General features: G+C 43.1%; 3 protein-coding genes and 1 long non-coding RNA gene across 5 annotated transcripts; 3 read left to right on the forward strand and 1 right to left on the reverse strand.

Moving 5' to 3' along the window:
* The first annotated feature begins 40,598 nt into the window (after nt 1-40,598).
* Nucleotides 40,599-76,367, forward strand: LOC115175426 (endoplasmic reticulum membrane sensor NFE2L1). Its single transcript, XM_029734656.1, has 5 exons — nt 40,599-41,567; nt 57,361-57,459; nt 57,695-57,808; nt 70,931-71,411; nt 73,657-76,367. The coding sequence occupies exons 1-5, from the start codon at nt 41,004-41,006 to the stop codon at nt 74,436-74,438; spliced, it is 2,040 nt and encodes a 679-aa protein (XP_029590516.1). The 5' UTR covers nt 40,599-41,003; the 3' UTR covers nt 74,439-76,367.
* A 2,866-nt stretch (nt 76,368-79,233) lies between these two features.
* LOC115175427 (chromobox protein homolog 3) lies at nt 79,234-86,018 on the forward strand. Of its 2 annotated transcripts, none has more exons than XM_029734658.1 (5): nt 79,234-79,386; nt 84,178-84,326; nt 84,600-84,768; nt 84,895-84,989; nt 85,280-86,018. In XM_029734658.1, the coding sequence occupies exons 2-5, from the start codon at nt 84,184-84,186 to the stop codon at nt 85,404-85,406; spliced, it is 534 nt and encodes a 177-aa protein (XP_029590518.1). In that variant the 5' UTR covers nt 79,234-79,386; nt 84,178-84,183; the 3' UTR covers nt 85,407-86,018. The 2 variants fall into 2 exon arrangements, with proteins under 2 accessions (XP_029590518.1, XP_029590517.1); XM_029734657.1 differs by having other exon boundaries at nt 79,274-79,386; nt 84,148-84,326.
* Nucleotides 86,019-102,804: 16,786 nt separating this feature from the next.
* Nucleotides 102,805-106,264, reverse strand: LOC115175433 (uncharacterized). Its single transcript, XR_003872035.1, has 2 exons — nt 106,135-106,264; nt 102,805-103,691 (listed from the first exon to the last, which is right to left on the reverse strand). It is a non-coding gene; the product is annotated as an uncharacterized LOC115175433 (long non-coding RNA).
* A 169-nt stretch (nt 106,265-106,433) lies between these two features.
* On the forward strand, nt 106,434-119,952 carry LOC115175432 (sorting nexin-10A). Its single transcript, XM_029734664.1, has 7 exons — nt 106,434-106,544; nt 114,433-114,481; nt 114,871-114,957; nt 115,099-115,199; nt 115,512-115,610; nt 118,709-118,915; nt 119,141-119,952. Exons 2-7 carry the CDS (start codon nt 114,452-114,454, stop codon nt 119,310-119,312), a joined length of 696 nt encoding a protein of 231 aa, XP_029590524.1. The 5' UTR covers nt 106,434-106,544; nt 114,433-114,451; the 3' UTR covers nt 119,313-119,952.
* Nucleotides 119,953-144,179: the final 24,227 nt, after the last annotated feature.

Below are 144,179 nucleotides of genomic sequence, written 5' to 3' on the forward strand. Positions count from 1 at the left end.
TGAAGTTTCTTTTTCTGCGGAGTTTAGTTCCAACAGTGCAGTAATATCTAACAAGTAATCTAACAATTCCTCAACAACTACCTAATACACACAAATCTAAAGGGGTGAATGAGAACATGTACATGTGAGTATATGGATGAGCGATGGCCGAGCGGCATAGGCAAGGCGCAATAGATGGTATAAAATACAGTATATACATGTGGTATGAGTACTATAAGATATGTTAACATTATTAAAGTGGCATTATTTAGAGTGCATTGTTTAAAGTCACTAATGATCCATTTATTAAAGTGACCAGTGATTGGGTCTCAATGTAGGCAGCAGCCTCTCTGAGTTAGTGTTTGCTGTTTAGCAGTCTGATGGCCTTAAGATTGAAAAACAGCTTCTGTCTCTTTGTCTCTTTGTCCCAGCTTTGATGCACCTGTACTGACCTCGCCTTCTGGATGGTAGTGGTGTGAACCTTCAGTGGCTCGGCTGGTTGATGTCCTTAATGATCTTTTTGGCATTCCTGTGACATCAGGTGCTGTAGGTGTCATGGAGGGCAGGTAGTTTGCCCCCAGTGATGCGTTGTACAGACCGCACCACCCTCTGGAGAGCCTTGCGGTTAAGGGCGGTGCAGTTGCCGTACCAGCCGCGAGCTGACCAGTGATGTGAGCCTACCAGACGAGCTAAATGCCTTCTATGCTCTCTTCGAGGCAAGCAACACTGAACCATAGATAAGAACACCAGGTGTTCCGGACTACTGTGTGATCACGCTCTCCGTAGCCAATGTGATTACGACCTTTGAAAAGGTTTAACATTCACAAGGCCGCAGGGCCGGACGAATTACCAGGATGGGTACTCAGAGCGTGCGCTGACCAGCTAGCAAGTGTTTTCACTGACATTTTCAACCTCTTCCTTACCCAGTCTGTAATACCCACATGTTTCAAGCAGACCACCATAGGGTTAGCCTGTCTAAATGATTACCACACCATAGCACTCACATCTGTAGCCTTGAAATGCTTTGAATGGTCATGGCTCACATTAACACCATCATCCCAGACACTCTGGACCCACTCCAATTCGCATACCACCCCAACAGATCCACAGATGACGCAATCTTCATTGCACTAAACACTGCCCTTTCCCACCTGGACAAAAGGAACACCTATGTTAGAATGATGTCCATTGACTACAACTCAGCATTCAACATAGTGCCCTCAAAGCTCATCCCTAAACTAAGGACCTTGGGATTAAATACCTACCTCTGCAATTGGATACTGGACTTTCTGACAGGCTGCCCCCAGTTGGTGAGGATAGGCAACCACACATTGCCATGCTGACCCCCACATGGGGGCCCCTCAAGGGTGAGTAGTTAGCCCACTCCTGTACTCCCTGTTCACCCACGACTGAGTGGCCAAACACAACTCCAACACCATCATTAAGTTTGCTGACAACACGACGGTGGTAGGCCTGATCACCGACGTTGATAAGACAGCCTACAGGGAGGAGGTCAGAAACCTGGCAGTGTGGTGCCAGGACAACAGCCTCTCCCTCAATGTCAGAAAGACAAAGGAGCTGATTGTGAACAAAAGGAAACGAAGGGCCAAGATAAAATAACAAACGTCAAAATTCGAAGTTGTGCCAAACGTCACATTTTAAAATGGTTATGGTTAAGTTTAGGTATCAACTCTGAATTATTAAGATTAGGCATTAACTCCGAATGGTTAATGTAAAGGTTAAGGTTTGAGATAGGCTTAAAAAAGATATTTTAAAAAAAATTCTATAACTGGATTTGAACATGCAATGTTTGGAACCAGAGGCAGATACTTTAAACTGTTCACCATCCATGTCCACAACAACCTGGCAAAATGGAAACCTACTTGAAGGTAACAGCGCTCACTGTTGCCCCTAGTAGCGAGTTTCCACGTCATCTCCCGATGTCTTCAGACATGGATGGATGATGAATACTGACCTGTATCACGGGTGACCTGCCTGGCTATGAATTGAAGTTATGTTGAGAATTTATTTGTGCACATAAGCGTTACATTAGTATCTAGGGCACACTTTAACTGTTGAAAACATAATTGGACCAGTATTAGAGTACCCCCAAGAGTCAGTGTTTATTTTTGGCCCTGTATGTGTGTTTGTGTTCATCAGAGTATTTCCTTGCCTCTGTCTGTGTGCCTCTTGTGTGCTGTGTTGAAACTATATTATGGTGATTGAGTGAAACAGCGTGAGTTGAGTTAAGTGTGTTATTTCGGCCTTCGGGGGTTGTCTTTGAGTGGACCACTGTTCTATATCTTTACTGCCCAGACACACACACACACACACACACACACACACACACACACACACACACACACACACACACACACACACACACACACACACACACACACACACACACACACACACACACACACACACACACACACCCCTATGTCCCCCACCTGGGTTTAACTGTCAGACAGAGTGGACGTCTAGGTACCCCAGCACTAAAAGTCTCTGACCCACCCCAAACCCTTAGACACTCTCCCTCTCTCTTTCTCTCTCTCTTTCTCTCTCTCTTTCTCTCTCTCTTTCTCTCTCTCACTCTCTCTCACGCACACTCACACACAAATCCTTCTACCCCCCACCCCGCGGCCAAAAGCCCCGCAGCTTAAGAGACCAGGTCTCCGCAATTAGGACATTCTGCAGCTATGAAATCATTGTGAAAATGAGTTCGAGGAAGAGAAGGAGAAAAAAAGAGAGGAAGAAAAAGGACGTGGATCTCATCATCAGTCTGACTCTCTGGGCACCGTCCTGGAAAGACCAGAACTGAGGACAATTTACAATCATTCCAGATAATGATGGTTGTTAAGATTAACAATTAATCCTCCTGGTTCACGACACGTTAGATTTGGATCCGAGGAAAACACTCGAAGTGTGTGTGTGTGTGTGTGTGTGTGTGTGTGTGTGTGTGTGTGTGTGTGTGTGTGTGTGTGTGTGTGTGTGTGTGTGTCGGTGTCAATGTGCATGTGTGTGTATGTGTGTGTTTTCATGTGTGCCTGCGTTTGTGTGTGTGTGTGTGTGTGGGTGTGCTACACTGAAACTTTCCAGGTCTTGGGTTCTGACAGTGAAAGGAACCGGAATTCGGACCTCGGAACCAGAAAGGTCTGCTCTGTGTTCCGTAGCTCTGGAACCCTACTGTCGTCCTGGGTTACCCCTGTCTGACCCACTGTGATTACACATCAGCATCTGCCACCAATCAGCATCTGCCACAGATCAAGCCCCCTGATAACCTCTATACTAACGCTCTGACAACACTGCCATTCTACCACTACAGCCCTCTGGCAGTATTACTTAAACATTACACAGTGCTGCAATGTTAGAGTGGAGGTGTCAGAGCTGTCATGTTAGAGTGGAGGTCTCAGAGCTGCCATGTTAGAGTGGAGGTAGCAGAGCTGTCATGTTAGAATGGAGGTCTCAGAGCTGTCATGTTAGAGTGAAGGTCTCAGAGCTGGTCATGTTAGAGTGGAGGTCTCAGAGCTGCCTTGTTAGAGTGGAGGTAGCAGAGCTGTCATGTTAGAATGGAGGTCTCAGAGCTGTCATGTTAGAGTGGAGGTCTCAGAGCTGCCATGTTAGAGTGGAGGTAGCAGAGCTGTCATGTTAGAGTGGAGGTCTCAGAGCTGTCATGTTAGAATGGAGAACTCTGAGCTGTCATGTTAGAGTGGAGGTAGCAGAGCTGTCATGTTAGAGTGGAGGTGTCAGAGCTGGTCATGTTGGAGTGGAGGTCTCAGAGCTGTCATGTTAGAATGGAGGTAGCAGAGCTGGTCATGTTAGAGTGGAGGTAGCAGAGCTGTCATGTTAGAATGGAGGTCTCAGAGCTGTCATGTTAGAGTGGAGGTAGCAGAGCTGTCATGTTAGAGTGGAGGTCTCAGAGCTGCCTTGTTAGATTGGAGGTAGCAGAGCTGTCATGTTAGAGTGGAGGTAGCAGAGCTGTCATGTTAGAATGGAGATCTCAGAGTTGTCATGTTAGAATGGAGGTCTCAGAGCTGTCACGTTAGAGTGGAGGTAGCAGAGCTGTCATGTTAGAGTGGAGGTAGCAGAGCTGTCATGTTAGAATGGAGATCTCAGAGTTGTCATGTTAGAATGGAGGTCTCAGAGCTGTCACGTTAGAGTGGACGTAGCAGAGCTGTCATGTTAGAATGGAGTTAGCAGAGCTGTCATGTTAGAGTGGAGGTAGTAGAGCTGTCATGTTAGAGTGGAGGTAGCAGAGCTGTCATGTTAGAGTGGAGGTAGCAGAGCTGTCATGTTAGAGTGGAGGTAGCAGAGCTGTCATGTTAGACTGGAGGTAGCAGAGCTGTCATGTTAGAATGGAGGTCTCAGAGCTGTCATGTTAGAGTGGAGGTCTCAGAGCTGTCATGTTAGAGTGGAGGTAGCAGAGCTGTCATGTTGGAGTGGAGGTAGCAGAGCTGTCATGTTAGAGTGGAGGTAGCAGAGCTGTCATGTTAGAGTGGAGGTAGCAGAGCTGTCATGTTAGAGTGGAGGTAGCAGAGCTGTCATGTTAGAGTGGAGGTAGCAGAGCTGTCATGTTAGAATGGAGGTCTCAGAGCTGTCATGTTAGAGTGGAGGTAGCAGAGCTGTCATGTTAGAGTGGAGGTAGCAGAGCTGTCATGTTAGAGTGGAGGTAGCAGAGCTGTCATGTTAGAGTGGAGGTGTCAGAGCTGGTCATGTTAGAATGGAGGTCTTAGAGCTGTCATGTTAGAATGGAGGCCTCAGAGCTGGTCATGTTAGAGTGGAGGTAGCAGAGCTGTCATGTTAGAGTGGAGGTAACAGAGCTGTCATGTTAGAGTGGAGGTCTCAGAGCTGTCATGTTAGAGTGGAGGTAGCAGAGCTGTCATGTTAGAGTGGAGGTAGCAGAGCTGTCATGTTAGAGTGGAGGTAGCAGAGCTGTCATGTTAGAGTGGAGGTAGCAGAGCTGTCATGTTAGAGTGGAGGTAGCAGAGCTGTCATGTTAGAATGGAGGTAGCAGAGCTGTCATGTTAGAGTGGAGGTCTCAGAGCTGCCTTGTTAGAGTGGAGGTAGCAGAGCTGTCATGTTAGAGTGGAGGTAGCAGAGCTGTCATGTTAGAATGGAGGTCTCAGAGCTGTCATGTTAGAATGGAGAACTCTGAGCTGTCATGTTAGAGTGGAGGTAGCAGAGCTGTCATGTTAGAGTGGAGGTCTCAGAGCTGCCTTGTTAGAGTGGAGGTAGCAGATCTGTCATGTTAGAGTGGAGGTAGCAGAGCTGTCATGTTAGAATGGAGGTCTCAGAGCTGTCATGTTAGAGTGGAGGTAGCAGAGCTGTCATGTTAGAGTAGAGGTCTCAGAGCTGCCTTGTTAGAGTGGAGGTCTCAGAGCTGTCATGTTAGAGTGGAGGTGTCAGAGCTGCCTTGTTAGAGTGGAGGTCTCAGAGCTGTCATGTTAGAATGGAGGTAGCAGAGCTGTCATGTTAGAGTGGAGGTCTCAGAGCTGGTCATGTTAGAGTAGAGGTCTCAGAGCTGTCATGTTAGAATGGAGGTCTCAGAGCTGCCTTGTTAGAGTGGAGGTCTCAGAGCTGTCATGTTAGAGTGGAGGTGTCAGAGCTGCCTTGTTAGAGTGGAGGTCTCAGAGCTGCCTTGTTAGAGTGGAGGTAGCAGAGCTGTCATGTTAGAATGGAGGTCTCAGAGCTGTCATGTTAGAGTGGAGGTGTCAGAGCTGTCATGTTAGAATGGAGGTCTCAGAGCTGTCATGTTAGAGTGGAGGTCTCAGAGCTGTCATGTTAGAGTGGAGGTAGCAGAGCTGTCATGTTAGAGTGGAGGTGTCAGAGCTGGTCATGTTAGAATGGAGGTCTTAGAGCTGTCATGTTAGAGTGGAGGTAGCAGAGCTGTCATGTTAGAGTGGAGGTAGCAGAGCTGTCATGTTAGAGTGGAGGTAGCAGAGGGTACTTATTATATGAGAGCGTCAGGGGGTTATGCTCACTATCAGTCCCCTTATCCACTGTACATCCATGTACTGTGTGTGCATCTGTTTGCGCGCATGCATGTTCGTGTGTGTGTGTCTGTGTGTGTCTGCGTGTTTTAAACCCAGCTGTGGGTTGTTAGAGGTGAACTCAGCTCAGTGGGGTAGGGGCACCAGATGGTTGGCGAATAAAAGTATAGAGGGATGGAAGGATGGAGGGATGGAAGAAAGAAGGGAAGAAGGGAAGAGCTGTAAAGAGCAGCAGAACAGGGGAAAGAGTGAAAGCTCAGTGGAGGGCTCTGGCACCAAAACTCCTTATGCTGTCAGAAAATAGATGGAAAATGAAAGAAGCTGGTTACAGTAATAGAGAGACGAGGAGATACAAAAGGAGGTCAGGAAAGAGAGACAACAAGTGAGTAAGATACAGAGAGAGGGAGAAAAAGAGAGAGGGAGAAACAGAGAGAGGGAGAAACAGAGAGAGGGGGAAAGAGAGAGAGGGAGAAAGAGAGAGAGGGAGAAACAGAGAGATGGGGAAAGAGAGAGAGGGAGAAAGAGAGAGAGGGAGAAACAGAGAGAGGGAGAAACAGAGAGAGGGAGAAACAGAGAGAGGGGGGAAACAGAGAGAGGGAGAAAGAGAGAGAGGGAGAAACAGAGAGAGGGAGAAACGGAGAGAGGGAGAAACAGAGAGAGGGAGAAACAGAGAGAGGGAGAAAGAGAGAGAGGGAGAAACAGAGAGGGGGAGAAAGAGAGAGAGGGAGAAACAGAGAGAGGGAGAAACAGAGAGAGGGGGTAAGAGAGAGGGAGAAAACAGAGAGAGGGAGAAATGGAGAGGGGGAGAAACGGAGAGAGGGAGAAAGAGAGAGGGAGAAACAGAGAGATGGGAAAGAGAGAGAGGGAGAAACAGAGAGGGGGAGAAACAGAGAGAGGGAGAAACAGAGAGAGGGAGAAACAGAGAGAGGGAGAAACAGAGAGAGAGAGAGAGGGAGAAAAAGAGAGAGGGAGAAACAGAGAGAGGGAGAAAGAGAGAGGGAGAAACAGAGAGAGGGAGAAACAGAGAGAGGGAGAAACAGAGAGGGGGAGAAAGAGAGAGAGGGAGAAACAGAGAGAGGGAGAAACAGAGAGAGGGAGAAACAGAGAGGGGGAGAAACAGAGAGAGGGAGAAAGAGAGAGAGGGAGAAAGAGAGAGAGGGAGAAAAGAGAGAGGGAGAAAAAGAGAGGGGGAGAAACAGAGAGAGGGGGTAAGAGAGAGGGAGAAACAGAGAGGGAGAAAAAGTAAACATGTAAAGACGCTTTGTCTTTACATGTTATGTAAATGTGAATTTCCGTCCATCCGCGGGAATGGGGAAACCGCCATTCCTATTCCGAGGCTTCCCCTATTCAGTTCGTATTCAGCATTGTTACATGCTTTTCAGACCAGTTCCTTTCTGTTTGGTTTTCCTCTCAGAATTATCTCCAACTTGAACAACCAACTTCAACCCCTCAATGGATATCGAATAAGACACTTTCATTCCCAGGTTACAATAGAGCAGATCTTCTAACGGTCATGGCGTCATGGCAACAGATTCACTCAGACGCTGACTTAGGATGTCACCCTCTGAGTAAACCACCGCCGACACAGAGGGAGAGAAAAAGCAAAGGGGGAAATATGAAAAGAGAGAGAAATATATTGAATGCGACTGGCCTGACTTGGGAAAGTGTTTTAGGGCACCGGTTGGTGAGCGTGGTTAGTTTGGTTTCTAGTAGGCTGGAGTAGTTTAATAAAAGGCCTGTTGAAACATGACAGAAATATTAGCTGAAATCATGCTAGTTTTACTGTGATGACTTGTGGTGGCTTTAAATGACTGGTTAAAGAGAACAGATGAAGAGAAAATAATATAGAATCAAAATAATATAAACATCACATTTTATAGTTATTATTGGGACAAAACTGGACCCTGTTCAGGATAGATTTACACACTGGAGAGCACAGTCGCACACAGCCTCACATACATGAGCACAGGCACAGGCACACACATGCACATGAACGCACGCACACACGCATGAACGCACGCATGCAAACACACACACTCACACGCAGACTTTGATATGGGATCCAGCTGAGTATTTCTGACTCCAATTCAGTGATTATAGAATGAGCAGAATGGCCAGTGTCTCATGCACTATTCTAGAGCTGATTCCAGATCAGATAATGTTTTCTCCATGTGATTCTGGAGCATGAACATTATAGAGACCGATGGAGACGGAGCTGATTCCAGATCAGATAATCCTACTGTATAGAGACACCGATGGAGACGGAGCACAACACTACTGATCAAGACAATTTAGTGTTCAGTGTTTTTCAAAGGAAATGAAAATGACAGCAGAAAACCCTTGTCCCCCCTCATCCCCCATCCCTCTTCTCCTGCTGGGCGGAGGGGTCAGAGACAGGGTGGTGGGGGGTGGAGGAATCTCATCTCTGATGACAGCCCAGTCCTTCTTCTACAAAACAGCTGCCCCCTACATCTTGTCCCCCACCCCTCCTTCTTTATCCAACTACCATACTACGCCATTCAAATCAGAAAAAATCAAGGCGGTTTGCAGTTTTTGTTCCGGCCCAGCACTACCAGACCTGATTCAGCTAATCAAGGTCTTGGCGATTAGTTGATTAGTCCCTTCCCCTGTTGCAACTCTCACTTCCCCTTTAATTCTCCCTCCAGGTGCCACATGTTTCTCTCAGTGTTGTGTCGTGGTCATGGTTTAACTGTAACTCTGTCTACTGCCCTGTCTCCGTAATGGCTGAGCAGTTGCAGGGGGTGAGTGGTTGGAGGAGTGCTTTCTGTGTGACTGTGTAGTAGTATTGAGCCGTAATGACTGATAGACTGCAATGGGTGCTGAAAGGTGCTGAGAGGTGCAGGTCCACGGGGCAGATGTTAAACACACTGTGTGAGTGAGAGGAGAGAAAGCAAGAGACAGTGCTACTGCGAAACCATAACCACAAGACAACACTGACAGACACACAGCACCTGGCTGAAAGGGGGAGAGAGTAGAGGAAGGAGAGACAGATATATATCTTACACTAACTAGAACTTGAATTGAATTGAATTGAATCAGGCCTCACTTGAATATGACATGATTCTGTGTCGAAAATCAAGAGGGATAAATGAGGGGGAAAGGAGAAGGGGAAAATGTTGTCACTTTGTTACACAGCACCTACAAAACTGCAAACTTCAAATCTAATTGCAAATCGAAATCGATAAAAGTGTGATCAAACAGAACCAATAGAATTTTATATCCTGGGAAAGGACTCTGCGCCCCACACAGCGTTCCACACAGCGTTCCACACAGCGTTCCACACAGCGTTCCACACAGCGTTCCCGGCGTTCCGATGGAGGTCCGAGACATCAGGATAATGGGAATGAACATTGGCGCTGATCCATGCCGGGCTGGAGTGACATGTGTGCTGGCCCGTGAGCTTCTCCGAGGAAACCCTCTCTGTTTCTTCCTCTCCTATTCCTCTGGCTCCTCCCAGGGCTTATTATTACCAGATCATCACTCCCATCACGTCCAGCCAACGACAGACCGAGAAAAAGGGGCAACGAACGAAAGGGGGGGAGAAGGAGAAAGAGCGAGAGAGAGAGACATGTGTGCCATGAGTGGTTTTCATCGCCAATACAAACATGTCGGCCCCCTCTCTCCCTCATTACCCCTCCTCATCCCTCACCCCCCCTTTCGTCAGATCAAGTTACAGGTCTCTATCAGGGATGTTATAATTCAGCATGACTTCTGGACAGTTTACATGCGAATAGGAATTCAGCGTCGATGGGCAAGGAAATCTGATTCAAATGAGGGCTTTATTACATTACTGTTTACTTCAAATCTCTCCTGCCTTCTCTAACCCTCCCCAGTTTCTGTGTGTGTGTGTGTGTGTGTGTGTGTGTGTGTGTGTGTGTGTGTGTGTGTGTGTGTGTGTGTGTGTGTGTGTGTGTGTGTGTGTGTGTGTGTGTGTGTGTGTGTGTACCGGCACCTGAAATGTTATACTGCTTGAGCTCCTGTGCCTCATAAAATATTAGCTCAGTATTGTGAAGCTCCTGCACCTAAATATCAACAGTACCAGCACCAAAAACAAGTACCGGAATCTATTTCAATCTAAGTCAAGCACTGAGCATAAAAACTAAACTTTTATACTCTCACGCTTTCAGACGTTGTTATGAACGTCAAGAGATTTCTTTCTCTCGGAGGACCTGAGCCCTAGGACCATGCCTCGGGACTACCTGGCATGATGACTCCTTGCTGTCCCCAGTCCACCTGGCCATGCTGCTGCTCCAGTTTCAACTGTTCTGCCTGCGGCTACGGAACCCTGACCTGTTCACCGGACGTGCTTGTTGCACCCTCGACAACTACAATGATTATTATTATTTGACCATGCTGGTCATTTATGAACATTTTAACATCTTGACCATGTTCTGTTATAATATCCACCCGGCACAGCCAGAAGAGGACTGGCCACCCCTCATAGCCTGGTTCCTCTCTAGGTTTCTTCCTAGGTTTTTGGCCTTTCTAGGGAGTTTTTCCTAGGGAGTTTTTCCTAGCCACCGTGCCTCTTTCACATGCATTGCTTGCTGTTTGGGGTTTTAGGCTGGGTTTCTGTACAGCACTTTGAGATTTCAGCTGATATACGAAGGGCTATATAAATAAATTTGATTTGATTTGATTTGAAGATGAAGACAAGAGTATGCGAGAAAACACATTACTACACAGACACACACAAACCAACAAACGCAACAACCATAGCAATCAACCATGAATCAAAAGTGTGTTTGATCCTTCTGTCATGGGCCAGTGACAGGGAAAGGAAATACTCACAACACACACAAGACCGCGGGGCTCTGGGATCAGATTAAAGTAAATGATAACATTGGGGTAATTGAGAGCTCAGAGGGATACCAGCGTAGGCCCTCACACTCCAGAAACACTAGCACTCCTCTTTTTTTCATTCACTCATTCCCTCTCTCTGATTGGCTGTGAGTTGTTAAGCGGTAGATAAATATGGTTAATGACTTAACGTCGGATAAAGATTTCTGTTAAATGCAAACCTCCTTGGATAGCTAACAATAACAACACATACTACACAATACTATATATACAATACTATACAATACTATATGATACAATACAATACAATAGTTTACAACACCATACCTTGTTATACATACTATACAATACTATACAATACTATATGATACTATACAATACAGATATGATATGTATTGCGATTCTCACAATTTTATTGAGATTTGATATTCCAAACATATTGCTCACTATATGTATTCCATATTGCTCACTATATGTATTCCATATTGCTCACTATATGTATTCCATATTGCTCACTATATGTATTCCATATTGCTCACTATATGTATTCCATATTGCTCACTATATGTATTCCATGTTGCTCACTATATGTATTCCATATTGCTCACTATATGTATTCCATATTGCTCACTATATGTATTCCATATTGCTCACTATATGTATTCCATATTGCTCACTATATGTATTCCATATTGCTCACTATATGTATTCCATATTGCGCACTATATGTATTCCATATTGCTCACTATATGTATTCCATATTGCTCACTATATTATTCCATATTGCTCACTATATGTATTCCATATTGCTCACTATATTATTCCATATTGCTCCTATATAGTATTCCATATTGCTCACTATATTATTCCATATTGCTCACTATATGTATTCCATATTGCTCACTATATGTATTCCATATTGCTCACTATATGTATTCCATATTGCTCACTATATGTATTCCATATTGCTCACTATATGTATTCCATATTGCTCACTAGATATTCCTTGCCACTATTATTCCATATTGCTCACTATATGTATTCCATATTGCTCACTATATGTATTCCATATTGCTCACTATATGTATTCCATATTGCTCACTATATGTATTCCATATTGCTCACTATATGTATTCCATATTGCTCACTATATGTATTCCATATTGCTCACTATATGTATTCCATATTGCTCACTATATGTATTCCATATTGCTCACTATATATATTTCATATTGCTCACTATATGTATTCCATATTGCTCACTATATGTATTCCATAATATATATTCCATATTGCTCACTATATGTATTCCATATTGCTCACTATATATATTCCATATTGCTCACTATATGTATTCCATATTTCTCACTATATGTATTCCATATTGCTCACTATATGTATTCCATATTGCTCACTATATGTATTCCATATTGCTCACTATATGTATTCCATATTGCTCACTATATGTATCCATATTGCTCACTATATGTATTCCATATTGCTCACTATATGTATTCCATATTGCTCACTATATGTATTCCATATTGCTCACTATATGTATTCCATATTGCTCACTATATGTATTCCATATTGCTCACTATATGTATTCCATATTGCTCACTACATGTATTCCATATTGCTCACTACATGTATTCCATATTGCTCACTATATATATTCCATATTGCTCACTACATGTATTCCATATTGCTCACTATATGTATTCCATATTGCTCACTATATGTATTCCATATTGCTCACTATATATATTCCATATTGCTCACTATATATATTCCATATTGCTCACTATATGTATTCCATATTGCTCACTATATGTATTCCATATTGCTCACTATATGTATTCCATATTGCTCACTATATGTATTCCATATTGCTCACTATATATATTCCATATTGCTCACTATATGTATTCCATATTGCTCACTACATGTATTCCATATTGCTCACTATATATATTCCATATTGCTCACTATATGTATTCCATATTGCTCACTACATGTATTCCATATTGCTCACTATATGTATTCCATATTGCTCACTATATGTATTCCATATTGCTCACTATATGTATTCCATATTGCTCACTATATATATTCCATATTGCTCACTATATGTATTCCATATTGCTCACTATATGTATTCCATATTGCTCACTATATATATTCCATATTGCTCACTATATGTATTCCATATTGCTCACTATATGTATTCCATATTGCTCACTATATGTATTCCATATTGCTCACTATATGTATTCCATATTGCTCACTACATGTATTCCATATTGCTCACTATATATATTCCATATTGCTCACTATATGTATTCCATATTGCTCACTACATGTATTCCATATTGCTCACTATATGTATTCCATATTGCTCACTATATGTATTCCATATTGCTCACTATATGTATTCCATATTGCTCACTATATATATTCCATATTGCTCACTATATGTATTCCATATTGCTCACTATATGTATTCCATATTGCTCACTATATATATTCCATATTGCTCACTATATGTATTCCATATTGCTCACTATATGTATTCCATATTGCTCACTATATGTATTCCATATTGCTCACTATATGTATTCCATATTGCTCACTACATGTATTCCATATTGCTCACTATATATATTCCATATTGCTCACTATATGTATTCCATATTGCTCACTACATGTATTCCATATTGCTCACTATATGTATTCCATATTGCTCACTATATGTATTCCATATTGCTCACTATATGTATTCCATATTGCTCACTATATATATTCCATATGGCTCACTATATGTATTCCATATTGCTCACTATATGTCTGCTACAGAGAGATGAAAGAGCATAAGAAAAATAGTTTTCATCAGTCATGGAAGTAAAAGTGATTAAAATATGTTGGCTCACTATTTAAAAAGAAGATGGAGAACAAGCTACAGAATGAAAAATACGGGAGTTTTAACACAGGTACAGCTGACTATCGCTAACAAACGCTACCTAGCAAAAAATATGATTATTTTACAAAATCGATACTAGGAGTCAAAGTATTGATATAATATCTTCCAACATAATATTGTGATATGTAAATGTATTGATTTCTCCCCCTCACGAAAATACATGTCTGTCTGTCTGTCTGTCTGTCTGTCTGTCTGTCTGTCTGTCTGTCTGTCTGTCTGTCTGTCTGTCTGTCTGTCTGTCTGTCTGTCTGTCTGTCTGTCTGGCTGGCTGGCTGGCTGGCTGGCTGGCTGGCTGGCTGGCTGGCTGGCTGGCTGGCTGTCTGGCTGTCTGGGATAGAGGGATAGAGGGATGGAGGGATAGAGGGATAGAGGTATAGAGGGATGAAGGGCAAGAAGGAATGAAGGGATAGAGGGATAGAGGTATAGAGGGATGAAGGGATGAAGGGCAAGAGGGAATGAAGGGATAGAGGGATGAAGGGATGGCGGTATAGAGGGATGGAGGGATGGAGGTAAAGAGGGATGGAGGGATGGAGGTAAAGAGGGATGGAGGTATTTGCCCTCACTCTCCCAGAATTCAGCTGGACTAAAGGTCAAGGGTCACTATTCTGAGACATCTCTCTCTTTGGGAGATTCTCAATTGGGAAAAAAGAGTCCTCTCCTCGACTCCTCTCTCCTGCGTGACCAGGAAACCGATAAGTGGTCTAGTGCACGAGGGAGTGACAATTCGTTAGTAGGTGAACAAAGGAGTGTCCTCCTATCCTCCATTACCTACTTTGACAGAGGATGCACAAGAGTGTCCTCCCACCAGCTAGCGTGGAAGTGTTTTAACACCTATACCACACCCCCTTTGAATCAGCTTTTGTTTTCTAGAAGGAGAAAAGCTGCACACATTTACTAGCTACATTTGTTTTATCACTTTGTACATGTATTTCTGAATTCCACCCCCTGTAAACCTAGTTTGCCTGATGACGTGCGAGTTGAAAAGCTGAGTCTCTTCATATCAGCGCACTTGTTTCCACGTTCCCTCTCCTCGCCACCTCTCCTCAATTACCTTTGACCTTTTTCAAAATGAGGACAGAACAGAGGAGAGGAGGCAGGAGGCCAACAAACCAATTGAGATTCTCCCTTTCTCTTCTCCGCCTTTCTCTATTTTCTCTCTTTTCACCCCACCATTCACGTTCTCCCTCATTCACGTTCTCCCTCATTTCTCAGCCTCAGAGCAAGAACTGACCACAACAGCAGTCTGAAATATGAGGTAGACACATAACTAGCCGCAATTACTCCCTATTCAAGAGCCATTCCTGACTAAGAAATGTACTATATTAAAAACAAAAATATATACATTTTAAGTGAGAAGTAGGCATTGGTCTGAAGCCGAAAAATAAAGGAAATTCACGAGTTCCACAATGCCTACTCCACCCACGCTCTACCAAGGTTTTCCAGCACACACCTTTGGCCTACTACAGTAGCTATGTTGGTCTATTGTACTTTAAACAATGTGTAGGCAGGTTGCTTAGGATTCAAACCTTCTCAAACAGCCTAATTCAAACTCTTAGAGGAGGTGCTTCCACCATAATATTGGTTTCTTCACACATCTCACTAATCCCATTCCACTGCCATTTCAAGCTCTTTTTAATGATATAAAAGCGGGCTTTGCTTTTATACTTAAAAGACCATCATCCTTGATTTTGTTTTTTCTGTTTTGTCTCGTAGTAATGTAGTGCCTGCATGTATTTCCTTAAACCTTCATTTTAGCAAAACATGTCTTTGAGAAAACAAAAGGTCAGTAGATGCCCAACATAACAGGTGTGTTGGACACATTCCCTCATATATAGAGGTCGATAGAGCCTGTCTGCATGCCTGATTTACCTGTGTAATATTGACATAAATTGCTGTGGTGATCAATGGACAGTTCATTACCTCTGTCAAATGAATATGTAGCTCAAATGTATGTGTGTATTGGTATTTCTTTTCGCAATAAAGATGGTGAAGCTACAATAACACACATTTACAATAGGCCTATATAAAAATACATACAGCCTCATGCTAATCGTCGATGCACTTGTTGATGAAGTCAATGACTGATGTGGTATACTCTTCAACGCCATCGGATGAAACCCGGAATATATTTCAGTCTGTGCTAGCAAAACAGTCATGTAGCTTAGCATCCGCATCATCCGACCACTTCCACCACTTCCATATTGAGCGAGTCACAGGTACTTCCTGCTTGAGTTTTTGCTTGTGAGCAGGAATCATGAGGATAGAATTATGGTCAGATTTGCCAAATGGAGGTCGAGGGAGAGCTTTCTACGCGTCTCTGTGTGTGGAATAAAGGTGGTCTAGATTTGGTTTTCCTCTGGTTGCACATGTGACATGCTGGTAGAAATGAGGTCAAACGGATTTAAGTTTTCCTGCATTAAAGTCCCCAGCCACTAGGAGCGCCACCTCTGGATGGGAATTTTCTTGTTTGCTTATGGCCTTATACAGCTTTTTGAGTGCAGTCTTAGTGCTAGCATCGGTTTGGGGTGGTAAATAGACGGCTACAAACAATATTGGTAAATAGTGTGGTCTATAGTTTATCATGAGGTACTCTACCTCAGGCGAGCAAAACCTTGAGACTGCCTTAACATTAGAAATCGCGCACCAGCTAGTGTTGACAAATAGACACAGACCACCACCCCTCATTTTACCGGAGGTCACTGTTCTGCCTTGCCAATGCATGGAAAACCCATCCAACTGTATATTATCCATGTCCTAGTTCAGCCACAATTTGGTGAAACATAAGACATCTTTCAGTTTTGAATGTCCTATTGGTAAGATAGTCTCGAACGGAGCTCATCCAGTTAATTCTCCAGTGGTTGCACGTTCGCCAGTAGGACGGATGGCAAAGGCGGATTATCCACTCGCCAATGAATTCTCACCAAGCACCTGGATGTGCACCCCCTGTACTGGCGTCTCCTCTTCATGCAAATTACAGGGATTTGGGCCTCGTCCGGGAGGAGCCATAAATCTTTTGTCTCCGATTTGTTAAATAAAAATCATTGTCCAGTTCGAGGTGAGTAATCGCTGATCTGATGTCAAGAAGCCCTTTTCGGTTATAAGAAACAGTGGGAGAAACATTATGTACAAAAAAAACGTACAAACAACGCGAAAAAACATACAGAATAGCATAATTCGTTAGGAGCCCATAAAACGGCTGCCATCCCCTCCGGCACCATTATCATATATAAATTGTTTAACTATGGTGTCTCTAGCTCTATCAATCTCTGAGTAAATAGGAAAAAAATACAAGTGTTACTTTCATCCCGGTTCTCCGTTACACATTGTTTGAAGTACAATAGACCAACATAGCTACTGTAGTAGGTCAAAGCTGTGTGCTGGAAACCTTGGTAGAGTATGGGTGGAGTAGGCATTGTGGTGCTCATGTGAATTTCCTTTATTTTTTGGCTTCAGACCAAAGCCCACTTACTTAAAAATGTGTTTTTATGTTTTTAATTTCAATGGTTTTTACACCAGTATTTGGTTTTGTTTTAAAGGTGCTTTAAACAACATTTACACATGCAAAGCCTGATTTGTTTTAAAGCTACCAAAAGTCTCACATTGGCAGTACTAATGTAACCTTTAATTTGGCCTCTGCTTTAAGGTCTGGGCCTTAATGGCACCGGTGGTGTGATGGCATAACTGCAAGGGTTGCTGGTTTAAACCCTGGTCTGCTGGCTGTTGCACTCTAATAGCTAAAATCAGTTTGGAACTAAATATTAAAGTGATTGTCCTCAGTTTTACAGAAGGTGAATAGCTCAACGGATTGTGACTGTCTTACATTGTAAAATATGACTCAATTCCCAGTGAAAGCAAAGTGAAAGAAAACGGTTTTAAGTAATTGACTTTTGAATGTCGTATAACTCAGCCATAGAGATAAAACAAAGATATCCTCATGTACACGGGTGCAGCTTGTTTCTAGCCTAAAGCTTTGCAGAGTTATGCATCCTATACATTTATATAATACGGGTTTTTTGGGGGGGGGGGGCATTAGCTAAGTGGATGTTTGAGTTGGGTTGATTTGGAGTTTACAGACACATATTTTCACTGCGGAGGCACTACACAGACACTCCAAGATTGAAAAGGGGGAGGTGTTTCAGTTTAAATTCAAACTGACATTCTCAAGTTGGTTGTCTGGTTATTTGTCAAACCACATGACTCACATTAGTCAAAGGGTCAATCTCTGACTACCTGTCCCACCCCCATGTCGCCATTCAACTCTCCATGATAGGTTGTTGGCTTAAACCTCTTATTGCAGCAATTATGTTTTCCATTCCAGTGTGAGACATAACTTTGTTATCATTCCGATTGGAATCAGTGCTCAGAAAGTTAGCTCTTTCATGGCTCACAGAGAAAACATTGCTCTACGTTCAAGAAGTAAAGCCAAAATAAAGAGCAGAGTGCAGTCTTTTGGAGTTTTTCGAGATACAAGATTTCAATAATTGCAACAAAAATCTCACATAAAAGCTTCCTTCTGTTTCCCATCAAACGTTCAAATTTCAAAGAACTCAGATGCGGATTTCTCTATTTCAGGAGAGTGATGGAGCTAACCACTGCTAAAATAGCAGGAGCTTAAGCCACAACAGCTAGCCGCTAATGGTTATCCAGCTGTGCTACATTTGTCATCTAGAGTTATAATAGTAACCTTTTACTGAAGTGAGCTAAATCAGGGTCACATAGAGTGTTTCTTGGTAGTCTTAAACAAAAGTACTGACCTCACACACATGGTTATGGGTTTAAAAAAGAAGACTCCTGTACCATGTCAGATATAGAGTTGAAATGTATTCCATTTTGAGTCTGCATCCCAATATTACACTTTATATACATCACAGAAGACTGAAATATAACAAAAGCGTTTGACATAGAAATACTGTATTTCTGCAAATAAAAAATAAATCATGTTCATTAATTATTAAATTGTGAAAAATAATAACATTCCACCCATGAGGCCACTAGAGGGCGCTTTGGTCATTGGACTCCAAGAAAGGTGTCTACTAAATGCAATATTTTTCCAGTTGTTTCCACAATGTCTCTTGCCTTTTGGGGGCCTTAAGCGAGATTTGGTTGTTACACAAGCATGGACAGATTGAAAGGAAAGCCCAAAATTAAACAAACACACCAACAGGACCATAAAAGGCCGGGTACTGGTTGTCCCGTTCAGATTAGTCCTGCTTTAGTTTATTTGTCCATGTCACTGAGATAAACATCACAGTATCCCTCAAATTAATCCACTGGAGAGCACACACACATATACACACATTCCAGTAGGCTTATGCATGCATATTATGCACACACACATCCAAACAAAGGCACACATGTGGGACACACACTCACACATGCATGCAAATGCATACACTCCCTCCCTCCCTCCCTCACACACACACACACACACACACACACACACACACACACACACACACACACACACACACACACACACACACACACACACACACACACACACACACACACAGGTTCAATGACACTCTCCCATGGTCACCTCAAACCCCTGTCCCGGCCACCAGATGAAATCACGGTGCCACGTTGAAAGTCACTGAGTTCTTCAGTAAGGCTATTCTACTGCCAATGTTTAGCTATGGAGATTGCATGGCTGTGTGCTTGATTTTATACACCTGTCAGAAACGGGTGTGGCTAAAATAGACAAATTCAGCAATTTGAAGGGGTGTCCACATACTTTTGTATATACAGTGTAGTAGAGTGTCAGAGTGAGACCAAGACAGATTTAAAGAGTGATGGACAAATGAGACCTAGTCAGAGTTGGATAGACAGACAAAGATAAAGATGGAGAGAGTGAGAGAGAGAGACAGTTTGCCAGTGTAAAGGAGTGGGAGAGAGATTGACAGAGTGTAGAAAAGAGAGAGCGAGAGAGAGGACGGAGACAGGACAACCCAGAAACAGAATTGTAAATAATCCATAATATTTGAGTGTCACAGCGTCAGAAATCCTACCACTCCCATCAACCAATAAAACTCATGAATGCAACTGTTTATATCAAATAGTTTTGTGTTGTACATGTATCCCTGGTTGTCCTGAAGAGAACATGGTAAAACACCTCATTGGGAGGCTAAATATAAGGGCTGGACATGCAGGTTAATGAAAGCTGTGGGGTCCTCGGGTCTGATGAAGTTTACCAACTACTTGTCCGATTTTACCTAAAGGCATAGAAGAGGTCAAGTCAAGCTGCCTCATAGGGCTCTATGATACAGTGAGACAAAACAGGACAAAGTAGTGACAGACACACTGAATGAAAGAGAGAGAAAGATGGAGGAGGAGGAGTGAAAAAGAAAAGAGAGGCCAGAGAAGGAAATTATAGAAAGGGACAGAAATGTCCAGGAGAGAAAGAAGTGAGATATGCTTGAAAAGAGAGAGAAAGAAAAAGAAAAATATGCTTGAAAAGAGAGAGTGAAGCAGAGAGAGAGAAAGAGAGAGTTAAAGAGATTACTTTAAGGTTCAGAGAAGCTCTTTCTGGCTGCTCACTGGCTGTCACTCAGTCCCAGTCTCCGAGGGGCAGGGACGGCAGGCCCTGGCTGGTCTCATTCACCTGTCAATCAGGCTGACAGGCGAACCATAGGGCCTCATGTTGCGCTGCGGAAACTGTCTGTCAGCCGCCCGGCAGCTGTGATGACATCACCCAGTGATAGGGATTGGAACACACACATAGGGACACACACACACACACACAGGAACACACGCACACATACAAGGACACACACACAGGACCATTGAGTTTGGACCCTCATGACTCCCCTATAGATCCCGTCAACGCCTGGCCTGGTACTGCTCACACACACACAGTGGATAGCACCACATGCTCCTGCCAACCCCCTGCCTCTCCTCCCCTCTACTTTGCTCCCACTCCAAAAGCCTGTCCTTGTTACTGACAGGATAGACACACATGCACACACACACACGCGCACACACACACACACACACACCAAAAGGCCTTGTTTCTGGCAGAACAGACAGGACATGTGTGGAGCAGAGAGATTAAACTACCACACAGCAGCTGGACAATAAGAAAGCAAAAGAATGAAGTCAGCTTCATATATTGCAACACACACACAAACACCTGCATGCAAACACACACACACACAAACACCTGCATACAAACACACACACACAAACACCTGCATGCAAACACACACTAAATATACACAAACACCTGCATGCAAACACACACACACCTGCATGCAAACACACACACACACACCTGCATGCAAACACATACAGGAACACACACACATACAGTACACATACAACCTCACAACTAACTAAGGAATGAACGGAATGAGAGAAGAAGCCACACATGGCTTCCTCAACATGCTTGGCAGGGAGACAGGCTCCATCTGGTTGGAGCTAATTTAACACGCTCTGTGAAACAAATAGGAGAGAACTCTTGTTGAATAATAATGATGAAGCAAGACACTGTCAAGGGTGCGTTTCTACAGTCATCTGTTTACGTGGCTTCATTATGAATAGACATTTGAGATAAACGGAAAAGGAAAATACGTTTTTTTTTTTGTTTCCTCATCGTAAATCCGTTTTACATACTGGTTTAGACAGCTTGGTGCCACAGTGGTGTTATATGTAAATGTATTGGTTCAGTGATGTGCAAACAAGAAATGACACACACATGTACATATACACATACACAGTTGCACACACATACACACAGTCACACACACACAGTCACACACACACCAGAGCAGGGGAAATGGGAGCCGGTGATCCATATCGTTGTGACAACTGTGATGACGGATGACTGTATCATCATAGAGAGAGAGGGGGCCCCCCTCGCTTCATCCTATCACTCTTTTCCCCTCCTCCCTTCTCCCCGTTTCTCTCCTCACACCGCACCCCCATCTCTCCATATTTTCACCAGTGTTCTTGACCTGCTGCGTCAGCTAGGGTCATAAGTGGGGTTTGGAAAGGATTCAAGTAAAGAGAGTTTTGACTACACACCAACACACAAAGTCACATTTCTATGGTTACATTTAGGCATGAATTACGCATGGTTAACCTAAGGGTTAAAGTTTGGGAGAGGGTTAAAACAAAAACAACTACATGGTTAAGTTTAGGCATTCAATCCGAATGGTCAAATCAAATGATTGTATATATGAATGGACAAAGTCATCGATCACCTAACACCATTCAACGAATCATTCCTAAGTGAAGACTCAATAGCCCATTAAAGCTAAATTAAGTCGGTTAAGATGGCGTCTCATGGAGACACAACATTTGCAATTTTTGCTATTCCAGGAAGTGAAGTTGCAGACTAGCTCAGTGTTGCCCCCTTTCATTGAGTAACTCAAGTTGAAAGCCGACCGGGGTACTGCAGGCTGCCATTAGCAACTAAATCATTCTTTAAAAAGCAAATTGTGCCTAGTACTGGGATTGAACACGAGACTCTCAGAGCCGGAGCTGATGGCTTATGCCCATCCGCCAGCCCGTCCACACCGCCCTACCAATCCCCAAGCCTTCTTGATGGTAATAGCACTCACCGTTGCCCTTAGTGACCGGTTTTTAAGTCGGTCCAGGTAAGCATGCACACCATCATATGGAAGTTATAGTCACTTGGCTGGTAAACAAAGAAGGTTTGAAAACAACACACACAGTGCCTTCAAAAAGTATGCATAAGCCTTTACTTATTCCACATTTTGTTGTGTTACAGTCTGAATTTTAAGTGGATTAAATGTTCATCTACACACAATACCCCATAATGACAAAGTGAAAACACATCTTGAAATGTTTGCAAATGTATTCAAAATTAAATACAGAAATATCTAATTTACATAAGTATTCAAACCCCTGATTCAATACTTTGGAGAAGCACCTTTTGTGGCAATTACAGCTTTGACTTGTCATGGGTATGTCTGTATCAGCTTTGCACATGTGGATTTGACGATTTTCTCCCATTCTTCCTTGCAGATTTTCTCAAGCTCTGTTAAGTGAGGTGGGGAGCGGCGGTGAACAGCAATCTTCAAGTCTTTCCACAGATTTTCAATGGGATAACAAGTCTGGGCTTTGGCTGGGCCACTCAAGGACTTTCATATTCTTGTTCTGAAGCCATTCTAGCATTGCTTTGGCTGTATGCTTGGGGTCATTGTCCTGTTGGAACGTAAATCTTTGCCCCCCCCCTAGTCTAAGGTTGTTTGCACTCTGAAGCAGGTTCTCATCAAGGATTTGCCTGTATTTGGCTCCATTCATTGATTCATCTATGCTTACCAGCCTTACAGTCACTGCCACTAAAAAGCATCCCCATAGCATGATGCTGCCACAACCATTCTTCATGGTAGGGATGGTGCTAGACGGGTGATGTGCCTGGTTTTCTCCAGATACTGCATAGCACGTTGCATTCAGTCCAAAGAGTACCATTTCTGTCTAACCGGACCACAGAATCTTTTGCCTTATGGTCTCAGAGTCTTTCACACGCCTTTTAACAAACTACAGGTGCTCCTTTTTCTCAGGAGTGGCATCTGTCTGGCCACTCTCCCATAAAGCCCAGATTGGTGAAGTGCTGTAGAGACTGTTGTCCTTCTGGCAGGTTCTCCAATCTCAGCCAAGGAACTCTTTAGTTTTGTCAGTGGTCATTGGGCTCTTGGTCATCTCCCTGACCAAGGTCCTTTTTGCCCGGTTGCTCAGTTTGGTCGGAGATCTACGGGCAGTTCCTTGGACTTCATGGTATAGTTTCTGCTCTGACATGCACTGTGAACTGTGGGACCTTATATAAACAGGTGTGTTTCTTTCTAAATCATGTCCAAACATTTGAATTGGCCACAGTTGGACTCCGATCAAGTTGTAGTGATGTCTCAACGATGATGAAAGGAAGTTGGATGCACCTGAGCTCAATGTGGAGAGTCATAGAAAAGGGGTGTGAATACTTATGTCAATTAAATATTTCTGTATTTCATTTTCGTTGAATTTCCAAATATTATGGGGTAGTGTGTGTAAATGGGTGAGAAAAATGTATATTTGGTTAATTTTGAATTAAGGTTGTAACACAATAAAATGTGAAATAAGTCAAGGGGTATGAATACTTTTCTGAAGGCACTGAATCTGCAAGACATTCTGGAAGCTAGTGACCCTAAACACCAATCAAAGATCAGCAGGCAAAGGAAGTAAGAATACCCAGTACTGCATTCAGGAGCTTGATGGAAGAAGTGGAAAGTCTGTCTGTCTTTCTGGTTGTAACTGTATCTTTACATTTATATATTTTTTAACCTTTATTTAACTAGGCAAGTCAGTAAAGAACAAATTCTTATTTAAAATGACGACCTACCCCGGCCAAACCCTCCCCCTAACCCGGACAACTCTGGGCCAATTGTGTGCCGCCCGATGGGACTCCTGATCACGGCCGGTTGTGATACAGCCCGAGATCGAAACCGGGTCTGTAGTGACGCCACTAGCACTGCGATGCAGTGCCTTAGACTGCTGCGCCACTCGGGAGATTCTACAATAGCTCTCCATGTTTTTCATGCTGAGAGCTTTGCCCATTGGCGGAAAACAGCCAAGAGGACAAGGACATTCTTAGAATGCGAGACACACACATACACACACACACACAAACCATCATCATCATTGTGGAGTCTATTCAGCATCAGTCAAAGACCAATGGACCAAACCAACGGCTTCCAGGGAGAAACTGGCGATGGTACAATCCAAACTGGAGCTGGGAAGAGAAGGCCATGCTTCTTTCACTACTTGTTCTTTTCTTTTGATTCTTTACTTTCTCTCATCTGTTTTCCCTTCTCTGATCTGTCAGTTTGGATTAGGCTGCTTTTTCCAGACTATTCAACCTCCGGGCCTCTCCCTGTAGGGTGCTTCTAATCTAAGGAAAGCAGGCGGTGGGATACTTTGGTTACAATATGAATCTATATCAGCAGTGTGTGTATGAAAGAGAGAAGGAGAGTGTGCGTGCTTGTGACCATGGGAGAGTGTCATTGAACCTGTGTGTGTGTGTGTGTGTGTGTGTGTGTGTGTGTGTGTGTGTGTGTGTGTGTGTGTGTGTGTGTGTGTGTGTGTGTGTGTGTGTGTGTGTGTGTGTGTGTGTGTGTGTGTGTGTGTGTGTGTGTGTGTGTAAATGTGCCTCTCTCAGTCCTAAAAAATAAGGCATGACAAATCTTATCTACAACTTGGCACATCACTCAGCAAATCACAAACTCAACAAAAAACATCAGGGAACTAGTCGGATATATGTTTTGTATCTACTGTTTGATATAATTCAAGTGGGTGAAGAAATACAAAGTAAGAAGTTTCCATGAGTGTGTATACAACTCTCTCTAAATCACCCTGCTGCATTGTCCTGAAATGGCCCAGGGCTGAACGAACAGTGTATACCATGCCCTAAACACACACACACACTGTCTGCCACTGAGCCAACACACTAAAACATGAATGTGGCCTGGCCGTTAGCTTTTATAGCTACAACTCCAAGTCACAAGTCATTCTAATGCACCGTTTAACAACCTCCAAAATCCCAGCCTGGTCACCCGTGATACAAGTCAGTATTCAACGTCCATCCATGTCTGAGGACATCGGGAGATGAAGTGTAAACCGGCCACTAGGGGCAGCAGTGAGCGCTGCTACCTTCAGGTAGGTTGGGGTTTTTCTAGGGTATTTTAGACAGGGATGGTGGATGGGTGTAAGCATCTGCCTCTGATTCTAAAGATTGCAAGTTTGACACCAGCAATACAAAGTTGTTTTTGATATTTTAGTTTTAAGCCTATCCCAAACCTTAACCCTAACCTTAAAAATGTGGAGTTGATGCCTAAACTGAATCTTAAACACTTTGAAATGTGATGTTTGCATCAACTTCAAAATGTGACATTTGATTAAAATAGAGGAATGTCTAATTCTGATGTGAGACTGTGAGATCTGGTTGCAAATTCCCCTCTCTATCCCTCTGTGCTCTTTTCAGGAGGACTGCATCGTCATTCACAAACAAAGATGGGACATTTTATTATTATTGTGGTGTGTGTGTGTGTGTGTGTGTGTGTGTGTGTGTGTGTGTGTGTGTGTGTGTGTGTGTGTGTGTGTGTGTGTGTGTGTGTGTGTGTGTGTGTGTGTGTGTGTGTGTGTGTGTGTGTGTGTGTGTGTGCTTGTGTGAGCGAGAGAGAGAGAGCAAAAAGAGATAGATACACGATTGACCAAGGATTGGGTCAGTCTCTCTGGTGTCATGTCAGAGTGGATTAAGTCTTCATCCGCATTACAGTCCACTAGTCGTACCCCTGTGAATACAACCCCATGCACATAGGGGAGCTTTGCATTATGGATAGAATCATCCACTTCTCTGAACTGCGAATCAGCTATTTTGAATATCGGAAAAAAATATACATTCTGCCTTGTTATTTTGGGGAGAGAATGTATATTTATTTATTAACTTTTCCTGTTCGAGGTTGGTTCTTTTAAAATATTCACATAGGGAAGCTTTGCATTATGGATAGAATCATTCACTTCTCTGAACAGTGAATCAGCTATTCTTATTTGGGTCGAGCATCTACATGTTCCATGGTGTGACAGACAGAGCCTCTATGTGGTTATCAGAACCTTGTGGATTACTGTGATGTGGACAGACAAGACTGAGAGGCACTGATGATGGTCCATCACACACACACACACAACTCTCTCCAGGTACAACTCTCTAAAATAACAGCTTTGGCACAATCCACACTGGGCCAGGTTAGAATACGGAGCTCAGAGGAATCCTGGAATGCTGTCTGTGTGAAAGAGCCCAGTCAGAGTGGTGGTTCTGACCAGAGCCTGGGGGATATGAGGCCAACACAGTACCACCGGGCCCTGGGCCCCGAGCTAGCTAGACCTGGGCCCTCTGGGCAAAGTTAGACCTGGGCTAGACCGGGGCCTTCTGGACAGAGAGAGCGGGGTTGAGGAGGGCCTACGTGGCTTATCATGTAGTAACCAGAGGTTTGAACCGGTTCAGGGAATAGCTCAGAAAACTGAAAAATAACTACATTTTTCGAGGAAAAGAATCAGAACTGGGAACAAAGGTGATCTATATTGTTCTGGTACAAAACTGTTATTTTCAGAGGTTTAAAAAGGAACAGAAAGGAACAATATCAACCGTAACTTTTTGGGAGTTTGAACTTTTTTTTTGCTGGTTGGAACCGTGAAACACAACAAACAAATATATGGTTCTGTTCAGCACGAAACGATTAGAAAATCATTTTGGTTCCAACCCCTGGTAGTAGCATTACAGTATCAGATGGATATTTTGAGTATAAACGTATATTATATACAGTATAAGCATGGGTTAAACCACTTCTACTGCATGGAAAAGGCATCATTACCATATTATAACACACACTTTCAACAAGCAAAAAGGTATATGACCTTAAAAAATTATCATTCAAATAAGGGAAAAATAAATGACTATTATTATAAATGAGTGATCTAAACACATTAGTATTATGGATTTGGGTAACTTGTGTCTCTCTACCTTTCTGAGGAAACTAAAAACAGACATTGTAGGCGAAGTTACACAACATCACATTAATATTTCCGTAAATGGAGAACGCTGGTCAGGGAACCCTGACTGTGTCCCAAATGGCACCCTATTCCCTATATAGTGCACTACCTTTAACCAGGGCTGGCACCCTATTCCCTATATAGTGCACTACCTTTGAGCAGATCCCTATGGGGCCCTGGTGAAAAGTTCAGTACTATATAGGGATTAGGGTGCCATCTGGGATGCCATCCGCATTTCTAAATGAGCTTCTGTTTGTTTGTGTTTATGATTCACACAGGAGTTCAGGGATTAAAAGGTGTGTAAACTGAATCCCTTCTCGCTCCGTGGTTTGACTTCCTGTTAGTCCTGGAGGGGGGGAACAGACTCTTTCGCTCAACCCAGTCTGCGTTCTCTCAGCCAGCGTGGCAAATCAAGGGTCATCAGCATTAATATGCCTGTTTGCTAAATCCCGTTCCCCCTCGACAACACGGAAATACCCAGAAGTCTCATTGTAACATTATGATGATTTCTTAAAAGGTAACAATTTACTTGAAGGGAGTATATGTAATACATTCATAACACTTTTATGAAACCACTTATAACACCTTCATGAATGTTGCAGTATCATTTGTAACAACATTCATAACACATTTATTCAACATGCATTAGGGGTTTATGTAAAACTGCAATATTTCAATGTTATATTTGGAAATGGAGGTTATAATTCCAGTACGTCATTATGTCAATCCACTGCCTGATTTGGGTAAATAGGAAAAAGAGGCAGTGATGATTGTGAATTTCAAAAAGACTACAAAGGGAAAACATTGAGGTGAGGAGGAATGAATTCTTTTTCAGTTTGACAGATTGAAAAAAAGAAAGTTTAACACTCTATATATGTTCCCAATGTTAATGGGTAATAAAGCACCAACATTCAGGCACACGGTGCCTCTGTGCCTTTTTCGGGGTTGACAGATGGACCAACTGAGACCCATAAGCCTATTCCCATAGCATGGTTGATGTAGAGGGGAATCAGATTAGAAAGTTCTTCATTCACAAGCCAAGTATTGTAACTGTGACATAGTTTCTAAAGAATGTTGCTGTTAAAACTCTGACAACCTGGTTAAAATATATTTATTTATTCACTTTTCCTGTTCGAGGTTGGTTCTTTTAAAATATTCACATAGGGAAGCTTTGCATTATGGATAGAATCATTCACTTCTCTGAACAGTGAATCAGCTATTCTTATTTGGGTCGAGCATCTACATGTTCCATGGTATGACAGACAGAGCCTCTATGTGGTTATCAGAACCTTGTGGATTACTGTGATGTGGACAGACAAGACTGAGAGGCACTGATGATGGTCCATCACACACACACACAACTCTCTCCAGGTACAACTCTCTAAAATAACAGCTTTGGCACAATCCACACTGGGCCAGGTTAGAATACGGAGCTCAGAGGAATCCTGGAATCCTGTCTGTGTGAAAGAGCCCAGTCAGAGTGGTGGTTCTGACCAGAGCCTGGGGGATATGAGGCCCACACAGTACCACTGGGCCCTGGGCCCCGAGCTAGCTAGACCTGGGCCTTCTGAACAAAGTTGGGCCAGAGAGACTGACAGGGGAGGCTAGTGTTTGGGTGATTTGGGTGTTTGGGCTGCAGAAAAGAGGGACGTTCACAGTCTGTCCCCATGGCTGACGGGTGGGGGAAGGGGGTAATTTTGGGGGGTTATGATTACCCCTCACACCCACCCACCCACACACACACACACATCCACCCACACACAAACACACATACACAAAACATACACAAACACACACACACACACCCTATCTCACCTCTTCCCCCAATCAAAGAAGTGCCGTCAGGCCCCTGTAAACATCTGTCAGCCATTACAGACTCTCCCCGTGTCCCTCCCCCCTTTCTCGTTTTCTCTCCCCAATCCTCCTCTCTCCCTTCTCTATGACTCCAGCCCTTTGACCTCAAACAGAAAAAAATGCAACTCTGAGTTTTTGAAAGAGCTGTACTGAGTGGCTTATATGATTCTAACAAATTACTCAAGAACAATTCTAATATTCATTGATTCGCACCGAATATATATTTTATCCTGGGAGACACGTGTACTCACCGACCAGAGACTGGCCATGGAACTGGACCTTCCTTCAATTGAGCCACACACACACACACACACACACACACACACACACACACACACACACACACACACACACACACACACACACACTCACACACACACACACACACACACACACACACACACACACACACACACATATATACACACACCACTCCCATCACTGGTGTTCGTGCCCCAGCCCTCCCTTCCTCACCCATATCCCCAGCCCTCCCCTTCTCCCCCAGACCCCCAGGCCTCCCTCCATCACTCCATCAATTACCCCGTCTCTTCCATAGCCCACCCCCTCCATTCCCCGATGCCACTCCCTCTCTGACCCCAGGTCGTGAGGTCAGGAGGTCACAGGGGTCAAAGGTCATCCTCCACAGACACCCCAGGCATCCCTCAGAAGTTTCCGGCTCTTGGTCTTTGACCCTTTGGTTCCCGTAGGGTGACACCCCTTGTGTAGGGGAGATGGTGGTAACACCTTCCTACAGGTCAACAATGGAATAATACTGACTGAAGCTAGAATGCAATCGAAAGCGCCCTAGCAATGTTTACAACGTACCCTACCATCTTTACAGTGCACTGCTGTAGACCAGACATTCTCCATCTGTATCTGGAAAATCGACCCATTCTGTCTGCGCTGATATAGATTCACTGTGTAATACTGTAGCCTTGTCTTATAACTTGGCTCTGTCAATGCCAGACACATTAGTCTAGTGTGAGAGAGCAGACCTGGGGGGGGGGGCTATCTGTATTGATTAGGAAGAAGAAGGAGAGCACCCATCCCACCCGTTACCCTCATCCCTGACATAGGGTCTGTGTATCAAATGGCACCCTATTCCCTATGTACTGCACCTTTTTTGAACTGGGCCCATAGGGCTCCGGTCAAAAGTAGTACACTATATAGGGAGTAGGATGCCTTTTTGGATGCAGCCAGGGGGTAATGAGGATCACTCTCCCACTGTCCCATATCCCCTCCCCTCTTCTCTCTCTGGCTGGAAACCCTTTTAATCAGATCCCATGGGAGTACATGGATATGATAAGAGGGGCGGTGGGGTGTGGGGGGGGGGGGGGGGGCTTAGGAGGATCCATTAGTGGAACAAACACAGTAGCTAAACACATCACAGACATAGACAGTCATTCCATATAGGCACTGTTACATCAATAAACACACATTTTAAACAGACATGCATTAAGCATGTACTATTCAGGTCCTGGGGAAGAAAGGCTCCTTGTGCTTCCAGAACACTCTGAGGTGTCTGATGTTCTGTATTCTAGAACACCCTGAGGTGTCTGATGTTCTGTATTCTAGATCACTCTGAGGTGTCTGATGTTCTGTATTCTAGATCACTCTGAGGTGTTTGATGTTTTGTATTCTAGATCACTCTGAGGTGTCGGATGTTCTGTATTCTAGAACACTGAGGTGTCTGATGTTCTGTGTTCTAGATTACCCTGAGGTGTCTGATGTTCTGTGTTCTAGATTACCCTGAGGTGTCTGATGTTCTGTGTTCTAGATCACCCTGAGGTGTCTGATGTTCGGTATTCTAGAACACTGAGGTGTCTGATGTTCTGTGTTCTAAATCACTCTGAGGTGTCTGATGTTCTGTATTCTAGAAGCATATGATAGTGATACAGCTGGCATCTGCTTCACTGACCCTTCACCTAAATCTAGAGAGCACTGAAGTCAGATTACGCCTCATGAACAGTGTGTGTGTGTGTGTGTGTGTGTGTGTGTGTGTGTGTGTGTGTGTGTGTGTGTGTGTGTGTGTGTGTGTGTGTGTGTGTGTGTGTGTGTGTGTGTGTGTGTGTGTGTGTGTGTGTGTGTGTGTGTGTGTGTGTGTGTGTGTAAATATCTGTGATTTACGTATAGTACCAGTCAAAAGTTTTGGTTTTTTCTTTATTGTTACTATTTTCTACATTAATAGTGAATAATAGTGAAGACATGAAAACGATGAAATAATACACATGGAATCATGTAGTAACCAAAAAAGTGTTAAACAAATCAAAATATATTTTAGATTCTTCAAAGTATCTTTTGCCTTTGCCTTGATGACAGCTTTGCACACTCTTGGCAATCTCTCAACCAGCTTCACTTGGAATGCTTTTCCAACAGTCTTGAAGGAGTTCCCACATATGCTGAGCACTTGTTGGCTGCTTGTCCTTCACTCTGCGGTCCAACTCACCCCAAACCATCTCAACTGGGTTGAGGTTGGGTGATTGTTGAGGCCAGGTCATCTGATGCAGGACTCCATCACTCTCCTTCTTGGTCAAATAGCCCTAACACAGCCTGGAGGTGTGTTGGATCATTGTTCTGTAGAAAAACAAATGATAGTCCCACTAACTGCAAACCAGATGGGATGGTGTATTGCTACAGAATTCTGTGGTAGAAATGATGGTTAAGTGTGCTTTGAATTCCAAATAAATCACTGACAGTGTCACCAGCAAAGCACCTCCACATCATCACACCTCCATGCTTCATGGTGGGAACCACACATGCGGAGATCATCCATTCACCTACTCTGCATCTCACAAAGACACGGCATTTGGAACCCAAAATCTCAAATGTGGACTCATCAGACCAAAGGACAGATTTCCACCGGTCTAAAGTCCATTGCTCGTGTTTCTTGGACCAATCAAGTCTCTTCTTCTTATTGGTGTCCTTTAGTAGTGGTTTCTTTGCAGCAATTCGATCATGCAGGCCTGATTCCCGCAGTCTCCTCTGAACAGTTGATGTTGAGATGTGTCTGTTACTTGAACTCTGTGAAGCATTTATTTGGGCTGCAATCTGAGGTGCAGTTAACGTCCGGGTTTTGCCGATGTAGGCCATCATTGTAAATAAGAAGTTGTTCTTAAGTGACTTGCCTAGTTAAATAAAAAAAGTACTAAAACAATTCTAAGCTGGCTGAGAGAATGCCAAGAGTGTGCAAAGCTGTCATCAAGGTAAGGGTGGCTACTTTGAAAAATATATTTTGATTTATTTAACACTTTTTTGGTTACTACATGACTCCATATGTGTTACTTCATAGTTTTGATGTCTTCACTATTATTCTACAATGTAGAAAATAGTAAAAATAAAGAAAAACCCTGGAATGAGTAGGTGTGTCCAAACTTTTGACTGGTAAAGTATATAGCTGATATAATTCCGCAGCACCACAGGTCACGTCACATAGGGCTGTTTTCTTGCAGCTAGGCCATTTTCTGCTGTTTGCATAAGAGGTTTTTGTTTTCTTTTCCAGGGAGAAAACTGCCAATCTCTGTGAGCTAAGCAAGCTTTATCAAGGCAGCCATCTCACGGTCCCACATCTAATCCGCAGCTGCTGCCCAGGCTGAGAAACCTTCTGTTAACGCCTGGCCTGAGTGCTGGCCTCCACAACTTCTAGAGGCCCACAGGGGGGAGGAAGGGGGGGGGGGGAGAGAGAGAGAGAGAGGGGGGGAGGTGGGTCTTAAAGATGGATTGACCAGTTTAGCTTTTTCATTCATTGCTGTCACCTACAGGCCTATATAGGCCTTATTAATTGTGCAGTATTTCTCATTCTCTCAATTTTAACTCCATAGATACACTACAAGTACATCGATGCATAGTTTATCAGTTGAATTAATTCAAATAGTTGAATGTGGTTGGCAAAAGTGTGATCATGCTTAGTTTTTGGGACTATTATATGGGTTAGTAGCGGCCTCTTGTGGTATGATAAAGAATGCACCTGTTGGGAAAAGGGATGGGGCTCCACACAGTAGCTGCCTACTAGCATAATATCGAGTTAGATATTTGAATTCGTCAATATATAGCAAGCGTTTATCAAAAACCATGAGAGATAGGCTGATGAAAATTTCACCTCCATTTGCGTCAATGACTGCATCAAAAGTACCCTGGCATTATAGCAAAAGCACTGTATTTCTCTCCATTTTATCCCATCAAAAGAAACCAAAAACATTTTCAATCAATTTCCTAGAGACCGTGGGGAAATATTAAGTTAAAGAGGGCTGCTTCTTCCATCAACATAAAACAAAGACTAGTATTGAAAGGGGATGAAAAAAAAAAGAAAACTGCTGACCATTTACATTTTTCTTTTAATACTCATTCTGCAAAAAAGAACACCCCTTAAAAATGGACTATATCTGTCCACGGCGAGGCGCCACAGAGCTTGTCAGAAATGTGGCCTTGAAACTATGGTAATATACACTCTGTGGTTGGCTTAGTTCATCTCTGACGAAATAAATATTTGTCCAATAGAAAAACTGTATTTAAATCACAGTCATTTTATTGGATTGCGCTTGCTGTCAATCAAGCAGCAGCTGTGGTTCTTGAGGGAGAAAGACGCCAGTTGAATGTTTGAAGCGTTGGGTGACGGAGCTCTGAGCACTGCAGAGCAATGGGAGAACTTCTGTTGTATGGGATACAAATAACGTCAAGATTAGATTAGCTATGAATTTTTGTTTATTGTTCATGAACCATATTTGAAGCTGCATGCATACACTTTAATTAACATTTAATAGGCAAGGGTTGCTGCTTATTAACATTTTATATTGATCTAAACTTAGTTAATTGATTAGTTAGAAGAAAAAAAAAAATTAAGCCAAATGATGACACGAATATTTGCCACTGGTCTATTTAAACTAAAATTATCACAATAAGTAAAATCATGTCCATGAGAGAGAACTAGGCTGTAGCTTAAAATCCATTGTTTTTACATATTGGGATAAAATACAATCTGAAATAGATTTTGGAAACAGATGAAATAAATCACGATACTTATTCATATTTATTGAAATTAATGCAACCTATATGTAATTTAATACAACTATTTTAGTTTATGTTATCATAAAATCATCACATTGTCATCACAATCAGCATAGGCTACATGATTTATTTAGTATAATAGGTTACTTTATTTGGGCAACGAGCTTAAATAATCAATAGGCTATTATAAAGTGGTAAAATGTCTAAGTTTTGCTGTTTCAGTTTTTCTGTAACTTTTCTATACTTTCATAATTGTTTATAGCCTATTCATTATTTATGTTTCTCTCGCTGATATGGGTATTTGCGCATTCATTCTTCCCTCCAACTATTAGAAATGATGTATGAGCAAATCAAGACAGCCTCAATCTATTATTCCAGAATTTTACGAAAAGTGTATTTTTACAGCTCAGTGACCAACATTTGGTATAAAAACATTTGGGAAGTTCATTGAATAGCCGAAGAGAAGTGCGAAGGAGCACTGAATTCTTCCTCTCTACAATGTGTTACCCTTGATTTCCCACGATTCCTTGCGGCAATATTCAACTTCTGCGCATTCTCTCTGGTTATCATGTCACTCTTCAAGACGTCACTTGCTTGCCGACCAATCCCCTTCTCTCTACGAGCAGCTCACGCTGTGATTTAAGAGCTTTCCACAATAAATCTGTCCAGAACGTCTCAAAGTTGATTTAACTGTGTTTCACCTTGTTATGAAAATACTTGCGGATTAATCAAGCCGTGGAAACTGGCGTTAGATCAACGAGCTCGATCATTATTTATGGATATCAAAGCTAAACACCACAACTTGAGGACTTCAAACTTGATCGTGCCTTCATGCATTTTGGATTTGTTGCACCGTCGCTAACCAGTGGATTTGAAAAGCTGGCATGTTCTCTTATTGACAGCTCTTAAATGCCACCCTGCTTTGCCAAACTGTTGTAGTTGAGTTATTATACCAGGGCAACTCATTGAAGTTGTTTGAGTCTACAGAATTAGTTTTCTTCACTATCAAACTTAAAATGCTGAATGCATTCTTGTTTTATTTGTGTTGGTTATCCAGTGGCCCTGAAGTCAATTCTAACAGATTAATCAAATTAAAGTGTTAATAAAAAAGTTACAAAATTGTTTGCTTCGATTTGATTCATAGTTTTAGGACTAAAAGTAATTTAATTCCAGGTAATTCTTATAAAATAAGGTCAGTTTAGGCCTATAGTTTGCGCTGCATGCTTTATTAAAATTGTAGGCCAACATTATATTTTAATCACTTTTACACTTTGAAAATATTTTTAGTATCAGTCATGGCCTAAAAACTACAATTTTACAAACGTTTAGTCTATATTGTGTAGAAATGAATGTGTAATAATATTGCTAATAATGAATTGTACTCCACATTAATGGCAAGTTGAGTTAACGCGTTTTTTTACGCATGCATTTTTGCCTGAACATTTTTGGTATATACTTCTGCAATAAAAATAGCCCTGTGTAGTATATGCCTAGGCTACAAATACATCAGAAATAAATTGTAGACATTTTCAGGAAAGGAAATTGTAATTTTACATGCAACTAAATGTATTTACTATTGAGCAAACGAACGAAAATATGCGAATGAATGTGCTTTATGAATTCCTGGACATGATGACGCCAGCGTCGAAGTGGTTAAGTAGGTAACATAGTATTCAACAGCTGGGCGTTCCTAGTACACAGTTAAGCCAATCAGAAGGAGATGTGGGAGTGGTTTTAATAATATTCCCCCAACCCCTGGGCGAGGTCAGAACTAAATTGAACCAATGAAAAATCGAAGAAGCATACTGGGACGTGCTCTCCTGCCCTATTTGGTCATCTCTGCCTCAAATACTACCGTCATGAAAAAGGCATGCCATTTTTCTACATAACGTTAGTGATGTGAAGGAATGTATTGGAATCTTTATGATCCTATGGTTTTATGCAAGAAACATATACAGATAATTATTGACAAATTAATAATGTTAATTATATATTTATATTGACCAATTACTTGAAATGATTAGTGATTATTCTAGAGACAGAAATTAATAATTTCAGATAAATGTTGAGAAGTCTTCTACAACGTGGCTCCAAATCAATAGCCAATCAAATTTCACTATATATGATTGCAAATTGATTACGAAATGCTTGAATAATAATTTTTTACATACCCCAGAAAATAAGCAAAACGAGTTCAATCAAGTACAGTCTTAACTGAATGACAACAGAGACAGAATTGAACATGGCATTTTATTGAATAGTTTGGGGTAGGCCTCATGTCCACGATATGCTCCTCGGGGGCCAAATCAAATTGTATTTGTCATATGCTTAGTAAACAACTGGTGTAGACTAACAGTGAAATGCTTACTTATGGGCCCTTCCAAAGAGATAAATATATATATTATAGAGTAAGAAAAATCTTCCAATTTCGTTTTACAAACAATAAGTCAGGAATAAATAGAAAAATAATAACACAAGGAATAAATATACAATGAGTAACGATAAGTATTCACACCCCTTGACTTTTTCCACATTTTGTTGTGTTACAGCCTGAATTCAAAATGGAATAGCAGACATTGAATATTCCTTTGAGCATGGTGAAGTTATTAATTACACTTTGGATGGTGTATCAATACACCCAGTCATTACAAAGATACAGGTGTCTTTCCTAACTTCGTTGCTGGAGAGGAAGGAAACTGCTCAGGGATTTCACCATGAGGCCAATGGTGACTTTAAAACAGTTACAGAGTTTAATGGCCATAATAAAAATTGAGGATGGATCAACAACATTGTAGTTACTCCACAATACTAACCTAACTGACAGAATGAAAAGAAGGAAGCCTGTACAGAATAAAAAATATTCCAAAACATACATTCTGTCTGCAACAAGGCACTAAAGTAAAACTGCAAAACAATTGGTAAAGCAATTCACTTTTTGTTCTGAATACAAAGTGTTATGTTTGAGGCAAATTCAACACAACACATTGCTGAGTAGCACTCTCCATATTTAGCATAGTGGTGGCTGCATCATGTTATGGGTATGCTTGTAATCGTTAACGACTGGGGAGTTTTTCAGGATAAAAAATAAATGGAATGGAGCTAAGCACAGGCAAAATCTTAGAGGAAAACCTGGTTTAGAATGCTTTCCACCAGACAATAGTAGATGAATTCACCTTTCAGCAGGACAACAACCTAAAATACAATGCCAAATCTAAACTGGAGTTGCTTACCAAGAAGGCAGTGAATGTTCCTGAGTGGCCGAGTTACAGTTTTGACTTAAATCTATATGAAAATCTATGGCAAGATCTGAAAGTGGTTGTATAGCAATGATCCACAACCAATTTGAGAGAGTTTGAAGAATTTTGAAAAGAATAATGGGAAAATGTTGCACAATCCAGGTGTATAAAGCTCTTATAGACTTACCCAGAAAGACTCACAGCTGTAATCGTCGCCAAAGGTGCTTCTACAAAGTATTGACTGACGGGTGTGAATACTTATGTAAATTAGATATTTCTGTATTTCATTTAAAAAAATTAGGAACATTTTCTAAAAACATGTTTTCACTTATGGGGTACTGTGTGTAGATGGGTGAGAAAATAAAATATTTCATCAATTTTGAATTCACACTGTAACACAACAAATGTCAGAATAAGTCAAGGGGTATAAATACTTTCTGAAGGCACTGTACATGAGGTACCAGTACCAAGTTGATGAGCTGGGGTACAAGGTATATGAGGTAGATATGTACATATAGGTAGGGATAAAGTGACTAGGCAACCAGATAGATAATGAACAGTAACAGCAGCATATGTGATGAGTCAAAACAGATTAGCGCAAAAAGGGTCAATGCAGATATTCTGGGTAGTTATTGGTCAACTATTCAACTAACTATTTAGCAGTCTTATAGCTGTTCAGGGTCCTGTTTGGTTCCAGACTTGGTGCATCGGTACCACTTACCGTGTGGTAGCAGAGAGTGAGAACAGTCTTTGACCATTTTTAGGGCCTTCCTCTGACACCGCCTGGTATAAAGGTCCTGGATGGCAGGGAGCTCGGCTCCAGTAATGTACTGGGCCGTAAGCACTACCCTCTGTAGCGCCTTGCGGTCGGATGCGCAACAGTTGCCATACTAAGCGGTGACGCAGCCAGTCAAAATGCTCTCAATGGTGCAGCTGTAGAACTTTTGGAGGATCTGAGGGCCCATGCTGAATCTTTACAGCCTCCTGAGGGGGAAGAAGCGTCATGCCCTCTTCACGGCTTGTGTTGATGTGTGTGGACCATGATAGTTCCAGACAGATGCTGATGACAGATTGCCCTATGCTACCATATAAATAAATACCTGCTCTGCTAATGAGGTAACATTATAAAAGCTACCATATGAACACCTGCTATGCCTGTGAGACAGGAAGTGAATTACATTGTGCTTACTAGATAAATGTAAAAGTAACGAGCAATTCAAATTGAACTATCGTAAACTACATTAGCAAAGGAAAGCGTATTCTAAGGAGGACCTAACTGAAGAAGCTCATCCTAATGACTAAAGTACAGAAAAAAAATGTATGAAATGTATGTATTCACTACTGTAAGTCGCTCTGGATAAGAGCGTCTGCTAAATGACTAAAATGTAAATGTAAAGGGCGAAATAGACCGTTGGAGCAATTAGTAAACAGCTACATTTATCAATGGTACAAAATGAAATCAATGGAATCAAAAGAGGTGATAAACAGAGTAGGCCTGTAGACATACATGCTGCATTGAATGGAAAAGTGGGGTATTTTTGTGAGGAAATAATGCTGTATCATAATGTGCTGCAAATAAGCACGTTGTTCACCTGTATACCTACAGTTGGTCATGGCTGGTCCACACTGAATGTGATGGCAAACCCCCATGCAAGGTCCTTCCAATATCTGATTGCCATTGAATGTTCCATTAACCACCAGCAGGGGTGTGTAGGAGCCATATTTGACCAAAAGTAGCCTACTGCTTTTTTTTCTAAATCATTATCATGATCACCACCACCACATACCTCACACCCCACCACAGCGGATAGTTGGCTATTGTTTAATTGACAACTTATAACAAGCCTATGTCTAATCATCCAAACAACATTTTGTCCCAAGTCCTACATGGTTACAGAGTAGGTTATAGAGTAGGCTCACATTCCATGTGAAATTAGATAAAAGTGCACATTACAACTCACTGATTCATCATGATTTGAATTGTGCTCTCTGGTCCAATACTGTAGCAAAGCTTCCTTTCCTTATTGTGTTCTTTCACACCCATGAATCTAAAAGTATTTGGAGGGTGATACCTAGTGGGAGTAAGTGTTGCCTGACACTGTTCTCTCCATCTGTGGTCATGGAGGAATGGAAAGGAAGTCAGTTATGTGTTCTGTGACACAAGCATAGCCTGATAAATACTACATTAATCCCTTACAACATTCACAGAATATGGTCATCGTTTTGCTGAAGTGGCATTTGTATAACGCGCTTTGTTTCAACTATGCCTCTTGGGGGCGTAATGGTTTCCCAAAAGATCACAGAACATGCATCACCATTGGATCATCTGTTGTCAGGGTCTGGCTGGCCAAGCAAGAGAGGATGGCAGTGTTGTACTTTCAAATCAAACATTTGATAATTCTACTTAGTTAGGCCCACTAGCTCTACCTCTACTGAAAAAAGTGTCATGCACTTGTTCAACATTTTATAGAAATCTAACCATTTCTGTCTTTACATTTGTATTTTTCTAGGCATCAATATTTTTTATTGTGTGAGAGAAAATACAAATCAAATGTACCAATATATATCATTATTGAGGGTGGGAGAAGGAGATGAAGGACTGTGTTCTGTCATGGAACACAATCTCCAGACAGGCAATAGAATGGCAACAGCAGCACTCTCTCATGGAAGCCTTATGTTTCACATAGGTATGAAGAGGATTAAGGAACTATCATTCATAACTAAAGACTTTATTGAAACATGTTTGAATTAATTGCTGAGTTCCCAAGAACAACATGACCTGTTGGTACATGGTTGTGAACACTGTACTGTGCATATTGTGTAGTGTTGAAAGCAGGACAGTGGGACAAACGTCATGAAGAAAATGTCACCGGAAGTACTGTCGAGGTCCCGCCCCCGACACTAAAGGACAAAGTAACATTCCAAAATAACGGTAATGTTCTTGTGATACACATTGTAAACCGTTTCAGATATCGCAAGATTAAATAAAATTACTTTCAAGCACATTGTTAAGTATAAATGTATGTTCATAAGGCTGTGTGTCTTGTTTGGGCCAGAAATCCAACGAAGGGGGCGTTCTTTTTTATTTAACTAAGAGCGGTGGGATGCTACAATTGGCTCACTACATGACAGAATACATTTTCAGCCTGTTGCGATGAGCTATGGGCCTAGTTCGTGTAAACTATGCAAATCTTTCCCAAGACTCCTCAACGCCGCGTGTAGGGAGTGAGAGAGCCATAAAAACATTAAACCCTGGAGAGAACCGATTCGGAATATTTATTTTATATTATAATTAGATTAAAACAAGGCAGACAAATAAACAAGGGAGATTCCAGTGAATTATAGTTTCATCTATGATTAAATTGTTAATTATATGTGATCGTGGTACAGTTGTTCGTTTAAGAGCATGTTTCTGTCAGGAAGTTATCAGAAGCCGGTAGTGCAGTAGCTAGCTAACGTTTTCGCCGGGGACGGGCGGACCTCTTTGTCTGACAGGGGAAAGGAACTCGTGCTCTTTTGTTTTGCATTGTCTTTGTTTAGTGAGCTAAAGGGAACTCTGGGACCAGCGTTTCTCTTCTTCCACCAAAAAATAAAAAGATGCAAAACGTGAAGAAATACTTCACAGAGGGACTAATCCAGTTTACGATCTTACTCAGTTTGATCGGAGTTCGCGTGGATGTCGACAGCTACTGGAACGGCTACTACTCACCGTTAGAGATTAACGAGGGTCCCAGCTCAGCCTTTATCCAGACACCGTTTCACAGTTTGAGGGACAATTGGGACGGGTACAGCGTGCACCCTAAATGTCCGGAGTTGGACTATTTCTTCGCCAGCCGTCGGCTTCTGGACGAGGTGAGGGCGCTTGGGTCGCCCTCCCGGTTCCCTACGCAGTTGAGCGCGTGGCTCGTGCACCAAGTACCTGACAGATCGGAATTCGGAGAGCCACCGAACAGCACGAGTAGCAGTAATGTTAACGCGGGGCTGTCGTCAGAGAGCACCGGGGAAGAGACCAACGACTCTGACCTTCTCGCCGAGGACGAGAGCTGTTCTACCGTTAGCGCTAGGTTGAGAGGCCGGCAGGAGGAGTGCCAGACTGCCACCCAACTAAGCACCGAGCCGGGGCCTTTTCCCAGTACCGGAGCCTGCGAGATACCCAAACAGGCGAGTACTGCAGCCAGCTAGCTAACTTTCTGGTTTCAAACTTCATCTACTCTAACTAATGTGTCGCCCATGAAGTTATTGTGATGAAATGCGAACTAGGCCTTTAACTACACTAAGTGTAGCTGACAGTGGGAATATGACAAGTGTATTGTGATAGCCAGCTAAACAGCTAACGTTAGGCCAATAACGTTACCAGCTAGCTAACTTGCTGTTATGACACCAACTGAGGTTCTATGCACATGGCATGCTGAACTTTTACTTTCACTTTGAATGTTTTTTTTTTTTTAAAGCTAGATGACCTTTAGATTGGTATCTCCTGACTAAGCACAACGTAATAAATTATCGACAGAGGTCTCCTCTCCAACAGGTCGATAGCGAGCTACCAGCGCAGCCCACCAAACAATTCTGAAAGTACATGCAATTTAAGTGTTCCACCACAAACAGCCACGAACAAATTTCACAAGTACCAGACACCGCAAGCTACTATCTAATCAACATTGACATTATCACATCCCTGGTTAGCCACTATTGGCTTACATAGCCAAACCTAACACAATATCTGCCAATTCATTTCCAGCAATATTTCGTCTGTCACTCCGGTGTGTAGCCTGTTGATGTGATAATCATCTTGTGGGTTGACAGAAATACTTTCCCCAAACCCTTGTCAATTAAATGTTAACAGCAAAGTAGGCTAACCTGGCAGAAGTATATCATTTGTATATATTTGTTATTTTAAAACGTTGACATGAAATGAGCAGCAGCAGTACAGAACCATTGCTGGACTGGCACATTCATCACGTGCTAGACGCGCAATTAAAGGGCCAGGGCCCTGTTGCATAAAACAAGTTAATTTCCCCCTTATCTTTACTTAACTTTAACTTCATGACATTTTCCGGAAAAATTTGTTGAAAGACCCAAAGGTTTCAGAAAGCCTCTCAGGCATTACAGCCTGAAAGCCCACCAGGGCGGCAAATTCAAAACAACAAAATCTCATAATTCAAATTTCTCAAGCATACAACTATTTTACACCATTTTAAAGATACACTTGTCCTTAATCCAACCACATTGTCCGATTTCAAAAAGGCTTTACGGCGAAAGCATAAAGTTAGATTATGTTAGGGCAGAGCGTCAACAAGAAACCACACAGCCATTTTCCAAGCAGGAGAGGGGTCACAAAAAACAGAAATACAGCTAAAATTAAGCACTAACCTTTGACGATCTTCATCAGATGACACTCCTAGGACTCAATGTTACACAATACATGTATGTTTTGTTCGATAAAGTTCATATTTATATCCAAAAACCCCATTTTACATTGGCGTGTGATGTTCAGAAAATATTTTGCCTCCAATACTGCCGGTGAATCAGCACAACAATTTACAAAAATACTCGTCATAAACGTTGATAAAATATTAAACTGTCATTCAAAGAATTATAGATGAACATCTCTTTTATGCAACCGCTGTGACAGATTTCAAAAAAGCTTCACGGGAAAGCACACTTTGCAATAATCTGAGTATTGCGCTCAGAAAAATACATCAGGCAATACAGATACCCGCCATTTGAGTCATCTAAAATCATAAATAGCATTATAAATATTCACTTACCTTTGATCTTCATCAGAAGGCACTTCCAGGGATCCCAGGTCCACAATAAATGTTGTTTTGTTCGATAAAGTCCATAATTTGTCCAAATACCTCCTTGTTGTTTGCGCGTTCGTAGAAACATGTCAAACGTTGTATAGCATCAATCTTTATGGCCTTTTTAACATAACTTCAATAATATTCCAACCGGACGATTCCAATGTCTTGAAAATCATTATGGAACACAGCTACCTCGTCATGTGAACGCGAGCCAATGAACTCATGTCATTTTCTGAGTCACCAACTTCTCGGCCTTCTTGTTCGCTCTCTGTTCACTGCAAAAGCCTGAAACAAGGTTTTAAAGACTATTGAAATCTAGTGGAAGCCTTAGGAAGTGCAAAATGAACCCTAAGTCACTGTGTGTTAGATAGGCAATGACTTGAAAAGACTACAAGCATCGGATTTCCCACTTCCTGGTTGGATTTTTCTCAGGTTTTTGCCTGCCATATGAGTTCTGTTATACTCACAGACATCATTCAAACAGTTTTAGAAACTTCAGTGTCTTCTATCCAAATCGACTAATAATATGCAAATATTTTACTCTGGGCCCGAGTATTAGGCAATTTACTCTGGGTACGCTTTTCATCCGAAATCGAAAATACTGCCACCTATACCCTAAAAAGTTAAATACAGCAGGCCCAAGGCAAGTCTAGTTAACCTGTTGAGGACAGACGCCAACAGCCAATGGCATCGCACGGCGCGAAATACAAAACCAACTAAAATACCACAATTCAATTTTCTCAAACAATCAACTATTTTACACCATTTGAAAGAAGACTCTCGTTAATCTAACCACATTGTCCGATTTCAAAAAGGCTTTACAGCGAAATCAAAACATTAGATTATGTTAGGAGAGTACATAGACACAAATAATCACACAGCCATTTTCCAAGCAAGCATATATGTCACATAAACCCGAACCACAGCTAAATGGAGCACTAACCTTTGATCTTCATCAGATGACACTCCTAGGACATTATGTTATACAATACATGCATGTTTTGTTCAATCAAGTTCATATTTATATCAAAAAACAGCTTTTTACATTAGCATGTGATGTTCAGAACTAGCATACCCACCGAAAACTTCTGGTGAATTTAATAAATTACTCATGATAAACGTTGACAAAATACATAACAATTATTTTAAGAATTATAGATACAGAACTCCTTTATGCAATCGCTATGTCCGATTTTTAAAATAGCTTTTCGGCGAAAGCACATTTTGCAATATTCTGAGTAGATAGCTCGGCCATCACGGCTAGCTATTTTGACATCCGCCAACTTCGGGGTCACCTAAACTCAGAATTACTATTAGAAACATTGGATTACCTTTGCTGTTCTTCGTCAGAATGCACTCCCAGGACTTCTACTTCAACAACAAATGTTGTTTTGGTTCCAAATAATCCATAGTTATCTCCAAATACCTCCGTTTTGTTCGTGCGTTCAGGTCACTATCCGAAGGGTAACGCGCGAGCGCATTTCGTGACAAAAAAAATTCAAAATATTCCATTACCGTACTTAGAAGCATGTCAAACGCTGTTTAAAATCTATTTTTATGCTATTTTTCTCGTAAAATAGCGATAATATTCCAACCGGGCAACGTTGTATTCATTCAAAGAGAGAAAGAAAAACATGGCGAGTTCTCGTGACCGCGCATCTCCAGTCTCACTGTCCCCAGGCTGACCACTTACAAACTCTGCTTCTATACTTTGCCCAGAGACAGCAGACAACCCATTCCACTTTCTGGCAGCTTTAGAGAGCCAATGGAAGCCTTAGAAAGTGTCACGTTACAGCACAGATGCTGTAATGTCGATAGAGATGCAACAGATGGACAACAAATTGTCAGACAGGGCACTTCCTGTATGGAATCTTCTCAGGTTTTGGCCTGCCATATGAGTTCTGTTATACTCACAGACACCATTCAAACAGTTTTAGAAACTTTAGAGTGTTTTCTATCAAAATCTACTAATTATATGCATTTTCTAGTTTCTGGGCAGGAGTAGTAACCAGATTAAATCGGGTACGTTTTTTTATCCGGCCGTGAAAATACTGCCCCCTATCCCAAAGAAGTTAAAGACGATTTGGATGACATCAATTTACTTAGATTTTTTTTGTCTGGGAGTTTAATTTAATACTAACCTTGTTTTAGGTTTCAGTTTTTCTGTTCAGAAGATCACATACTAACACTTTCCAAAGAAGGTGCAGGGAATTCTACATTCTTACAACAATGACAGTTGGATTTAGGCTACAAAACTTTGTTTCTTATAGTTGAAGTTACACTTTCACAATTTACATGTCCAGACAGAGCTAGTCAGAAGAGGACTGGGATTAAGTTCAATTTTAGTCATCCCCTTTGCCTCTGGCATTAACGTATATGCAAACACTGTACTCTTGCAGTTTTCTCATCCACCCCTGTGGTAAAACATGACGGACCCTGTTATGTAAGTTGTGGGTTTGAATGACTTATTCTCTCCACCCATAGGGTTACACTCTTTGGGCCTTGGGTGTGTTTTTGTAGGGACAAAGGCCCACACTCACTGTGGTGAAAAACACTGCTGTGGCTTGGGAGTGTCCAATGTCAAAGACCGGGTTATCTTATCCCCACGACTTCACTTGCAGCTGTTAGATTTGTGTTGTGTAACCTAGGGCTGTGGCGGTCATGACATTTTGTCTGCTGGTTATTGTCATGCAAAAGCATGACAATAAAGCATGACAAACACCATGCTCTACCAACTGTAGCTCAGTTGGTAGAGCATGGTGTTTGCAACGCCAGGGTTGTGGGTTCGATTCCCACGGGGGGCCAGCACAGAAAAAAAAAATGTATGAAATGAAATGTATGCATTCACTACTGTAAGTCGCTCTGGATAAGAGCGTCTGCTAAATGACTAAAATGTAAAAATGAATGCCTGTCTCACGGTAATTGACCGTTAATTAACATAAGCACGTTTAGCATTTCCAGGAATCCATGCATACAAGCTACTGATGCCCGCCTTCGGAACATTTACATTTAAAAAGTATAATAAATCAATTTAATATACTGTACATCACAATAAATCCATTATTTATTTGAGTCGAGTCCTAAGAACAGAATGAGTTGGCCTGGCTATGCTCCATGCTGTAGGCTGGTTGATTTAGAAGACAAGATATGCTTAAGTCCTGTGCCATTATTTTATGATTTTATAGTATGAAGAATATAATTTAACCTCTACGGGCCACGGTGGCAGTATTGAGAATTTTGAAAAAAATACGTGCCCATTTTTAACTGCCTCCTACACCAACTCAGAAGCTAGGATATGCATATTATTAACACATTCGGATAGAAAACACTCTGAATTTTCTAAAACAGTTTGAATGGTGTCTGTAAGTATAACAAAACTCATATTGCAGGCAAAAACCTGAGAAAAATAGATTTAAAAAAATGAGAATTTTGTGGCTGTACTATTTAGTGTCATTGTTTATTAGATACCATAGTGAGAAAGGATTCAGTTCGCAACTCCTACGGATTCCACTAGATGTCAGCGATCTTTAGAAAGTTGTTTGAAGCTTCCATGATTAACAGGGAGCAAATAAGAATACATTGAAGTTGACGTCCGTGGGATGTCGTCACTTCCATTATGGCCTGCACCTGCGCAATCATGAGACACGGGACATTTTTCAAAAACGTTTTTCTAGACACAGGTGAGGTCGGGTTGAAACATTACTGATGTTTCACGTTAAAAATGGCTCTAAAGATTGATGCTAAACAACGTTTGACATGTTTGAACAAAAATAAATAGATTATTTTTGTAACTTTTTGCCGTGACTTCACACACCCCCCCCGCGCTACTTTTAAGTAGCCACCGAAGCGCTAACAACATGGAACAACTTGGAGTTCTTTGGACATCAATTATGAACTTTGTCAAAAGAAACCACATTTGTTGTGGACCTGGAATTCCTGGAACTGCCAATGGATGAAGATAATCAAAGGTAATGGATTATTGACAATAGTATTATTGATATTACATGGTTACAAGATGATGCTAAGCTAATTAGGCTAGCTTATTGTTCTTAGCACAGCACCTGGTTTATTGCAACTTGTGATTTCCCAGTAAAGTTATTTTGAAATCTGGCAAGACAGTATCATTTACGAAATGTTAAACTATAATTATTTGAATGACAATATTATAATTTACCAATGTTTTCGAATAGTAATTAAGAAAATTGTAACGTTGTTCACCGGAAGCATTTCAGAGAAGAAAAAAATCAGAATTTCACAGCTACTGTAAAATGCGGTTTTTGGATATAAATATGAACTTGATGGAACAAAAAATGCATGTATTGTATAACATAATGTCCTAGGAGTGTCATCTGATGGAGATTGTCAAAGGTTGGTGCATAATTTTAGCTGGTTTCTGCTTTTGGTGATGCCTGACCTTGAATTGAAAATGGATGTTTGTACTTTTGTGGCTATGTACTGTCCTAACATAATCTAACTTTATGCTTTTGCCGTAAAGCCTCTTTGAAAATCGGACAATGTGGTTAGATTAAGGAGATGTTTATCTTTTAAATGGTGTAAAATAGTTGATTGTTTGAGAAATTGAAATTATTAGATTTTTGATGTTTTGAATTTCCAGCCTTGCTAGCAATCCCGTCTCAGGGTTCATTGCTAACCCGTGGCCTTTAACCTTTGAATATAATTGACTAAAATAGAAAGGATATTTTTCCCTTTCCGGAGCAAGTGTGCCTAGTGAATTGGCCATGTTGAGTGTAAAAGTGATCATTTGAAACAGGTCCTATATGCTAGGTTTAGAGTTGTTTGGCAACTTTAATTGTGAATGATACAAACCTTAATGTTTTAGAAATGAAAAACGTATATGGGCTGCATGATGTGATCGTCTATGAACATTTGAACATCTTGGCCATGCTCTGTTATAATCTCCACCCGGCACAGCCAGAAGAGGACTGTCCACCCCTCATAGCCTGGTTCCTCTCTAGGTTTCTTCCTAGGTACTGGTCTTTCTAGGGAGTTTTTCCTAGCCACCGTGCTTATACACCTGCATTGCTTGCTGTTTGGGGTTTTAGGCTGGGTTTCTGTACAGCAATTTGAGATATCAGCTGATGTAAGAAGGGCTTTATAAATACATTTGATTTGACTATAGCCTATTGATTTGAAAGAGTTGCAGAAAAAGCTTGTGCACTGTTCCTTCCATTTACATTCCATTTCCATTTTAGTCATTTAGCAGACGCTCTTATCCAGAGCGACTTACAGTAGTGAATGCATACATTTCATTCATTTCATTTCATGCATTTAATTTTTTTACATTTTTTATATATATTATTTTTTGTACTGGCCCCCCGTGGGAATCGAACCCACAACCCTGGCGTTGCACACACCATGCTGGCTTTGCAAACACCATGCTCTACCAACTGAGCCACAGGGAAGACTTCCCTCAGGCTGCACAGCTGTTTTCTCATCAAGTGATCATATTTTCACACATCAGACTATTCAAAATGTAATCTTGTCTTTACTAATCTGTCAAATTTGTTTTAATTTAAATGGACCATTATCCAATGGGCAGGAATAGCGAATGGAGGCAGGTTTCCTGCCAGTCCATTTTTCAATGATGCCTGGTAGACTACTTCGTTTTTACAGCGGAGCTGTACTTAATATGAGCAGCTGAGAAATAAGCATAAGAACACTTACAGTTGAAGTCTGAAGTTTACATACACCTTAGCCAAATACATTTAAACTCAGTTTTTCACAATTCCTGGCATTTAATCTTAGTAAAAAATTTCCTATCTTAGGTCAGTTAGGATCACCACTTTATTTTAAGAATGTGAAATGTCAGAATAATAGTAGAGAGAATGATTTATTTCCGCTTTTATTTCTTTCATCACATTCCCAGTGGGTCAGAAGTTTACATACACTCAATTAGTATTTGGTAGCATTGCCTTTAAATTGTTTAACTTGGATCAAACGTTTCGGGTAGTCTTCCACAAGCTTCCCACAATAAGTTGGGTGAATTTTGGACCATTCCTCCTGACATAGCTGGAGTAACTGAGTCAGGTTTGTAGGCCTCCTTGCTCGCACACGCTTTTTCAGTTCTGCCAACACATTTTCTATAAGATTGAGGTCAGGGCTCTGTGATGGCCACTCCAATACCTTGACTTTGTTGTCCTTATGCCATTTTGCCACAACATTGGAAGTATGCTTGGGGTCATTGTCCATTTGGAAGACCCATTTGCAACCAATCTTTGACTTCCTGACTGATGTCTTGAGATGTTGCTTCAATATATCCACATCATTTTCCATCCTCATGATGCCATCTATTTTGTGAAGTGCACCAGTCCCTCCTGTAGCAAAGCACCCACACAACATGATGCTGCCACCCTCGTGCTTCACGGTTGGGATGGTGTTCTTCGGCTTGCAAGCCTCCCCCTTTTTCCTCCAAACATAGCGATGGTCATTATGGCCAAACAATTCTATTTTTGTTTCATCAGGCCAGAGGACATTTCTCCAAAAAGTACGATCTCTGTCCCCAAGTGCAGTAGCAAACCGTAGTCTGGCTTTTTTTATTGCGGTTTTGGAGCTGTGGCTTCTTCTTTGCTGGGTGGCCTTTCAGGTTATGTCGATATAGGACTCGTTTTACTGTGGATATTGATACGTTTGTACCGGTTTCCTCCAGCATCTTCACAAGGTCCTTTGCTGTTGTTCTGGGATTGATTTGGACTTTTCACACCAAAGTACGTTAATCTCTAGGACAGCCAGAACGTCTCCTTCCTGAGCGGTATGACGGCTGCCTGGTCCCATGGTGTTTATGCTTGTGTACTATTGTTTGTACAGATTAACGTGGTACCTTCAGGCATTTGGAAATTGATCCCAAGGATGAACCAGACATGTGGAGGTCTACAATTTTTTTTTTTTCCTGAGGTCTTGGCTGATTTGTTTTGATTTTCCCATGATGTCAAGCAAAGAGGCACTGAGTTTGAAGGTAGGCCTTGAAATGCATCCGCAGGTGCACCTCCAATTGACTCAAATGATGTCAATTAGCCTATCAGAAGCTTCTAAAGCCATGACATTTTCAGGAATTTTCCAAGCTGTTTAAAGGCACAGTCAACTTAGTGTATGTAAACTTCTGACCCACTGGAATTGTTATATAGTGAAATAATCTGTCTGTAAACAATTGTTTGGGAAATTATTTGTGTCATGCACAAAGTAGATGTCCTAACCCACTTGCCAAAACTATAGTTTGTTAACAAGAAATTTGTGGAGTGGTTGAAAAACTAGATTTAATGACTCCAACCTAAGTGTATGTAAACTTCCGATTTCAACTGTTGTTCACTACACGCATCAACCAGGCGATATTCTCCCCAAACTCTGTATGCCATGGGCTCTCCAACCCTTTTCCTCTGCAGCTACCCAGTGCTTAATTTGGGAAAACAAATTAAATCTGTTCGGTAACATCGATAGTAACATGTTTTCGCAACGAAACATATTTCACTAAACTGTTGACAGCCCCTCTTCATGCTGGAGAAGGGCATAAAGGAGAGGGAGGAGGAGATTCTCTGTAGCTAAAGGTAATGTGTCACCAATTAATTATGAAAATATCAAATTCCCTGTTACAAATGTACTATAATTGTAGGCTACCTGTAAGCCACCCTGCACAATCAATGGTGTTTTGATGAGATATGTTGGCACGACTGCCATATTGCATCTCCATCCCAAAGCCCTTGCTTGGAAGTGTACTCTTCCAGACTGCCAAGAGCCTTGCCTTCATCCAGGCCAAGGTGGTGAGACACGGTAGTGATGACACCATAGGCCTTGTTGATCTCTGCACCTGACAGGATGCTCTTGCCAGCATACTTGGGGTCCAACATGTACGTTGCGCCGTGTATGGGCTTCAGGCAGAAGTCTTCACGCTTTTTGATGTATTTCAGAACTGCAATTTCTTCTGCTTGGAGCAACAGTGAAGTGGGCAGGGCAGTATGGATTTCTTCACTTACATCTGCAAGCAGAGTCTGAACATCAGACAGGATGGCATTGTCTCCCTCAATCTGTGCAATGGCTACTGCTATTGGTTTCAGGCTGCTTACTACTCTCCCAAAATACATAATCTAGGAGGATCCTCTTGATGGGGCTGTCCATATTGGCCACTTCTTGGAGAGACTCTATCCCCTCCAGGAGACTGTCAAACATGATGACATCACCCCAACGGGTGTTGCTGGGCAGCTTCAATGTGGTGCTCTTATTCTTCCCACTTTGCTTGGTGAGGTAGATTGCTGCTATAATTTGATGACCCTTCACATACCTAACCATTTCCTTGACTCTCTTGTTGAGTGTATCCATTGTTTTCAGTGATATGTCCTTGAGCAGATTCAATGCATGAGCAGCACAGCCAATGGGCCTCCACTTTAGACCAAGCAGCCTTCATGTTCACAGCATTGTCTGCTACCAGTGCAAATACCTTCTGTGGTCCAAGGTCATTGACTGCCTTCAGCTCATCTGCAATGTAGAGACCGTTGTGTCTGTTGTCCCTTGTGTCTGTGCTCTGGTAGAATACTGGTTGAGGGGTGGCGATGATGTAGTTAATTGTTCCTTGCCCACGAACATTCAACCACCCATCAGAGATGATTGCAATACAGTCTGCTTCCTCTATGATTTGCTTGACCTTCACTTGAATTCTGAACTCTGCATCCAGCAAATGAGTAGATAAAGCATGTCTGGTTGGAGGGGTGTATGCTGGGCGAAGATCATTCATAAATCTCTTCCAATACACATTGCCTGTGAGCATCAGAGGTGAACCAGTTGCATACACAGCTCGAGCAAGACATTCATCAGCATTTCGCTGACTACATTCATCCATTGAGTCAAGAAAACATCCGATTCCAGGAGGACCATGGGCTGTTGCTATCGATAAGGTGCCTGGTTCATCATTTTCACCTCGAATAGAAGTAGAGGGACTTTTGTCAGAGGTTGCTTTTTGTGAGCGCTGAGGGAACTTTATGCACTTGGCCTGATGATTCTGCATCTTTGTTGCATTCTTCACATATGATTTGGCACAGTATTTGCAAATGTACACAGCTTTTCCTTCTACATTAGCTGCAGTGAAATGTCTCCACACATCACATGGTGTACGTGGCATTTTCCTGTAAAGATTAGGGGGGGAACAAGTACTGTTAAGCAGTTAGATTAAACAACTCCTTTTGTAAGATAAATGTTTTTAAATGAAACATGTATGGAAACAGGTGAATTAACACTCCTCAGTTAGCAGGCTGAAGCAAGCTAAAACTAACTAGCAGAAAATGTTAACAAATTACAAATGATTTAAACACACTTTGCTGTAGGTTACTATTTACTAGTTAACAAAAAATCCTGTATGTCATAAAATATTCACCCCAACCAGTATTGTCATCAAATCTTACCAGAAAGCATGTAGTCCTTGGCTCATACAGTGTACTAGTGTGGGCTCAATAGCATCTCATTAGTGTGCAAGATCTTGAGAATCAGCTGTACATGTGATGGAAGAATGCACTGTGCATGCAGAGGGTTGCAATTCCATTGAATTGGGGATAGTTTAACCAAAATATGCCACAGACCTAGAATTGCCTTGTATCCCACAAAAAAGGTTCACTGTTATAAGCTAACTTTTTTTGATGAATTTAAGCAAAATTTGCAAAATAACTTCCCATGGGAAATTTCACTGAAAGTTTCTGACCTTTTGCGACCCTAGTCGGGATAGAGGAGAAGATGAATGGAGCAAAGTACAGAGATCCTTGATGAAAACCTGCTCCAGAGCACTCCGGACCTCAGACTGGGGCGAAGGTTCACCTTCCAATAGGACAACGACACTAAGCACACGGCCAAGACAACGCAGGAGTGGCTTCAGGACAAGTCTCAATGTCCTTGAGTGGCCCAACCAGAGCCTGGACTTGAACCCGATCGAACATCTCTGGAGAGACCTGAAAATAGCTGTGCAGCGACACCCCAATCCAACCGGACAGAGCTTGAGAGGCTCTGCAGAGAAGAATGGGAGAAACTCCCCAAATACTGGTATGCCAAGCTTGTAGCGTCATACCCAAGAAGACTCTAGGCTGTAATCGCTGCCAAAGGTTCTTCAACAAAGTACTGAGTAAACGGTCTGAATAATTATGTAAATGTGATATTTCTATACCAGTTTTTGTTTTGTCATTATGAGTTATTGTGTGTAGAGTGAGAGGGGAAAAAACAATTTCATCCATTTTAGAATAAGGTTGTAACGTAACAAAATGTGGGAGAAGTCAAGGGGCCTGAATAGTTTCCCGAATGCATTGTCGGTAGGAGCTACCGAATTGTCATATCCAAGCGAATGTGAACAAGAGACATTGTGCAAATGAACAACATTTTGACACATGCTTGTCTGAAGGAAGAACGGCACTGGCTCTGAAGCAGAGTATGTGAGTAGAGCTGGAGCGGAGCGTGCCCAATTTGACTGGTGCGTGGAGTGAGTTTCTCAAGGGCTGGAGCTCCAGTACCGCTCACTTCACGATCTCGGGGCATGCATTATAGTCTACTTGTGTGCTGCCATAGCCACTTGATCTAGCTACTGTCATGGAGTTCCGAAAATATTTTCATAAAGAAACTGATAAAACACACGGGTGCAAAATCAAGGTGACTTATAAAGATGAGGACCAAAACCAAGAGAGGGAGTGCTGTGATGTAGTGTCCACAACTAATGAATCATTGTGGAATCTGAAAAGACACCTATCCTGAAAACATGGTGTACTTACTACATGCTAAAAGAAAGGAACGAGCTGGGTAGATAACTAAGTGCGTCTTTTGTAGCAAAGTATTTACAAACCAAAACAATCTGTTCTCTTAAATGTTTCTTTCATTTTTGTTCTATTATCTATATACAATAGGCCATCATTGATTTTTGGCCAATAGGCCTGGTATATTCCCATGTTCAAGAAGCGTTCTGTTTTGATTGGGTTATTTTTTAGGCATGTGTGTATATATAGAGATAGATAGATAGATAGATAGAGATATAGAGAGATATATATATATATATATATATATCCATCCAATTGGCTTTGACTTCTCAAAGACGGCAGAACACTTACACAATATGATGCCCCGTTACCTTATCAATTCAGTAACATACTTAGATAACTAGGAAGGTAAACTTCATTTTTCACGCAGGAAAAAAGATAATGCCAAAGAAATATCTAACCTGCATTTTGTTAACGCAGATCTAAAATACTTCTTATTGTAATTTTTGCTCTGTATTTTCTCATTGTAGCCAGCCTACTTTTCTCTGGTAAAATGCAAGCTTTAAGCAAAACCCTAGGAAATGTAGCTGGCTACATTCTTTCTATGCTAAACATTAGAAATATTATGGCCATGCATTGTTTTTACTTTGCTTTTTCATTGTAGCTCATTTACTTGTGTGGCTGCCAGCCAAATGCATTGCACATATGTTATCATCTGATGAAAATGAAGCCATTTTCTTCTGAATGTGTTGCACTAATGTATTTTCTGTTAAGGAAAACTGTAGTTGCACGTCACTGATAAAACACGACCCCTGTCAGTACACAGTACACTTGCTCCCGCTTTCTCCCATTGTGCTATTTACAAACAAACTCATGACTGGCTCAACTGTTCTGGGGAACTACTGTAAGCTTCATAATGTGACAGGTGAAATGAAGTACGCCATCTGCTTTATCTCCAAACATATTGCACAGTTGACTGCAGGCAGTAGCTACAAATAATATTTATTGAAAAACGTCAAAGAAATAGTTTAAACAGTATTGGAAAAACCATCCCTGGCTATTTCCAAATATCCCGGTATACAGTGTACCATCGAAGCCTAGCATCAACCTTGTAAATGACCGCAGTTGTCAAGACTGAGAACAGTTGTGGTTAACAGCACTCTAGTAACAGTTAGGTAGGGCCTGAGGCATTTAACTTCGCTACTGGGGTTCATTGTAGCAGAAAACGGCGCCTCCTGTTATCAGTGGCGATTTCAACATGTCAATCTTGGTGGGGCAAACAACCCATTTTCTTTTAGATGCATGCCAGCGAAGCCACTACACAACTCTAAACAATACATTAAATTAAATAGAACCGTGATAAATGGTGCCCACAAACTTTTAGTCTACACCAAGCTGTCCCGAGAGTGGAGCTTATGGCTGACTTGTTTAAATAAATGTGGTTTCTGCTGACTCCTTGTGGATTTGTGTAACTGGGTAAGAACCGCGTTCTCCTTGAATAATAATGAATGTCGACGTGAGTTTTGAACCATACACAAACAGTGTTACATTTATGTTCAGTAAATTCATGTTTGTTCTTATATAATTAACACTTAGCTTAAAGCAAGTGCAAGCAAACAAGCTGCCATGAGGTAGACCCTGACTCTGCGGTTAGCCTACCATTTTTAAGTATTTTATTAGGCCTATGTGGTCTTTAAAAGGAAGGACAATCCACTTTTATAGACAATATACAGACGCACTGACAGCATATTTCAAACAAAACAACCATCGCAATATGAACTAGAATTACATGGGTCTATTACTGAACTGTTTGTTGAACAAAAATATTTGAATGGGAAGAGATTGTCACTGGAAAACATGGTTACGTGAAGGGCATACTATAATATGTTGTTGGGTCTGTAACTTACTGACATTATATTCTAAACTCAGCAAAAAAAGAAATGTCCTCTCGCTGTCAACTGCGTTTATTTTCAGCAAACTTAACATGTAAATATTTGTATGAACATACGATTCAACAACTGAGACATAAACTGAACAAGTTCCACAGACGTGACTAACAGAAATGGAATAATGTGTCCCTGAACAAAGGGAGGGGGAGGAGGGGGGGGTCAAAATCCAAAGTAACAGTCAGTATCTGGTGTGGCCACCAGCTGCATTAAGTACTGCAGTGCATCTCCTCATGGACTGCACCAGATTTGTCAGTTTTTGCTGTGAGATGTTACCCCACTCTTCCACCAAGGCACCTGCAAGTTTCCGGACATTTCTGGGGGGGATGGCCCTAGCCCTCACCCTCCGATCCAACAGGTCCCAGACGTGCTCAATGGGATGGAGATCTGGGCTCTTTGCTGGCCATGGCAGAACACTGACATTCCTGTCTTGCAGGAAATCACGCACAGAACGAGCAGTATGGCTGGTGGCATTGTCATGCTGGAGGGTCATGTCAGGATGAGCCTACAGGAAGGGTTCCACATGAGGGAGGAGGATGTCTTCCCTGTAACGCACAGCGTTGAGATTGCATGCAATGACAATGAGCTCAGTCCGATGATGCACGCCGCCCCAGACCATGACGGACCCTCCACTTCAATTGATCCCGCTCCAAAGAACAGGCCTCAGTGTAACGCTCATTCCTTTGACCATAAACGCAAATCCGACCATCACCTCTGAGACAAAACCACGACTCGTCAGTGAAGAGCACTTTTTGCCAGTCCTGGCTGGTCCAGTGACGGAGGGTTTGTGCCCCTAGGCGACGTTGTTGCCGGTGATGTCTGGTGAGGACCTGCCTTACAACAGGCCTACAAGCCCTCAGTCTAGCCTCTCAGCCTATTGCGGACAGTCTGAGCACTGATGGAGGGATCGTGCGTTCCTGGTGTAACTCAGGCAGTTGTTGTTGCCATCCTGTACCTGTCCCGCAGGTGTGATGTTCGGATGTACCGATCCTGTGCAGGTCTTACACGTGGTCTGCCACTGCGAGGACGATCAGCTGTCCGTCCTGTCTCCCTGTAGTGCTGCTTCTCAAAAGTGGCTCGTGCTGTGTCAGCTGCATGCACAAGTGCAGCCTGCCTAGCTACTGCCCCCTTGAGGAGATTGTGTAGTAATTTGTCAGACTCGATCCTCTCAATCCGTATATGACGAAAGACACATTTGACAGAAGTACCGAAAGTAACCAATTCTAGTACCAAACCGTTTTTCATGTTCTAGTATCGGAATTGTACAGAAGTTCCGGTATATACCGTGCAACACTAATGGCTAACAAACGTCTTTCTTTGTCCTGGTCTCTTTCTCCCACCTTCATCTTCTGTCCTCTTTCTTCCCTTTTCCTCTGTACTCTCATTATCCACCCCACATCTTTCTTTCTCTCTACTTCTCACTTCCTCAATTTATTCTGGTTGTTCCTTTCCATCTTTCTTTTCCTGTTATCAGGAGGTTGAGTTACTGAATGGGCAGATTGATGGTGATGAAGCCAGAGAGGAACCGGTTTCCCTGACTCAGCTGGCTCTCAGTTCAGCACTAGAACAAGAGGTACGTACTGCGACGAGACAGAATTCAAATAAATGTCTTGGAATGTAGGCTAGCTAGAGAACAGGTAGTCATGTCTTCATTTATCATACTATTAGCTCAGTCTGTGATGACCCTCATGTTTTGTGTGTGCGGTATGTGCTGTGCTTGCCTTGTCCCATGTTTTCATTGTGTGCATGTTGCATGTTTTTCATCACAAATTTTACTGTGTTTGTTGACTGTGTGTTGTTGATTCCAGGGTTTGTTCACTAGCGGAGCTTCTCTCACTTGTCCTGAGGACCCCCGTCCCCCTGCCATCGACATCCACCAGCACTGGAGCCACTTCCTGTCTCTACCCGTCTCTGAATTTGACGTAAGTGGTGTCCCTTGATGATGATGTCATGGTGATATTTGGTAATAGAGAAGGCGATTTAGAAATTTGTTAGTTAGGTATTATGGTTCCCTTTGTCAGTCAGTTTTCGGTACATACTATGGGGGAGTCATATTCTTACGACTTCGTTTTGAAGGATCTACAATTATGCCTGACAAGGCCAATGAAATTCAATTCAGGCCTCGCTGGAAGCCCCGCCTTCCACAGGTGATAAGCGTGAGGCTCGGATTCATTTCTTGAATTATTCCGCTCTTCACCTCAGTGTGAACAGGAACGATTCACGCTACTAAAACAAACAATTGGAAAACGAGACTGTCTTGCGTTGCGCCAACTAAACTGTCCCGTAGTAGAGCGTGCTCACGCCCTGGGAGTTGTGTACGGAAGGTTGTAGTTATCATATACTTTCGAATCACAAACAATGAGTTATTCATTAATTTCCTGGCGCACTGAGTAAGATGGCTAAGAAAACGACTGAGACAACGATGGCTAAGCCGGGTTCTGGGTGGAGGTCATGGCCCAGTCAGGCGGTTCTAGCATTTCTCTGAAAGATACTTACGCTCTGTGTGGTTTGTCTCGGCTTAGAGTACGCTCAGGCGGCCCCCGCTCGAAACAGTCCATGTGTGCATTGTCACGCACTGCGTACAAACTCTCTGGAAACACATGTAGCCTTCTTGAGGAAGCTTGGCATTACTGATGGCGACTTTCCTTTCTTGGATGTCGGTACCTCGGCTGGGACCAAGGAGCAGGAAGCAGAAATGGATGGGGTGGTCAGAGCATATGCGGTGGCTGCCTGGGTTATGCGGTGGCTGCCTGCGCCCAACCCAGCTAGCTCCTGGGCGCTCTGTCACCAGTTACGGGAGGCTACTCAAAGAGAGAGGGTGGCCAGGTTCGGTGGGTACCCCCCGCCGCCTGTGTCTGCCTCGGTCAAACACCACTTGCCCCTCTTCCCAGACTTGTTGATGAAGAGTCCGGTCCCACTTCAGTGATCTGGTCCTCCGTGGACTTTTCGAGACCGGGCTAGCTAAACGAGCGCTGCATAGCGTGCTAGCCAGGTTGGCTAACTCGCAGAGGTGAGCTAGCTACTGTATTACTGTCTATTCCTGCCTCCCCACAGTAGAGTTGCTGGGGTAGCTCTCTTGTTTAGTATACGTAGTGTTAAGTCGCTTGGACATTCTAAATGGACCGTGCTGCAGTCAAGCTAGTGAGCCTAGCTTATGCTAAAAAGTCTCCTGGCTAGTGTCAGCTAGCATGCTTAACTTCTGGCGAGTGTAACTTACTTGCTTTCCCCCAGCATTATGGCAACCACGTTCTTATTTTTAGTTTCTGGAGTGATGGAAATTGGGTTTGCGAGCACCTCGGATGAAGAAGCAGCCCCCCGAGCACTTAGCTGGGGTAACCCCCGGACCGAGGGGCTGTGGCCCGGGTCTGAGTGACCAGTGTGCCCCTCCATAAAAACATTACTGTGACAACCGTACCCCCACGTTTGGCAAACTGGGTACTACGTCAGCAATTGCCAGAGCCCCCTGAACACTTAAAGGGGCCGGGCTTTATGCAGGCTATACAGTCTCACGGAAGCACAACGTATGTTGGAAGCTTGTCCATGTTTAATCCTGCCCCCTCTGTTACCCCGTGTTCCACGGTGTTCGCGGTCTATATCGATCTCCCCACCATGAGGGATACGTTGGGTCACTGTCCACAATGGGGCGCCCCTCCCCCATAATTGGCTCATTACTGGGATTCCTTGCTGATTCTTACATATAGCTCACTAGTTTTATTTATAAAAAAATGTTTACCTTTTTTATTTAACTAGGCAAGTCACTTAAGAACAAATTATTATTTACAATGACAGCCTACCGGGGAACAGTGGGTTAACTGCCTTGTTCAGGGGCAGAACGACAGATTTTTGCCTTGTCGGCTTGGGGATTCGATCCAGCAACCTTTCGGTTACTGGCCCAGCGCTCTAACAACTAGGATACCTGCCGTCCCTATGATGTGTCTAGGGATTCAGTTTATGGGTGATTGGTTGTTTCTAGCGGAGTCGAGGGAATGAGAAGGGTTGGACACGCCCACGCTATTATCCCACACTCCTAGGAATTAGATACAATTATGAATCGCCCCTGTCTGTTACAACAGAAGGGCTGTCGGTCCCATTCCCAGCTAGGTTACGAGGCGCTTTGTCGCCAGTACCTATGACTGGTCGGTAGGGTAACCTCCATGATGAAATACTTTTTCTTTGGGTTTATATTCAATGCGTGTGGTCCAGAGATGGGTGCCAGACAGTTACCAGACCGCATCTTACCGCCTAAACCGAGTGAGGCTCATTGTGACAACAGTACCCCCAGGTGGCACAGCCAATCGGGGCACGTCACTGATCGCCAGAGCCCGTGTACCCAGAGTGGGCCAGGCTTTAGGCAAATCTTGGCACATGTAGAGTTATTATTATTTTAATTTTTTTTACCAAGTTCCACAGTATTCACGGGTGTTAAGCGTTGTCTCGCGTATGCGAGTTCGATGAAGTGTTCCTTCTCCATGTTCAGACACACGGTTGTCAAGAGTGGTGGAAATGGATGAAGAACCAATCTTTCCCAGTCCACAAGGTCCCGCCCCTTCAGAGGGCACTTCACGGGAGTCTCGCTGTCTGCTCCGACCAGAGTATGAGTGATGAGCGGAGCGTGCCCAATTTGACTGGCGCGTGGAGCAAGTTTCCCAAAGGCTGGAGCTCCAGTCCTGCTCATTTCACGATCTCGGGGCATGCCCGGCCCAGCATACATCTGTAGTCTACCTGTGTGCTGCTATAGCGCCTTGATTTAGCTACTGTCATGGAGTTCACTAAATATTTTCATAATGAAACAGATTTAAAAAAAGGTGCAATATCAAGCTGACTTACGAAGATGAGGAGGACCAAGAGAGGGAGTGCGGTGAAGTTATGTCCACAACTAAAGAATCATTGTGGAATCTGAAAAGACACCTATCCTGAAAGCATAATGGTGTACTTACTAGCACATGCTAACAGAAAGGAACAAGGAGGGTAGCTAGCTGTGTCATTGTAGCAAAGTATTTATAAACTAAACATCAGATCTCTGAAAAGTTATCTATTCAATAGGCTATAATTGATTTTGGCCCAATAGGCCTGACATATTACCTCTTTCAATGAGCTTTCCATTTTGATAGGCAAAATAACCCTAAAAACCTTTAGGCCTACCTATAGAAAACTGTAAAAAACCAACTCTGCATCCCTGCCCAGCCTGACGAGTGGCCTGAAGGCTGTTTAGCATCCCCAGTGGCTCTGCAAGCGCTGAAAGGATATTCTCTGCTGCTGGCCGGCTCTCCAGGCACAATCACACGAGCCTGAAGCCAGACTCTAGCCAAACTCCTGTTTCTAAAAATTCATTCAAAGGCACTGAATTTTTCATTTCATTTGTATTTCATTCTAAGTCACAGACTATATGCGCAATTTATTGACTATAATGATTTAATACAACGAAATGTTTAAATGCTGAGCGCTTTATGTCCCTGCCAGCCCAGTGTCAAACTCACAGATGCTTCACAATGTATTTCTTTGTAGGCTACAACCTTGAAACAATTTTAATCATATAGCCTAAATAATTAAATGTTCGTTCCTTAGGCTACCTGTCTGGCTCCTGACTAATTTAGTGTTTATTCCATTTAATACGACATGTAGCCTATTTCAAATGACGAGCGCGTCTTATAGTTTGTTATAATACTTTTCATTCAAATCATATGATTTGGTTTCAATGCTTAACTAAATGGAAGGTCCAGACAGTCACACAAATAGATGGGTGTTGGTTAAATTGTGATTTAAAAAAAAAATTGAAGCGACACTATTTTTTTTGGAATGGTTGGAAAGGATGTGGAGGCCACGCTCCGCTCCATGAGCGATGAACGGGATTTCCGACTGCTCAACTCTGCTCACATACTCTGGCTCTAACCAATGGCTCACTTGCACAGTGTTGCCCTGGATCATGTGACCAGTGACATCAGGGTACAGGCTACAATTTGTTGTGCATACCCCACGCTTCTGCAGTATCATCACGTTGACTGTTCCCCAGGCCTCAGCAACAGTTTTAAGGGAGGAAATATACTCCTGTCTCCAGAAGCAGGAAATCTGAGTGGTTCCTATGACGAATATCCGGAACGGCTGGTACAGACGGTATTTCCTGGTTACGAAAAGGGGCTGGACTTTCCATCCCATTCTAAACATATGTGCCCTCAGCAAGCACCTCAGTCGCCTGCTATTAGAGCGGAGTCCATGGTACAAGCAGTGTTACACACATCCTTGCTACTGTCCCATATTCATTCTAGGCTTCATAAGAAACCAGAAAAAGAGCTGTATGACTCCATCTCAGCGCATTCCTGTTTCTGGGTATTGAGCTAGACTCACTCGCGTATCACACTTCTCTATCCCCACAGAGGGTGCCCGGGTTCCGGCTCTGCTCTCGCCTATGCCTACTGGGGATGATGCCTTCTGTGATGGAAGTCGTTCAGTTTTAGCTAGAGATGTTTTTTTGCATTGGATGTATCTCAATCCACCAATGTCGTACTTCCGCATCTGCAATGAAAGGTGGCAGAGCTAGAGCGGTGTTTGTCAGACCATGAGACATTCTGAAAATTGGTCTACTCGCGAAAACATCTGTAGCATCTGAAAGGTTTGACCTATAAACTATTATAGAAAGGGGAGACTCTCATGAACATGATGGTGTTCTCCGTTTTGCTCACCCACCAGTGTCACGGGACTTGTCTGAAGGTAACCAGTACCAGTTTAAAAAAATTGAAGAATTAAGGTAGTTGTGTCCTACCCAGAAAAAGGGGTTAAATATGTGTAACAAAAAAAGAAAATATATATATATATATATGTGTGTGTGTGTGTGTGTGTGTGTGTGTGTGTGTGTGTGTGTGTGTGTGTGTGTGTGTGTACACACACAGTTGAAGTCGGAAGTTTACATACACTTAGGTTGTAGTCATTAAAACTCGTTTTTCAACCACTCCACAAATTTCTTGTTAATAAACTATAGTTTTGGCAAGTCGGTTAGGGCATCTATTTTGTGCATGACCCCAGTCATTTTTCCAACAATTGTTTACAGACAGATTATTTCACTTATAATTCACTGTATCATAATTCCAGTGGGTCAGAAGTTTACATACACTAAGTTGACTGTGCCTTTAAACAGCTTAGAAAATTCCAGAAAATGATGTCATGGCTTTAGAAGCTTCTGATAGGCTAATTGACATCATTTGAGTCAGTTGGAGGTGTACCTGTGGATGTATTTCAAGGCCTACCTTCAAACTCAGTGTCTTTTTGCTTGACATCATGGGAAGATCAGCCAAGACCTCAGAAAAAAAATTGTGGACTTCCACAAGTCTGGTTCATCTTGGGAGCAATTTCCAAACACCTGAAGGTACCAAGTTAATCTGTACAAACAATAGTACGCAAGTATAAACAACATAGGACCACACAGCCATCATACCACTCAGGAAGGAGCGTACTGTCTCCTAGAGATTAACGTACTTTGGTGCGAAAAGTGCAAATCAATCCCAGAACAACAGCGAAGGACCGTGTGAAGTTGCTGGAGGAAACAGGTACAAAAGTATCTATATCCACAGTAAAATGAGTCTTATATCGACATAACCTGAAAGGCCACTCAGCAAGGAAGAAGCCACTGCTCCAAAACCGCCATCAAAAAATCCAGACTACGGTTTGCAACTGCACATGGGGACTTTTTGGAGAAGTCCTCTGGTCTGATGAAACAAAAATAGAACTGTTTGTCCATAATGACCATCGTTATGTTTGGAGGAAAAAGGATGGATTGGCATCATGAGGATGGAAAATGATGTGGATATATTGAAGCAACATCTCAAGACATCAGTCAGGAAGTTAAAGCTTGGTCACAAATAGGTCTTCCAAATGGACAATGACCCCAAGCATACTTCCAAAGTTGTGGCAAAATGGCTTAAGGACAACAAAGTCAAGGTGTTGGAGTGGCCATCACAAAGCTCTGACCTCAATCCCATAGAAAATTTGTGTGCAGAACTGAAAAAGTGTGTGTGAGCAAGGAAGCCTACAAACCTGACTCAGTTACTCCAGCTCTGTCAGGAGGAATGGGCAAAAATTCACCCAACTTATCTTGTGGAAGGCTACCCAAAATGTTAGACTTCCGGCGCCGACAGAGATGGCCGCCTCGCTTCGCGTTCCTAGGAAACTATGCTGTATTTAGTTTTTTTATGTGTTATTTCTTACATTGTTACCCAAGGAAATATTAGGTTTTATTACATACAGTTGGGAGGAATTATTGGATATAAGAGCAACGTCAACTCACCAACATTATGACCAGGAATACGACTTTCCCGAGGCGGATCAATGGCTTGGATCCCAGCCGGCGACCCAAAACAACGGCGTCGCAGAAGGGGCAGACGGAGCCGTCTTCTGGTCAGGCTCCGTAGACGGGCACATCGCGCACCGCTCCCGAGCCTGGACATTGGCGAGATGTAGTCTCTTGACAACAAGGTAGACAAAATCCGAGCAAGGGTTGCCTTCCAGAGAGACATCAGAGATTGTAACGTGTAATGACTCACTTGGGATACGTCAGTCAGTACAGCCACCCGGCTTCTTCAGACATCGCGCCAACATAAACAAACATCACTCTGCTAAGAAGGGCGGGGGTGTATGCCTTATGATTAACGAGGCGTGGTGTGATCATAACAACATACAGGAACTCAAGTCCTTTTGTTCACCTGACCTAGAATTCCTTACAATAAAATGCCGACCGCATTATCTACTAAGAGAATTCTCTTTGATCATAATCAGTCATGTATATCCCCCCCCAAGCAGACACATTTGAAGGCCCTGAAAAAAATAGATTTGACTCTATGTAAACTGGAAACCACATATCCTGAGGCTGCATTTATTGTAGCTGGGGATTTTAACAAGGCTAATCTGAAAACAAAGCTCCCTAAATTTTATCAGCATATTGAATGTGCGACCCGGGCTGGCAAAACCCTGGATCATTGTTATTCTAACTTCCGAGACGCATATAAAGCCTTCCCCCGCCCTCCTTTCGGAAAATCTGACCACGACTCCTTTTTGTTGTTCCCAGCCTATAGACAGAAACTAAAACAGGAAGCGCCCGTGCTCAGATCTGTTCAACGCTGGTCTGAACAATTGGATTCCACGCTTCAAGATTGCTTCGATCACGTGGACTGGGATATGTTCCGCATAGCGTCGGACAATAACATTGAGTACGCTGATTCGGTGAGCGAATTTATTAGCAAGTGCATCGGTGATGTTGTACACACAGCATCTATTAAAACATTCCCCAACCAGAAACCGTGGATTGATGGCAGCATTCGCGCAAAACTGAAAGCGCGAACCACTGCTTTTCATTAGGGCAAAGTGACCGGAAACATGACCGAATACAAACAGTGTAGCTATTCCCTCCGCAAGGCAATCAAACAAGCTAAGCGTCAGTATAGAGACAAAGTAGTCGCAATTCAAAGGCTCAGACACGAGAGGTATGTGGCAGGGTCTAGTCAATCACGGACTACAAAAGGAAAACCAGCCCCGTCGCAGACCACGATGTTTTGCTCCCAGACAATCTATACAACCTTTTTGCTCGCTTTGAGGACAACACAGTGCCAATGACACGGCCCGCTACCAAAACCTGCGGCCTCTCCTTCACTGCAGCCAACGTGAGTAAAACATTTAAACGTGTTAACCCTCGCAAGGCTGCCGGCCCAGACGGCATCCCCAGCCGCGTCCTCAGAGCATGCGCAGACCAGCTGGCTGGTGTGTTTACGGACATATTCAATCAATCCTTATCCCAGTCTGCTGTTCCCACATGCTTCAAGAGGGCCACCATTGTTTCTGTTCCCAAGAAAGCGAAGGTAACTGAGCTAAATGACTATCGCCCCGTAGCACTCACTTCCGTCATCATGAAGTGCTTTGAGAGACTAGTCAAGGATCATATCACCTCCACCCTAACTGACACCCTAGACCCACTCCAATTTGCTTACTGCCCCAATAGGTCTGCAGATGACGCAATCACACTGCACACTGCCCTAACCCATCTGGACAAGAGGAATACCTATGTAAGAATGCTGTTCATTGACTACAACTCAGCATTTAACACCATAGTACCCTCCAAACTCATCATTAAGCTCGAGACCCTGGGTCTCGACCCCGCCCTGTGCAACTTGGTCCTGGACTTCGTGACGGGCCGCCCCCAGGTGGTGAGGGTAGGTAACATCTCCACCCCGCTGATCCTCAACACTGGGGCCCCACAAGGGTGCGTTCTCAGCCCTCTCCTGTACTCCCTGTTCACCCATGACTGCGTGGCCATGCACGCCTCCAACTCAATCATCAAGTTTGCAGACAACACTACAGTGGTAGGCTTGATTACCAACAACGACGAGACGGCCTACAGGGAGGAGTTGAGGGCCCTCGGGAGTGTGGTGTCAGGAAACAAAACAAAGGAGATGATTGTGGACTTCAGGAAACCGCAGAGGGAGCACCCCCCCATCCACATCGACGGGACAGTAGTGGAGAAGGTGGACGGCGTACACATCACGGACAAACTGAAATGGTCCACCCACACAGACAGCGTGGTGAAGAAGGCGCAGCAGCGCCTTCTTCAACCTCAGGAGGCTAAAGAAATTTGGCTTGTCACCAAAAACACTCACAAACTTTTACAGATGCACAATCGAGAGCATCCTGTCGGGCTGTATCACCGTCTGGTACGGCAACTGCTCCGCCTACAACCGTAAGGCTCTCCAGAGGGTAGTGAGGTCTGCACAACGCATCACTGGGAGAAAACTACCTTCCCTCCCGGACACCTACAGCACCCGATGTCACAGGAAGGCCAAAAAGATCATCAAGGACAACAACCACCCGAGCCACTGCCTGTTCACCCCGCTATCATCCAGAAGGCGAGGTCAGTACAGGTGCATCAAAGCGGGGACCGAGAGACTGAAAATCAGCTTCTATCTCAAGGCCATCAGACTGTTAAACAGCCATCACTAACATTGTGTGGCTGCTGCCAACATACTGACTCAACTCTAGCCACTTTTAATAATGAAAAATTGATGTAATAAATGTATCACTAGCCACTTTAAACGATGCCACTTTATATAGTGCTTACATACCTTACATTACTCATCTCATATGTATATACTGTACTCTATACCATCTACTGCATCTTGCCTATGCCGTTCGGCCATCGCTCATCCACATATTTTTATGTACATATTCTTATTCATTCCTTTACACGTGTGTGTGTGTGTGTGTGTGTGTGTGTGTGTGTGTGTGTGTGTGTGTGTGTGTAAGGTAGTTGTTGTGAAATTGTTAGATTACTTGTTAGATATTACTGCATGGTCGGAACTAGAAGCACAAGCATTTCGCTACACTCGCATTAACATCTACTAACCATGTGTATGTGACAAATTTGATTTTGAAGTTAAACAATTTAAAGGCAATGCTACCAAATACTAATTGAGTGTATGTAAACTTCTGACCCACTGGGAATGTGATGAAAGAAATAAAAGCTAAAATAAATCATTCTCTCTACTTTTATTCTGATATTTCACATTCTAAAATAAAGTAATCTTACCTGACCTAAAACAGGGAATTTTTACTAGGATTAAATGTCAGGAATTGTGAAACTGAGTTTAAATGTATTTGGCTAAGGTGTATGTAAACTTCTGACTTCAACTGTGTGTGTGTGTGTATATATGTTACACACACACACACGTATGCAGTTACATATGTATGCAGTTATGTATGCAGTTACAGTCAAAAGTTTGTACACACCTACTCATTCAAGGGTTTTTCTTTATTTGTACTACTTTCTACATTGTATGATAAGTGACGATATCAAAACTATTAAATAACACATGGAATTATGTAGTAACCCAAAAAGTGTTTTAAACACATCCAAATATATTTTATTTTAGATTCTTCAAAGTAGCCAACATTTGCCTTGATGATGGCTTTGCATACTCTTGGCATTCTCTCAACCAGCTTCACCTGGAATGTTTTTCCAACAGTCTTAAAGGAGTTCCCACATATGCTGAGCACTTTTTGGCTGCTTTTCCTTCACTCTGCGGTCCGACTCATCCCAAACCATCTCAATTGGGTTGAGGTAAGGTTATTGTTGAGGCCAAGTCATCTGATGTAGCACTCAATCACTCTCCTTCTTGGTCAAATAGCCCTTACACAGCCTGGAGGTGTGTTGGGTCATTGTCCTGTTGAAAAACAAATTATAGTCCCACTAAGCGCAAACCAGATGGGATGGCGTATCTCTGCAGAATGCTGTGGTAGCCATGCTGGTTAAGTGTGCCTTGAATTTAAATAAATCAGCGACAGTGCCACCAACAAAGCACCATCACACCACTTCCTCCATGCTTCATGGTGGGAACCACACATGCAGAGATCATCCGTTCAGCTATTCAGCCTTTCACAAAGACACAGTGGGTGGAACCAAAAATCTCAAAGGACAGATTTCCACCTGTCTAATGTCCAATGCACGTGTTTCTTGGCCCAAACAAGTGTCTTCTTATTGGTGTCCTTTGGTAGTGGTTTCTTTGCAGCAAATCGACCATGAGGGCCTGATTCACACAGTGTCCTCTGAACAGTTGATGTTGAGATGTGTCTGTTACTTGAACTCTGAAGCATTTATTTGGGCTGCAATTTCTGAGGCTGGTAAGTCTAATGAACTTATCCTCTGCAGCAGAGGTAACTCTGGGTCTTCCTTTCCTGTGGCGGTCCTCACGAGAGCCAGTTTCATCATAGCGCTTGATGGTTTTTGCGACTGCACTTGAAGAAACTTTCAAGGTTTTTGAAATGTTCCGGATTGACTGACCTTCATGTCTTAAAGTAATGACGGACTGTCGTTTCTCTTTGCTTATTTGAGCTGTTCTTGCCATAATATGGACTTGGTCTTTTACCAAAACGGGCTATCTTCTGTATACCACCCCTACCTTGTCATAACACAACTGATTGGCTCAAACACATAAGGAAAGAAATTCCACAAATTAACTTTTATGTGCAAAGCTGTCATCAAGGCAAAGGGAGGCTACTTTGAAGAATCTCAATATTTTGATTTCTTTAACACTATTTGGTTACTACATAATTCCATATGTGTTATTTCATAGTTTTGATGTCTTCACTATTATTCTATAATGTCAAAAATAGTAAAAATAAAGAAAAACCCTGGAATGAGGTGTTGTGTTCAGACTTGTGACTGGTACTGTATATAAACTCAGGAAGTATATATATTTCCTGATTTAAAATAAATAATAATCTCCTAGATATAGGACAGATAATTCAACCTTGTTTCTTTTGCCATGTGTGTGTTATTCTATTTGTTTCTATGGGCTTTAGTAGTAATGGTATGACCATCTTAAACAATTCCATATGTCACATTAGCACCCCCTTCTCCCCCAACGTCTTAGACTCTAAGGAATTAAGCACAATCCATACAGAAAAATAAAAAAAATTCCGCTCCAACTATAAAAATAAAAATATTGGCAGATATGTTATCGGTTAATATTCCACTCTAAAATCGGAATCAGATGCAAAAAATATGGGTCGGACTCTAGACGAGATTGCACGTTGAGGGCCCCTCAGACCCTCTTTTCCACGGTTCTGCCAGTGGTTCTGATTCAGCCCACGTTGGAGAGGGTGCGCAGGTAGGGCTTACCATTGAGTCTTGTGGCTCCCCATTGGCCCAGGCAACCTTGGTTCGCGGAGATCATTCGGCTTTTAGGCGGGGATCTGTGGAAACTCATGTTGTCCTAGGCGCGCAGGCAGGTTTGGCAATCGAGGCCAGAGATTTGGTTCCCATGGGCTTGACCCCTGAGAGGGCTGATCTGATGGTTAAAGGTTTACCTCCGAAAGTTATTGCTACCATTGTCTGCAAGAGTTGTAGAGGGCTGTATGTGTAGAAGTGGCAAGCGTTTGAGCTCTGGTCCCAAGATAAAGGACTTTTCAGTGCTCTGAGGGACATCCTTATGTTCCTACAGGAGCTTTTCAAGCATTCTCCACTTAGACCGCTGTGCCACTCGGGAGACCAAGGCACTGCATCTCAGCGCAAGAGGCGTCACTGCGGTCCCTGGTTCGAATCCAGGCTGCATCACACCCGGCCGTGATTGGGAGTCCCATAGGGCGGCACACAATTGGACCAGCGTTGGCCGTCATTGTAAATAAGAATTTGTTCTTAACTGACTTGCCTAGTTAAAGGTTCAAATTAAAATAAAAAATGTAATGAAAAAGCAGTCTCGGCGTGTCATGTGGGCCGGAACCACAGCAGGGGCTCATCCCCTGGTGGTGCATTTTGTGAGAGGTGTACGTCATCTTAGACCGGTCTCTAAACTTTGGCACTGGTTTTGGAGGCACTGTGTGAGGCCCCCTTTTAAGGCTCTGGAGTCAGTGGATCACCATACACTTTTGGGAGGTTTTATTGCTTGGATGTTACTGCTCCCAGTATATAGTCACTGCTCCCAGTATTATGACTATAACTACTGTTCCCTAAAGGAGGGAAACAAGGTACAACACCTATTTGTCTCCGTACCGCCTGTTCCTGGGCACGGTGAAGAGCGGTATTAAATCGAAGGAATGATTCCGAACCTCACGCTTATCACCTGTGGAAGGCCGGGCCTCCAGCGAGGTCTGATTTTTATTGGCCTTGTCAGGCAGGATTGTAGATCCTTCAACTGAAGTCGTGAGAGTGCGACTCCCCCATAGTATGTTGTACCCAATTTCCCTCCTTCAGGGAACTGTAGTTATAGTCATAACTGTTTCATACCCCAAAGATGTTAGGTTTTACCTGGGAGTTGCTGTGACTTACCTGGGAGTTGCTGTGACTTACCTGGGAGTTGCTGTGACTTGCCTGGGAGTTGCTGTGACTTGCCTGGGAGATGCTGTGACTTGCCTGGGAGTTGCTGTGACTTGCCTGGGAGTTGCTGTGACTTACCCGTTCTGGGAGCTACTGTGATTTACCTGTGTAATACTGTGTTCTGCTCTTTGTATTTCAGGCCCGTCAGGGTGTGTGTATGTCTGCGCTTTTTATAATATGTGTGTTTTGTGTTATCCAGGATTTAGACCCGCTGGTTCCTCAGCAGCTGTCTGACCTCAACGCCGACATCTCCAGCGCCATCAGCCAGGACGTCAGTCTCCGTGACGCCATGGTAACAGGTTCCACCTACGATATGATCCCACCAAGGGGTGGAGTCAGGACCCTGGTCGCCCGGCAACCAAGAGGGCCCCTTTTCCAACTAGAATCCACAAACTCCTCTGACTCGTCACCAGGGACGACCACGGGGCTGGCTGCACTACCGTTTACCACGGTGGTCAACGGAATGAGTAACGGAATGTTGTCCCATGGTGCACTAGGTGGCTGTCTGGACGAGGCAGTGTTTGACCAGATCAACCTACTGGGGCTGGAGGGCTGCCTGGACAATATGGATGCCCAGCTCCTAGGGAATCTACAGGGCATCGACCCTCGGGTCCTGGAGGACCTTGACTCAGACTCCGGCCTCTCTCTGGAGAGCAGCTCTCGAGGCCCGACCTCCCCAGGTGAGTTGGAAGACTTATGGGGCTGCTTTAGAAAGGTGCAATGTTCAGATAGGGGACATGATGATCCTCTGATTTGCAAGAGAAGGAATCTCCTCAACCGTAGCCTATAGATTACACACATACAGTACCAGTCAAAAGTTTGGACTCATACCAGGGTTTTTCTTTATTTTTACTATTTTCTACATTGTAGAATAATAGTGAAGAAATCAAAACTGTGAAATAACACATATGGAATCATGTAGTAACCAAAAAAGTGTTAAACAAATTAAAATATATTTTAGATTCTTCAAAGTAGCCACCCTTTGCCTTGATGACAGTTTTGTGCACTCTTGGCATTCTCTCAACCAGCTTCATGAGGTAGTCACCTGGAATGCATTTCAATTAACAGGTGTGCCTTGTTCAAAGTTAATTTGTGGAATTTCTTTCCTCAATGCATTGAGCCAATCAGTTTTGTGACAAGGTAGAGGGGGTATACAGAAGATAGCCCTATTTGGTAAAAGACCAAGTCAATATTATGGCAAGAACAGCTCAAAGAAGCAAAGAGAAATGACAGTCCATCGTTAATTTAAGACATGAAGGTCAGTCAATCTGGAACATTTCAAGAAATGAAAGTTTCTTCAAGTGCAGTTGCAAAAACCATCAAGCGCTATGATGAAACTGGCTCTCATGAGGACCGCCACAGGAAATGAAGACCCAGAGTTACCTCTGCTGCAGAGGATAAGTTCATTAGACTTACCAGCCTCAGAAATTGCAGCCCAAATAAATGCTTCAGAGTTCAAGTAACAAACATCTCAACATCAACTGTTCAGAGGAGACTGTGTGAATCAGGCCTTCATGGTCGAATTGCAGCAAAGAAACCACTACTAAAGGACACCAATAAGAAGACTTGCTTGGGCCAAGAACCACGAGCAATGGGCACTTAGACAGGTGGAAATCTGTCCTTTGGTCTGAGTCCAAATTTGAGATTTTTGGTTCCAACCGCCGTGTCTTTTGTGAGACGCAGAGTAGCTGAACAGATGTTGGCTCCCGAGTGGCGCAGCGGTCTAAGGCAGTGCATCTCAGTACTAGAGGTGTCACTACAGACCCTGGTTCGATTCCAGGCTGTATCACAACTGGCCGTGATTGGGAGTCCCATAGGACAGCACACAATTTGGCCCAGCATCATCCGGTTTAGGGTTTGGCCGGGGTAAGCCATCATTGTAAATAAGAATTTGTTCTTAACTGACTTGCCTAGTTAAATAAAGATTTTAAACTAAAATCTTTGCATGTGTGGTTCCCACCATGCAGTATGTAGGATGAGGTGTGGAGGTGCTTTGCTGGTGGTGCTGTTGCTGATTAATTTGGAATTCAAGGCACACTTAACTAGCATGGCTACCACAGCATTCTACAGTGAGACGTCATCCGATCTGGTTTGCGCTTAGTCCCACTATCATTTGTTTTTCAACAGGACAATGACCCAAACATGCCTCCTGGCTGTCTATGGGATATTTGACCAATAAGGGGAGAGTTGGAGTACTGCATAAGATGACCTGGCCTCCAAAATCACCCTAACTCAACCCAATTGAGATGGTTTGGGATGAGTTGGACCGCAGAGTGAAGGGAAAGCAGCCAACAAGTGCTCAGCATATGTGGGAACTCCTTTGAGACTATTGGAAAAGCATTCCAGGTGGAGCTGGATGAGAGAATGCCAAAAGTGTGAATAACTGCTATCAAGGCGAAGGGTGGCTACTTTTTAAGAATCTCAAATATATTTTGATTTGTTTAAAAGGATCCAAACCTTTTTTGTTTTTTTTCAATTTTCACCTAAAATGACATACCCAAATCTAACTGCCTGTAGCTCAGGACCTGAAGCAAGGATATGCATATTCTTGATACCATTTGAAAGGAAAAGCAGCCAACAAGTGCTCCGCATATGTGGGTTCTCCTTCAAGACTGTTGGAAGAGCTAGTTGAGAGAATGCCAAGAGTGTGTAAAGCTGTCATCAAGGCAAAGTGTAGCTACTTTGAAGAATATATAATATATATTTTGATTTGTTTTACACTTATTTTGGTTACTACATGATTCCTTATGTGTTATTTCATAGTTTGTCTTCACTATTATTCTACAATGTAGAAAATGTCAACTTTTGACTGGTACTGTATATCTGCAGCATTCTAAGCATTGCACACTTCTGAATAGCTAGTTGAGCATTCTACATCTCCATTCTAAAGTAGCTTACATATTCCTATGTACATTTGACTCCCAGGTGCGTCGGAGGTGTCGTCAGCGTCTTCCAGTTCGTTCTGTGAGGATGAGGGCGGAGCTACGGGCTACAGCAGCGAGGCAGACTCCCTCCCCTCCAAGGGCATCGCCGACTACGACACAACATGGTCACCTGTGGACCTCAGTGAGAGTGTGTGGCACGACCACAGCTACTCCACCCCAGCCTTCTCCCACCCATCAGCCACCACATTCCCCCACAAAACCATCAAACAGGAGCCTTTCAGCGATGAAGACGATGACAGGGAGGATTACGAAGATCGAGAGCTTAGCCGCGACGAACTCCGCGCCCGGGCGTTGCACGTCCCGCTCTCGGCAACGGAGATCGTCAGCATGCCCGTGGAGGAATTCCTGGAGCTGCTGGAGGGACGTGGCCTATCTGCAGCCCAGGTCACCCTCCTGAGGGATATCCGGAGGCGAGGGAAGAACAAGCTGGCGGCACAGAACTGCCGCAAGCGCAAGCTGGATGCCATCACAGGGCTCCAGGAGGAGGTGGAGAGGCTGCAGGCCCAGAGGAACCGGCTGCTCAGGGAGAGGCAGCACACGGCCAAGGCTCTGGGAGCTGCAGGCCAGCGCATGGAGCACCTCTCCAGGGACGTCCTTTCCAGGCTGAGGGACGACTCCGGACGACCCCTGACCCCAGAGAGATACACCGTGCAGTGTGGGGCCAATGGGAGGGTCGTGGTGCAGCAGATCAGGCGGCCTGGTGTTGCCTCGACGACAGCTGGAGGTAAAACGGACAAGAGGAAGAAGGAGAAGAAGCCTTGATGCTGGGACTTGAAGTTTTAAGGATGTGCTATTGTTTTCTCTGAACTTATGGGCCAGATTCTGGTCATGTGACTGTGTTTCCGGATCTTTCTCTTCCTTCTTGTCTGGACTCTCTGACCTTGGGAGCCTAAAAGGACAGAAATGCAGAAAAAAATGTAACCCAAAAACGTGCATGTAAATACAAATATTACGGAATATGTGTGAATGATGGAGATTTTTTTTCTGGAAAAAGAAACGTAGCTCAAACACTGGACTCTAATGGTTTCTTGCTATATAAATGCAAGGGTTTTATCATTTAAAGCATTTCTTACAAGGAGAATTGTAATATTTCCAACTAAAATAAATTATAGGCTAGTTAAAAAGGGAATTTCAATTATATAGCTTAAAGGCTTAATGCAGACTTTTTATATCAAATCATTTCTGCGTGACAATGAAGTACCTTACTGTAATAGTTTTCCATTAAAATGCTGGCAAGAATTTTGCTTGGACTGTCTGGGTGTGGTCTGGGGGGGGCACTGAAAACTAGCTGTTATTGGCAGAGCGGTTTGGAACTCAATTTGTTGGTCTATTAACTAATTTAACACCTGGTGATATCAACAGGCAAATTGAAACACCACCCATGCAAAGCCTGCTGATGTAGAAGGTCCTGTGTAGATTTTCAACCAGCATCTATGAGAAAATAACACTGATGATCACATTTTTTCACACTTTCATAGTGTTGTTTCATCAGCTGTTGTACAATATGATACACAACACAGGAAAAACAGAATGTTGACTGCACTGGGCCTTTAACCTCAACTGGAAATTGATAGTAGTTTTTTTGGCATCTATTGATAAAGATTTCTAACATTCTGAAAAGTTCTAAAGACCAATGTTCCCCCATACATCCTAGTTCTGGAGTTTTAAGTTGAAATTCTTTCAAAACTGAATCTAACTGGCGACATGTTAGACATGTCATTTGAAATATGACATTTGAGACTTTACTTTTTTTTTAAAAAGTGATTCATAGATGTAGATATTGCTTTATGTATGATCACTTTTTATACGTTTTTATTCAATTTTTATTTTTTTTAAGCACTGTATGCTTCCTCTCTCTGATATTTTGAAACAGGGCTTTGAGTTTGATGGTTTTCATTCTACCTCACAACTACAATGGATTTATATGGATGGTTTGGGCTGATTTTGGGAGAGACCATTTTTTTTTATTCCATGGGGAGATGAGTGGTTGGGGAACACAAGTGCACTCAAGTCACTGCAAATGCTTCACTGTAGGTCAAGGTTGGTGATACAACTGACCTAACCCTCCTTAACTTCTTGAAACAATTCTTTCACCCACTTTTGTGTTCCGAAGTAAAGTGTGCTTGTTGTATGTGTGTGTATTATTTGAGAAATGCTCACAGAGATTGAAGAAAATGTGTACTGAAAGATAAAACCAGAAAAAAAGTATACTGTGCAGAGTTATACAAGAAAGTCGAAGGTAGGCTATATAGTACCTGCATCAAGCAAGTGAAAACATATGTGGTCTTTATTTCAATAAATATTGAAGATTTTCTTTACGTCTCAGAAGTTAGTTTTGCCTTGGACAAAACCAATCCGATTCCCAGGTTGAACAGATTTTTTCATTTTCGAATTGTATTTTTTATTTTTTGCCACTTTTAGTTTTGTGTGTTTTCTGATTGCCATGTGTGTTCGAGTAAATGAGGCTGAATGAGTTTTTTAAAAATCCATAAAATAAAAAGTTGTTTTTTTCTTTATTGTTTTATATATAAACATGGCTTAGCTCGACTGGGATTGATTTGTGTTAAAGCTGTACGGGGCAGGATGTTAAACTGAGTTATGTGACTTAAATCTCCTTTTTCTAAGAGCACTAATGATGTTCTTGGTGATATGGTTCTTTCCTAAGAAAAAAAATTAAATGTTTAACAAAACGAAGTTGTCTGTGTTAGGTCTTTGGTCTCGTATTGACGGCATGTTTAGCCCACCTCAAGACTCACTCTCAATATACACACAGGCTACTCTACTGGAGCAGGGCCTGGTTTCATGGTTCTATTAATGAACTTAAAGGAAAACTGCTCCCAAAAACTATCTTTTGGTATTTGTTTCATTACTCCAATGCTGACATAGTCCTAAAATGTTTTGCTTGTCAGCAATCAAGTTTAAAAGATATGTAACTTTCAAAATACAGAAATCATCTCTGTATGATACATTTTGCATCATATGATGGAAAATGCATCATATGGGGATGATTTTGAAAGTTACAAACTCTACATGACAAAGTATGTGGACAATTGCTTGGCGAACGTCTCATTCCAAAATCATGGGCAATCACGGGGACCCCTTTGCCGCTATAACAGCCTCCACTCTTCTGGGAATGCTTTCCAGTAGATGTTGGAACATTGATTCCACTCAGCCATGAGCATTCGTGAGGTTGGGCACTGATGTTAGGTGATTAGGCCTGGCTCACTGTCAGCGTTCCAATTCCTCCCAAAGGTGTTCAATGGGGTTGAGGTCAGGGCTCTGTGCAGGCCAGTCAAGTTCTTCCACACAGATCTCGACAAACCACTTCTGTACAGACCTCGCTTTGTGCATGGGGGCATTTTCATGCTGAAACAGGAAAGGGCCTTACCAAGACTTACCACAAAGTTGGAAGCAGAATCGTCTAGAATGTCATTGTATGCTGTTGCGTTAAGATTTCCCTTCACTGGAACTAAGGGGCCTAGCCCTAACCTTGTAAAACCTAAAAAGCCCCAGACCATTATTCCTCCTCCACTAAACTTTACAGTTGGCACTTCCATTGGGGCAGGTAGTGTTCTCTTGGCATCCGCCAAACCCAGATTTGTCCGTCAGACTGCCAAATGGTGAGTGATTTATCACTCCAGAGAATGTGTTTCCACTGCTCCAGAATTCAATGGCGGTGAGCTTTACACCACTCCAGTCGACGATTGGCATTGTGCTTGGTGGTCTTAGGCTTGTGTGCGGCTGCTCGGCCCTGGAAACCCATTTCATGACGCTTCCAACGAACAGTTCTTGTGCTGACGTTGCTTCCAGCGGCAGTTTGGAACTCGGTAGTGAGTGTTGCAACCGAGGACAGACAATTTTTACACGCTATGCACTTCAGCACTTGATGGTCCCATTCTGTGAGCTTGTGTGGCCTACTTTTTTTAATTTGACCTTTCTTTAACTAGGCAAGTCACTTAAGAACAAATCCTTTTTTTACAATGACGGCCTATCCCGGCCAAACCCAGCCCGGACGAACTCTGGGCCGATTGTGTGCCGCCCTATGGGACTCCCGATCACGGTTGGTTGTGATACAGTCTGGAATTGAACCAGGGTCTGTAGTGACGCTTCTAGCACTGAGACACAGTGCCTTAGACCGCTGCACCACTCTGGAAATTTGACGAACTGACTTGTTGGAAAGGTGGTATCCAATGACAGTGCCACATTGAAAGTCACTAAGCTCTTCAGTAAGGCCATTCTACTGCCAAATGTTTGTCTATGGCGATTTCATGGCTGTATGCTTGATTTTATACACCTGTCAGCAACGGGTGTGGCTGAAAGAGCCGAATCCACTAATTTGAAAGGGTGTCCACATACTTTTGTATATACATTTCAATCAGAAAGTATTCAGATCCCTTCCCTTTTTCCACATTTTGTTATGTTACAGCCTTATTTTAAAATTGATTTAATTATTTATTTTTACTCATCAATCTACACACACCCCATAATAAAGCGAAAACAGGTTTTTAGAAATGTGTAAAAACAAATAACTTAAGTATAAGTACATGAGTATTCAGACCCTTTGCTATGAGACTTGAAATTGAGCTCAGGTCCATCCTGTTTCCATTGATCATCCTTGAGATATTTCTACAATTTTATTGGAGTCCAACTGTGATAAACTCAATTGATTGGACATGATTTGGAAGTCTCTGGATGTCCTTGAGTGGCCCAACCAGAGCCCGGACTTGAACCCTATCTAACATCTCTGGAGAGACCTGAAAATAGTTGTGCAGCGACCCTCTCCATCCAACCTGACAGAGCTTGAGAGGATCTGCAGTGAAGAATGGGAGAAACTCCCCAAATACAGGTGTGCCAAGCTTGTAGCATCATACCCAAGAAGGCTGTAATCGCTGCAAAAGGAGCTTCAACAAAGTATTGAGTAAAGGGTCTGAGTAATTATGTAAATGTTTTCCATCTAAAATGTATAAAAAACTGTTTTTGCGTTGTCATTTTGGAGTATTGTGTGTATGAGTAAATATAATTTTTATTTACTCAATTTACAAAATTTTAGAATGATTATTTAAAAATATTATATATTTAACTAGTAAGGCTGTATGTATTGTAACAAAATGTGGAAAAAGTAAAGGGGTCTGAATACTTTCCGAATGCACTGTAGTGTTGTTTGAAAACTTGATTGCTGACAAGTAAAACATTTTGGGACTATGTCAACAATGGAGTAATGAAACAAATACCAAAAGACAGTTTTTGGGTGGAGTTTTTTTAAAGATGCTTTTGGGAAACCAGGTCCAGACCAAATTGTATTGTTGTGAAATTGTTAGATATTACTTTTTAGATATTACTGCACTGTTGGAGCTAGAAACACAAGCATTTCGCTACACAATAACATCTGCTAAACATGTGTGTGTGTGTGACTAACATTTGATTGATTTAGATTATTTGATTTAAAGGTAAAACGTTGTATCTCATTGCGTTTTCCGGGGGTGCATTTTACATACTGTGGATTTAAAGAACCTTTCTGGGGTTTGGATTCATTTTTAAACAACCACATAAGGAAGTTTAGTTACCCCTGCGGCACCCGTAGAAAAGGGAGGTTTATTGTTTGGCGCGCGCGCAGCAGCAACATATATTTTGCACCGCACGCGGGTAAGAACGAAGCTGCTTGTTCTTTTTCCGTCGTACATTCTGCATCAGCTTTTTCGTGATTTGCAAGGTGAGTCCCTCAAGATCCAACGTCAAATGATTATGCAAAGTATAGGCTGTACACATAATTGATGTGATGCATATGTGTCGTCTTTATTTTTTTGCTTTAGCGCACGGTCATGCTAGCCACCAGTAGCCAACTTGCTACAGTTTAGCTAGCTAGCTACACTGACAAAGTGATTTCCATTGTGTTAGCTAGGAAGCTTATGTAACTTGTTAGCTAGCTGCCATCTTAGGAAAGGACAGTCTAATTCTCACTTACCAATCAACTAGGTAACTTAGGGTAGCTATGTTCAGGTTGCAGGTTTTGGGCCTTGCAATCACAATTTGTCCGGCCTTTGTTAACCTAACGTCTGATAAGCTCCTGGAAGCTTGCTAGCGAACATAGTTAAATTCCACTTAACTAGCAAGTTACCACCATAACTGGATAAACGTGTATTTAGCTAACTAATGTTGGCACACTAGCTAGTTGGCTAAGCTCCCGCCGGTTGTTTCAAATCAAATCAAATTTGGTCACATGCGCTGGTGTAGAACTACGGTGAAATGCTTGCTTACGAGCCCTTCCCTACAATGCAAAATCTGAACGGTAACACGAGGAATAAAATACAAGAATGTATTACTGTATATACAGGGGTACCAGATCGATGTGCAGAGGTACGAGGTTTTTGAGGTAGATGTGTGAAGGCACGGTAAAGTGACTAGGCATCAGGATAGATCGTAATGAGCAAAAATTAAGAGTTTAGACAATATAGCTACAATATAGTTTAGAAAGTAACGTTTATATGCTAGTGAACGTTAAACAAAAATATAAAATTGAGTAGCTACTTAACTTTGCTTGCAAAAACAATACAGGCATTAGACTAGGCCTGATAAAAATGGCTTTGGGGGAGGGGGGCTCAACGGATCGTGCATAACGTTAGATTCTGTGCGCTTTAAACGTTTATAATTTAATATAGCTAGCAAACGTTACCGAGAATAAGTTGACAACCTGTGTGCCCTTTGTTTAGCTAATATTTATTTTGTTAGCATTGTCTGAGGATATTGATGAAGTGCAAAGCGCACGAGCTCTGTGATTCCCGCCACTTTGAGCATTCTGATCGAATGTTGCTTGGCAACTAACGACTTGTTCATAGCTCGGTAAGGATAATAACACAACGATGGGACAGTATCACTACTTTTAGCTTTAAAGTAACTGTCCAGTGTTTTCAGATTTCTATGAAATATTACCAATAATTATTTGCGCTACTGAGTGAAATCGTTTTTTTCCCCCAAAAGATGGTGATTACGTAACCATTTTAAAAAGCAGCTTTTCTGTGTTGGAATGGTTTGGGAGTACCTGTGGACCTGTACTGGTCATTTAAAATATTAAAGTACACAGCTTATTGGCCACCCCATCTTTCTCAGGAGGATAATGGCAAGCATTTTTGAAACGTTTGAGGAAGTTTTTCTCCAATTTATGCATCGGTTTTAGAAGGGGGGATACATAGACCAGTAAAAGGTTTGGGCACCTACTCATTCAAGGGTTCTTTATTTATACTATGTTCTATATTGTAGAATAATAGTTAAGACATCAACTATGAAATTACACATACGGAATCATGTAGTAACAAAGTGTTAAACAAATAAATATAGTTGAGATTATGTAGCCAACCTTTTGGTCTTGGCAGCTTTGCACACTCTTGGAATTCTCTCAACCAGCTTCATGCTGTACTCACCTGGAATGCATTTCAATTAACCTCTCTGGGACACTAGCGTCCCACCTCAACAACAGCCAGTGAAATTGCAGGGCGCCAAATTCAAAACAACAAATCTCATAATTCAAATTCCTCAAACATACAAGTATTATACACCATTTTAAAAGCTTAACTTGTTAATCCAGCCACAGTGTCTGATTTCAAAAAGGCTTTACGGCGAAAGCATACCATATGATTGTTAGGTCAGCGCCTAGTCACAAAAAAACATACAGCCATTTTCCAGCCAAAGAGAGGAGTCACACAAAGCAGAAAATGAATCACTAACCTTTGATCTTCATCAGATGGCGCTCATAGAACTTCATGTTACACAATACGTGTATGTTTTGTTCGATAAAGTTCATATTTGTATCCAAAAATCTGTTTACATTGGCTCGTTATGTTCAGTAATGTTTGCCTCTAAAACATCCAGTGATTTTGCAGGGAGCCGCATCAATTTACAGAAATACTCATCATAAACGTTGATACAAGTGTTTTACATAGAATTAAAGATACACTTCTCCTTAACCTCTCTGGGCTAGCAAGCGTCCCACCTACTCAACAGCCAGTTGAATCTCGTGGCGCGTTATTCAAATACCTTAGAAATGCTATTACTTCAATTTCTCAAACATATGACTATTTTACAGCATTTTTAAAGACAAGACTCTCGTTAATCTAACCACACTGTCCGATTTCAAAAAGGCTTTACAACGAAAGCAAAACCTTAGATTATGTCAGAGTACCCAGCCAAAAATAATCAGACACCCATTTTTCAAGCTAGCATATAATGTCACATAAACCCAAACCACAGCTAAATGCAGCACTAACCTTTGATCTTCATCAGATGACACTCCTAGGACATTATGTTATACAATACATGCTTGTTTTGTTCAATCAAGTTGATATTTATATAAAAAAACAGCTTTTTACATTAGCATGTGACGTTCAGAACTAGCATACCCACCGCAAACTTCCGGTGAATTTACAAAATTACTCACGATAAACGTTCACAAAAAAACCTAACAATTATTTTAAGAATTATTGATACAGAACTCCTTTATGCAATCGCGGTGTCCGATTTTAAAATAGCTTTTCGGCAAAAGCACATTTTGCAATATTCTGAGTAGATAGCCCGGCCGTCATGGCTAGCTATTTAGACACCCACCAAGTTTAGCACTCACCAAACTCAGATTTACTATAAGAAAAATTGGATTACCTTTGCTGTTCTTCGTCAGAATGCACTCCCAGGACTTCTACTTCAATACCCAATGTTGTTTTGGTTCCAAATAATCAATAGTTATATCCAAATAGCTGCGTTTTGTTCTTGCGTTCAAGACACTATCCGAAGGGTGACGCGCCGGCGCGTATCGTGACAAAAAAATTCAAAATATTACATTACCGTACTTCGAAGCATGTCAAACGCTGTTTAAAACCAATTTTTATGCGATTTTTCTCGTAAAATAGCGATAATATTCAGACCGGGAGACCTTGTGTTCGTTCAAACACTGAAAATAGTCTTCACATGCGTGCGCCCGTGTCATTGTTCTCAGAACAACCACTTTCCAAAAGCCCTACTGTTTTTCGCCCAGGGATTGCAGAGTCATCGTTCCCCGTTCTGGCGCCTTCTGAGAGCCTATGGGAGCATTAGAAAATGTCACGTTACAGCAGAGATCCTCTATTTTCGATAGAGGTTATAGAAGGCCAAGAAATGGTCAGAGGGCACTTCCTGTATGGAATCTTCTCAGGTTTTGGCCTGCCATATGAGTTCTGTTATACTCACAGACACCATTCAAACAGTTTTAGAAACTTTAGGGTGTTTTCTATCCAAATGAAATAATTATATGCATATTCTAGTTTCTGGGCAGGAGTAATAACCAGATTAAATCGGGTACTTTTTTTTTTTTCCGGCCGTGAAAATACTGCCCCCTATCCTAAACAGGTTAATAAAGCTGCCAGTTGAGGACTTGAGTCGTCTGTTTCTCAAACTAGACACTAAGGTACTTGTCCTCTTGCTCAGTTGTGCACAGGGGCCTCCCACTCTTTCTATTCTGGTTAGAGCCAGTTTGCACTGTTCTGTGAAGGGCGTAGTACACTGCGTTGTACGAGATCTTCAATTTCTTGCATGGAATAGCCTTAATTTCTCAGAACAAGATTAGACTGACGAGTTTCAGAAGAAAGTCCTTTGTTTCTGGCCATTTTGAGCCTGTAATCGAACCCATAGATGCTAAGGCTCCAGATACTCAACTAGTCTAAACAAAGGCCAGTTTTATTGCTTCTTTAATTAGAACAACAGTTTTCAGCTGCGCTAACATAATTGCAAAAGGGTTTTCTAATGATCAATTAGCCTTTTAAAATGATAAACTTGGATTAGCTAACACAACGTGCCATTGGAACACAGGAGTGATGGTTGCTGACAATGGGCCTCTGTACACCTATGTAGATATTCCATAAAAAAAATCTGCCGTTTCCAGCTACAATAGTCATTAACAATGTCTATATTGTATTTCTGATCAATTTGTTATTTTAATGGACAAAAAATGTGCTTTTCAAAAACAGGGACATTTCTAAGTGACCCCAAATGTTTGAACGGTAGTGTATATGTATTATCCAGTTGGATAAACAGCCGACTCAACCGCTCGGAGTGGTCTGCATGGTCTTAAAGCACACTCTCTCTCCCCCCCCCCCCCCCTCCGTTTTAACTTGGAGGTTTTCACTGGCCAGTTTGTGGGCGTACAGCAAACAAGTGTTTTAATTATTGTATTGATATTCTGGACCAGGGTTTCCCAAACTCAGTCCTGGGGGTTGCCTCTGAGTGCACATTTTGTTTTTTGCCCCAGCACTACACAGCTGACTAAAATCAAAACTTGAATGAGTTGGTTGTTTGAATCATCTGTGTAGTGCTAGAGGGTAAAACAAAGCATGCATGGGGACGGGAGGGGTGCAGGACAGAGTTTGGGGAAACCCTGTTCTGAACAATAACCTGTGTAAACATTGTCAGGTGGTCTCATGTTATTAAAACCCAAATTCGTCTCTTTAAAAAGATGAAAACCTCCTCCCCTCTTGTTTCGCAGCCTAACATGGGTAAAAAGCAGAATGGCAAAGGCAAGAAGGAGGTGCTGGAGGCAGAGCCGCCGGAGGAGTATGTTGTGGAGAAGGTGATGGACCAGCGCATCGTCAATGGGAAGGTGGAATTTTTCCTCAAGTGGAAAGGATTTACAGAGTGAGTGCACAGTTCCGGGGACCCAGGCCCACTGCCTTGATGGCCTGGAACTGCTTCCCTGATATGGGGTTGTGCTTGTCTGTGGCATGCTTATCTTGCAGAACCTAGCTAATTTAATCTGAGTTGTGAATTGAATTTGACTGCCATTTTAGTTAGTTATAGCTCACTTGAAAAATGTTAAGTCTGCTGCATTTCTAGAGCATGTGTTACTCTTCGTACCAGCATGCTGATGGTCTGTTGTAGAAATATCCACTGACTATTCTTTCCTTTCAGAGCGGATAACACTTGGGAGCCAGAGGATAACCTGGACTGTCCTGAGCTGATCTCGGCCTTCCTGGAAGCCCAGAAGAACGTGGTAGAAAAGCCTGACTCCAACAAGAGGAAGTCCTCAACAGATGAGCCAGAGTCAGAGGAAAACAAAGCCAAGAAGAAGAAGGATGTGGTGAGTGTTTAAAATCATTGTAGGGTGGTGTTGTGTAGGCTAGTCTGTGTGCAATGGTTATTGTATCAGTATCTTCTGATGGGTTGCATGGAAGCTGTGGTTTATTTCTGTACTGTTGTGTTTCAGAGTGACAAGCCACGGGGCTTTGCCAGGAGCCTGGACCCAGAGAGGATCATCGGTGCAACTGACAGTAGTGGAGAACTTATGTTCTTGATGAAGTGGTGAGTCTCAAATTTGTAAAACATAACCTCCTAGCTTGTGCTGTTCCTCTTAAATATCACCCCCTTTTCAGTGTTGCACAGCCCAAGCCATTCCTCATGTAATTTATCTTCCCTGTTTATAACAATATTCACCTCCTAAAATGACTGCTTTGGGGAACTTGGCATTCTATTTTTATAATGTGCACCTGAACTTCATTATACTGAATAGTGCTACTAGCTGAATAGGTCAACCTTATTATTCCTATCAGTAGCCACTAGTAAACACCAACCACTGTCCCATGGCTCTTTAGGAAAGACTCGGACGAGGCAGACCTAGTCCCGGCCCGGGAGGCCAACACCCGCTGCCCTCAGGTGGTCATCTCCTTCTACGAGGAGAGGCTGACCTGGCACTCCTGTCCTGAGGATGAGGCGCAGTAGCACCCCTTCCTTGCCCAGCTGGTGGCCCCTGACCTTCGACCTCCATCCTGATCCTGCCTCTCAGGACTGTTCTCCATGTCGCTTCTCTCGCCCCCTGTACTTTTTTGACATTTACAATATGTTTAGCCATAGTGTTAGTGCAGAGCAGTCGGGTGAAAGCCTGTGCTTTGGTACATATTTTAGTGATAGGACAACATTGTTTACTGGGAAAGGGACTGAGAATTATGTGGAAAAATGGGTAGGATGTGGAAATAAGGGGATGGGTGATTTGTCTCTTTTCATGGACCTATTCCTCATCCAAAACTGTCAGGGACTAGTTCCTCAGTCGATTATATAGTTATGTTTGAAAATGAACACCGTGGATCATATGAAATCTTGATTTATTTCTCCCCCACCCATATAATCACTTGTCAGACATGTATTTTCAAGGTGGTGCATGGCGTTTCACTGTCTAGCCCCCTTTCCCATCTTCTCCCTCCCATTAAACTAGTTTTCCCCCCTATGGTTGCATACTTGAATCCCTTGAACAGTGTCTTTTGCTGTATATTCACTTTGTAAATATTTTTTTCAAGAAGCTGTTCAATAAAGGTTTATATGCTTCATTTTACCACCCCCTCTGCCTGGGCTGAGCATTTGTTACAAAGCAATGCCCTAACACTAGTGTAGTTGTAACTGTTATGGCTCATGACTAGTAACCATAGACTAGAACTCTGTCAGAAGATGGTTGTTCTGGGATTAGAAATCTGGCACAGTGACAGAACTTTGTCATTCTGATTCTGGAGAAGTTTTTGAGATCAGTGTAGATCTGCAATAGAAGTCTCCAGAGGGAAGGCAGGAGGCTGGTTTTGAGATGACATGTATAGTTGAAGTTGGAAATATACATAGCGAGGAGTTTGACTCCAACCGATCTCAATTCCAGTGGGTCAAAAGTTTACATGCATTAAGTTGACTGCCTTTAAACAACATGGAAAATTCCAGAAAATGATGTCATGGCTTTAGAAGCTTCTGATAGGCTAATTGACATCATTTGAGTCAATTGGCGGTATACCTGTGGATGTATTTCAAGGCCTACCTTCAAACTCAGTGACTCGGCTTGACATGGGAAAATCAAAAGAAATCAGCCAAGATTTGTAGACAAGTCTGGTTCATCCTTGGGAGCAATTTCCAAACGCCTGAAGGTACTGTGTTAATCTGTACAAACAATAGTACGCAGGTATAAACAGGACCACGCAGCCATCATACCGCTCAGAAAGGAGATGTGTACTGTCCTAAATCTATGAAGATCACTTTTTTTTAAGAATGTGAAATGTCAGAATAATATATTTTTCTTTCATCACATTCCCAGTGGGTCAGAAGTTGACACACTCAATTAGTATTTGGTAGCATTGCCTTTAAATTGTTTAACATGGGTCAAATGTTTCAGGTAGCCTTCCACAAGCTTCCCACCAAAAATTGGGTGAATTTTGGCCCATTCCTCCTGACAGAGCTGGTGTAACTGAGTCAGGTTTGTAGGCCTCCTTGCTCGCACACGCGTTTTCAGTTCTGCCCACACATTTTCTATAGGATTGAGGTCAGGGCTTTGTGATGGCAACTCCAATACCTTGACTTTGTTGTCCTTAAGCCATTTTTCCACAACTTTGGAAGTATGCTTGGGGTCAATGTCCATTTGGAAGACCCATTTGTGACCAAGCTTTAACTTCCTGACTGATGTCTTGAGATGTTGCTTCAATATATCCACATAATTTTCCTCCCTCATGATGACATCTATTTTGTGAAGTGCACCAGTCCCTCCTACAGCAAAGCACCCCCACAACATGATGCTGCCAACCCCGTGCTTCACGGTTGGGATGGTGTTCTTCCGCTTGCAAGCCTCCCCATTTTTCCTCCAAACATAATGGTCATTATGGCCAAACAGTTCTATTTTTGTTTCATCAGACCAGAAGTAATTTCTCAAAAGTTTGATCTTTGTCCCCATGTGCAGTTGCGAACCGTAGTCTTATGGACATTTTGGAGCAGTGGCTTCTTCCTTGCTGAGCAGCTTTTCAGGTTATGTCAATATAGGACTTGTTTTACTGTGGATATAGATACGTTTGTACCTGTTTCTTCCAGCATCTTCAGGTCCTTTGCTGTCGTTCTGGGATTGATTTGTACTTTTCGCACCAAAGTCGGTTCATCTCCAGGACACAGAAGGCGTCTTCTTCCGGAGCGGTATGACGGCTGTGTGGTCCCATGGTGTTTATACTTGCGTACTATTGTTTGTACAGATGAACGTGGTTTGGAAATTGCTCCCAAAGATGAACCAGCCTTGTGGAGGTTTGCAATTTTTTTTGAGGTCTTGGCTGATTTCTTTTGATTTTCCCATGAAGTCAAGCAAAGAGGCATTGAGTTTGACGGTAGGCCTTGAAATACATCCACAGGTACACCGCCTATTGACTCAAATGTCAATTAGCCTATCAGAAGCTTCTAAAGCCATGACATCATTTTCTGGAATTTTCCAAGCTGTTTAATTAAAGGCACAGTCAACTTAGTATATGTAAACTTCTGACCCACTGGAATTGTGATACAGTGAATTATAAGTGAAATAATCTGTCTGTAAACAATTGTTAAAAAATGACTTGTCATGCACAAAGTAGATGTCCTAACCGACTTGCCAAAACTATGGTTTGTAACAATAAATTTGTGGAGTGGTTGAAAAATGAGTTTATGACTCCAACCTATGTGTATGTAAACTTCCGACTTCAACTGTAGGTATCAGACTGGTGTTTTCTGTAATGACCTCACTGATCACTGTTTTACAGCCTGTGTTCGTAATGGCTGCACAGTGAAACGACCTGTCCTGATTTGTCATAGTCGCTTGCTAAAAAACTTTAATGAGCAAACCATCCTTCATGAACTGGCCTATGTAAAATGGTATAGAATCAGCTTGATCCCCTCTGTCGAAGACGCTTGGACCTTCTTTTTTTATATTTTCAGTGATATTGTTAACCCGCCCCCATAAAGAAAATGAGAATTAAAATCAGATTCCACCGCGATCTTGCAGAGTTACTCCACCTCAATAATTGCATTTGGCTGCATTTGGCAAAAGGCTCGGCACACGCACACTCAGGCTAACTGGCTCTCGTTCAGGCAAATGAGAAATAAGTGCACAGGCTATCCGGAACGCCAAATGAGTTACTTTAAGGAGCAGTTCTCTCTCTGTAGGTCTAACCCCAAGAAGTTCTGGAAAATGGTTAAAGACCTGGCGATTAAATCCTCCTCCTCACAGCTGCTCATGTCCCTTAATGTTGATGTGGTTGTTACTGACAAGAAGCACATGGCTGAGCTCTTTAATCACCACTTCATTAAGTCAGGATTCCTATTTAACTCAGCCATGCCTTCTTACCCGTCCAACATTTCCTCATCTCCCACCCCTTCTAATGCGACTATCCCCGATGCTTCTCCCTCTTTTTCCCCTGTCCCGCTACAAAGTTTCCCCCTGCAGGCAGTCACTGAGTCCGAGGTGCTAAAGGAGCTCCTGAAACTTGACCCCAAAAAAACATCTGGGTCAGGTGGTTTAGAGCCTTTCTTCTTTAAGGTTGCTGCCCCCTGTCTCTCCTTTCTGGGGAGGTTCCCATTGCTTGAAAGGCAGCCACGATTGTCCTTTATTTAGAGGGTGAGATCAAGCTGATCCTAACTGTTATAGGCCTATTTCTATTTTGCCCTGTTTATCAAAAGTGTTGGAAAAACTTGTCGATAATCAACTGACTGGCTTTCTTGATGCCTATAATATTCTCTCTGGAATGCAATCTGGTTTCCACTCAGGTTATGGATGTGTCACTGCAACCTTAAAGGACCTCAATGATGTCACCATTGCCCATGATTCTAAGCAATGTTTTGCTGCTATTTTTATTGACTTGGCCAAAGCTTTTGATACAGTAGACTATTCCATTATTGTGGGCCGGCTAAGGATTATTGGTGTCTCTGAGGGGTCTTTGGCCTGGTTTGCTAACTACCTCTCAGAAAATCTGCTGTCTCAGCCACTGCCTGTCACCAAGGGAGTACCCCAAGGCTTCTCAATGTACATCAACAACATAGCTCAGGCAGTAGGAAGCTCTCTCATCCATTTATATGCAGATGACACAGTCTTATACTCAGCTGGGCTCTCCCCGGATTTTGTGTTAAATTTTTATTTTTTTATTTATTTCACCTTTATTTAACCAGGTAGGCAAGTTGAGAACAAGTTCTCATTTACAATTGCGACCTGGCCAAGATAAAGCAAGCAGTTTGACACATAGAACAACACAGAGTTACACATGGAGTAAAACAAACATACAGTCAATAATATAGTAGAAAAATAAGATATATACAAAGTGAGCAAATGAGGTGAGATAAGGGCAGAAAAGGCCATGGTGGCAAAGTAAATACAATATAGCAAGTAAAACACTGGAATGGTAGATTTGCAGTGGAAGAAAGTGCAAAGTAGAAATAGAAATAATGGAGTGCAAAGGAGCAAAATAAATAAATACAGTAGGGGAAGCGGTAGTTGTTTGGGCTAAATTATAGATGGGCTATGTACAGGTGCAGTAATCTGAGCTGCTCTGACAGCTGGTGCTTAAAGCTAGTGAGGGAGATAAGTGTTTCCAGTTTTAGAGATTTTTGTAGTTCGTTCTAGTCATTGGCAGCAGAGAACTGGAAGGAGAGGCAGCCGAAGGAGGAATTGGCTTTGGGGGTGACCAGAGAGATATACCTGCTGGAGCGCGTGCTACAGGTGGGTGCTGCTATGGTGACCAGCGAGCTGAGATAAGGGGGAACTTTACCTAGCAGGGTCTTGTAGATGACCTGGAGCCAGTGGGTTTGGCGACGAGTATGAAGCGAGGGCCAGCCAACGAGAGCGTACGGGTCGCAGTGGTGGGTGGTATATGGGGCTTTGGTGACAAAACGGATGGCACTGTGATAGACTGCATCCTATTTATTGAGTAGGGCATTGGAGGCTATTTTGTAAATGACATCGCCGAAGTCGAGGATCGGTAGGATGGTCAGTTTTACGAGGGTAGGTTTGGCAGCATGAGTAAAAGATGCTTTGTTGCGAAAGAGGAAGCCAATTCTAGAGATGTTTGATGTGAGTCTGGAAGGAGAGTTTACAGTCTAACCAGACACCTAGGTATTTGTAGTTGTCCACATATTCTAAGTCAGAACCGTCCAGAGTAGTGATGCTGGACGGGCGGGCAGGTGCAGGCAGCGTTTAGTTGAAGAGCATGCATTTAGTTTTACTTGTATTTAAGAGCAGTTGGAGGCCACGGAAGGAGAGTTGTATGGCATTGAAGCTTGTCTGGAGGGTAGTTAACACAGTGTCCAAAGAAGGGCCAGAAGAATACAGAATGGTGTCGTCTACGTTGAGGTGGATCAGAGACTCACCAGCAGCAAGAGCGACATTTATTTTTATTTTTTTTATTTTTTTTATTTTTTTTTTTAGCAGACGCTCTTATCCAGAGCGACTTACAGTAGTGAATGCATACATTTCATACAATTTCATACATTTTTTTTTTTTTTCCTGTGCTGGCCCCCCATGGGAATCGAACCCACAACCCTGGTGTTGCAAACACCATGCTCTACCAACTGAGCTACAGGGAAGGCTTGACATCATTGATGTATACAGAGAAAAGAGTCGGCCCAAGAATTGAACCCTGTGGCACCCCCATAGAGACTGCCAGAGGCCCAGACAACAGGTCCTCTGATTTGACACACTGAACACTATCAGAGAAGTAGTTGGTGAAGCAGGTGAGGCAATCATTTGAGAAACCAAGGCTGTTGAGTCTGCCAATGAGGATGTGGTGATTGACAGAGTCGAAAGCCTTGGCCAGGTCAATGAATACGGCTGCACAGTATTGATTCTTATCGATGGCGGTTAAGATATCATTTAGGACCTTGAGCGTGGCTGAAGTGCACCCATGACCAGCTCTGAAGCCAGATTGCATAGCGGAGAAGGTGTGGTGGGATTCGAAATGGTCGGTAATCTGTTTGTTTACTTGGCTTTCGAAGACTTTAGAGAGGCAGGGTAGGATAGATATAGGTCTGTAGCAGTTTGGGGTCAAGAGTGTCCCCCCTTTGAAGAGGGGGATGACCGCAGCTGCTTTCCAATCTTTGGGAATCTCAGACGACACAAAAGAGAGGTTGAACAGGCTAGTAATAGGGGTTGCAACAATTTCGGCAGATAATTTTAGAAAGAGAGGGTCCAGATTGTCTAGCCCGGCTGATTTGCAGGGTCCAGATTTTTCAGAACATCAGCTGACTGGATTTGGGAGAAGGAGAAATGGGGAAGGCTTGGGCGAGTTGCTGTGGGGGGTGCAGTGCTGTTGACCGGGGTAGGGGTAGCCGTAGAAAAATGCTTATTGAAATTCTCGATTATAGTGGATTTATCGGTGGTGACAGAGTTTCCTATCCTCAGTGCAGTGGGCAGCTGGGAGGAGGTGCTCTTATTCTCCAAGGACTTTACAGTGTCCCAGAACGTTTTTGAGTTTGTGTTGCAGGAAGCAAATTTCTGCTTGAAAAAGCTAGCCTTGGCTTTTCTAACTGCCTGTGTATATTGGTTTCTAACTTCCCTGAAAAGTTGCATATCACGGGGGCTGTTCGATGCTAACGCAGAACACCACAGGATGTTTTTGTGTTGGTTAAGGGCAGTCAGGTCTGGAGAGAACCAAGGGCTATATCTGTTCCTGGTTCTAAATTTCTTGAATGGGCATGCTTATTTAAGATGGTGAGGAAGGCATTTTTTTTAAATAACCAGGCATCCTCTACTGAAGGGATGAGGTCAATATCCTTCCAGGATACCCAGGCCAGGTCGATTAGAAAGGCCTGCTCGCTGAAGTGTTTCAGGGAGCGTTTGACAGTGATGAGTGGAGGTCGTTTGACCGCTGACCCATTACGGATGCAGGCAATGAGGCAGTGATCGCTGAGATCTTGGTTGAAAACAGCAGAGGTGTATTTAGAGGGCAAGTTGGTTAGGATGATATCTATGAGGGTGCCCGTGTTTACGGCTTTGGGGTGGTACCTGGTAGGTTCATTGATAATTTGTGTGAGATTGAGGGCATCAAGCTTAGATTGTAGAATGGCTGGGGTGTTAAGTATGTCCCAGTTTAGGTCACCTAGCAGCACGAGCTCTGAAGATAGATGGGGGCAATCAGTTCACATATGGTGTCCAGAGCACAGCTGGGGGCAGAGGGTGGTCTATAGCAGGCCTGGATAGTAGGACAGAACTCTGCAGGCTATCTCTGCAGTAGATTGCAACACCACCCCCTTTGGCCGTTCTATCTTGTCTGAAAATGTCGTAGTTAGGGATGGAGATTTCAGAGTTTTTGGGGTGGTCTTCCTAAGCCAGGATTCAGACACGGCTAGGACATCCGGGTTGGCAGAGTGTGCTAAAGCAGTGAATAAAACAAACTTAGGGAGGAGGCTTCTAATGTTAACTTGCATGAAACCAAGGCTATTACGGTTACAGAAGTCATCAAAAGAGCGCTCCTGGAGAATAGGAATGGAGCTAGGCACTGCAGGGCCTGGATTCACCTCTACATCGCCAGAGGGGGAGTAGGATAAGGGTACGGCTAAACGCTATGAGTATTGGTTGTCTAGGATGTCCGGAACAGAGAGTAAAAGGAGAAGGTTTCTGGGGGCGATAAAATAGCTTCAAGGTATAATGTACAGACAAAGGTATGGTAGGATGTGAATACAGTGGAGGTAAACCTAGGCATTGAGTGATGATGAGAGAGATATTGTCTCTAGAAACATCTTTGGAACCAGGTGATGTCATCGCATGTGTGGGTGGTGGAACTGAGAGGTTGGATAGGGTATAATGAGCAGGGCTAGAGGCTCTACAGTGAAATAAGCCAATAAACACTAACCAGAGCAGCAATGGACAAGGCATATTGACATTAAGGAGAGACATGCTTAGCCAAGTGATCAGAAGGGTCCAGTGAGTAGTGAGGTCGGTTGCAGTCACGGCGATTCAGACAGCAAGCCGGGCCATGGGTAGCAAGTTGGCAGAAGATGGTCTTATTAGCCACCTCGTGCGTTTCCATTGGTAGATTAGTGGGGTTCCGTGTGGTAGAGGGGACCAATCCAATTGGCAAAATAGTTATAGTTATAGTGGCCCAAGAAAATTGGCCGATAGACCTATTCAGATAGCAGCCGATAAGACAGCTAACGATTAGCTGGCCGCAGATGGGCGTTCAGGTTACGTCGCGATGGAGGGGCCAGTTGGATAACTCCCTCGGGCAGATGACGTTGGTAGTCCAGTCGTGAAGGCCCGATGGGGCTCCGCATCGGCAGTAACACGGGTCCGGATAGGTGATTGTTGCCCAGGAGTGACTGATGGAACTCTTCAGCTGGCTAGCTACGGAATAATTGATGTTAGCTCCGGGACCGACGTTAGCCAATAGTCACTCGGATAGCAGCTAGCTAGCTGCAATATCCAGGTGTAAATGTCCAGAGCTTGCGGTAGAAATCCAGGGATATGGAGAGAAAATAGGTTCGGTATGCTCTGGTCTGAGGCGCGTTGTACAGAACTGGTGATAGCTTTTCGAGCTAAGGGATAGCTGATGACTGCCAACCGCTGAATTCTAACGTTAGCTAGTGAACTGGCTAACTTTTGGCTAGCTTCTGTTGTGGATTTGAGGTAAATAATATATTTTTTTAAATTGGTGAGGCGGGTTGCAGGAGAGTGTTTTGAAGTTGAGTTTTTAGAAAAAATACACAAAAAGATATGCGAAGAAAAGATGTAAAAAAAAATAAAATATATATATACATACATACATACATACACGGGACACGACAAGACGTGGACAAAGGACGTTTGACTGCTATGCCATCTTGGATTAAATAAATGCTCTACAACAAAGCTTTTTTAGTGTCCAACAAGCTTTCTCTACCCTTAACCTTGTTCTGAACACCTCCAAAACAAAGGTCATGTGGTTTGGTAAGAAGAATGCCCCTCTCCCCACAGGTTTGATTACTACCTCTGAGGGTTTAGAGCTTGAGGTAGTCACCTCATACAAGTACTTGGGAGTATGGCTAGACGTTACACTGTCCTTCTCTCAGCACATATCAAAGCTGCAGGCTAAAGTTAATTCTAGACTTGGTTTCCTCTATTGTAATCGCGCCTCTTTCACCCCAGTTGCCAAACTAACCCTGATTCAGATGACCATCCTACCCATGCTAGATTACGGAGACATAATTTTGAGATCGGCAGGTAAGGGTGCTCTCGAGCGGCTAGATGTTCTTTACTATTCGGCCATCAGTTTTGCCACCAATGCTCCTCATTGGATACATCACTGCACTCTATACTCCTCTGTAAACTGGTCATCTCTATATACCCATCGCAAGAACCACTGATTGATGCTTATTTATAAAACCCTCTTAGGCCTCACTCCCCCCTATCTGAGATATCTACTGCAGCCCTCATCCTCCACATACAACACCCGTTCTGCCAGTCAGATTCTGTTAAAGGTCCCCAAAGCGCACACATCCCTGGGTCTCTCCTCTTTTCAGTTCGCTGCAGCTAGCAACTGGAACGAGCTGCAACAAACACTCAAACTGGACAGTTTTATCTCAATCATGGACACTTACTGACATCTCGCAAAGCGGCCACAACTGTATTGTTGTTTCTACCTTCTTGCCCTTTGTGCTGTTGTCTTTGGCCAATAATGTTTGTACCATGTTTTGTGCTGCTGCCTTGCTGTGTTGTTATCTTAGGTCTCTCTTTATGTAGTGTTGTCTCCCTTGTCGTGACGTGTGTTTTGTCATATATATATATATATATAAAATTTAAAGAAATAGACCCAGCCCCCGTCCCGCAGGAGGCCTTTTGTCTTTTGGTAGCCCGTCATTGTAAATAAGAATTTGTTCTTAACTGACTTGCCAAGTTATATAAAGTTTAATAAAACATAAAGTACATGTGTTGGGTACATTCGGCTGTTCAGATGAAGGGAATGAAATAGTCTATAATACGCACCACATCAGCGCTCAACTCAGACCGCGGTGTTCAGGCTACTTTAGCTGCTGGCAAAATAATTCAAAGCGTGTACTTTATCACTCAGGATGTAACTTCCAAGTGTTATTAAAACAAACTTAGACAACCCCATAGTGGAGTCATTTACATAGTCGGCTTGTTTGTTCTATGCGAGATAAATATTCCTCTCGAACGCATTCAAGTTGCAAGAACCATTGGAGATTAAGAGTCAATGCACAACAATTCTTAATGCAGTCGTGGGAAAACACGTTTGAAAGCAGTTTTGGCCTTTGTTAAAGAGGGGACTCCCTGTTTTACATTGCTAATACGTTAATTTCTCTACTCCCTCAGTTGCGCGTATGGCATCGTTTTGCAACCGGAGCTTCAAGCTTGGTTGAGGAGCAGCTGCGCAACAGAGCTCTTAAAGTGGCAACGTCGTCTTAAAAGGGCAATGGCATACTTTTTAATAGAAACAAATTCAAATGTTTTGAGTGAATAATAAATACACTGAACAAAAATATAAACGCAACATGTAAAGTGTCGGTCCCATGTTTCATGAGCAACAATAAAAATCACAGAAATGTTCCATATGCACAAAGATATTATTTTTCTCACATTTTGTGCACAAATTAGTTTCCATCCCTGTTAGTGGGCATTTCTCCTTTGCCAAGATAATCCACCCCCCTGACACGTGTGAAATATTAAGAAGCTGATTAAACAGCATTATCATTACACAGGTGCACCTTGTAATGGGGATAATGAAAGACCACTTAAAAAAGTGCAGTTTTGTCACACAACACAATCTCACAGATGTCTCAAGTTTTGAGGGAAAGCCAATCGACAAGCTGACTGCAGGGATGTCCACCAGAGCTGTTGCCAGAGCATTTAATGTTAATTTCTCTACCATAAACTTCCTCCAACTTCGTTTTAGAGAATTTGGCAGTACGTGCAACTGGCCTCACAACAACAGAACACGTGTAACCAGACCAGGACCCCAACATCCGGCTTCTTCACCTGCAGAGATTGTCTGAGGGGGGGGGGGGTCCTTCTTCATAAAAATTCTCCCAGGGAGGACCCCGGACCACCTAAGCAAGAGGACTGGAATTGGTCAAACTCGCAGTTTAATACATGTACAAAATTAACCTTTTTCCCTAAAAGCACGATAGTCATGACTGTCTTACATAAAAGGGGAGGTTAACTTGACCCCAGACAATCAATTTGAGATCGACTTAAATTTCAGTCATAGGATTTTTTGTTGTTGCTTTAACCCTTGTCATTGTCTGACCCATTGCCTCTGACATGAAAGGTGAATTGCTTATCTGTTTTGTGCATTGTAAAATTCTACCAGTAGATGACGGCAGTCAGTCATTGTCACTAGGGAAGCTGATTTAGAAAATAGTGACCTCAAGTCTTTATTGTTGGATGGTGTTCACATAAAAATAGATGAGTTTGAATAGCAAAATTACAGAACACATGAAATTATGAATTACCGAGGTGATTTGTTGAAAGACTATTGACCTACCCAGACAATAGTTACATGTTGCTCCCTAATAGTGATTGTGTGCCAAATATCTCCAGTGTTTCCTATACAAGCAGGTTATGAATTGTATCTATAATGTAGCCTGCATGTGACAAAGGTGGCTTAGTGACATCCTGAAACTACGAGCTATTTGAATGTTGACTAAAGTTGGTGATCCTGTTATGTGATGTACCTCTCTGGAATGGGGAAACATGGTTGCTGTTTTGTTTCTTCAGTTTGGCAAGGACCAACATACCTTCGGCTAGCAGAGGGTGAGGACATTCCAGAATGTTTATCAAAACAATGTCTAATGACAAAAACAATGGGCTCTCTGTTTATAACATTTCCATTTAACAGCGAATGTTTTAATCTCTCTTTTCATTGTTCTGTGGTGAAGGTTACTGTCCTGTAACAATTGTTTGCTATCACATTCATAACACATGTAGCACACACTGTCTATCAGTCTTTAGACAACAGCCACCATTTGAGGAAACAGTTTTACATTTAAGCAATAAGGCCCAAGGTGGTGTAGTATATGGCCAATATACCACGGCTAAGGGCTGTTCTTATGCACGACGCAATGCCTGGATACAGCCCCTTAGCCGTGGTATATTGGCCATATACCACAAACCTCCGAGGTGCCTTATTGCTATTATAAACTCGTTACCAACGTAATTAGAGCAGTAAAAATAATTGTTTTGTCATACCCGTGGTATACATTCTGATATTCCACAGCTGTCAGCCAATCAGCAGGGCTCGAACCACCCAGTTTATAAATTGTAATAATAGCAGAAAACAGACCATAGTGTGAAATACAAGTGTGAAGTTAGTTTGTTCACTCACATTCTCTCCCTTCTTGCCAACGGCTCCCTGTGGGCCCTTGATACCTCGACCACCCTGTAAGAAACATCATTATCTTCATCATCATCAACATCATCATCAGCACTGATATAACACGGCTGTCAGCCAATCCGCATTCAGGGCTTAAACCACTCAGTTTATAATACTGAATGGCTCACCTACTCTAAGCACATGTTTTAGTCACATTTCTCAGATGGGACAAACTTCTGACTATGCAGCATTTTCCAGCCAGGTTGACTCCCATTTTCCTGAAATAAACAGGATTACTGATTGCAACACTGGTTAATGCATTTCTAATTTGTTCAAACAAAGAAACATTATTCAAATCTCCTCAATTACTAGAGTTTAGATATAATCCCAAGCTCCCGACTACAGATGTAGGATCAGCTTATCCTACCCTAATTCAATCCTAGCCTAAAACCATTATATAAAAATGTATGTAAAAATGTCAACCTTAGATCAATGGTTTGGGACAACCACTAACCTGTAGCTGATAGGCGTTGAACTTTGACACGGGGAAGAGACACTTTTCGACTAGACGGCTACTGAGGGTCACCTAAATGATGAGGTCAACCTTTACTGGCATTAGAGGGCCAGAGAAAGCCTTTAGACCTCAATGATACAATACAAGGAGTTTTCATAGCAACGTCCTCTGGCCTCTGGGATGTTTCCACAACGACAGCTCGTCAAAACTGTAGCTTCCCTCAGGCAACTGGCAACTCGGGCTCCTGAGTGGCGCAGCGGTCTAAGGCACTACATCTCAGTGCTAGAGGCGTCACTACAGACCCTGGTTTGATTCCAGGCTGTATCACAACCGGCTGTGATTGGGAGTCCCATAGGGCGGAGCACAATTTGCTCACCATTGTCCGGGTTAGAAAATGCATGAAATGAAATGTATGTATTCACTACTGTAAGTCGCTCTGGATAAGAGCGTCTGCTAAATGACTAAAATGTAAATGTAAAATGTTAGGGTTTGGCCGGGGTAGACCATCGTTGTAAATGAGGATTTGGCCGGGGTAGACCATCGTTGTAAATGAGGATTTGGCCGGGGTAGGCCATCGTTGTAAATGAGGATTTGGCCGGGGTAGACCATCGTTGTAAATGAGGATTTGGCCGGGGTAGGCCATCGTTGTAAATGAGGATTTGGCCGGGGTAGACCATCGTTGTAAATGAGGATTTGGCCGGGGTAGACCATCGTTGTAAATGAGGATTTGGCCGGGGTAGACCATCGTTGTAAATGAGGATTTGGCCGGGGTAGACCATCGTTGTAAATTACAATTTGTTCTTAACTGTCTTTCCTAGTTAAATAAAGATAAAACAATAATTATTGCAAGCTCTGCTATTGCTAGAATTCAGGAATACTAGTAGTCAGTTATCTACCCTACATACACAAACAAACAGCAATGGGATATATTCATGCATCTTGGGAATATGGACCTGTAAACACAAAGATACAATAGGCTGAAATATCGATCTGAATATTTATTATCCTGGCTGTCTGCCCTGGAGTTGCTGTACTTGGTGATATTGGGGAGGATGCAACTACAGATGATGACAAGCTCATAAGGCAGGTGTTCACCACATTGAACCAACACACCTCTCTAATGTCAATGTCATCCTGAATCTCCTCGATAGGTCCACTCCACCATCAGTCCCCCACTGGACTGCCACATGTCTAAAATCCCATCTGGAAACTTCTGGCGTGCATTGCCCTCATATGTACCTATTTTGCTACCACCCATGGCTGGCCAGCCCATGTGACACCTGGACTGCATGTGAAGAATGAGCTCTCATGCTGTGGGGACTAATGCAATGCAGGGCTCTATGCTGACATTTGTTTCAAGGACCACAATGAAAAATATTTGAGGTATTAATGATAAGAATTGCCAGCAATTACAATATACAGGGCTCAGGAGCACCAGAAAAATTTATTTGTAAGATTGAGATATAGCCTACATTCGGCTTATATGCATCTCTCAAAGAAGCTCTCCCTTTCTTTCCATGCCACCAAGTGTTGCATGCATACTACTGGTAACATGACCACAAAGACAATGATAACTATCATCTGTGGTTACCAGGTTGCGCTAGCTAATTCTGTAACATGACTGAACATGGTTAGCGGCTGGTGAGTTGTTAAAAAACGGCCCGCTACACGCTTTCTGAACGTAACACGCGGTCCTGCCAATCTGCGATAGGAAGAAAGAAACGTTGTGCTGGTATTGTGGGTCATAAGGTTTGGGCGAGAAAGAAACCGTTTCCGCTGTAGTAATGGTGAACGCATGACGTCACGAAGTTGCGTGATTTTAATCCTCATGGCACTCAGAGGCTGTGGAACAGTGAAGTAATAATGACAATAATTATTATCTGGGTGATTTTTTTCGAGGCGTACTGGTGCTGCCAAATTCAAATTTCAAGTCGCATAGCGTAATATTTAGGAGTATATGCGACCAAAATGCACTGTAGACCTCTGCATTGGGCTGGGAAACTGTAATCCCAATATCCCTATAATAACATAATGCCATCTACGGCCAACAAGAGGCCCTTTAGGGTGGTCAAACTTAAACAAAGATGCTGTATGACATACACAATACTATTAGAAATAGGAAAATCACTCGCATCTGAGATAACCTGTGTGTGGTAATCATTTGCTAATAACTTGAAAGAAAATAAAAGGTTGATAGTGGCAATATCAGTTTGTGGGTTTGTCTTTTTATTATACAGTTAATGAGGCTAACCATGTTGAAGGATACCAGATCTGACTTCTACAGCTACATGCCATCATGAAATGGATGAGTGCAAGCCCTACCCATGTAATGAAGGTAGGCCTTAATGATGACATGCACAAGAGGGACGATATTAGCAAAAGCACTATCATGAGGGTGTGCAAAAATTATGATTATTATTTTTTGTACTTTTACCCCTTTTTTCTCCCCAGTTGGTAGTTACTGTCTTGTCTCCTCAGTGCAACTCCCCTACGGACTCGGGAGAGCCACGCATCCTCCGAAACACAACCCTGCCAAACCACACTGCTTCTTGACACACTGCTCGCTTAACCCGGAAGCCAGCCACACCCTAACCCTAGAGATCGATGGGTCTCTCAGTCAGCTGTGACACAGCCTAGGATCGAACCCAGATCTGTAGTGACACCTCAAGCACTGCAATGCAGTGCCTCAGACTGTTGTGCCACTCCAGAGGCCCTGCAGAATGTAATTTTTGAAGGTTATTTGATTTAATAAAAAAATAAAAAATAAAAATCTTGAAATAAAGTAGCCATTTGTTGCTTCATTATGCACTATATATACAAAGGTAATCTCCATAGACAAACATTAGCAGTAGAATGGCCTTACTTAAGAGCTCAGTGACTTTCAACGTGGCACCGTCATAGGATGCCACCTTTCCAAGAAGTCAGATCATCAAATTTCTTGCCACTAGCCTAGGAGAGAGCAAACAGATGGAGCTGTCTGCCACTATAAGGCACAGGACCATATGGCGTTCACAGAGCGCTTTGTACACCACAATGTCAGTCGGAACCGGTCCAGAACCGCTCAAAGTCCCCCATATAGGGGACTTAACATCTGACAGGTTAACCACACAAGACTTTTCTAGATTCTCAATCCACACTGCCCTTTCACACCTGGATAAAAGGAACACCTATGTGAGAATGCTATTCATTGACTACAGCTAAGCGTTCAACACCATAGTGCCCTCAAAGCTTATCACTAAGCTAAGGACCCTGGGACTAAACACCTCCCTCTGCAACTGGATCCTGGACTTCCTGACGGGCCGCACCCAGGTGGTAAGGGTAGGTAACAACACATCCGTCACGCTGATCCTCAACAAGGGGGCCCCTCAGGGATGCATGCTCAGTCCCCTCCTGTACTCCCTGTTCATTCATGACTTCACGGACAGGTACAACTCCAACACCATCATCAAGTTTGCCGATGACATAACAGTGGTAGGCTGATCACCGACAACGGCGAGACAGCATATAGGGAGGAGGTCAGAGACCTGGCCATGTGGTGCCAGGGCAACAACCTCTCCCTCAACGTGATCAAGACAAAGGAGATGATTCTGGACTACAGTAGAAGGAGGACCGAGCATGCCCCCATTCTCATCGACGGGGCTGTAGTGGAGCAGGTTGAGAGCTTCAAGTTCCTTAGTTTCCACATCACCAACAAACTAACATGGTCCAAACACACCAAGACAGTCGTGAAGAGGGCACGACAAAACCTATTCCCCTCAGGAGACTGAAAAGATTGGGCATGGGTCCTCAGATCCTCAAAAGGTTCTACAGCTGCAACATCGAGAACATTCTGACGGGTTGCATCACTGCCTGGTATGGCAACTGCTCGGCCTCCGATCGCAAGGCACTACAGAGGGTAGTGCGTATGGCCCAGTACATCACTGGGGCCAAGTTTCCTGCCATCCAGGACCTCTATACCAGGCAGTGTCAGAGGAATGCCCTAAAAATTCTCAGACTCTAGCCACCCTAGTCATAGACTGTTCTCTCTGCCACCGCATGGCAAGCGGTACTGGAGCGCCAAGTCTAGGTCCAAGAGGCTTCTAAACAGTCATAAGCCATAAGGCTCCTGAACAGCTAATCAAATGGCTACCCAGACTATTTGAAATTGCCACCCGCCCCTTTATCTTTTATGTTGTTGCTACTCTGTTATTATCTATGCATAGTCACTTTAATAACTCTACCTACATGTACATATTACCTCAATTATCTTGACTAACCGGTACCCCCGCACATTGACTCTGTACCGGTACCCCCAGTATATAGTCTTGCTATTGTTATTTTACTGCTGCTCTTTAATAATTTGTTACTTTTCTTTTCTTTTTCTTAAAACTGCATTGTTGGTTAAGGGCTTGTAAGTAAGCATTTCACTGTAAGGTTGGCGCTGTTGTATTTGGCGCATGTGAAAAATAAAATTTGATTTAATTCTATTCCATTTTGTAATGAGAACGGAGGGTATTCTATCCCTCAAACTAGTGAACCCCTTGAGTGAAAACAAGAAAAGAGTGATTCCCTAAAATCATTGAGAACATTCCTTACGGGCACTTTTTATTTTTTACATTCGACAAGTTAGGCATACGTCCACAGCATACAGTACTTTCTAAATGATATGAGAGGCAGACGATTAGACAGGATAAGTCTGTGCATTCCGTCTGGGCTAGGGTTAGAATGTTGACGTTGTGTTGCAGCATCAATGGCATCCAGGCTTCCTGGCAGCAGGTCCACGTCAAGCAGAGTCCTGTGCTCAATCAGGCAAATCTAGTTAAGTACTTGTAGATGGACAGACTAGGGATTCATCCCAAATTTCACCCTATTACCTATATAGTGCACTACTTTTTACCGAGGCCCATGTGGACTATGGGCCCTGGTCAAAAGTAGTGCACATCATAGGGTATATGGTCCATTTGGGACAGAGCCTAGGTCTAGAACTAGACAGTAGCTGACAAAGCAGAGATGTAGGACTCCTACAGTAGGAGATGTTTATATGTTGACCTACATCTATGGCTCAACCTTTGATCAGCTACAGGGTGAACCCACAAAACATGATGAAGTTAAAAACGTATAAATAAAGATTGAAAAACTCCTATAAGAACCTAAATCTGATTGTGTATCATGGATATTTTGACTTTTGACCAACTGGTTGCTCAAAGGATATTTTTGATTTATTGATAATCCCAGCTGTATCAATTTAATTGTCTTTGGCAGCACTTTGTATTCTACCATCACATTTAGTGCATCATACTCTTCTAGGTTTGTAAGGACAGCCATAGATTAAGTTATATGGATAAGAATCAACATGGTCTGTTATGTCCAAGTCCAGTGGTTGTCCTAAGAAGCCTCAATAGACTTAAGTGTCGTCCTCTTCTTGGCTCCTCTCCTTGACTCCTTTTCTTCAGCTGCACTGATCTGAAAAGACATGACAGAAGCATATTAAGGGATTTGCTCTCATCAATCCATTTTCTTCTTCTTTGTTTCTGCATATGATGGTTGATAAGTCATTATTATAATAAGGAAGTTGTCCTTAAAATACTTAGTCTATTGATGCACACGTGTCAATCTAATTAACATAATACAAAAATGTATATCCAAAATCTGTCAGTTTAAAACCTGTTGAGGACAGACGTTCTGCTAGCGGAACGCCTCGCCAATATCCAATGGAAGAACGTGGTGCGAAATACAAAACCTCAAAAATGCAATAATTTCAATTTTTCAAACATACGACTATTTTACACCATTTTAAAGACAAGACTCTCGTTACTCTAACCACATTGTCCGATTTCAAAAAGGCTTTACAGCGAAAGCAAAACATTAGATTATGTTAGGAGAGTACATAGCCAAACAGAATCACACAGCCATTTTCCAAGCAAGCATATATGTCACAAAAACCCAAAACACAGCTAAATGAAGCCCTAACCTTTGATGATCTTCATCAGATGACACTCCTAGGACATTATGTTATACAATACATGCATGTATGTTACATGCATGTTTTGATTTGATTTGATTTTTGATTTGATTTTGATTTGAATCAAGTTCATATTTATATCCAAAAACAGCTTTTTACATTGGCATGTGATGTTCAGAACATGCATTCCCACCCAAAACGTCCGGTGAATTTACTAAATTACTCATCATATACGTTGACAAAATACATAACAATTATTTAAAGAATTATAGATACAGAAGTCCTTTATGCAATCGCTATGTCAGATTTTAAAATAGCTTTTCGGCGAAAGCACATTTGTCAATATTCTGAGTACATAGCTCAGCCATCACGGCTAGCTATTTTGACACCCGCCAAGTTCGGGGCTCACTAAACTCAGAATTAGTATTAGAAAAATTGTATTACCTTTGCTGATCTTCGTCAGAATGCACTCCCAGGACTGCTACTTCCACAAGAAATGTTGTTTTTGTTCCAAATAATCCATAGTTATGTCCAAATACCTCCATTTTGTTCGTGTGTTCAGGTCACTATCCAAAGGCTAACGCGCGAGCGCATTTCGAGACCAAAAAATTCAAAATGTTCCATTACCGTACTTAGAAGCATGTCAAACGCTGTTTAAAATCAATTGTTATGGTATTTTTCTCATAAAATAGCGATAATATTCTAACCGGACAACGTTGTATTCATTCAAAGAGGAAAAGAAAAAACAGCATGGTTGCGTGAACGAGCATATCCAATCTCTTTGTCACCAGGCAGACCACTGACAAACTGAGCTACTATACTCTGCCCAGAGACAGAAGACGCCTCAATCCGCTTTCTGAAGGCTTTAGAGAGCCAATGGAAGCCTTAGAAAGTGCTACGTAACCCCACAGATACTGTAGTTTCAAAAGGGACTAGAACTACAAATTCTCAGACAGGCCACTTCCTGCTTGGAATCTTCTCAGGTTTTTGCCTGCCATATGAGTTCTGTTATACTCACAGACACCATTCAAACAGTTTTAGAAACTTCAGAGTGTTTTCTATCCAAATCTACTAATAATATGCAAATCGTCGTTTCTGGGCAAGAGTAGTAACCAGTTTAAATCGGATACTTTTTTTTCATCCGGCCGTGAAAATACTGCCCCCTATTCCAAACAGGTTTTAAAACAGAGCCATCTGCATGGGCTGCGTCTCAATCCAGAACATCCGCCGGTGCCGGCCTTCCCGAAAATCAGTCTTCTCACAAAAACGTACGAAGCGTCTGAACGGTTTGGCCTAGTAACTATGACCCCACTCTCACACAATTCTGCTCGACGACCCCCACTCATCTGAAGGTAACGCAGGACCATTTTTGTGCCAAAAAATATATTTATTTCCTGAGCTTTCTTATATCTCCTAGATATAGGACAGACACTTCAAAACCTTATTCCTCACGATTTCAATTTTTTGTTGTTGTACATATCAGAACGTGTTTTTCAATGCGTTTCTATGGGCTATAATAGTAAAGGCCAAATTCAATAAATGCAGATAGCCAAGCTTCCTTCGCCCTCATCTTGGTGCTAGGAAGCAGGCTACATAGTGCTAGGTGTCCATTTTTTTATTTATTTAAACAGGCAAGTCAGTTAACAACTAATTCGTATTTACAAAGATGGCCTAGGAACAGTGGGTTAACTGCCTTGTTCAGGGGAAGAACAACAGATCAGCTCGGGGATTTGATCTAGAAACCTTTCGGTTACTGGTCCAACAGCTCTGACCACTAGGCTACCTGCCGCCGGCTAAATGCAGTAGGGGCTAAATGCAGTAGGGCTTAAATGCAGTAGGGCTAGAAGCTATAGTGAGCTTCGATTAGTCAATAGCACGGCGATGTCGCGGAGTACACGATGTATGTATTGAACAAAAGTTCGGCTTTCACATTTTGTTCCTAACCTGGTCACGGTCCCCCGCCCATTTTGCTTCCCAGCCAACTTCGTTCCCCTTCATTGAAAATGATGGACTCCCTTATTTCGTCGCCCCCAATGTGCTGGATGGATTTCCGGTGTGAGGCTACGTACTGCCCATGGGGGGTATTCAGCAAAGAAATATGTATCCTCTCCAGTAGCTCAGTCAAAGGACTGTTTGATTTGTTTTTAAATGCGTTGTTGTGCACTGAAGTTTTGGCAAAAATACTCCCTGATTTCAGACCAGGAACGTCCACGAGCAAAATGAAGGAACAGAGAGGGCGCGTCATCCTCCGGTTCTTCAGACAACAACTCCAGTCGGCTTAACCGCGAACAGAGCACGCAGCGAAGTCCGCCCCAGCGGCACCAAGTCCTATACAACAACTTTCCAGCTGAAGGGTAAGAAGAAACGTAGTGATATGTTAGAGATAAACATGCTTTTCATTTGGTGAAATGTTATCCGATTGCCATGGTTTCCCTGGTGTGTTTCAAATGTGTGGCTCATGCGTTTGCAACGGTTCAAATGCCAATCAAATGTCGGCTACCTCGAAGGCAATCACAATTTCTCTGAATTATTTTGTAATTCAACATAAATTTGGAGCATGATTTTAGTTATTGCTGCTTAGCCTATCTATGTGCACAATTGAACCTTATTGCAGGCGGTCTAACTAACCTCTGTTTAGCCCATTTCAAACCGAACATACCTGTCTGTCACACTTTCTCCAATTGCTTCCAAGCAAACTCGCATTTTTAAAACTCGCAACAAATACGTTTTTGTAACTGTAAAATATAACTCAACAGAATGAGGAAAGGCTGTCTCGTTTCAAACATTAGGATGTTGTTCTAGTAGTTCTATAAGGGCAATTCCAAAAACCATTCATTTCAAAGTTGAACAAATCATAGACTACTGTTTAACAATTTCTAGTGACATTTTTACAAAAACACATTTACAGGAAGAACCTGATATACAGGGAGAACTGAGGGAGATTTGACCGTAATTCTGTTACCAAACTTTGCATCTGTAGTTTTTCCAGTACATGTTTTTTTACTGTGTAAATTGTTCAAAGCAGTCATTGTGCATAAAGGTGCATGGTTTGTTAAACTTTGAAATCAATGTTTTTTTGTTTGGCATACATTTTAAAGTGAAAAAGCGGAGTCGTAATTCCGTTATGGTGCACTTCCCGTAATTATTACTTTAATTTGCACAACCTAGAAACATTTTTGCTGTTTTGATTGAATTCTGGTTGTAAACAGCCCCAAGCTGCCTGATGCTATCAAGTATTGTTCACACTGCAGGCCTTAGTATTCCAAAACGTATTTGAGCATTGACTGTCCAAAAGGCAAGTAACCAAATCGGATGTGTGTGTGTGTGTTTTAGATGGCAGTCATTTGCTGACATGGCTACACTAGTTGTCATAGTAACGACAGGTGTGTGCACAGTGGTGTTGCCGGATTGGTGGTGGTGCTCATGCTTCCTATCACTCAAAAAATATGTAGCAAGATAAGGTGACAACAAAGTCTGCCATGGATGTTTCCCAGTGGCTTTGAATGTTCAAAGTGTAAGAACACTTAAAGCCTCAAAGGATGAGATGATCCATCTTTCAGAACAAGTCTTTTTTGGCTAGCCACAGCAGCTAGATGGATGTTTAGTGTTCTAGCACATTCTAATTTGTTTCTAAACTAATAACAAGCGTGTTAGCTACCACATGTTCTTGTCAAATTGCCAACAGAGTAACTAGCAAGAATCAAGATATGCCAAATAAGTCTAAAAACCTGTTGAGGGCAAGTAAATCAGATTTGACCTTAGACTCAAGTCGCATGGGCAGGAATAAGATTTGGCTGACTTCAAACCACCAACGAAGGGAGTTTGAAATGTGGCTTGGCATATCAGACTGAAGGAAAAAGAAGATTCAAATTGTATATGCAATTTTTTTGTTTTGTGTCACTTCAAACTGCCAATGTGAACATTAATTCAGACACAGATCTGCATTCCTGGTACAATGACTATTGGATTATTATTAATAGGCTACCATAGAATTATACGCAATGTATTAAATTCTGTGGCATATAACTGATGTCAGATTTGTTGATGCATATCTACATGTTATCAGTCAGTCATGCTGTGTAAATTTAGCCATGCATAGGGAGTTTAACTAAATCTCAGTAAATTAGATGATCTGTGGTGCTGTTAACTGGCCAATAGTGGCACGAATAATATCATGTGATGTTTAGTAGGATTGGGTTAGTTGATAGCCTTTTCCGGTGAGAGGTTGGCATTAGACTCTGCACAGGGCTCTGCTTGAGTAGGTTAATTATCCCTGTCCTCAGTTCTTGGAAGTGGCAGTGAGAGGAGGAAACATGAGTCTCTCTGAAATGTGAATAGCTCATCTTGTTGTCAGGAAGAATGAGTCTCCACTGTACCCTGAAAGATGGGCATCCCAAAAATAAGATGTCCCCTAGGGCCCGGGGCCACATGGATAAAGAAATTGGCTCCCAGGTTCTATAAGTCTCCTTATTAATTAATGTGTTCAGTGTTATTTCATTAGAAGTGGGAAATGTTTTAGCAGTTCTTGATGTATTTTCTCAATGCATTTGGATAGCGATAATATTCCGACCGGGAGTCGTTGTTTTCGTTCAAAGACTGAAAATGTAAAATGGACTCTTCACGTGCACACGCGCACCCGTCTCATTGTTCTCAGATCGACCACTATCCAAATGCGCTACTGTTTTTCAGCCATGGACTGCAAAGTCATCATTCAACGTTCTGGCGCCTTCTGAGAGCCTATGGGAGCCTTAGAAAGTGTCACGTTACAGCAGAGATCCTCTGTTTTCAATAAAGAGGCTAAAGAAGGCCAAGAAATGGTCAGAGAGGGCACTTCCTGTTTGGAATCTTCTCAGGTTTTGGCCTGCCATATGAGTTCTGTTATACTCACAGACACCATTCAAACAGTTTTAGAAACTTTAGGGTGTTTTCTATCCAAATCAAACAATTATATGCATATTCTGGGCAGGAGTAATAAACAGATTAAATCGGGTATGTTTTTTATCCGGCCGTGAAAATACTGCCCCCTATCTTTAACAGGTTAAATGCTTGCTCGAGTGTTTGTCACAACTGTAGATGAGGGACCAGTAGCATCACTGGGTTTGCCTGCTGCACTCCCACTCTAAACAAGGGAATAGCAAATGTATTATTATTTTTGGTGTTACATTATTATTCACACAGACTCTATCTTCTGTGTTGTATTTGAGTATATGCAATAACCCCATGCACAATTTACATAAATACAAATGAGTATTTTAAGAAGACAGTGATGGTAATTGCAATGAGTCCAACAATTGACATAAATATAGGAGTCTATAGTGTTTCTCCTGTTGGAACACTTTTACAACCAAGTCAACATCTGCTGAATTTTAATTGAACAAAATATATTGGTTGGGTGTCTAAACTACATAACGTGTTATCGTGTGCAATGGGTGAATAGAGTCTGCAGACACACAACGCATACAGCAGCAGAACAACGTGTAGTGTTTTTATAAGAGTAGGTAACACTGAAAGCTTCAGTTTACATTATTGACAAGCATTTTCCCCCATTCCGAAGTCCCCACATCATGCATTGAGCTAAAAGTTAACTTACCTGCATACGCTATAAAGTAGTGGGTGGTGGGCACGAAGATGACTCAAGAGATTTGAAGGGTTGCCCCCTTTCACAGCGATTTAAATAATATTTATTTTTATTTTGCATGTTCTGGTGACAGGGTTTCCCTCAGCACTCTTGTATAACCCAAAATACGACCACACTTCAGATTTGGTCCTCTAAAGCCGAAAAATCTCCCGAGCACTATCACTGCCTTCCGCCATGTTTTCACACAAAACAAAACGCACGTTGCAGTCTGCGTCAGACTGTTGCTAACTTTGGTTGATGCTGGACAGTATTTACCGTGAGTTTTTCAAACCGTGGTAATCAAACACAGTTTTAATGATAATTAAAATTTGAAACGGTAATAATAATCGTCGGGAATTTTACGTGGTTTATCGTGAAACTGGTAACCGTTTCATCCCTATTCATTGGCCATACCCACGAGGCCAATACTAATCCAATCATACTATATGTCTGCATTGGGCATGCATGCCATAAATCATCTCACATCCACTGTAACCGAAAGGGTAGAGCACGGATAGTGGAGGCAAGAGAGAAATACCCTGGAGAGTGACCACAGTGAAGTATCACTTTTACATGGACTGCAGAGTAGCCCTGTAATGTATGAGTTCCATCCCTGTAATGTATGAGTTCCATCCCTGTAATGTATGAGTTCCATCCCTGTAATGTATGAGTTCCATCCCTGTAATGTATGAGTTCCATCCCTGTAATGTATGAGTTCCATCCCTGTAATGTATGAGTTCCAGCCCTGTAATGTATGAGTTCCAGCCCTGTAATGTATGAGTTCCAGCCCTGTAATGTATGAGTTCCAGCCCTGTAATGTATGTAATGTACCTCTGCTACAGTCACACCCCTTTCACCTCCTCCTACGCCACCGACAGTATAACTCACCTGCTGCTTACCTCTGCTACAGTCACACCGTTTTCACCTCCTCCTACGCCACCGACAGTATAACTCACCTGCTGCTTACCTCTGCTACAGTCACACCCCTTTCACCTCCTCCTACGCCACCGACAGTATAACTCACCTGCTGCTTACCTCTGCTACAGTCACACCCCTTTCACCTCCTCCTACGCCACCGACAGTATAACTCACCTGCTGCTTACCTCTGCTACAGTCACACCCTTTTCACCTCCTCCTACGCCACCGACAGTATAACTCACCTGCTGCTTACCTCTGCTACAGTCACACCCCTTTCACCTCCTCCTACGCCACCGACAGTATAACTCACCTGCTGCTTACCTCTGCTACAGTCACACCCCTTTCACCTCCTCCTACGCCACCGACAGTATAACTCACCTGCTGCTTACCTCTGCTACAGTCACACCCCTTTCACCTCCTCCTACGCCACCGACAGTATAACTCACCTGCTGCTTACCTCTGCTACAGTCACACCCCTTTCACCTCCTCCTACGCCACCGACAGTATAACTCACCTGCTGCTTACCTCTGCTACAGTCACACCCCTTTCACCTCCTCCTACGCCACCGACAGTATAACTCACCTGCTGCTTACCTCTGCTACAGTCACACCCCTTTCACCTCCTCCTACGCCACCGACAGTATAACTCACCTGCTGCTTACCTCTGCTACAGTCACACCCCTTTCACCTCCTCCTACGCCACCGACAGTATAACTCACCTGCTGCTTACCTCTGCTACAGTCACACCCCTTTCACCTCCTCCTACGCCACCGACAGTATAACTCACCTGCTGCTTACCTCTGCTACAGTCACACCCCTTTCACCTCCTCCTACGCCACCGACAGTATAACTCACCTGCTGCTTACCTCTGCTACAGTCACACCCCTTTCACCTCCTCCTACGCCACCGACAGTATAACTCACCTGCTGCTTACCTCTGCTACAGTCACACCCCTTTCACCTCCTCCTACGCCACCGACAGTATAACTCACCTGCTGCTTACCTCTGCTACAGTCACACCCCTTTCACCTCCTCCTACGCCACCGACAGTATAACTCACCTGCTGCTTACCTCTGCTACAGTCACACCCCTTTCACCTCCTCCTACGCCACTGACAGTATAACTCACCTGCTGACTGTGTGATCTGAGTCAATTTAGCTGAATGAATTATGTGGGTGCTAGATTGACGTAGTTCACACAGTTGGCTCTGCTGGTTGCTGAGGTTGATGCGGAGAAGGAGGTCAGTGAGTTTAGCAGAGGGCTGAATGTGTAGCACGTGAGCTGGTTGACAGGTGAGTGTTAGGCTCTTTCTCAATTCATCCTTCCTCGCCTCCTAAAAACCCATTGGAGAAGGTCAGGGGGGGAAGGACCTTGTACCTTCTCCTCCAATACAGTTGCGATAGGATGTGAGCAATCAAGAAAGACAAAGTGAGGCCATGCCCTAGTAGCCATTGTGTGGTGATGTACCTACCCTTTTTATTTCTTATTATTTTTTAAATAAAATGTTCACCTTTATTTAACCAGGTAGGCCAGTTGAGAACAAGTTCTCATTTACAACTGCGACCTGGCCAAGATAAAGCAAAGCAGTGCGACACAAACAACAACACAGAGTTACACATGGAATAAACAAGCGTATAGTCAATAACACAATAGAAAAAAAGAGTCTATATACTGTGTGTGCAAATGGCATGAGGAGGTAAAGCAATAAATAGGCCATAGTAGCGAAGTAATTACAATTTAGCAAATTGACACTGGAGTGATAGATGAGCAGATGATGTGCAAGTAGAAATACTGGTGTGCAAAAGAGCAGAAAAGTAAATATAAACAATATGGGGATGAGGTAGGTAGATTGGGTGGGCTATTTACAGATGGGCTATATACAGCTGCAGCGATCGGTTAGCTGCTCAGATAGCTGACTTTTAAAGTTAGTGAGGGAAATATAAGTCTCCAGCTTCAGCGATTTTTGCAATTCGTTCAAGTCATTGGTAGCAGAGAACTGGAAGGAAAGGCGGCCAAAGGAGGTGTTGGCTTTGGGGACGACCAGTGAGATATACCTGCTGGAGCGCATGAATGTTGTTATCGTGACCAGTGAGCTGAGATAAGGCGGAGCTTTACCTAGCATAGACTTATAGATGACCTGGAGCCAGTGGGTCTGGCGACGAATATGTAGCGAGGGCCAGCCGACTAGAGCATACAGGTCGCTGTGGTGGGTGGTATAAGGGGCTTTGGTGACAAAACGGATGGCACTGTGATGGACTGCATCCAGTTTGCTGAGTAGAGTATTGGAAGCTATTTGGTAAAGACATCGTCGAGGATCGGTAGGATAGTCAGTTTTATGAGGGCATGTTTGGCGGTGTGAGTGAAGGAGGCTTTGTTGCGAAATAGGAAGCTGATTCTAGATTTAATTTTGGATTGGAGATGTTTAATAGGAGTCTGGAAGGAGAGTTTACAGTCTAGCCAGACACCTAGGTAGTTGTCCCTTAGACCTGAAGTACTGTTATCCTGTCCCAACAAAGGTCATGGTTTTGTGAGTTTAGACATTCATCCTATTCCAAAACAAGATGATTGAATAGTTAAGTGAATAGTGTCTAATACAAAAATAAGCAGAATGTCAGGGTTGGGCCGGAACAGAAACCAGCAGCTAGATCTCTGGGAGCAAGCTTGGCCATGCATTTTCTACATCCTATGTATTGATACTTTTAACAGTATTTTTGTAGTCCTACAACTAATTCTAACAGTAAACCAATAGCATATATAACCCATTGGAGAGATAGATACCTTTTAGTCTCTCCAGGACTTGGCACATTCGTTGGGACCTTCATCCGCAGACAGGGTGTAACAGCTTTCACAGGTCTCTGTAACTGAGGTTAGGAAACATCTCAATTAGACCAGGACGTACTATATTATACTCAGGTGATATACCATTGGATATTTCGTTGCAGTTGTTTTTGTATTGTCCTATTTCTCTCTTTGGACTGAATCTGTTCACTAGCTAGGTAGCTAACATTGTTTTTAGCAGATAGACTAAGTTAGCTAGCTGTTTACAGCCGCAATGGAACAGCTGTTTACAAATGCACCAGAAGTTCTTGGCGTTCCAGGGTTCACTTCCGCTCGTTCTCAAAAGACGTTACAAAGGTCTATACTTTCCAAAGTTTACCTGTGCAGTATAAACTTTGCTTTATATAAATGGAATTTGTGTCAGTGTTTACCCTAGTCCTGTATACCTTGTAGCTTTACTCTTTTGCAGCGTGCCACATGCTTACCTAGGCTTTGTATTGTTTACAGGACTGTGTTGTGCTGTTTTATTACTGAGTGGGTAAGCTGTTTATGGATAAGGCAGATTTCTCTTCTTGCAGCAAATCCACTTCCTAGGGCATTTGGCCTTTTTTTTTTACATTTTATTTTACAATGGCTTGTGGTGTTAGAGCGCTCATGCGGTTTAGGTTGTTCTTCTCTATGCAGTTGAGGTTTGCTGTTTTGCCAAAATATGCTCCCTGTGCTCTTTTGGGCATCTTGGGTTGAGAACAGTGGACTTTGACTGTTTGACTAAACATTGCTGAGTGCATCTGTTTTTCTGTGAGAAAGAACCCCCTCGTGTCATATAACTGACACATATAACTGCATAGAGACACTGGTTACTAGAGAAAAGCACAACATGTTATAACCTCATTCTTGCCTCACTGTTTACCAATTGTCTCTGGAATCTAAGGGAGAGAGGACATTCTACAATGGAGAGGATTGACAGTCTAATGAAACAGGTGCGTGATCGAGCCGTCTGTCATTACTCTATTACAGCAGTAGTCACTAATCCTGCTCTCGGAGAGCTTTTGTTCTTTAACCAGAGCTAATATTCTTGATTAGTGTTTTGGTGCTGGTCTGGAACAAAAACTTGCACATGCTGTAGCTTTTTGGTGATCTTATTCATTCTCCATATTAAGCCTCAATCTCATTTAGTGGATTTGACCTATAAATTAGTTTTTTTGAGGAGGTTAGGTGATATTTCTGCTGAAAGGTTTCTTATCCTGTGGCCTCATTGTTCTTGTGTAAACATAAAAAACAAAAAGTTTGATAGATCGGGATGTGCGTTGTATCTATCTGAGGCACACTTCACCTCTGAACAACACTTTGTTTTGGGGGCTTTTTGAAGGAGTTTGTCAGTGTCTGGGTCCAGGATCCACAGTTCCACAAAGATGACTTCTGGCACACGCACATCGACTACGAGATCTGTTTACATGTGAGTACTGTACCTGCATGGCACGCTCCGCTTGATCATCTTATCATCATTAAACATTATCTTCGGCTTGTGATTATAATGAGGAATCTGAGGAGACTTACCTCAACCTTCCTGTCTGTTCTTCCTGCTTCCTGAGTGTAGACCAATAGCATGTGTTTTAGGAAGAAGACGTCCTGTGTGCGTAGGCAGTACAGTGAGTTTGTTTGGCTCCGGCAGCGTCTGCAGGACAATGCTATGCTCATGTACGTATAACCCTGGGATACGTCACTGATGGCCTTCACTGCATAATTTGTTCACTCCTAAAGCAATGATGCATACACAGGGTATGCACTTGCCCATTGTATCCTTACCAGGGGTCGACTAGTCACATTGTATTCTTACCAGGGGTCGACTAGTCACATTGTATTCTTACCAGGGGTTGACTAGTCACATTGTATGAAGTCCGAACTTATGACTTGAGTTTATTATAAAGCATTATTTAAATAAAAAAAAAAATGTTTTACAATGTTTTGTGTATCCAAATAAGGTGTTCAACATGTGTTGTCTCTTTAAAGCGAGTTGCCCAAACTACCTTCCTGGAATCCGTTCTTCAGTCTGAACAACCCCTATCAGGTCAACCAGCGGATGAAGGGCCTACAGGAGTTCCTAGAGACGTGAGTGACCTCTCACCCTCAGCCTTGTGAATGACTACCAGTTTGTATGTGTTCAAAAGGCTTGACGGGATGAGCTAGGATCTAGATATAGCCCATCAGTAGGTCTGATGCAACCAAAGTTAGTTTGCCAGATGTTTTCCTACCTCTAGTAATCAGGCCAAGCAGTCCATATCAATCTGTGGTGTAGATCCCCTTGTGTGCATTAGGAAACATTTGCTGCAGCCATTTATTTGGAATTGAGGTCTGCTATCTAATTTTTTTTCCTCCAGTATTTTGACATTTGTTTTGGAGACTCTCTGCTTGCCCTGTATAAGAAGTTATATCCATGGTTTTATGGCACCAAACGCCATCTTGTGGCTACTTCATTCATTTCCTCCACTCCACAATGTTACGGCGTTGAAACAGAACACATTACGTACTGATGACCAGGAGTGAAAGTAAGCCAGTCCAGTACGTTGTCCTGGCAAAATGATGTGCCTATCACAATAATTAAAACACAATTTCAAGAAAACTGTAGGCTTTTACAACATTACCCACTGGGCACAAACGTCAGTTCAACGTCTTCCACGTTGGTTCAACCAGTGGGTATTTATCATGTCAGCCATAGAGCTGGAACGATAAACCAAAAATGATTGACACTGACCATACCGATCACTTATCGCAGGCATTTTGCTGATATCCTTCATTACCATAAGTAGCCTGTACTAGAGAAATGTGAAGTTTGAAATAAAAGGTTTTCTGATATGGGTTAATGGGACAATTGATGGCTACAATTGTCAAAGTAGTAGTTTAAATTAGAATAAAAATGTATTTTAAACTTATTTTATTTATTGCGATATGGAATTTTGTCCACATTGCCAAGTTCTAGTCAGCCATATAAAAAAATGGACTTAAACAGGTATGCTCTAGAAGGCGGTGTGGTGGAAACACTGACATTTTCCCAAGGCAGAGATGACTGACACGCGCAGACCGCAGTAGACTGTCACTTCAGGCTACAAGTGTAGGGATAATGCCAATCAGCTGTCATGTGCGGGTAGCCTACAGGAACCCTTTTGGTTGTTTGACAATCAGATGAAAACATAATGACTGGTGTTTATGCCACATTAAAAGGTAATACATTTGAGTTCAATTAGTAATAGTTACTACTAGGCCCATAGAGATCCTATTAAATTAATTAAGATTCTATTATGTATTTCTATTAAATGTTTTGTACACATGCACACACATAGGAGGTTCCGTACCCAGGAAGAAAATACATCTACTTTCACCCCTGCTGAGACTACAATCTCCTTCTCCATTTCTCCTGTTGTAGTGCTTTGGCATAGGATACCAGAGTGCTCAGAATAACAATTCATTCAACCTCCTACCACACACACACTGTTGTAATGTCTCTAAGACTTACAGTTGAAGTCGGAAGTTTACATACACTTAGGATGGAGTCATTAAAACTCGTTTTTCAACCATTCCACAAATTTCTTGTTAACAAACTATAGTTTTGGCAAGTCTGTTAGAACATCTACTTTGTGCATGACACAAGTCATTTTTCTAACAATTGTTTACAGAAAGATTATTTCACCTATAATTCACTGTATCACAATTCCAGTGGGTCAGAAGTTTACATACACTAAGCTGACTGTGCCTTTAAATAGCTTGGAAAATTCCAGAAAATTATGTCATGGCTTTAGAAGCTTCTGATAGGCTAATTTACATAATTTGATTCAATTGGAGGTGTACCTGTGGATGTATTTCAAGGCTTACCTTCAAACTCAGTGCCTCTTTGCTTGACATCATGGGAAAATCAAAATAAATCAGCCAAGAATTCAGATTTTTTTTTTTTGAGACCTCCACAAGTCTGGTTCATCCTTGGGAGCAATATCCAAATGCCTGAAGGTACCACGTTCATCTGTACAAACAATAGTGCGCAAGAATAAACACCATGGGATGTTTGCAACCGTTATACCGCTCAGGAAGGAAACTCGTTCTGTGTCCTAGAGATGAACATACTTTGGTGCAAAAAGTGCAAATCAATCCCAGAACAACAGCAAAGGACCTTATGAAGATGCTGGGGTAAACGGGTACAAAAGTATCTATATCCACAGTAAAACGAGTCCTATATCGACATAACCTGAAAGGCCGCTCATCAAGGAAGAAGCCACTGCTCCAAAACGTCCATAAAAAAGCCAGACTACGGTTTGCAACTGCACATGGGGACAAAGATCGAACTTTTTGGAGAAGTGTCCTCTGGTCTGATGAAACAAAAATATAGCTGTTTGGCCATAATGACCATCATTATGTTTGGAGGAAAAAGAGAGAGGCTTGCAAGCCAAAGAACACCATCCCAACCGTGAAGCACGGGGGTGGCAGCATCATGTAGTGGGGTTGCTTAGCTGCAGGAGGGACTGGTGTTCTTCACAAAATAGATGACATCATGTGGAAGGAAAATTATGTGGATATATTGAAGCAACATCAAGACATCAGTCAGGAAGTTAAAGCTCGGTCGCAAATGGGTCTTTCAAATGGACAATGACCCCAAGCATACTTCCAAAGTTGTGGCAAAATGGCTTAAGGACAACAAAGTCAAGGTATTGGAGTGGCCATCATAAAGCCCTGACCTCAATCCTATAGAAAATTTGTGGGCAGAACTGAAAAAGCATGTGCAAGCAAGGTGGCCTACAAACCTGACTCAGTTACACCAGCTCTGTCAGGGGGAATGGTCCAAAATTCACCCAATTTATTGTGGGAAGCTTGTGGAAGGCTACCCGAAACGTTTCACCCAAGTTAAACAATTAAACAATTTAAAGGCAATGCTACCAAATACTAATTGAGTGTATGTAAACTTCTGAATGTGATGAAATAAATAAAAGCTGAAATAAATAATTCTCTCTACTTTTATTCTGACATTTCACATTCTTAAAATAAAGTGGTGATCCTAACTGACCTAAGACAGGGGATTTTTACTAGGATTAAATATTTTTGGCTAAGCTGTATGTAAACTTCCTACTTCAACTCTATATGGTGTTCTTGATAGTTGTATGTATCTACTGCTAGTTTTTTGGCCGGTGTTCTTTATGATTAATTGGGTAGATCTTTCTCGTCAGTGTCCTCCAGGACCCCCTGCTGCTGTCTGACAGTAGAGTGCACCTGTTCCTCCAATCCCAGCTCAGCGTGACCAAGATGGAGGCGTGTGTCTCGGGCCAGACACGCTACACAGTGGCCCAGGCCATCCAGATGTGTAGCGACTGCCACCGTACACGCTTCCTCGTAGAGAAGAGCCGCAAGGAGTACTGCGACTCGAACTGCGAAAGGTAAGCGTACAGGCACGTTGTGATTTCTTGTCCGAAATGTTCGCATTGAGCGAAGGTTTTTCAATGTCATCCGTTGATTGACTCACAACAGAGACGATTGTCCATGGAATTAATGCACAAAGTTGCTGAACTGTTGACTGAGAAATGATGTAAGCCAAAATGGGCACATGACCTCTGACCTTTTACTCATTGAGTGCTCTCATCCTCTTCTCTCTGCCTCTCCAGCACCACATCGTCAGGTCTAGGCCACAGCCACGACTCGGGGGTCCCCCAGAGCTCCAGCCCCCTACCCTGTGACAGCAGCACTTGTGAAAACTGTGATGGAAACCTAGCCATCAGGGACAGAGGATTTTTCAGCAGAGAGTCCTCTTGTGAGCAGGAACACACTGAGCCCTGACACATGCACAAAGGGGCTGTTTCCCAGACAAATATTCAGCCTAGTCCTGCACCCAAAATGATGCTAAATGATTGAAAGTACTTTTTAGTTCAGGACTAAGCGTAGTCTTTGTCCGGGAAGCCGCCCCAATGACTGTTTGTTGCTGTTCCAGGTGCACTTCTCAGACCTCTGAAGATGAGGAGGCGGACTAGAATGGCCTTTTTTACGTGGTTCTCTGTTGGCATTCTCTGTGTCCCCTATCTGTCTTTTAAAATGTCTGAACTATATGTTTTCTTAAAGGATATATGTTATTATATTGATACACCCACTATTGTGGACTGACTGGTGTTGCTAGTGAACAAGGCACTTGAACAAATCTCTTCTTCAAAACGTAGCATTGTCTTAATGCAATATCTCAGTCTTAAACTCTAAATTGTGCCTCAACATGTTTTTAAAAAATATATATTTCTATCATTTAACCTGCAATGATACTGGGAAAGATTCTTAAATTATGAATTATACTTTGTTTATTTTTTATTTGTACTATTAAACTGTGTTCTAAGGAGTGTGTTGGATAGACTCGTAAAAAAAAAAAAGATTTCTAAAATATTTTTAAATGAGTATTCCAAGTATCAATAAATATTGTTTTTTGAAGAACTAACTTGATAATTGTTTGACTTTGGAGCTGGTGTCATCGTCTATGTCCTTTGTGAAATCCTGGAATGTTCAAGTCATTTTGGTTTAAATGTGCTTTGGTTTGTTGTCTCTTCTGCCCAAAAATAGTCACCTTTTCATTATGTTTAAGGTTATCCATGGGCTTTCCTTCAATGTTAAGTTCTGTAGATACCTTAGGTCATGTTGTGTATGTGGACACCTGCTGGCCGAACATCTCATTACAAAATCATGGGGATTAATATGGAGTTGGTCCCCCCCTTTTGCTGCTAGAACAGCCTCCACTCTTCTGTTAAGGCTTTCCACTACAAGTTGGAACATTGCTGCGGGGACTTACTTCCATTTAGCCATGAGCATTAGTGAGTCCGGGCACTGATGTTGGGCGACTAGGCCTGGCTTGCAGTCGGCGTTACAATTCATCCCTAAAGTGTTCGATGTGGTTGAGGTCAGGGCTCTGTGCAGGCAAGTCAAGTTCTTCCACACTGAGCTCGACAAACCACTTCTGTATGGACCTCGTTTTGCGCACTGGAGCATTGTCATGCTGAAACAGGAAAGGGCTTTCACCAAACGGTTGCACAGAATCGTCTAGAATGTCATTGAATGCTGTAGCATTAAGAATTCCCTTCACTGAAACTAAGGGGCTTAGCCCCAACCATGAAAAACAGCCCCAGACCATTATTCTTCCTCCACCAAACTTTACAGGTGGTTCTATGCATTGGGGCAGATAGTGTCTGACAGACTATTTTTACATACTTCAGTACTCGGCAATCCCGTTTTGTGAGCTTGTGTGGCCTACCACTCCTCGATACAATACTGTCTCTGAGCTCTATGCACAATTCCTTCGACCTCATGGCTTGGTTTTTGCTCTGATACTCAACTGTGGGACCTTTTAAATAGACAGGTGTGTGCCTTTCCAAATCATGCCCAATCAATTGAATTTATATCAGTAGGTTATGAATACTTTTGTAAATATGGTATTTCTGTTATTTATACATTTGCAAACATTTCTGAAAACCTGTTTTTGCTTTGTCATTATGGGGTATTGTATGCAGATTGAGGGTAAAAAAAAAATGTTTAATTACGTTTAGAGTAAAGTTGTAACGTAACAAAATATGGAAAAAGTCAAGGGGTCTGCATTCTTTCCGAATGCTGTGTGTGTATATCATACAGTACCAGTCAAAATTTTGGATACACCTACTCATTCAAGGTTTTTTCTTTATTTTTACTATTTTCTAAATTGTAGGATAATAGTGAAGGCAAACTATGAAAATATATATTTTTGATTCTTCAAAGTAGCCACCCTTTGCCTTGATGACAGCTTTGCACACGCTTGGCATTCTCTCAACCAGCTTCACCTGGAATGCTTTTCCAACAGTTTCAAAGGAGTTCCCACATATGCTGAGCACTTGTTGGCTGCTTTTCGTTCACTCTGCGGTCTGACTCATCCCAAACCATCTTAATTGGGTTGAGGTTGGGTTATTGTTGAGGCCAGGTCATCTGATGCAGCACTCCATCACTCTCCTCCTTGGTCATATAGCCCTTACACAGCCTGGAGGTGTGTTGGGTCATTGTCCTGTTGAAAAACAAATGATAGTCCTACTAAGCGCAAGCCATATGGGATGGCGTATTGCTGCAGAATGCTGTGGTAGCAATGCTGGTTAAGTGTGCCTTGAATTATAAATAAATCACTGACAGTGTCACCAGCAAAGAACCATCACACCACCTCCTCCATGCTTCACGGTGGGAACCACACATGCGGAGATCATCCGTTCACCTACTCTTAGTCTCACAAAGACACGGCGGTTGGAACCAAAACATTTGGACTCATCAGACCAAAGAACAGATATCCACCAGTCCTAATGTCCATTGTTCTTGTTTCTTGGCCCAAGCAAGTCTCTTCTTCTTATTGGTGTCCTTTAGTAGTGGTTTCTTTGCCACTACTTTCTTTGCAGCAGTGATTCTGTATGTGTTATTTCATGGCTGTGATGTCTTTACTATTATTATACAATGTAGAAAATAGTAAAAATAAAGAAAAACCATTGAATGAGTAGGTGTCGCCAAACTTTTGACTGGTACTGTGTGTGTGTGTGTGTGTGTGTAGTTATATCTAGTTGGGTTTTGGATGCCACACTAGATGTACTGTGTTATCAGCCCAGTAGAGGGCCAGTAGAGATTAAACCAGTTCAGTGTATTTATCCCCTTCACAATGTCTGATTTGTTAATGGTGAATTCAAAAGAGTCCTGAAACTGTGGTGTATAGGTGTATGTTTTCTGGGTGACTGGTATTATGGTGTTGACTGCTTCTGGGGTACGCCGTGTTTTGGATTTTATTTCTGGGTCCACCGTGGTAGGGATGGATTGACAGTGTTCTATAATACATCTCCTTGCCAACCGTTCTCCTCTAGCTCTATCTGGTTCTCTCACACACATGCTGCATAGAGATCAAATCAAAATGAAATTGTATTTGTCACATGCGCCGAATACAACGAGTGTAGACTTTAATGTGAATGCTTGCTTATGAGCCCTTCCCAACTATGCAGAGTTGAAAAAAAATACACTGACATGATGAATAAAATACACAAGATAATAGTATAAACTTTCTGCACAACAAAAGTTAAGATCATAATGAAAGAAGTCACTAAATAGCAAAGTTGGGTTGGAACTGGTAAAATGTAGGCCTTCTGTCAGGGTAGAAATACGGAGAAGGGGGCAGCATATGGTGGGAGGATGCACCAGAGTGGTGAGGGTGTGTTGTCTCCTTATCTTATGGAAGGTGTGTGCGTGGACTTCCTGGATGGGTGTGTGTGTGTGGTCTCCCTGGGTGTATGTGTGTCAGGTCTGGCAGAGCGCAGGCCTGTGCTGTGATTGGGGCGTGCTGACAGGATGTGTTTCATGGCTGCTGGCTTATGTCACTTCCTCTCTCACAAAGACAGGCCAGGAGACTGAACACATGCATACACCTACCTCTGTGTGTGTGTTCTTTCTGCTATACTAGAGCTGGTCACCAGCAGCACCCCGTCAGTCCTACCAGGTGAACTGTACTAATTAAAGGAGGGAAATTCATTAATGAATTAATTATTAAATGCTCCAAGGATTAACCTGCCAGCAGCAAGACATGGGGGGAGGGGGGATGTACGTGTGTGTGTGCGTGCACGCCTCTGTATGTGTGTTTGAGTATCTATTTGGGGATTGTAGGAATATCGGACAGCACGTAAATTGAAAGTGGGGGAATCGGTTGAAGGCTCATTAAATAAGACGGCATCTGCCACCCCCCCCACCCCCTCCTGTGTCCTGACAACGCTGTCCACTTTAACCAAAAACCTGGCCAGCCCCCTCAGCCCGTATCTGTCTCCTCTCTCTTGGTTGGGTCCCTCAAGCCTATAACCTGTGATGACACTGTCAGAGGAGCCACTGCTCTGCAGCTCTGCTGATATTCATAGGACTCTCTCTGTCTCACACACACACACACACACGCACACGCATACACACGCACAATGCACACTTGTACAGAAAGAGTGATTCAAATTTAGTACAGTTCTGTTTGACCTTTATCAATGTTGACACCCTCAACAGTATGCAGAGTAACATCGGAATAGGGGCAAATGCACAAGTGTTTTCATGGTAAGTATTTCAGCACAGTAATTTATAACTAAATTTTCAGTGTGCATCGAGGCACTCCTTACATCCAAAACACAAAACTCCAAACCATTTGAAGAAAATCAATATGATACTTGTTCTTAATTTGTTATTGTTTTTATTGCATGATGTAAAATAAGAATTTGTAATATATATATTTTTGTTGGATTGATGCTATTAGTGTTTAAAAGATTTCCACAGAATCTTGTGTTCAATTGTTCTACAAAGCAATTAGGGTGTCTAGTGAATTGTGAAGGCGTTGCACTGCGTCGCCCGACGCGCTAGGCTGGTATGATATTTCATTGTTTATCACAGTCAAGACTCTGGGCAGGTGACTGGCTTTCTAGGTGAAATATGACATTTCACAGTTGATATTGTACATCTTATATTTCACGTTTGGATGGGGGAGTCCTGTGTCCTGTGTCTGTGTTACATCTGTATGTGTGTAATGGAGGGAGACAAAAAAACAACGTATTTTATGTTTTACATTTTGAACCATTCGAATCTGTTGACAACCCTACAGAAATGAAATGTCCAACTATGAATATCAAATATACCCCAATATTAATTTTTTCACGAGTTTAAGGACCAGACATTGAAATGGGTTTCGAATATTTATTGAGGAAATGTAAAGAATGTGAGAATGAGGATTCAGGAAGAGGATGCCGTGCGTGGACTCTGTAGAGTTGGGGTTGTAGACATCGTCCTCAGGCTGGTAGACATCATCCTCAGGCCGTGGGAGTTAGGCTGGTAGACATCATCCTCAGGCTGGTAGACATCATCCTCAGGCTGGCAGACATCATCCTCAGGCTGGTAGACATCATCCTCAGGCTGGTAGACATCATCCTCAGGCTGGCAGACATCATCCTCAGGCTGGTAGACATCATCCTCAGGCTGGTAGACATCATCCTCAGGCCGTGGGAGTTAGGCTGGTAGACATCATCCTCAGGCTGGTAGACATCATCCTCAGGCTGGTAGACATCATCCTCAGGCTGGTAGACATCATCCTCAGGCTGGTAGACATCATCCTCAGCTGGTAGACATCATCCTCAGGCTGGTAGACATCATCCTCAGGCCGTGGGAGTTAGGCTGGTAGACATCATCCTCAGGCTGGTAGACATCATCCTCAGGCTGGTAGACATCATCCTCAGGCTAGTAGACATCATCCTCAGGCCGTGGGAGTTAGGCTGGTAGACATCATCCTCAGGCTGGTAGACATCATCCTCAGGCTGGTAGACATCATCCTCAGGCTAGTAGACATCATCCTCAGGCCGTGGGAGTTAGGCTGGTAGACATCATCCTCAGGCTGGTAGACATCATCCTCAGGCCGTGGGAGTTAGGCTGCTGTGGTGATATCAATCCCCCCCAAGAGATCCTTGGAAGAACCTAAGAGATACTAGATAGAAGAGGAGGAAGAGGGATGCAAAACCTAAGGCTAGTAACGCACAGTGACATTACAATGCAACATGCACAAAGAGGAAGTGTGTTTGTTTGGTCAGGTTTAGAGTGAGGACAGGTGTGGACGCTGATTAGCAATGAGTAGCAGCAATGGTGGAAAAAGTACTGTCATACTTGAATAAAAGTAAGGGAATAGAAAATTACTCAAGTAAAACTCACCCAGTAAAATACTACTTGAGTAAAGTCTAAAAGTATCTGGTTTTAAATGTAATTGCATACAGTGGTGGAAAGTGTACTCAATTGTCATACTTGAGTTAAAGTAAATGCTATACATCAAATTCTTTATATTTAGCTAACCTGACGGCACAATTTTTTTTTTTTTTTTACATTTACGGATAGACGGGCACACTCCAACACTCAGTAATCATTTACAAAACGCAGTATTTGTGTATAGTGAGTCCGCCAGATCAGAGGCGGTAGGGATGACAACACGTTATATCGATAGGTGCATGGACCATAATTCTGTCCTTCCTGAGTATTCAAAATGTAACAAGTACTTTTGGTTGTCAGGTAGAATGTATGGGAGTAAAAAGTACATATTTTCTATAGGAATGTAGTGGAGTAAAAGTAGTCAAAAATATAAATAGTTAAGTAAAGTACAGATACCAAAAAAAGTACTTTAAAGTATTTTTACTTAAGTACTTTACACCTCTGAGTAGCAGCTGATGCTTGTTGAGGAGCTGCTTGCAAGGCAAGTAGTCAATCCTTAAAAGTCTATTGAAGCACCCGTGCCTCAATCTAAGTAACATAATAAAACTAATCCCAAACAAAATCCATCAGTTTAAACTTGAGATATCAGTATTTTTTCATGGGCTGCATCTCAATCCACCGAATCCGCCTATGTCGGTGTGACGGAGAAGTCCGTCACTGGCCACAGGCAGCATCTGGTAAGCTAACACACCCACACACACACAAACTCATCTCCCCCTCTTTGCTCCATGTTCAGCTACGTTAGCAATGTGGGTCGACACACAAGTTAACCTAGCCATCTCAGCTCATACATTATTCATACCTACCTTCATTAACAGGTTGGTATGGTATAAAGAATACGCAGACAAGCTTTCATGTTTAATTTAAGTGACGTTTATTGTACTTATCAATGTTTTGGATGAGCGCTCTGTTTGTTTGTTTCTGTCCCGCTCTCTCCGTCTATGTAGCTTCCCGGTATGCTAGAATAAGGACCCGAGCTTCTGCAATCGGACTGGCTTTGTAGTGCATGTCCTGAATTGCGAGTTCATGTGAATGTGTGTATTGTAAGACACCATGTCAGTAGCGGTGGGGTTATGTAAATGTATTATATGAATATATTAAGTGCTATAATGAGTTATGGCTTGATTAATTAATTGTTCTGATGGGAGGGGCTTCCCCCTACATAAGGAGCCCCTCTATCAGTTCAAAAGGGGGATTTTTCCATTGATACATTGACGGGGCAGCACTTCCTGGCCCCATCATTTATGTCTATACTTTTGGGGCAGTACTGTTTTTTGGGAGAATCACTATGTAAGTAAACACCCTTGCACAGATGTGCTTTTGCGGCTCTGCCATCGGATATTTTGTTTAACTAGGCTTACATTCCATTTAAGGTTTTTTAGTTTAATCTTCTGGCCTACTCTCTGCGACAGTCGGCCTTCTGCCTCTGCGATGGAAGGTGCTGGAGCTACAGCGATGTTTGTCAGACCACAAGACATCCCGAAAACATCTGTAGCGTCCGACCCCAATAAGTGTCCCAGGACTGGTCTGAAGGTTGCCCATACAAACGAATGGAAGGATGGAGGAAGTTTTTTTGTGCCAACAAAAGTACAAAAATATTTCCTGAGCTTTCTTATATCTCCTAGATATAGGACACTTCAAAACCTTATTCCTTATGATAAATTTTTTGACTGTCTTTTTTGCCATTTATGAATGCGTTATTCAATGCGTTTCTATGGGCTATAGTAGTAAAAACCAAATTCATTATTTCATCAAGTAATATACATTCTTTTTATACCTAAAAGGGTTTTAAAATTCGAAATAAAATAGCTAAATGGTCCATGTATGACCATTTTATTACAATTCCATATGTTACCTTCAACCCTCCTATCTATTCCTGTACTAATAAGAAAAGCCCTACTAACTACTATCAAACCCTCACCCATCCCCCAAATCCATTCCACCCCCCCCCCCCACCCCCACCTCAATAACCATACACATCAATCTTTCCCACTCTTCCACATACTGGTACTTACAACAATACATCAACACATTTCACTGTTTCGTCAACCATGCACTCTGTACACAAAGCATTCACGTGCTTGCCAACCAGATATAATGACGAGTTCAATGTACAATGTCTTACAAATGCCGGCCCTTGGGCTCACTGTCCCACATCTTCTGCCAAACATCTATCATAATGGCTCTAATCTTACATTTGGCCTCGCCTCTACCCAGTGAAGCACAAATATCAATTATATCTCGTTTTAAAGCCCTTTTGGCTACCTGATCTACTATTTCATTCACACTGGGACCCAGCGGAATCTCACTACTACACCCTATCACTCGATTCTACCAAAATAATTGTCAACCAGTTCCCCTATATTTATCACTCACTTCTGACCAATCTTTTATTTTTTCTAACAAGGTTAAATCAACAACAGGATCTGTTAGTAACCAATGAGGAACATCCACCGTGACCACAGAGGGGCAAACCTCCAACTCCCTCAGACCACACTCATCAGCAAGCTTTCCAACTGTCCAACCAAAACCACTGCCTTGTCTACCTGTATATTCCCGACTGTCATCTAGAACAGTAACAGTGGGATGACCAAACTCACAACTTTTCAGTCTAAGCCAATAAGCTAACAATAATTTCTGTTGGCGTATGTCCCAAGGCATCTCTCCTGCCTCTTCTAATAATGCACTTACAGGTATTGATTTAAATGCACCAATACATATCCTTAAAGATCTATACTGGATTCTGGCCAGCCTCTGAAGGAAAGTCTTCGCAACTGTTCCATAAACTACTCACCCATTAACAATTGTCGTTCTAATCAGAGCTCTATAGCTGTCTATAAGTGATTGTCTATCAGCGACCCCATTCTTAACCACAGACCGAGAGCATGAGACTCACCACCTTGTTACACTTTGTTTCAACCCTAATTACATGATATTTCCATTTATATCTCTTATTGAACCATAAACTCAAATATTTGAACATAGAAACCCTACCCACCTGCTTTCCATGCAAACCTGCTTATTATTAGCAACATTCTTCTTTGAGAAGAACATAGAGTCAATCGACCATCTTTCAACTGCCAATATAGCTTGTTGAATAGATTTGATCACGAGAGACATTCCTTCCCCTCTTCCAAATCGCTCCATCGTCTGCATACTGTATAAGGAAGCCCCAATAGTATCGTAGTCATTTTCTATGTCAAAACTTCTTTCATGAAAAGCTTTTTCAATTTCATTGCTCACATTTACTAATGCATCCAAGGTAGATCTACCTTTACAGAATCCACTTTGACATTGACTCAATAAACCTCTGTGCTCCAGGAAATAGGACAATCTATTGACAATCATCTTTTCCATCAGCTTGCCTAATTTCTACCAGCATGTCACATGTGCAACCAGAGGGAAAAGAAACTCTAGACCACCTTTACTCCACATACAAAGCTTTACTCCGTATACAAAGCTCTCCCTGTCATAAGCGTCGTAGTGAGTGGACCAAAACACAGCGGGTATATGTATGCTCGTCTTCTTTTATTGAAGAAAACAAAAACAAAAACGCTTATACTAAACAAACAATGAAAAACAGTCCTGTAAGGTACACTGACAATACATGGAAACAACTACCCACAAAACCCATAGAAAAACACCCCTACTAAACAGGACCTTCAATTAGAGGCAACGAGGAACAGCTGCCTCCAATTGAAGGTCAACCCAAAACCCCCGAAACACATAAAACAAACACCCCCTGCCACGCCCTGACCAAACTACAATAACAAATATATCAACCCTCCTCTCCTCCCTTTCTGCATCCTTTGACTCTCTATGTCCCCTATCCTCCCGGCCGGCTCGGTCCTCTCCTCCTGCTCCGTGGCTTGACAACTCATTGCGAGCTCACAGAACAGGGCTCCGGGCAGCCGAGCGGGAATGGTGCATTTAAATTAGCCTCCCTGCGGACCTGGAATCTTTTCACTCCCTCCTCTCCACATTTTCTTCCTCTGTTTCTGCTGCTAAAGCCACTTTCTACCACTCTAAATTCCAAGCATCTGCCTCTAACCCTAGGAAGCTCTTTGCCACCTTCTCCTCCCTCCTGAATCCTCCTCCCCTCCCCCCCTCCTCCCTCTCTGTGGATGACTTTGTCAACCATTTTGAAAAGAAAGTTGACGACATCCGATCCTCGTTTGTTAAGTCAAACGACACCGCTGGTCCTGCTCACATTGCCCTACCCTATGCTTTGACCTCTTTCTCCCCTCTCTCTCCAGATGAAATCTTGCGACTTGTGACGGCCGGCCGCCCAACAACCTGCCCGCTTGACCCTATCCCCTCCTCTCTTCTCCAGACCATTTCCGGAGACCTTCTCCCTTACCTCACCTCGCTCATCAACTCATCCTTGACCGCTGGCTATGTCCCTTCTGTCTTCAAGAGAGCGAGAGTCTGAAAAAACCTACACTCAATCCCTCCGATGTCAACAACTACAGACCAGTATCCCTTCTTTCCTTTCTCTCCAAAACTCTTGAGCATGCTGTCCTTGGCCAGCTCTCTTGCCATCTCTCTCAGAATGACCTTCTTGATCCAAATCAGTCAGGTTTCAAGACTGGCCATTCAACTGAGACTGCTCTTCTCTGTGTCACGGAGGCTCTCCGCACTGCTAAAGCTAACTCTCTCTCCTCTGCTCTCATCCTTCTAGACCTATCTGCTGCCTTTGATACTGTGAACCATCAGCTCCTCCTCTCCACCCTCTCCGAGTTGGGCATCTACGGCCGGGGCTCACTCTTGGATTGCGTCCTACCTGACAGGTCGCTCCTACCAGGTGGTGTGGCGAGAATCCGTCTCCGCACCACGTGCTCTCACCACTGGTGTCCCCCAGGGCTCAGTTCTAGGTCCTCTCCTATTCTCGCTATACACCAAGTCACTTAGCTCTGTCATATCCTCACATGGTCTCTCCTATCATTGCTACGCAGACGACACACAATTAATCTTCTCCTTTCCCCCTTCTGATAACCAGGTGGCGAATCGCATCTCTGCATGTCTGGCAGACATATCAGTGTGGATGACGGATCACCACCTCAAGCTGAACCTCGGTAAGATGGAGCTGCTCTTCCTCCCGGGGAAGGACTGCCCGTTCCATGATCTCGCCGTCACGGTTGACAACTCCACTGTGTCCTCCTCCCAGAGTGCTAAGAGCCTTGGCGTGACCCTGGACAACACCCTGTCGTTCTCCGCTAACATCAAGGCGGTGACCCGATCCTGTAGGTACATGCTCCACAACATTCGCAGAGTACGACCCTGCCTCACACAGGAAGCGGCGCAGGTCCTAATCCAGGCACTTGTCATCTCCCGTCTGGATTACTGCAACTCGCTGCTGGCGGGGCTCCCAGCCTGTGCCATTAAACCCCTACAACTCATCCAGAACGCCGCAGCCCGTCTGGTGTTCAACCTTCCCAAGTTCTCTCACGTCACCCTGCTCCTCCGCACATTCCACTGGTTTCCAGTTGAAGCTCGTATCTGCTACAAGACCATGGCGCTTGCCTACGGAGCTGTGAGGGGAACGGCACCTCCGTACCTTCAGGCTCTGATCAGTCCCTACACCCAAAGAAGGGCACTGCGTTCATCCACCTCTGGCCTGCTCGCCTCCCTACCTCTGCGGAAGCACAGTTCCCGCTCAGCCCAGTCAAAACTGTTCGCTGCTCTGGCACCCCAATGGTGGAACAAGCTCCCTCACGACGCCAGGACAGTGGAGTCAATCACCACCTTCCGGAGACACCTGAAACCCCACCTCTTTAAGGAATACCTGGGATAGGATTAAGTAATCCTTCTAACCCTCCCCCCTACCCTCCCCCCCAAAAAAGTTATAGATGTACTATTGTAAAGTGGTTGTTCCACTGGATATCATATGGTGAATGCACCAATTTGTAAGTCACTCTGGATAAGAGCGTCTGCTAAATGACGTAAATGTAAATGTAAATAACCCCCTTTACTGGTCAGGACGTGACACTCCCTCACCATCCATTTGGCAAATCTGACCATAAATCTATCCTCCTGATTCCAGCTTACAAGCAAAAACTAAAGCAGGAAGTACCATTGACTCCCTCAATACTGAAGTGGTCAGATGACACGGATGCTACACTACAGTTTTGCTAGCACAGACTAGAATATGTTCCGGGATTCATCAATGGCATTGAGGAGTATACCAGCTCAGTCATCGGCGTCATCAATAACTGCATCGACGACGTCGTCCCCACAGTGACCTCATGTACATATCCTAACCAGAAGCCATGGATTACAGGCAACATCCGCACCGAGCTAAAGGCTAGAGCTTTTAAGGAGCGGGAGCGGGACACTAATCCGGACGCTTATAAGAAATCCCGCCATGCCCTCAGACGAACCATCAAACAGGCAAAGCATCAATACAGCACTAAGATTGAATCCTGCTACACCGGCTCTGACTCGTCGGATGTGGCAGGGCTTGAAAACTATTATGGTCTACAAAGGGAACCCCAGCCGTGAGCTGCCCAGTGACGCGAGCCTACCAGATGAGCTAAAAGCCTTTTATGCTCTCTTCGAGGCAAGCGACAATGAGGCATGCATAAGAGCATCAGCTGTTCAGGACGACTGTGTGATCACGCTCTCCGTAGCCGATGTGAACAAGACCTTTAAACAGGTCAACATTCACAAGGTCGCGGGGCCAGACAGATCACCAGGACTTGTACTCCGAGCATGCTCTCACCAACTGGCAAGTGTCTTCACTGACGTTTTCGATCACTCCCTGACTGGTTCTGTAATACCTACACTACCAGTCAAAAGTTTTAGAACACCTACTAATTCAAGGGTTTTTCTTTATTTTTACTATTTTCTACATTGTATAAAAACAGTGAAGACATCAAAACTATGAAATAACACATATGGAATCATGTAGTGACCAAAAAAGGGTTAAACAAATTAAAATATATTTTATATTTGAGATTCTTCAAATAGCCACCCTTTGCCTTGATGACAGCTTTGAACACTCTTGGCATTCTCTCAACCAGCTTCACCTGGAATGCATTTCCAACAGTCTTGAAGGAGTTCCCACATATGCTGAGCACTTGTTGGCTTCTTTTCGTTCACTCTGCGGTCCGACTCATCCCACACCATCTCAATTTGGTTGAGGTTGGGGGATTGTGGAGGCCAGGTCATCTGATGCAGCACTCCATCACTCTCCTTCTTGGTAAAATAGCCCTTACACAGCCTGGAGGTGTGTTAGGTCCTTGTCCTGTTGAAAAACAAATGAGTCCTGGTCAAAAACCAGATGGGATGGCGTATTGCTGCAGAATGCTGTGGTAGCCATGTGTCTAACAGGTTACCCTCTGTAGTGCCTTACGGTCAGATGCCGAACAGTTGCCATACCAGGTGGTGATGCAATCGGTCAAGATGCTCTCGATGGTGCAGCTGTAGATCTTTTTGAGGATTTGGGGACCCATGTCAAATCTTTTCAGTCTCCTGAGAGGAAAAGGTGTTGTCGTGCCCTCTTCACGACTGTCTTGGTGTGTTTGGACCATGATAGTTTGTTGGTGATGTGGACACCATGGAACTTGAAACTCTCGACCCGCTCCACTACAGCCCCGTTGATGTTAATGGTGGCCTGTTCAGCCCTCCTTGTCCTGTAGTCCACGATCATCTCCTTTGCCTTGCTCACATTGAGGGAGAAGTTGTTGTCCTGGCATCACACTGCCAGGTATTTGACCTCCCCCCTATAGGCTGTCTCATCATTGTCAGTGATCAGAATTACTACATGATTCCATATGTGTTATTTCATAGTTTTGATGTCTCCACTATTATTCTACAATGTAGAAAATAGTCAAAAAATTAAGAAAAACCCTTGAATGAGTGGGTGCGTCAACTTTTGACTGCTACTGTAAATACAGAGTATATCCACTGGCTAATCCACTGGTATATCCATTGGTTAACAACACGGTAATGTAAGAGGTATATTTTTTTGTTATCCACTACGTCATATAGTACACTTCTCATAATTTAGTTGTAATCCAGAGAGGTTAGAAAAATTATCTAGATCCTCTTTGAGGCTATAGAGGCAATCCAAATTGTGGATTTAAAATGAAACATGAATCATCAGTGTACAATTACACCTTTGTTTTTAAGCCCTGGATTACTAGCCCCTTGATATTATTGTTGGGTCTGATTTTAATAGCTAACATTTCGATGGCCATAATAAATAGATATGCCAATACAGGACAACCTTGTTTTACTCCTCCTGACAGTTTAATTCTTTCTGAGAAGTATCCATTAATTACTATTCTACACCTAGGTTTACTTATACATAACTTTAACCTATTGTATAAGAGATTCTCCAAAATTGAAATATTCCAGGCGTTTATTTATAAATTCCAGTCATACTTTATCAAAAGTCTTTTCAAAGTCAGCTATGAATTTAACCTTTATTTATTTAACTAGGCAAGTCAGTTAAGAACAAAATCTTATTTTACAGTGATGGCCTACCTGTCATTAGCAGGCCTGGTTTCCCAGATTTTTAATAGTGTTCTATATTTTCTAGTCCTTGTCTTATATTATCTCCAATGTATCTTCCATGTAAAAAAAAACTGTCTGATTAGGATGAATAATATCCAACAGTACCTTTTTAATTCTATGCGCTATGCATTTTGCTAGAATTTTGAATCACAACACTGAAGAGTAAGAGGTCCCCAACTTTTTTATGGACTGGATCTTTATATTTACCCCCTGTGTCCTGTTTCAGTAATAGTGAAAAACCTTCTTCTTGAGTATCTGCTAATAACGGTCCTCTGCGTAAATCCAAAAAGGTTTGATATACCTCAACTGATATCACATCCAGCCCTGGAGTTTTCCCAGACTTAAAGGTTTTAATTGCATCAATAAGTTCCTCCTCTGTAATTTGGCCTTCACGAGTCTTTCTGTACAGCTGTTCATTTTTACATTGTTAATAAAAAAATATATTCCAACCGGACAATAGCGTATTCATTCAAGGAGAAAAAGAAAAAACACAGAGCTCGCGGGACCGCGCACATGCAATCCCTTTGTTGCCAGGCAGACCACTCAGTAACTGAGGTCCTATATTCTGCCCAGTGACAGGAGAAGGCTCTAGACAGCCAATGGAAGCCTTAGAAAGTGCAACGTAACACCACAGATACTGTAGTTTCGAAAGGGACTAGAAAGAAGAACTACAATTCTCAGATCCTCCACTTCCTGGTTGACTTTTTCTCAGGTTTTTCCCTGCCATATGAGTTCTGTTATACTCACAGACACCATTCAAACAGTTTTATGAACTTCAGAGTGTTTTATATCCAAATCTACTAATAATATGCATATTCTCGTTTCTGGGCAAGAGTAGTAACCAGTTTAAATCGGGTACGTTTTTTCATCCGGCCGTGAAAATACTGCCCCCTATCCATATCAGGTTACGTCCATTTCAATAGTATTGACTGTACCTTTTAGCTTGTTTGTTTCTTTCTCCGTTGTCGCAGCTTTTTCGTCACTCATCTCGAGGCTCGCCTTCAACTCCTTTATATCTTTACTGACTAGTTCTAGTACGCACAATTTATCATTTATCAACTTTATTAAGTCGGTTTCTACACTTACAGTTCCAAGTGGTGAAAAGCATAAATCGACTGTGCCAGTCGAGGAGTCTCTTTTTCTTTTAGGGATTGGTTCTCCAAGCTTACTCTCCGATATGTTTTGGTGTTGACTGTGTTGGTAATATTGGTTGATACATTTCTCTAGCTTTATGATTTGTTTTTATCCAGACTGAAGGTTATTGCCCACCAGTATGTGAAGTGGAGTGCTAATATTTTGTCAAATTTACAGATATTTAATATTTCGTTGTTATCTTCAGGCATTCTGCACTGCTGTCTTCAGTCTGCCATTTCCAGTTGATCAGGCTGTTGATTCATGGGCAACATTAGGTAGTTTAAAATTAGCCTGCTACATATTGAACTTCCATCCTCTCAGGCCAGGGGCACAATGTAGGAATTTATGGTTGGATCAGAATCGCCTTCATAACCATTTGACAGTACAGAGAATTAAGTAAAACCACAAGTCCAAATCCCTATCTCCATTCTTGGCTAATTTAGGAAAGGGCCAATTTTAGCTAGCCAGCTAGGTAGCCAGCCATCTAAGGACATCAACACAACGAGATGCACAACGAGTTTCTGTCAATGACGTATGCTCTCGATGCGATGTGATTGGAGTGAAGCCAAATCCAAGCTGGCTCCTATTGACACTTTTTATTATTTTTTATCAAGGAAGGCCAAAATGCTCGCTGGCTTCCCTTGCGTTCAATGCTATGGGAGGCAACAATGTCATACTCGTTTGACCAGACAGCATCATATAGATGGGCTACACATACAGAGACAGAGGGGTGCTGTTTCGCTCGCTAGGATTCATTCTCTGGTAAGATACATTCAAGCCTCTTGCGAATTGAAGGGAAAGTATTAGGCAACTAGTTAAAGTGTTATAGTCCTCTCCTGAATTTTTGTTAATTCTTAAAACATTTTTTTTCTGATGCCCGAAGTATCACTAATAAACACCCCACACACACACACAACCCTCCTCCACACCGAACCCCACACACAACCCTCCCTCCACACCGAACCCCACACACAACCCTCCCTCCACACCGAACCCCACACACACACACACAACCCTCCCTCCACACCGAACCCCACACACAACCCTCCCTCCACACCGAACCCACACACACACACACACACAACCCTCCTCCACACCGAACCCCCCACACACACACACAACCCTCCTCCACACCGAACCCCACACACAACCCTCCTCCACACCGAAACCCACACACACAACCCTCCTCCACACCGAACCCCCCCCCACACACAACCCTCCTCCACACCGAACCCCCCCACACACAACCCTCCTCCACACTGAACCCCACACACAACCCTCCTCCACACCGAACCCCCCCCACACACAACCCTCCCTCCACACCGAACCCCACACACAACCCTCCTCCACACTGAACCCCACACCCCCACACACACCCCTTCCTCCACACCGAACCCCACATACAACCCTCCCTCCACACCGAACCCCCCCCCCCACACACAACCCTCCTCCACACCGAACCCCACACACACACACACACAACCCTCCTCCACACCGAACCCCACACACAACCCTCCTCCACACCGAACCCCCCCCACACACAACCCTCCTCCACACCGAACCCCACACACAACCCTCCCTCCACACCGAACCCCACACACAACCCTCCCTCCACACCGAACCCCACACACACACACACACAACCCTCCCTCCACACCGAACCCCACACACAACCCTCCCTCCACACCGAACCCACACACACACACACACACAACCCTCCTCCACACCGAACCCCCCACACACACACACAACCCTCCTCCACACCGAACCCCACACACAACCCTCCTCCACACCGAAACCCACACACACAACCCTCCTCCACACCGAACCCCCCCCCACACACAACCCTCCTCCACACCGAACCCCCCCACACACAACCCTCCTCCCCACTGAACCCCACACACAACCCTCCTCCACACCGAACCCCCCCCACACACAACCCTCCCTCCACACCGAACCCCACACACAACCCTCCTCCACACTGAACCCCACACCCCCACACACACCCCTTCCTCCACACCGAACCCCACATACAACCCTCCCTCCACACCGAACCCCCCCCCCACACACAACCCTCCTCCACACCGAACCCCACACACACACACACACAACCCTCCTCCACACCGAACCCCACACACAACCCTCCTCCACACCGAACCCCCCCCACACACAACCCTCCTCCACACCGAACCCCACACACAACCCTCCTCCACACCGAACCCCACACACAACCCTCCTCCACACCGAACCCCACACACAACCCTCCTCCACACCAAACCCTCCCCACACACAACCCTCCTCCACACCGAACCCCACACACAACCCTCCTCCACACCGAACCCCACACACAACCCTCCTCCACACCGAACCCCCCCCACACACAACCCTCCTCCACACCGAACCCCACACACAACCCTCCTCCACACCGAACCCCCCCCACACACAACCCTCCTCCACACCGAACCCCACACACAACCCTCCTCCACACCGAACCCCCCCCACACACAACCCTCCTCCACACCGAACCCCACACACAACCCTCCTCCACACTGAACCCCAAACCCCACACACAACCCTCCTCCACACCGAACCCCCCCCACACACAACCCTCCTCCACACCGAACCCCACACACAACCCTCCTCCACACCGAACCCCACACACACCCCTTCCTCCACACCCAAACCCCACACACTTTTATCCCCCCCCCCCACCAGACGAGCTCCTTGTATTTGATAATCGGGCAATGTACCTAATCATGGTCTGTTCCAAGTGACAGAGGGCTGGCCCAATGGGATCTGACGTGGCTGATGTCCCGCCCCTTATGAGCTGGGACAAAACTGATGTTGTTGCTAGTGGATCGTTGGGCTGATTAGGGTAGTGCTCGATAACGGCCCGTGTCCATTCATCAGTGTCCAGCAGTGGCCGGTAAATGGTTTCTCCAGTCTCTTCCCTATTTGGCCCTCGCCAATCTCTGTCTGCCATGATCAGTGTCACACAGCCGGGACCTTACCCTGCCCTGATAGAAACACACACACAAATAACCTACTGACACACTGACAAAACCTGCTCTGTCTTAAAAACACACACACAGAGAGAGAGAGAGATCACCCCGCTCTCAAGTGCATTGGTCACCAATCACAACCACTTTGTCCAGTCAGGTAACCAGGACTACTTTAATCCCCCAGCAACAGAGCGGATCATTCATCTCCGTCAAGGTGGTGGTGGGGGGGTGTCATAGACAGGGGCAGCAGAGGGCAGGATGGGAGGAAGGAGGTGATGGAGAAGGGTGAGGTGGTGGGAGGGATGGGAGAGAGGGATGAGAGGAGGGAGGGAGGTAGGGAGAGGGGTGATCAGAGACAGGAGCAGCAGAGCAGACAAATGGCCCCCAAAATGCAGCATTAATCAGCAGCTGATCTGCTGCCCCTTTAAAGCCAATAGCATTGACAGAGAAGGGGATGAGGGAGGGAGGGAAAGCGAGTAGGGGATGAGGAGAAAGAAAGAAAGAGTGAGGAGGGGAGGAGAGGGGAGAAGGAGTGTTATAGAGGTGGTATTAGTAAGGTTAGAGAGGAGATACAGAGATTAAACACAGAGAAAGATGGGTGCATTAAAGCATTAGTTCACTGTTATCAATGAATATAGAATCAGAGGTAGCCAACCTACTGCTCAATTAGATGTAACCAGACGTCACTGACAGAGGCCTTTTATCTAACCTGATGCTGTCCCAGGCATCACTGACAGAGGCCTTTTATCTAACCTGATGCTGTCCCAGGCATCACTGACAGAGGCCTTTTATCTAACCTGATGCTGTCCCAGGCATCACTGACAGAGACCTTTTATCTAACCTGATGCTGTCCCAGGCATCACTGACAGAGACCTTTTATCTAACCTGATGCTGTCCCAAGCATCACTGACAGAGACCTTTTATCTAACCTGATGCTGTCCCAGGCATCACTGACAGAGGCCTTTTATCTAACCTGATGCTGTCCCAGGCATCACTGACCGAGGCCTTTTATCTAACCTGATGCTGTCCCAGGCATCACTGACAGAGACCTTTTATCTAACCTGATGCTGTCCCAGGCATCACTGACAGAGGCCTTTTATCTAACCTGATGCTGTCCCAGGCATCACTGACCGAGGCCTTTTATCTAACCTGATGCTGTCCCAGGCATCACTGACAGAGACCTTTTATCTAACCTGATGCTGTCCCAGGCATCACTGACAGAGGCCTTTTATCTAACCTGATGCTGTCCCAGGCATCACTGACAGAGGCCTTTTATCTAACCTGATGCTGTCCCAGGTATCACTGACAGAGGCCTTTTATCTAACCTGATGCTGTCCCAGGCATCACTGACAGAGGCCTTTTATCTAACCTGATGCTGTCCCAGGCATCACTGACAGAGGCCTTTTATCTAACCTGATGCTGTCCCAGGCATCACTGACAGAGGCCTTTTATCTAACCTGATGCTGTCCCAGGCATCACTGACAGAGGCCTTTATCTAACCTGATGCTGTCCCAGGCATCACTGACAGAGGCATTTATCCAACCTGATGCTGTCCCAGGCATCACTGACAGAGGCTTTTTATCTAACCTGATGCTGTCCCAGGCATCACTGACAGAGGCCTTTTATCTAACCTGATGCTGTCCCAGGCATCACTGACAGAGGCTTTTTATCTAACCTGATGCTGTCCCAGGCATCACTGACAGAGGCCTTTTATCCAACCTGATGCTGTCCCAGGCATCACTGACAGAGGCCTTTTATCTAACCTGATGCTGTCCCAGGCATCACTGACAGAGACCTTTTATCTAACCTGATGCTGTCCCAGGCATCACTGACAGAGACCTTTTATCTAACCTGATGCTGTCCCAGGTATCACTGACAGAGGCCTTTTATCTAACCTGATGCTGTCCCAGGCATCACTGACAGAGGCCTTTTATCCAACCTGATGCTGTCCCAGGTATCACTGACAGAGGCCTTTATCCAACCTGCTGCTGTCCCAGGCATCGCTGACAGAGGCCTTTTATCCAACCTGATGCTGTCCCAGGCATCACTGACAGAGGCCTTTTATCCAACCTGATGCTGTCCCAGGCATCACTGACAGAGGCCTTTTATCTAACCTGATGCTGTCCCAGGCATCACTGACAGAGGCCTTTTATCTAACCTGATGCTGTCCCAGGCATCACTGACAGAGGCCTTTTATCTAACCTGATGCTGTCCCAGGCATCACTGACAGAGGCATTTATCCAACCTGATGCTGTCCCAGGCATCACTGACAGAGGCTTTTTATCTAACCTGATGCTGTCCCAGGCATCACTGACAGAGGCCTTTTATCTAACCTGATGCTGTCCCAGGCATCACTGACAGAGGCTTTTTATCTAACCTGATGCTGTCCCAGGCATCACTGACAGAGGCCTTTTATCCAACCTGATGCTGTCCCAGGCATCACTGACAGAGGCCTTTTATCTAACCTGATGCTGTCCCAGGCATCACTGACAGAGGTATTTATCCAACCTGATGCTGTCCCAAGCATCACTGACAGAGGCCTTTTATCTAACCTGATGCTGTCCCAGGCATCACTGACAGAGGCCTTTTATCCAACCTGATGCTGTCCCAGGCATCACTGACAGAGGCCTTTTATCTAACCTGATGCTGTCCCAAAACACTTTCTAACAGCAGTTGTTTCTGTTGTTATTGATACTGTAATGCATGGAGACACACTAACATGCTGTGTCAGACATGCCCCACACACACTCTTTCACTCACACACACACACACTCAATCACACACACACCAGACCCTGCCAGCGAGCAGAGCAGAGCGGCCTCCTGTTTGATTTGTCACCTGACTAGTGATCAATAACTGTGATGGAAACAGAATCAGCCCAGATGGATTAAACGTCCCACTGGCTCTGACATTATTTTCCCATTAAAACCCAGTGGGATCACCCCAGATCCAAGGCCAAATTCGACATTTGTTCAGGTCCCCAGGACGTCGAAAGACGTCGTCCAAACTGGCCCCTTGAGGCAACAACAACGTGCCTGAGACAGAACCAGCTTGTTTCTTAATCTTAGTCTAGTCCTCCATCCGTCCACAGTGATTTAGCAAGCCCAGTCAAAATCAATGCTTAAACTGAACCGTGGAATTATTGTTCTGTTTTAACACTATCCCAAACCTTAACCCTTTAACTTAAGCCAGTTGGAATGAATGCCTAAACTTAGCGTAGAGTTGATTCTGTGTGCCTAAATGTAACGTTTGTCACAGAACGTCGGGAGATGAAGTCAGACTAAACCAGCTAATTGTTCCACACGCACACACACACATACACACACCTACAAGTGCATGCAAGTACACATGAACGTGCATATACATGTACGTATGCATGCACACACAAACACACACAACACACTCACACACCTTTAAAATGATCTAAGGGTCTGTGTGATAACATATTGCGTGTATAGATCCAAACTAGTTTCACCTAGGCTTCAGCTCTGTTAGCAAAAACAAGTCTTCAGGTCTTAAGGATACTACCATCATGCAGTTCACCCAACCCACACAGCTGCATATGCCAACACATTCTCTGTTTTTTAATATTACTGTCACCTTGGTTTTTAATTAATATTACTGTCACCTTGGTTTTTAATATTACTGTCACTGTCACGATTCCCACCGACGGTGGCGCCCCCTCCTGCTCGGGTGGCGCTCGGCGGTCGTCGTCACCGGCCTATTAGCTGCCACCGATTCCCTTTTGCTTTTCCCTTTTTTTATTTTGTGACACCTGTGGTCAATTAGCCATTAGAGGGGCTATTTAGTTTAGCTGGCCCACTCCTGTTCGTGCGGGATTAATGATTGTTTCTTGACAGACGGCTTATGTTCGTGTCGACGTTGTTTGACGCCGTATGTATTTTCTCCCCTGTGTGTGGGAACATTTGTTTTTTGTGTGAGTGTATATTAAAAACACCACTACCCTGTGTTCGCTGCTTCCTGCGCCTCATTCCTCCTCCACGATTACCAAGCCGTAACAGTCACCTTGGTTTTTAATATTACAGTCACCTTGGTTTTAATATTACTGTCACCTTGGTTTTTAATATTACAGTCACCTTGGTTTTAATATTACTGTCACCTTGACTTTTAATTAATATTACTGTCACCTTGGTTTTTAATATTACTGTCACCTTGGTTTTTAATATTACTGTCACCTTGGTTTTTAATATTACTGTCACCTTGGTTTTTAATATTACTGTCACCTTGACTTTTAATTAATATTACTGTCACCTTGGTTTTTAATATTACTGTCACCTTGGTTTTTAATATTACTGTCACCTTGGTTTTTAATATTACTGTCACCTTGGTTTTTAATATTACTGTCACCTTGGTTTTTAATTAATATTACTGTCACCTTGGTTTTTAATTAATATTACTGTCACCTTGGTTTTTAATATTACTGTCACCTTGGTTTTTAATATTACTGTCACCTTGGTTTTTAATATTACTGTCACCTTGGTTTTTAATATTACTGCCACCTTGGTTTTTAATAATACTGTCACCTTGGTTTTTAATATTACTGTCACCTTGGTTTTTAATATTACTGTCACCTTGACTTTTAATTAATATTACTGTCACCTTGGTTTTTAATATTACTGTCACCTTGGTTTTTAATATTACTGTCACCTTGGTTTTTAATATTACTGTCACCTTGACTTTTAATTAATATTACTGTCACCTTGGTTTTTAATAAAGTGCTGTACAGAAACCCAGCCTAAAACCCCAAACAGCAAGCAATGCATGTGAAAGAAGCACGGTGGCTGGGAAAAACTCCCTAGGAAAAACTCCTGAGAAAGGCCAAAAACCTAGGAAGAACCTAGAGAGGAACCAGGCTATGAGGGGTGGCCAGTCCTCTTCTGGCTGTGCCGGGTGGATATTATAACAGAACATGGTCAAGATGTTAAAATGTTCGTAAATGACCAGCATGGTCAAATAATAATAATCATAGTAATTGTCGAGGGTGCAACAAGCACGTCCGGTGAACAGGTCAGGGTTCCGTAGCCGCAGGCAGAACAGTTGAAACTGGAGCAGCAGCATGGCCAGGTGGACTGGGGACAGCAAGGAGTCATCATGCCAGGTAGTCCTAGGGCTCAGGTCCTCCGAGAGAAAGAAAGAAAGAAAGAAAGAGAGAATTAGAGAGAGCATATTTACATTCACACAGGACACCGGATAAGACAAGAGAATACTCCAGATGTAACAGACTGACCCTAGCCCCCCGACACATAAACTACTGCAGCATAAATACTGGAGGCTGAGACAGGAGGGATCAGAAGACACTGTGGCCCCATCCGATGATACCCCCGGACAGGGCCAAACAGGCAGGATATAACCCCACCCACTTTGCCAAAGCACAGCCCCCCACACCACTAGAGGGATATCTACAACCACCAACTTACCGTCCGAAGACAAGGCCGAGTATAGCCCACAAAGATGTCCGCCACGGCACAACCCAAGGGGGGGGCGCCAACCCAGACAGGAAGACCACGTCAGTGGCTCAACCTACTCAAGTGACGCACCCCTCCCATGGACGGCATGGAAGAACACCAGTAAGTCAGTGACTCAGCCCCTGTAAAAGGGTTAGAGGCAGAGAATCCCAGTGGGAAGAGGGGAACCGACAAGGCAGAGACAGCAAGGGCGGTTCGTTGCTCCAGCCTTTCCGTTCACCTTCACACTCCTGGGCCAGACTATACTTAATCATAGGACCTACTGAAGAGATAAGTCTTCAGTAAAGACTTAAAGGTTGAGACTGAGTCTGCGTCTCTCACATGGGTAGGCAGACCATTCCATAAAAATGGAGCTCTATAGGAGAAAGCCCTACCTCCAGCCGTTTGCTTAGAAATTCTAGGGACAATTAGGAGGCCTGCGTCTTGTGACCGTAGCGTACGTGTAGGTATGTACGGCAGGACCAAATCGGAAAGATAGGTAGGAGCAAGCCCATGTAATGCTTTGTAGGTTAGCAGTAAAACCTTGAAATCAGCCCTTGCCTTAACAGGAAGCCAGTGTAGGGAAGCTAGCACTGGAGTAATATGATCAAATTTTTTGGTTCTAGTCAGGATTCTAGCAGCCGTATTTAGCACTAACTGAAGTTTGTTTAGTGCTTTATCCGGGTAGCCGGAAAGTAGAGCATTGCAGTAGTCGAGCCTAGAAGTAACAAAAGCATGGATTAATTTTTCTGCGTCATTTTTGGACAGAAAGTTTCTGATTTTTGCAATGT

Source organism: Salmo trutta, chromosome 36 (genome assembly GCF_901001165.1).
Source record: "Salmo trutta chromosome 36, fSalTru1.1, whole genome shotgun sequence".
NCBI classification, from domain to species: Eukaryota; Metazoa; Chordata; class Actinopteri; order Salmoniformes; family Salmonidae; genus Salmo; species Salmo trutta.

Bases quoted from the DNA above. Each gene is read 5' to 3' on its own strand.
- LOC115175426 (XM_029734656.1), top strand. From the start codon at position 41,004: ATGCAAAACGTGAAGAAATACTTCACAGAGGGACTAATCCAGTTTACG. The intron at 41,568-57,360 runs GCGAGTACTGCA...TCCTGTTATCAG, and splicing joins CCTGCGAGATACCCAAACAG to GAGGTTGAGTTACTGAATGG. The intron at 57,809-70,930 runs GTAAGTGGTGTC...TGTGTTATCCAG, and splicing joins TACCCGTCTCTGAATTTGAC to GATTTAGACCCGCTGGTTCC.
- LOC115175427 (XM_029734657.1), top strand. From the start codon at position 84,148: ATGAAAACCTCCTCCCCTCTTGTTTCGCAGCCTAACATGGGTAAAAAG. The intron at 84,327-84,599 runs GTGAGTGCACAG...CTTTCCTTTCAG, and splicing joins AAGTGGAAAGGATTTACAGA to AGCGGATAACACTTGGGAGC. The intron at 84,990-85,279 runs GTGAGTCTCAAA...ATGGCTCTTTAG, and splicing joins CTTATGTTCTTGATGAAGTG to GAAAGACTCGGACGAGGCAG.
- LOC115175432 (XM_029734664.1), top strand. From the start codon at position 114,452: ATGGAGAGGATTGACAGTCTAATGAAACAG. The intron at 114,482-114,870 runs GTGCGTGATCGA...GGCTTTTTGAAG, and splicing joins TTGACAGTCTAATGAAACAG to GAGTTTGTCAGTGTCTGGGT. The intron at 114,958-115,098 runs GTGAGTACTGTA...TCCTGAGTGTAG, and splicing joins ACTACGAGATCTGTTTACAT to ACCAATAGCATGTGTTTTAG.